The sequence below is a fragment of the Adelges cooleyi genome, unplaced genomic scaffold (assembly GCF_023614345.1).
Source record: "Adelges cooleyi isolate 19-005CV unplaced genomic scaffold, UGA_ACOO_1.1 ACOO_flye_CR_arks_rails_tigmint_CR_PRNA_168, whole genome shotgun sequence".
NCBI lineage: Eukaryota > Metazoa > Arthropoda > Insecta > Hemiptera > Adelgidae > Adelges > Adelges cooleyi.
In genome coordinates this window covers 408,832-550,510 of record NW_026095825.1, presented here as the reverse complement: position 1 = coordinate 550,510, position 141,679 = coordinate 408,832, and the positions used below count along the sequence as shown (strand labels likewise).

At 30.7% G+C, this 141,679-nt stretch overlaps 16 protein-coding genes and 1 long non-coding RNA gene across 39 annotated transcripts in view; 5 read left to right on the top strand and 12 right to left on the bottom strand.

Annotated features, from left to right (window-relative positions):
* The window catches only part of LOC126833052 (uncharacterized), a 5,473-nt gene extending 2,774 nt beyond the window's left edge, over nt 1-2,699 (bottom strand). Inside the window, exons 1-3 of one of the 2 annotated variants that reach the window (XM_050564174.1) lie at nt 2,553-2,695; nt 2,118-2,280; nt 1,069-1,352 (exon numbers count right to left, since the gene is read on the bottom strand). In XM_050564174.1, the coding sequence (XP_050420131.1) occupies nt 1,243-1,352; nt 2,118-2,280; nt 2,553-2,636 (357 nt within the window). In that variant the 5' untranslated portion in view covers nt 2,637-2,695 and the 3' untranslated portion in view covers nt 1,069-1,242. Of the gene's footprint in view, nt 1-1,068; nt 1,353-2,117; nt 2,281-2,552 lie in introns of those variants that run through there. The other variant, XM_050564173.1, reaches the window with a different exon arrangement.
* Nucleotides 2,700-4,439: 1,740 nt separating this feature from the next.
* Nucleotides 4,440-9,409, top strand: LOC126833050 (uncharacterized). Of its 2 annotated transcripts, none has more exons than XM_050564170.1 (4): nt 4,440-4,607; nt 8,091-8,202; nt 8,718-8,863; nt 9,264-9,409. In XM_050564170.1, the coding sequence occupies exons 2-4, from the start codon at nt 8,096-8,098 to the stop codon at nt 9,389-9,391; spliced, it is 381 nt and encodes a 126-aa protein (XP_050420127.1). In that variant the 5' UTR covers nt 4,440-4,607; nt 8,091-8,095; the 3' UTR covers nt 9,392-9,409. The 2 variants fall into 2 exon arrangements, with proteins under 2 accessions (XP_050420127.1, XP_050420126.1); XM_050564169.1 differs by having other exon boundaries at nt 8,703-8,863.
* A 2,335-nt stretch (nt 9,410-11,744) lies between these two features.
* On the top strand, nt 11,745-21,227 carry LOC126833046 (tRNA (uracil-5-)-methyltransferase homolog B-like). 2 transcript variants are annotated; one of them, XM_050564162.1, is made up of 9 exons: nt 11,745-11,951; nt 13,384-13,569; nt 13,662-13,811; nt 14,108-14,303; nt 14,509-14,636; nt 16,323-16,546; nt 16,971-17,211; nt 19,269-19,461; nt 20,470-21,227. In XM_050564162.1, exons 1-9 carry the CDS (start codon nt 11,874-11,876, stop codon nt 21,027-21,029), a joined length of 1,956 nt encoding a protein of 651 aa, XP_050420119.1. In that variant the 5' UTR covers nt 11,745-11,873; the 3' UTR covers nt 21,030-21,227. The 2 variants fall into 2 exon arrangements, with proteins under 2 accessions (XP_050420119.1, XP_050420120.1); XM_050564163.1 differs by lacking the exon at nt 11,745-11,951 and adding an exon at nt 13,166-13,189.
* Nucleotides 21,228-25,794: 4,567 nt separating this feature from the next.
* Nucleotides 25,795-36,213, top strand: LOC126833035 (tRNA-dihydrouridine(16/17) synthase [NAD(P)(+)]-like). Of its 2 annotated transcripts, none has more exons than XM_050564147.1 (10): nt 25,795-25,995; nt 33,797-34,021; nt 34,092-34,251; nt 34,321-34,516; nt 34,578-34,826; nt 34,911-35,056; nt 35,130-35,251; nt 35,326-35,472; nt 35,645-35,774; nt 35,850-36,213. In XM_050564147.1, exons 2-10 carry the CDS (start codon nt 33,797-33,799, stop codon nt 35,894-35,896), a joined length of 1,422 nt encoding a protein of 473 aa, XP_050420104.1. In that variant the 5' UTR covers nt 25,795-25,995; the 3' UTR covers nt 35,897-36,213. The 2 variants fall into 2 exon arrangements, with proteins under 2 accessions (XP_050420104.1, XP_050420103.1); XM_050564146.1 differs by having other exon boundaries at nt 33,768-34,021.
* LOC126833034 (uncharacterized) lies at nt 29,251-33,560 on the top strand. Its single transcript, XM_050564145.1, has one exon. It carries the CDS (start codon nt 30,458-30,460, stop codon nt 32,057-32,059), a length of 1,602 nt encoding a protein of 533 aa, XP_050420102.1. The 5' UTR covers nt 29,251-30,457; the 3' UTR covers nt 32,060-33,560.
* Nucleotides 36,214-37,549: 1,336 nt separating the features above from the next.
* On the top strand, nt 37,550-45,294 carry LOC126833030 (GTPase-activating protein and VPS9 domain-containing protein 1). 4 transcript variants are annotated; one of them, XM_050564137.1, is made up of 26 exons: nt 37,551-37,762; nt 37,911-37,951; nt 38,105-38,228; nt 38,295-38,471; nt 38,540-38,772; nt 38,836-39,003; nt 39,067-39,283; nt 39,357-39,716; nt 40,046-40,214; nt 40,275-40,547; nt 40,610-40,768; nt 40,848-41,000; nt 41,065-41,213; nt 41,278-41,387; nt 41,455-41,522; nt 41,582-41,871; nt 41,984-42,330; nt 42,404-42,492; nt 42,580-42,824; nt 42,903-43,045; nt 43,615-43,728; nt 43,801-44,012; nt 44,078-44,192; nt 44,262-44,322; nt 44,382-44,585; nt 44,667-45,293. In XM_050564137.1, the coding sequence occupies exons 3-26, from the start codon at nt 38,118-38,120 to the stop codon at nt 44,796-44,798; spliced, it is 4,299 nt and encodes a 1,432-aa protein (XP_050420094.1). In that variant the 5' UTR covers nt 37,551-37,762; nt 37,911-37,951; nt 38,105-38,117; the 3' UTR covers nt 44,799-45,293. The 4 variants fall into 4 exon arrangements, with proteins under 4 accessions (XP_050420096.1, XP_050420094.1, XP_050420095.1 ...); XM_050564139.1 differs by having other exon boundaries at nt 37,550-37,951; nt 41,473-41,522; nt 44,667-45,294; XM_050564138.1 differs by lacking the exon at nt 37,911-37,951.
* A 34,965-nt stretch (nt 45,295-80,259) lies between these two features.
* Nucleotides 80,260-83,825, bottom strand: LOC126833001 (GATA zinc finger domain-containing protein 14-like). Its single transcript, XM_050564091.1, has 8 exons — nt 83,804-83,825; nt 83,216-83,689; nt 83,105-83,155; nt 82,980-83,042; nt 81,829-82,140; nt 81,685-81,732; nt 81,144-81,395; nt 80,260-80,859 (listed from the first exon to the last, which is right to left on the bottom strand). The coding sequence occupies exons 2-8, from the start codon at nt 83,589-83,591 to the stop codon at nt 80,540-80,542; spliced, it is 1,422 nt and encodes a 473-aa protein (XP_050420048.1). The 5' UTR covers nt 83,592-83,689; nt 83,804-83,825; the 3' UTR covers nt 80,260-80,539.
* Nucleotides 83,826-87,455: 3,630 nt separating this feature from the next.
* Nucleotides 87,456-104,476, bottom strand: LOC126833002 (insoluble matrix shell protein 4-like). 6 transcript variants are annotated; one of them, XM_050564096.1, is made up of 9 exons: nt 104,366-104,476; nt 104,220-104,248; nt 95,711-95,785; nt 95,298-95,423; nt 89,691-89,972; nt 89,361-89,534; nt 88,926-89,036; nt 88,421-88,477; nt 87,456-87,875 (listed from the first exon to the last, which is right to left on the bottom strand). In XM_050564096.1, exons 1-9 carry the CDS (start codon nt 104,416-104,418, stop codon nt 87,616-87,618), a joined length of 1,167 nt encoding a protein of 388 aa, XP_050420053.1. In that variant the 5' UTR covers nt 104,419-104,476; the 3' UTR covers nt 87,456-87,615. The 6 variants fall into 6 exon arrangements, with proteins under 6 accessions (XP_050420053.1, XP_050420050.1, XP_050420049.1 ...); XM_050564093.1 differs by lacking the exon at nt 104,220-104,248 and adding an exon at nt 95,943-95,971 and having other exon boundaries at nt 104,366-104,469; XM_050564092.1 differs by lacking the exons at nt 104,220-104,248; nt 104,366-104,476 and adding exons at nt 95,943-95,971; nt 96,087-96,200.
* On the bottom strand, nt 90,363-91,215 carry LOC126833013 (uncharacterized). The gene is made up of 3 exons (XR_007684826.1): nt 91,079-91,215; nt 90,938-90,966; nt 90,363-90,435 (listed from the first exon to the last, which is right to left on the bottom strand). It is a non-coding gene; the product is annotated as an uncharacterized LOC126833013 (long non-coding RNA).
* Nucleotides 97,918-101,607, bottom strand: LOC126833000 (uncharacterized). Of its 2 annotated transcripts, XM_050564089.1 has the most exons (8): nt 101,465-101,607; nt 101,278-101,309; nt 100,890-101,153; nt 100,691-100,819; nt 100,146-100,208; nt 99,203-99,685; nt 98,531-99,007; nt 97,918-98,222 (listed from the first exon to the last, which is right to left on the bottom strand). In XM_050564089.1, the coding sequence occupies exons 1-8, from the start codon at nt 101,512-101,514 to the stop codon at nt 98,185-98,187; spliced, it is 1,536 nt and encodes a 511-aa protein (XP_050420046.1). In that variant the 5' UTR covers nt 101,515-101,607; the 3' UTR covers nt 97,918-98,184. The 2 variants fall into 2 exon arrangements, with proteins under 2 accessions (XP_050420046.1, XP_050420047.1); XM_050564090.1 differs by lacking the exon at nt 100,146-100,208.
* Nucleotides 104,477-107,011: 2,535 nt separating the features above from the next.
* On the bottom strand, nt 107,012-109,964 carry LOC126833004 (uncharacterized). Its single transcript, XM_050564101.1, has 9 exons — nt 109,842-109,964; nt 109,691-109,719; nt 109,381-109,544; nt 109,216-109,315; nt 109,074-109,151; nt 108,671-108,793; nt 108,089-108,217; nt 107,469-107,555; nt 107,012-107,410 (listed from the first exon to the last, which is right to left on the bottom strand). Exons 1-9 carry the CDS (start codon nt 109,889-109,891, stop codon nt 107,220-107,222), a joined length of 951 nt encoding a protein of 316 aa, XP_050420058.1. The 5' UTR covers nt 109,892-109,964; the 3' UTR covers nt 107,012-107,219.
* Nucleotides 109,965-111,976: 2,012 nt separating this feature from the next.
* Nucleotides 111,977-116,932, bottom strand: LOC126832999 (uncharacterized protein DDB_G0283357-like). Of its 3 annotated transcripts, XM_050564086.1 has the most exons (13): nt 116,810-116,932; nt 116,659-116,687; nt 116,334-116,497; nt 116,157-116,268; nt 116,015-116,086; nt 115,784-115,861; nt 115,498-115,638; nt 115,130-115,270; nt 114,774-114,902; nt 114,039-114,293; nt 113,261-113,386; nt 112,740-112,874; nt 111,977-112,438 (listed from the first exon to the last, which is right to left on the bottom strand). In XM_050564086.1, exons 1-13 carry the CDS (start codon nt 116,857-116,859, stop codon nt 112,167-112,169), a joined length of 1,704 nt encoding a protein of 567 aa, XP_050420043.1. In that variant the 5' UTR covers nt 116,860-116,932; the 3' UTR covers nt 111,977-112,166. The 3 variants fall into 3 exon arrangements, with proteins under 3 accessions (XP_050420043.1, XP_050420044.1, XP_050420045.1); XM_050564087.1 differs by lacking the exon at nt 115,130-115,270; XM_050564088.1 differs by lacking the exon at nt 115,498-115,638.
* A 923-nt stretch (nt 116,933-117,855) lies between these two features.
* LOC126832998 (probable cyclin-dependent serine/threonine-protein kinase DDB_G0292550) lies at nt 117,856-122,665 on the bottom strand. Of its 7 annotated transcripts, none has more exons than XM_050564078.1 (13): nt 122,552-122,665; nt 122,402-122,430; nt 122,097-122,260; nt 121,942-122,041; nt 121,818-121,880; nt 121,348-121,488; nt 121,076-121,213; nt 120,404-120,547; nt 119,997-120,209; nt 119,725-119,841; nt 119,319-119,504; nt 118,409-118,918; nt 117,856-118,107 (listed from the first exon to the last, which is right to left on the bottom strand). In XM_050564078.1, exons 1-13 carry the CDS (start codon nt 122,599-122,601, stop codon nt 117,956-117,958), a joined length of 2,007 nt encoding a protein of 668 aa, XP_050420035.1. In that variant the 5' UTR covers nt 122,602-122,665; the 3' UTR covers nt 117,856-117,955. The 7 variants fall into 7 exon arrangements, with proteins under 7 accessions (XP_050420035.1, XP_050420037.1, XP_050420036.1 ...); XM_050564080.1 differs by having other exon boundaries at nt 118,424-118,918; XM_050564079.1 differs by having other exon boundaries at nt 119,322-119,504.
* Nucleotides 122,666-124,454: 1,789 nt separating this feature from the next.
* LOC126833003 (uncharacterized) lies at nt 124,455-127,239 on the bottom strand. The gene is made up of 6 exons (XM_050564100.1): nt 127,122-127,239; nt 126,991-127,022; nt 126,311-126,375; nt 126,045-126,246; nt 125,364-125,959; nt 124,455-124,697 (listed from the first exon to the last, which is right to left on the bottom strand). Exons 1-6 carry the CDS (start codon nt 127,169-127,171, stop codon nt 124,644-124,646), a joined length of 999 nt encoding a protein of 332 aa, XP_050420057.1. The 5' UTR covers nt 127,172-127,239; the 3' UTR covers nt 124,455-124,643.
* Nucleotides 127,240-128,552: 1,313 nt separating this feature from the next.
* Nucleotides 128,553-130,397, bottom strand: LOC126833010 (putative mediator of RNA polymerase II transcription subunit 26). 2 transcript variants are annotated; one of them, XM_050564106.1, is made up of 6 exons: nt 130,276-130,397; nt 130,130-130,161; nt 129,909-129,992; nt 129,809-129,841; nt 129,408-129,742; nt 128,553-128,844 (listed from the first exon to the last, which is right to left on the bottom strand). In XM_050564106.1, exons 1-6 carry the CDS (start codon nt 130,350-130,352, stop codon nt 128,833-128,835), a joined length of 573 nt encoding a protein of 190 aa, XP_050420063.1. In that variant the 5' UTR covers nt 130,353-130,397; the 3' UTR covers nt 128,553-128,832. The 2 variants fall into 2 exon arrangements, with proteins under 2 accessions (XP_050420063.1, XP_050420065.1); XM_050564108.1 differs by lacking the exon at nt 129,809-129,841.
* A 1,052-nt stretch (nt 130,398-131,449) lies between these two features.
* On the bottom strand, nt 131,450-135,074 carry LOC126833005 (uncharacterized). Its single transcript, XM_050564102.1, has 5 exons — nt 134,931-135,074; nt 134,791-134,822; nt 133,436-133,744; nt 132,345-132,764; nt 131,450-131,655 (listed from the first exon to the last, which is right to left on the bottom strand). The coding sequence occupies exons 1-4, from the start codon at nt 134,978-134,980 to the stop codon at nt 132,388-132,390; spliced, it is 768 nt and encodes a 255-aa protein (XP_050420059.1). The 5' UTR covers nt 134,981-135,074; the 3' UTR covers nt 131,450-131,655; nt 132,345-132,387.
* Nucleotides 135,075-136,223: 1,149 nt separating this feature from the next.
* On the bottom strand, nt 136,224-139,231 carry LOC126833006 (uncharacterized). The gene is made up of 5 exons (XM_050564103.1): nt 138,972-139,231; nt 138,852-138,880; nt 138,053-138,145; nt 137,565-137,915; nt 136,224-136,573 (listed from the first exon to the last, which is right to left on the bottom strand). Exons 1-5 carry the CDS (start codon nt 139,019-139,021, stop codon nt 136,419-136,421), a joined length of 678 nt encoding a protein of 225 aa, XP_050420060.1. The 5' UTR covers nt 139,022-139,231; the 3' UTR covers nt 136,224-136,418.
* Nucleotides 139,232-141,679: the final 2,448 nt, after the last annotated feature.

The window sequence follows — 141,679 nt, the reverse complement described above, 5'->3', positions numbered from 1 at the left end:
CGCCTATAGTTACAGTGAAAATAAGTCTTGTTTTTTTTTAAATAAGCTACTTAATAATAAAATTGATAGTCTTGAGCTTCTATGCTAGATACCCTTTACAATCCTTCATATACTTTCAGACAAACACAGGTTTGAGTATCCTAGTACGCCCAGAACTGTACGCCAGTGGCGTATCCACGGGGGGGGGGGGGGGGTCAGAACCCCCCATGGACCACATGGACCTAAGAAAAGTAGATGAACTTTTTATGAAACACAGGTTTTTTTAAACATTTTTATATTATTAAATTTGATACATTTGAAAATGATATAACTTATTTAGTTAAAAAATATTCTCAATTGTTACAATCTTTTTCTCCTCTAGTAGTAATCGCAGAACTTAAAATATGGTGGACTACTCTAAAAAGTATGGCTAAAATTTTATCAAATGTATTAAAATTGCTAAATAATTGTAATGAAACTACTTTCCAAATGTAAATAAACTTTTAAAAATCGTGACAACTTTACCTATTACAACACTTACTGCAGCAAGGTCATTTTTGACATTACGACGTTTAAAAACCTATCTGAGAAATACCCTGTCAGAAAACCGTTTAAATGGATTAGCTCAGATGAATATTCATAGAAAAATTGAAATTAACCCTGAAAAAGTGTTGGATCAACTGGCTAAGAAAAAAAGATAAATTGATTTAGTATTATAAAATCATTTTACAATACATATACATATGTAATACATTTTACTAAAATGTAATAACTATTTTACCTCAGACTGTCTTGTATTTTTATAATAATGTTTAAATTTCGAATTAATAATACTTTAAGTTTATTTGTTTTTTAATTTTATGATATAACAAAACAATAAAATGTACTTTAATAATATTTATGTTATCAATCGTTATAAATTATAATACAACGATTGCCTCTTTCTTTTTTTGCTTATTACACAGTTTAAAACTAGGTCGTTTAAATTTGTTGACCCCCCCCCCCCACCAAAAAAAAAAGGTCCTGGATACGCGCCTGACTATACTGATCGGATAGGGACATATTAGGTTCGCTTAGATAAAATTAACATTGTATAAAATGTAGAAAATCAGTGTTTATTTGTAAAACAATTTTATGTCATAAAATTCGTTTTCAATATAAATATTTTTAGACACCGTTAAACATATTTTAACTTTTTTAAACATTTTATTATTAAACTACAAAAAAATTGTGTGGTTTTTTTCTTGTAAGTTTTGTTTTTGACTAGCTAAAGACTAATTTCTGTCTAAGTGCAACACAGTCTTTTACAGTAAAGCCATAAGAGCTGCAAAGGTTTTTAAAAAGTTCCCCATATAGATATAAATCTATAGCTTCTGGAACAAAAAACAACAATAATTTTTAATATAAAAATAAGTAACTTAAATAAATAAATTTGTATTTATTATATAATTATATAATTAGTTAGTATTAATTGGTGCATGTTGTAGCGCAGTGGTCACCTTAGTTGTCGATAAAAAAAATTAGTTTTAGCTTCGATGTAGGGTGATTGTTTTTAAAATTGTGTTTTAATTTTGTATCTGGATCTACGATATCTTGTTAACCGCTAAAATCCATCCTAGAAGGGTTGTGAACTTTTGTTCATCCTTTCATGTTTTTGAACAAATTTTTCGATCTCGGACCAGAATATTAGACTACGTAGATCTATAGTAGGGTTATATAATATGGACAATGTATTTTTATTAATCTCTATTAAACTTTTTATTTATTATGAAAACCCCCGAAAAGGGTAAAATTACACTTTGTATTAAAGTTTGTTGCCTGAAACAAATTATTATTACAGAGAGACTATCAACCTTAATCGTACCCATCTATTGGGTTAAAGCATTACAATGTTCTTTTATCTATATAGGTATAACATGTGTTCTACAGATTTTTTTTTGGTCACTATTTCCTTGTTCCGTTCATAAACATCAAAGTTATATTAATTTATGCTGTTAAGGAAGAACAGCTAAAGATAAATATTTATTTTTTTATAAATGCGAATAAATACTTTCTGAAAACCGACTGATTCAGAGGTTCGCATCGAATATAAATAACAATTTTATTTAAATGATAAATAAAGTGTAGTTAACGGTTACTTTGCTTTTCATATGCAGCTGGATTCTTATTCAAGTAATCTTCTATGAATTCAAAATTTCTTATTGTTCTACCCATATACATCCAAAACTCACCCACTGTGATAGTGCTATCTAATGGTACGAGCAACCACTTTCTACAATCATCATACGATTCTTTGAGAATCTGAAATGTGTTATATAAATTTTAATATACTTTATTACATAAAAACCCATTTACAATTAAATAGTTTAATTTATGAAATAATTAAAATATTACATTTTTTGGATTTAGTAAAGTTTCAAGTAAACCATTTATTGTATAAAATTAATTGAACTCTAATAATCAGGTAACTTAAAACAAATATTTTACCTATCAATATCAAAAATAATTCAGTAAATAAGTGATAAAAAACTAATAGTTTTAAATAATAGTCCAAAACTAATAAACAAATTTACTTCATTTTCATCTTCAGATTCTCCCAGTACAGAAATCCCAGCTATGATAAAAGATAGTAACAAAATAGACAATTTGAAGAACATTGTATTGTTTTAACAATAAACTGAATTTTAACCGTGAGACAAAATTAATGATTTTTTTTCTTCTCTGATTGCCGGTTTTATATAGAATTAAAAAAAAAAGGTATACGAGTTCATAAATAAATATCAAATTTGATTACTATTCAATTATAGATGTGGAACTATTAATAAAATTGCATATTTGAACAATTATATGTATATTTGTAATACATAAATCATACTAACGTTTCTATGTCGTAAAAAAAACTGTTTTAATACCAAATAAAAAAGAAATTAAAAAATAATCGATTTTGTAAATTTAAAATTTTAATTTTGTTAACATTATTATTTTATGAGTTTATGATATTAATATATAGGTAAATAATAATATTTTGATATCTTATAACGGTAACATTATGTGTGATCTTTAAGGACTTCAAGATCTTAACTTCAAAACTAAGTGATCTAGCCCATTATTTTGCAGATTTATAATCATCATTAAAAATACTATCGATTAAAAAAAAGGGGGGTCCCGGTAAAGTAAATTTGTTCCTTGCTGTGCTAAAAAAAGTTTCAAGTGAAAATGTGTCATAATTAGCAATTTAATGGATGCATGCAGTCTGTTTTTAAGGAGTTTTGTAAAGACAATATTTAAAATAAAAGAGGTTTTAATAAATTCCAACCATGTTTGGGTATTTTACTGTTATGTAGGTAGCCAATTTTCATTTGAAAATTTCAGTGTGTTGTAATTAAATAAACTAAATTTGCAATTTTTTCAATATTAAAACCCAAATTATTTACATAAAAATAGCAAAACATAAAAAATCTGATTCCTACATAACCTAGTAAAGCTGTTAAAGAAGTCGTATATCTAAATAGAATGGAAGTCGGACCACCTTATGTAGTAAAATGTTGTCTGGCTTTTTTATCTAAAACGTCAAAAAAACAGACCTCATGCAATCCCCTTAATTGAACTTAAATACCTAATTAGATCACCATTGGAATTTTACATAACATAATCAAAAAATATTTTTAACAAACAATATTAAAAATTTATTTTGATCATAAATAATTATGATAAACATTTTAATTAAATTTTCAAGCTAAAAAGATAACAGTTTTCTAGACAAAAACTGCTATTTAGGAAAACTTATAATACAACCCTGTTAATTTTAAAATAATAATCTAAGTTATAAAAAAATTGCTTCATTTTCATCTTAATTAAATAAACTTGCGGTTCGGTACAATATCTGATAATTATCATAATTTATATTTTATAATAAATATTTTTCTCTGAATGGTTTGCACCTTTGCCTAAGTCCTAAACATTTTAGGCTTTTTTACTCATTATTAGGTAATTGTAAATTCGACATTCTGACGTCAATTTTTGGGAAATACCGTCTTGATGAATTGTTCAGTTTATAGTATTTTGCATCACTCGAATTTTATTTTATTTTATGATTGTGTGATCATTTATTATAATAGCTAAAAAAATCTAAGGTTATAATTAAATCGGAATAAATCATAAGTTGACAATACTCTCAAATCAGACGTCTTATATAAAATTCTAATAAAATCCCGTGTACAAATACAGACAATGACTATGGCGTGTACCATGTCTGTAATTTGTCACGTTGTCTTATGAAAAAATTGAATAAGGGTCTCATGACTTTGTGTACATATTATAATGTTTGAACATTTGTTATTACACAGACTTATATTATACTAACCGTGTGACAACAAAATGTGTATTAAAAAAAAAGCAAGACCAACGTCTGACAATCCTCAAAGTTCCTTAGTTTTTTTTTACTTATCGTTAAATATTTAAATAAGTCTTCTATTACTAAGTAAAATTCAAACTTTTTACAATTATACATCGTTATTGCTAAGAGTTTATATCCTTCAACCTTCAGTTAAATTCTTAAAATTTTACGAGAATAGAAATCGTATACACTATACAATAGTATTGATCATGAAGATAATCTGTAAAAATCGGTACATATAATATTATTTAATGTAAAAAAATGTGCATAATAACATTAAGATGCCATATTGCCATCTAAATAATAACGAGTCGTCGTTGTCGTGCATAACGTTTGACCAGGACATTTAATTAAGACTAAACTATCATCATAAATCGCAAGAAGATTATAGATCAGAAATAGTCGCTTAGTATAGGAGCCAGCAGGCTAAAACATGTTCCATGTTCTATAATTTTAACCGTTAGGCTTTAAGTAGACTGTAACTGTCATTACTTTTTTTTTTTTTCCTAAAGAAAAAAATTAACATTACACAAAATAAAAGAAATCGGTGTTAATTTGAATTAAAATATATATGTATATAAGTTTGATATTTTTCGAATAGAAGTCTAATGTATGTTCCGTTTAATTTTTGACTCGTTCCAACAATTTTCATCAATGTTACAGAGAGCCAAATTTTTATGTTGAATAATTATCATATTTTTTTGGTTTTCTTGATTGTAAGGGTGAAGTGATCTTATTAACTATTTTATGGGAATGCAAAAATTATTACTTAATAAATATTTATTTTTGAAATTACTGTTATCATAGAAACGTCAGTAATCACATAAAATATTTGCATTCAAATTTGATTATTATGCATTTACTATTTGTGTGTGTACTTGTAATACTGGCTTAGAAAAATCAAAGGTTATACTAGTAATACATGTAAAGTCTTAAATCAGACATACTATTTTAGGATTTGTACGCACGTAAGTTGGATTTTTTTTACTGCTTTATTATTTAAATAACCATAAAAAAATTATATTCAATTTTATAAATAAGTCCATGTGTACACATTACAGGCAGTGATACTCATCGTATTATTTTAAATTTAATATTTGTATTTTGACTATAATATGTAACTTTTAATCTTTAAAAAGTATGTTATCGTACATAAATATATAAATGTATAGGTTTGATTTTTATTTAAGTGAACACTTATTATAATAGCTCAGAAAATCGAAGGTAATACTTGTAAAAATCTAGTTTATGATTTTATTATTTATAAATCATACATTTTTGTTTAGATATAAAAATCAGAGATTTATATTGAAAATTATATTTTTTCTTAAAACGTTTGCCCTTTTGACCATAATTCATAAGTATTTTTTTAATACTAACAACTTTCCTAACAAATATTTTCCTAACTAATATATTATACGTTAAAAACTTATTTTCAATCGATTTATTTGTTTTTGAATGAGTTAACTCAAAAAAATTCTGGGAAAATTACTATAACTACAAAATTTTAAATATTTTTCAATTAAATGTGTAGATTTAGAAAATGAGGTTTTTAGTCTAACTTGTCTTTATGTTTGCTCTCCGCGTGTATGCTATAACATGAAAAAAGAAATGTAAGAAATTTGTAAAGATTAAAACATTTGTATGTTCTTACATTGATCCTTTAACGATATGTGAAGATTAGTGACATTTAAATATTTGAAAATAAAACAATTATTAAATCATAAAGTGATTTAGAACGGTACAGTTTATGTCATTAATTTTTTTTATTTATGTCAATAGATAGTTTAAATAAATACATTTTTTTATTTGAATAGTACTTAATGTGTTTTTTTTTGTTCTTATGTAAGAGGGAGATGAATTCACGAACTTTGTTTTTGCTATACTCTAAAATTGTTATACATGGACTACTGCCCTTCTTCCCCTGTGCCCTTTATATTAATAGGTAATATATTAACTAGGTAGTAAAATCATAGGTTAAACTATTACTTAAATGAAAAACTAGTGAAAACGACCATTTATAGTCTTTACAGCGATTAAGGACTTTTTAAGTAATCTACAACGATTAGGGCTTATTGAGAAAATACCAATTTCCAATTAGGCCTTCCCGACCCTAAACATGCCGTAAATTATATTATTTTCAAGCATAGTTTTTAATTTTGTAAGTATGTATTATTGTTTTATAAGTGCTGTTGGTGAAATGTCCCCCCGTTGACCTCGATTTCTTATGCTTTGAAAATGTATACTAACAACGGCTGCCTGACCTGTACAAACGTTAACACCTGTCCAGTTTATAAATATAGAAAATAAATTCGGCAATATTATCATTGTAATAATATTAAATGTGTTCGCTCAAATGAAATTAAAATCGATAAACTTCACAACGAAACGACGTGCTAGAGACGGACAAACATTAGGCCGACATTTATTTATTTCACGAGTGAAAAATCAAATACATACTAAAACGTATTGAACGGAGGAGTAAAAAAATAACGTCTCGAGGAAAACTTTGGCGCATAAAAAAGATAATAGAATTGGATATATATATATATATATATAGTCGTCCTTTGTCGAAACACTTAACAGAAATCTGAAATAACAGACAGCAGATCTCGAATAAGGTCCTTGCACTGAAAAAAAAAGCCGTTGATACCCAACTACGCCCATGGCTAGAGTTGGGAAATACAGTTGGGCTGAGGTTAAAAAAAGTAAGAGATAAAATGGCTGAACACATTATAGACTATCGCTGAATTTGCTCAGAGTACATTTTTTTACTGAGATCAAAGCCTTATCTCATGATCAGCAGTACTCCGAGTTTACTTGTCATCTCAAATAAGGGTTTTTTTTTAAATGTTTATTTCATACAAAATTTGAATTTAGTGAAAAAAAATGTATAATTTGACATCTCAGTTTGCTGTTATGATTAGCGAATTTATTTCACTGTTTTACAGTTTCACAATTCAATCATCAAAACTTATAGAACGAATTGTCCATACTTAACAAATTACTTAGTAATATTATATCCTTTAAAAAGAGAGTTTCTATAAATACATTTTTTTACCTTTTGATATTTTGTGCGGAGCTGAGGCGGTATTTGTTTTCAACGATGTGATTTTTTTTTTAAATATTTTATTTTTTGTAACACATAATCCACGGCCTAAACTTAAGAAAGTTCACCCCTTTCGAGAAAAATGTATTTCCAAATTTGGGTGGGCCATTATTTTTACATACAGCGAGAAATCAATATAGTATTATAAACCTTTTCGGGGGAAAAGTGAATTTTCCTAACCTTAATTCGATTTTTATGTAGTTTTTGCACTTAAGATCTGAAAATTAGACACCAAGTAAAAACTTAATAACCTTGTTTTTTTATTTAGAAAAAATTACAAAAAAACAAAACTCAATTTATGTATCGTCACTTTCTGTTAGTATTTAAATTTTTGTCATGGCTAAAAGTATCCCATAGAATAATTTTTTCAAAATCTAACATTGAATTTCAAAATTGTATAAAATTATCAGTATTTTAAAATATTATACTAAAAAGAGTAATTCAATCCGTATACACTTTACTTATACAGTTACTAAAAACAAAAAAAATATGTACAGTAGTATATACACAATTAAATAGTCACTCCTGGTAAAATAGTTTTAGAAAATTGATTTTATAATATATAAATTATAATAATTATTTTATATTATTATAACCTATGAATAGAACTGATGGAAATAGAGCGTACAGAGGATAAAGAAAACCTCGAATTGTTTGATTTGGATTGCAAGACACCTAAACCCTGTCAGACAAAAATACCTAAGATTCGGGCTCCAAGGTAAAACACATAGTCAATCGGTTCATATGTTGAACACTTTTACACATCAAAATAGGCATTAAAACAATGTTTTTTTAGGTAACACTCTGTAAGTGTTAGCCTTTTTCCTGTAATCATAATTTTTTATAATAGGATCATTCTACATTCAGTTTAGATCTCCCCATTAAAAGATAATCGGTTCTCATCTTCTTTCATTATTGACTATGATTCACATTAACCACATCCTAGGACTATGCGTAGGACACTTGAGCTTGTAAGTGTTCTTTGGAGTCCTAGTGGCTTCACTTTTAGGTTTACTTAATTTCACGACGTTCCTATTCGAACGATGGCGTCTACATTTAGCCAGTACAGTTATTTCCATGTCAAAATATAACGACACGTGGACTAAATAAATAATGTGGTTAAGGGTTTATTTAAATATTTAATTATTTCATAAATAAATTCAACTGTTATCGTGTTTCGCCGTACTACACCATTATACCAGTATACCTTTACTGTAGGCGTGTATTTTTTAGATTTAAGAAAACAGATTTGGAAGAACAACTGGATTACATAGAAAAGTGTGTCCTACAGCCACACATCCCGAAGTCGTACACGTGGTTGTCGACTATAACGATGCCGGCCGTTTTAAAGCATACTTTAACTGACAGCTATCAACAGTGTAAGTTTTGCGCCACAACATTGAAAAACGCATTAAAATGAACAAAAAAAAAATAACAATTGAGGTGTGTGGGGAGAAGCAATTGCTCTCCTGTAACGGTCTTGTTCTATATTTTATAAAATAAGGTTTTTTTCTAGGTTTTATAAAATTGTTTAAAAACTGATTTTTTTTTTCATTTAATTTGATACTACTGTCTTAAACTAAAGTGAATAAAAAGACAAGATCCACATGGCGTCATTTTACATAATATATTATGTAAGGCGAATTTTAGATTTTACTTTAAAGGAAAAATAGGCTAAAACTTGTACGATAAAATACTGTCCTGGTAAGATTACATAGAACTAATTACTTAGCTATAACGTATTTAAACATTCACGATTTAGATAAATTTCCATTACAGACCAGCGTGCGACCGTGGAGTTAACAACGATCAAATCACATTCACAATTGGGCAAATTGGGTAAGAAAAGTTTGAATCAATCGAGTCAGAACGTGGACCGCGGAAAAGTACAATGTCTTCTGCGATAAACCAAACTGCTTTGGAAAAATTGAAAAAAAAAACAGTTCTAATGATTTTTTTGGGGGGTTTTATGAATAAAATTTGTACTATTAAGTAGATTTTTGTGCTAAAAAAAATATAGTTTAAAAAAACTAAAAAACACGCTTAAATAGTAAAATAAACTAAAAAGTAGAAAATAATTTTCAATATAGAAATCAATTAATAAAAAATAAATACTATTATTGTGAGAAAAGCGTGGGGTGCTACATATATCAGTTCTTGAAAAGCGCCCCACGCTTTTTTCACAATAATACTATTTATTTTTTATTAATTGATTTCTATATTGAAAATTATTTTCTACTTTTTAGTTTATTTTACTATTTAAGCGTGTTTTTTAGTTTTTTTAAACTATATTTTTTTATTTTCCACTTTTTAGTTCGATGCGCTTTAAAATCGTGTTTTTTAATTCTAGTACATACGTTTCTCTATTACTTGAAAACTTCAGGTAAACAACAATGAATACACGCATGTACGTTCGGTTGCCTATCTCTTTTAGTTACATACAAACATACAAACATACAAACATACAAACATACAAACATACATACATACATACATACATACATACAAGTGAAGCTAATATAAGCGTGCTAAAAAGTGAAACATAACTTCGATGCATATAAGTTGCGTGTCAATAAAAGCATTGTAATGAAGATGGTGTGCTTTAAAATGTATTTTTAGTATTGAGATAGATACCATTAGAGTTGATCCATCCATATTTCCTAATAATTATTTGTCATAGATACCAAAAAGCTTATCAACAACATACCTAATGAAAATATTTTTCGGATACCTGTTAATTCACTCACAAATAGCAACGTGGAAATTTACAACGATCAAGGGGTGATTTTCTACCCCTCTAATTTTTCTTTAATACAATTATTTTTTTAACTACAAATTTTTGAGAATAATTGTGTATGTTAAAGGCCCACACTAGACTAACTTAAGTCTAATTTTCAGATCTGAAGTCCCAAAACTATGCACGAGAAAGTGAAATACAGAGAAATTGTCTACTTATTCTATGGGAAAGTGTTTTTACATAATTATTTATTTAATTAGTTATAATCAAATGAATATCTATCGTTGGAACTGACATAACCCTTATATTATGTAACATCTCTGCTTCACTGTATATTTGGTTACATCTGCAATTTGTAAGGCGTTTTCACATAGTCCTTATTCCAATCTTCGATTCCGCTAAAGCCATGTTGGTAAGCATTCGCCTACGGCCACTCGCTCCACCTGTTCTTTTTCCAGGAAATCTACATCACCCAAACCATCTACTATTGAGGAATACCCTCTTTCCGATCATATTAACTCTCTTGGATGTTATGAAGAAAATGGAATGATTAAACCAGAAATTGTGAACAACTTATTACATCCAAAAACACAATTTGTTGCAAATTACGCATGTATTTAATATTGTACACGAGTAACATGCCTTTGTCGTACTAGTGTTGATCAATGTATAAATATCTTAGTGTAGTTGTTTTGGATTGAACAGTAGTAAAAAATACATTTGAAAAATAATTAAAAAAATATAACAAAAAACAATTATAATATATAATTATATGAGCAATATATAGTGACTTTTCATTTTTAAATTATTCTATTTATTATAACTACCGTTGAAAATAGAATATGAAATTTGAAAAATTATGCGAAAACGCTGCCTGAAATACCGTGAGTACCGGCGCACAATTTGTTCATAAACAAAAATTTATATCTTATTGTATTTAGACAAACCCTATTTTCAACAGTTTAATATAATTATGTTTTTGTTAGCAATTTGTTTGCCATAACAATTATTTCGTTAATAAAATATCTGTTACAATATTTGGATATCTTTAACGCGTGTCTAAATTCTAATGTGTATTTAGTTATCGAAACGTGATTCAATTCAGATAACCCAACCCAATCGTTTTATTATTATTATCATATTATGATAAAAATGTACAATGTTGTATATTATTATACGAATAACGCAGGTAAGCGCCTAAAGCATTAATCAATTAACATTCGGCTGGCAATTTATCCTTTTTATATTATAAATTTTTAATATTGTTATAAACACACTGGTGACTTAGGTGGAAAATATGTAGTTATGCCCCTTAACGGTCTCGTCACGGTACACTGACAGAAACAATAAGCAAATCGTTCTTATATTAGTGTCATTAAAATAATAGAACACATGCGCTATCTTATCATTAATATTAAAACGTTTGTATTTCTGTGTAATCAACGTATAATGTAGGGGTCATGCAGGCTAGAATTCCAACAAGAATAAAACGATTAAATGTGTTATTATGCGTTTGATAGCGTTCCGTAGAACAATTGCGAGCAGCCGAACAAACTCTAGTACGACCGTGTGTGTATGTGTTTTTGTAACCGTTACTATTAATATATTAATTTATTCTCGTTGTGTAAATCTTCAAAAAAAAAATTAAAGTCATGAACGCCACAAGCAGTTCGGATAGACTACGACACAAGATAAAAGTCAGTGGTTTACCTAGATTTTATTCGTTACTGGTAAGTGAAAATAAAAGATTAACACGGTTTTAAAATTTGAATACACACAAGAACGTTCATGAAAGCTGCAAACACTTGAAACATACTATTTTTTCATTATGAAAATATGTTTTTAACGTTTTCCCTTTTTTTGAAACAAACAAGAGCTTGTGCTAAAACCGACGAGGACAATAACTGGACGGGTTTTCCACCAGCCGGTCTTACCAGAAGAGACTGAAGTCGTACACGAGACTTAAGATTTTTAAAAATTGTTAAATTTTATTAAAATGTTGAATTCTACCTATTATGCTCTTTTAGGGCGACACTGTTGAGCCACCGCACGGTGTCATTTTTATTTTCAATTGTGTAGCTGTTATACAAATTACTTATTGTTTAGTATAGATTGTAATTAAATGCCGTTATTTTTATAATTAAAAAACAATTATTATGCCCTAAATAATTTTCTAAAAAATAAATACACCAATTAAAATCTAAAAAAAAATTTTTTTTTAAAGATATATTTCAATAGTTTAATACATCTATTAATCGTAATACAGTAACGAGTATAATTAATTTTATTGGGTTATCATCATAATAAAAAAAAAACCAGAACAATGTACAATACGTTTTTGTGATAACAATTACTAAGCCAACGATTTAGAAAAGTAAATGATGTTGTTATGCCATTTATTATACGAGGGAATTAAATGAATAGATTTGGTTGTATCCAAGACTAACATATTTGTCTCGCTTGAGCGTTACAAAAGATCATTTCTCAAAATGTAATATTATCATTTTTTGCACCATAAATATTGCATGAATGGCTATTAATTATTACTGTTAATTGTAGTTCATTTCACAAAAATTATCTGCGAATATTGTTATCGACGAATAATTTCATTAGCTAGGTAATTTATAATACAAATTTAAATAAGTAAAATAAATATAAGTAATTATGTGTTTTACCATTTATAGAATAATCGAAATGAATACAAATAAATAATTGTGTTTATTATCTTCAAATGCATTAGTTCTTTTCTATTGAGTAATTCTCGTCGGGATACAAATACATCAGAAATCGCACACTAACGGTATTTTTGTTTAACGTTAACCATTTGCCTGCATCTGCCACAAGTTGAAAAAAAAAACCCTGTTAATTTACACATTTTTCAACTTAATAATACGGAACTCTGTAGCGTTTCAAAAAATAGTTGTAAAACCATTTTGAAGTTTTTGGCCTAATTTAAACTACCTATTAGGTACGATTTATGATCTGTAAAGTTGCGCTATATAAAGAAATCGACTCGGCGGTTAAAAAGATATCGTGGGTTCAAAAAAAAAAAAACACACCATTGTTAAAAAACAATACCTTTCTTAGCTCCGCGTCAAACCTAAACATTTCCGTTTTGTACCAATCAAGCAATAATAGTTGACATGGACGTTTTGTTTTCAGGATCCTCTACTGCAAGAGTTTCTGAAAATGGTTAACGATGACTTAAAACTGAACTGCATCCATGCTAGGTATAGTAAAAAGGGGAACGCGTGGCTTTACCTAACTTTCCCCACCGAATGCGAACAAGCGGCCGCTCTGAAAGTTTTGAGAAAGTACAATTGGAAAGGACGATCGCTTATCAGTACGGTAAGTATCAACAAACATTTCGACTGCGGGAAAAAAATGTGTTGTTGCTCGACCAAAACAGGTACAACAGATAAAAGTTTCACGTTTTACAGTTGGTCACTGCTGACCGGCCGAAGTCAAACAGTAGTTCAACGGCCGTCGATGGGAATGCTGCTGCTAAAAAATCAAAATTGGACATACCTCTCATCGAACAGGTGTTGATGTCAATCATTCCTTACCACAGTATTGAATACGAGGAGCAAGTAAGTGTCAACGATTTTTTTTTTTTTTTTTTGCACACCAATACAAGGAGTGATTGGTCGACTATGATCCAGTCAATATCCCAGAAGACATAGGACTTCTTAAAATGATTTTTATATTTTTTTAAAATTAATAATTCGACTAACTCTGGTGTATTTTTCAAAACTATTCCTTTGGGGCATATTGTTGAAAAATCTACTAAATTAGGGCAAACGCCAATCACCTTGTATTCGAAGTGTTATTGTGTGCACGCGAAAGGTCTAGGTGCTTATGTTTTTTTTTTTTTTTGATAAAACAGTTAAGGAAAAAAAGCGAAGAAGCCAGAATACTGTTCCAAAGGTTAGGAACGATCATTCAAAGAAAACAGCCGCCACTGGCCGAATGGTGTGCCAGCAGGAAACGGCTGTTGAACAGCGATTTGGCGTTTGAACTGTCGTCGATAATACCTTCAAAAAAAATCGACCGCTATCGAAACAAATGCGAATGGAGCGTGGGTGAGTGACGCGTGATTATTATTGTCAATAGAAAAAAAAAAAACTCCCCCCCCCCCATGTAATCTCCATAAGCACTTCACCCAATACAAGGGGAAACGGGGAAAACGGCCATAGTTGACACACCAAGAGTCCAGTTAGATGGCCCAAAGGAATGGGTTTGTATTGTATTGTAATACCCATCGGACTGGGTTTAAAATGTATACAGGAATAAATCCCGAGTGCGGCTCAGTGGCGGTTGGGCCGAGGGTGAAAGATTCGATGGACGGAATCCACTATGTCGGTCCGCCGGACTGCCTGAGAAATTTGCCGATACCAATGATCACTTTAGCAAAGGTAGAGTAACCCTAACAGATATAATTACCGTAAATAATAAGTAGTCATCGTTACATGGTGATTTTTGTTTAATTACAGTAGAAATATTTCTCTATAAGTTCTAATACAGCTACTGCGTTTTTATGGTATGATAATATGACTACACTTCTCAGACACTTTTTAATACTTTACACGTACAGTGATAATATAAAAAGACGAACTTGCGTATACCAGCTTGTACGCGATAGTCGAGTAAGAGCAGAAGGCATAACTATTGTTATGCGGTTGGTACTCTGTACGATAAAAACAGTCTATACCTCTTATCTTAAAATAATATTGGTTTTTGTTTTACAAAAAAATGTTAGCGTTTCTATCTGATTACCACGGTAAATTTACCGATATTTGCTTTTCTTCTTCTAACCGGACAGACTGACCGTTTAGCCTTTCCGTTTGCGTCACATTAAAACTACTGTAGCCACCTCCTGACTTTACAATACTGTTCGAACGGCTTAAAACCCTAAGGCAAAGATTTTTCGGTATCTATTGTGAAAAATAAGTTGAAATAAATAACCTCGAAAATGTATAGAACTTTAAGGCATAGATACTTCATAGGTGATTCAACGACAATTTTGTGTACAAAATCTGTTAAACGTTTTCCAGTGAGTAGTCATAATATGTCACTCGGAAACTGAAATTCGACGATAAGACCGACCTTGAACGAAATTACTCTATGATAATTAATACAAATACACGAACCATGAGTTATGTGTAACCTGTATTACTTATGATCATGCGTTTAGGTTAAGTTAGGTTGTGGTGATGATTCGTTAAATTACAGCAATTTACTGTTAAAAATCATAATATGTTATTGTTTTTCTTATACTTATTCACTTTATCCTATACAAATGGTATAGGCAAGCTAAATACTCTCACTTTCTCCACAGATCAAATTACATTTTTTTGTTTACTCCACGCTTATCTATGCCTTTATTTGCTCATATGTATTTACATACAAATTTTATGTTTGTTTTCTGGTTTTAGATCTTCGGCCCCCTTTTTATACACCAGTTGCGTTTCATTTTCTTTGTGCAGTCTATAGATAAATAACTGTACACCAAAGGTGCTTTCGAGTTAAAGCTATTATAATTTTACTCATCTGTATTCAGAAAACGAAAAAAATCATTAAGCAAATCTCCGTAGATAATTTTTGTTCATTGTTGCGACTACCAAAAAATCAATTATTTTAATCCTTTTTAAACATACTATTTCTTTTTTTATACGATTTCATTTTAATAAACTAAAATATATATATATATATATATATATTTTAAATATTATATTTGAGGAGATGTCTGTAACATATATTTTTAGAGGACAAGAATACGCCCACTCTTCGATTTTATAAATATTTTTAATGATTTAAAAAAAATGTGCGTCAATTAAAATAAAAATTTAACAATATCCATTGAAAACACTCGTCTTTGTTTTGTGAAAAATAATCAAAAACCGTTATTTTGATTAAATACGTAGGACTTTGTCGAGATACATAAAATCATTTTTATTGCAACCGAATAATGTGTTGCAAATTCATCAGCTCAAAATTGTTTAATTTTTAAAACATGTGTAATAATTGCATAAGGTATAGATATTTCTGCTTGTAATAATTGTTGTGGAACAACAAATCTTACTAGCTTTTGTATTGTGTAGAAATTCGAAGAGTTTGTGAAAAACTACCCAGAAGACTGGAAGATCTGGCGGAATATGATCATTCGTATGAATGAACTAGGAGAGGTAATGGTGTCGATTGTCATTTGTCAACACGTTGTCAGTAATGAAAAATTGGCCGAAATCAAATTGTCTATTTCCAAATGGCTTAAAGAAGATGTCACCGAAAACGTTATCTCATTGTATTTTCAAGTTTATGGAGAAAAGTAAAATTTTACTTTTAAACATTTAAAATTGTAGTCTAGGCTTCCCTTATTATCTTATCAGTTATCACATTCACGGATAGACTGGGTTACACAAATCCCTATCCATCTTTATGTATTTATTAACGCCACTTAATCTACTAACATATTTTTCGGTCTTCTAAAACCATCCACACTAAGGGCTCTTAACCGTTTTTACTAATTAATTTTTCTTTTATTTACTATTAAACCATCTAAATCAATTGGCTAATGTATTTTCTGTTATTGCCTCTCCCGACCTTTTTCTTATTCGTACTGCTTATTGGGTCCAACTCAGTACATTTTAGTTAGTACATTTTTTAGTTTATTCATTTATTATTTTTGAATATTTTGGATGTACTTATGATACCATAAAGTAATATAAAAACCATGTATTGATTTATTGTAGGGCATTGGTAGATTGTATCGGCACGCCGATTGAAGCTGAACTGTTATGGGGCCAAAAGTATTTGAAGGAAAATCTTTTGAACTTGTCTCTGGAAATATCACCGGCCACTTATTTCCGTTTAAACAGTTTGGGCGCTGAAGAGTTATGTAAAGTAGTTGCCGACCTCGCCAACGTCAACGAAACCACGACGGTTTTAGATTTATTTTGTGGATCTGGATGTTTAGCTCTCACGCTAGCTAAGGTAAGACAATTGAAACTTACAACAGTCCATTCCACCAGATTTCCCACTAAAAATAAATGATGTGTTTTTTATTCTTGACTCTAAAATAAAACAAATATTGAATATTTTATGATCGTCTTTTATTTGAGAATTAACAAATACTAAACAGTGCCGAGAAACAATTGTATCATAACTAGTATTTACAGGCAAATACTAATAACAACATATGCTACTGACAAAATCTGTTTCTAGAAATTTAGTAGAATCGTAAATTGAATCGATAACGAAAAAATCAATGCCTTCGAACAGTACGTTTCTGGTGTATTCATAGAAAATCAGCATTGTTCTCGCGTTGACATCCAGTTCTAACCCAGTGTCGCCCAGATCTAGATTTCTTGCCATACTTTCAACCCGGTTGAGTATGTCTTCACGATGCTTTTCTTTTATATGTACATCGAGAAAGGTCAGACGGTACTTGCGTTTGATCTTCTCTTCTGCTCTTTTTATAATTGCCGCTACGTGGTCGTAACACTCTTGGTTTTCAATCAACTCACTATGTATCCTATTTAAAAACCCACCGTGTCGGTGGTCCAGTAGGTCTACAAATTTCTTTAACTCATCCGCTATTGGTCGAACTTTGTCGTAATTCTTGGTAAGGTGTAATAAACCACAAAAACACGCATTTACATGCGATTTGTCATTTAGCAAACTCCGACGAGTCAACCTCAGAACGAATAAGTACACAAAGTCGAAAATGCTCGTGTGATATTTGTGTACAGGATCGTCGCCGCCGAGTGCCATCTTAGTGAAATCGTGAGCCTCGATGAGGTTATTTCTCAACTGGGAATTGAAATTAACCCAAACGACGCCCACGTCGAACGTGAATTGGACTTCGTCGATTCTATGGTCGCTATTACGTGCCAAGTCCCCGAAATATAACTGATTTAAAGAATATGTACCCGGGTTGTCCACAGTCACGCCGCATCTCTGGTTTACGTCAATCAACATCGAAATTTCGTTGAAGTTTTTCATAATCATTCTCCTATATTCTGTATTTAAGTATTCCGGGGGTATTTCGACAATGTCGTTTACGGATATTTCGAATTGGTTAGGCCGGTCACAACGTCCGGTGAATTTTATTAAATTACTTAGCAAGGATGAGTGTATTTCTTTTATTTGTATTAACACATCCTCGTACTGCACGCTTCCACTCGCTAATGATCTGTAGACTTGCATTTCGTCCAAATACTTTTTGAACATCCACAAACCGGGAACGGTCATTCCGCCATTCTCGGACACCGAACCGATCATCAGGCTCATTATCGTTTGGAATTCCAAGATGTAATTAAATTCATTATCACCCATTGGCTCTCGAAAAAAGTGTTGCGATAATTGCAGGTGTTGCACGACGCTAAAATAATAGGCACAAGTGATTCGTTCGAACTTTCTCGTCATCTGATATTGGAGGCCGTGTGCGTGATTTTTATCCAATGGCTCATATATTAGTGGTTCATTCCCGTAACCAGTCTGTGCTTGTTGGAAGCCTGGTAATATGTTCATCAGAGATTCTATGTCGATGGGCAATCCCCTGCAGTGGACTCCATTTTCCAACATTCCGGTCGATAATATACCGGCGAGCACGAACAATTTAATCGAAATACTAACTATAATCGTTCCTTTTTTACTAGCCATATTATCTTGCCTAGTACTCAACTACCGAGTAGTTATAGAGTATTATGATTGTTTTCAATATACTCACAAAACAACAGTCGTTGATTTAATACCGCACAATTCTTTTTAAGTATAACTTTTTTATGTGTAAGTACTCTGACGTAGGCGGCCTTTGTATTTTACTCAGTTTATTTGTTTAGCCAAAGTCGCATCAGTTTACAACAGTTTGTACAACTGTTTTACAATATCTTACCATTATTCAAACGGAATTTTGCGGCTATTAAATATTCCTTTCTTTTCAAATAATGTACTCCAAATATAATATCAAAGCAACTAGGTTAAACAATGTTTGAACCCAAATTTGCATTGACTTTTTGTTCATTTTCTCCGGCTTACTCATGTTTCAGAAATGTAAACAAGTAGTGGGAATAGAACTTATCAAAGCGAACATAGACGATGCCAAAAGAAACGCGGCCAGAAACGGTATAGACAATTGCGAGTTCATCGCTGGTCGTATTGAAGATATATTAGATTCCGTGTTGGACAAGTTAAGAGGATGTAACGTAACCGTTATAATGGATCCTCCTTTGTCTGGTGTCAGTAAGTACATACAAAAAAATATCCGCTGGCGCATTCAAAAATCGGAAAACTGTGAGTCAGGTTCATTGAAGAGACTAGGTATTATCGATGTTACCATTTGCAGTGTAAAGAGACACCTTTCGAGAAAGTGATGTCTTCTTTTCCTCCCAGGCATTTTCTATAAATTACATGTAGTCGGCCATTATTGTCAATAAGTTCACTCGACAAGAGCTGCCACATTTTCCACATCCACATTCGCTATCATCGTACTACGCTCAATTACGTTCAACCATTTTTTGTCCCACTCCCTTTATATTTTTCTTCCTTCGCCATTTCCTTTGTTTTTTCTCTTTCATCTCTTTCCATAAGGTGCCTCAACCACCTAAATCATCCTCATCTTCTATTTTCTGGTCTAGTTTCTTATTCATTGCCTAACATTTCGACCCATAAAATATGGCAAGCTTCACAACCGTTTTATAAAACTTTCATTTAGCTTAATTGGTATTCTTTTATCACGTTAAACTCTCATTACATTTATTCATTTCATCCACCCTCATTGAAATTAATTAATTGGTACATTAGTTTAATGTCATTTAGCCGATATGTACGCCAAGTAATGGCTGCTATCCTATACAAACTATACTCAATGGTACTATAAAAAAAACTATCACTATAGCTGTTATTTTTCAAAACTATCGTTTTTTTGCACTACAAATCCTAAATACTTAATATTGTCAACCACCATTACTGTACTTCCTATCCTTATATTATCAAAGTACTTCTGGCTTTATTAATCACTCCCTTCGTTCTTCAATGAAATGATTTAAGTACGCTGTCTTAACTCTACTAGTCTCTTTACTTCAAACGCGTTAAAAAATGGTCTAAGAATTAGCCTCGAGGAACTGAATACCAACGTAGCTCACAGCTGACACCCCACACTCCTCAATCTAGGCCCTACTCTTTGTACAATATTAACCATGAAAACGATGTCCAAATGTTAGACTTTAATGGGTTACTTATTTTTTCAAGACACTAGTTTGGTGAGGACACTTCGGAAGTTCAGCGAGGCCGTGAATCTCATTTACGTGTGTTCCAATCACAAGCTACCTCTCAAGAACTTACTGGACTTCTCGTCGGTCGTGAGGTACTGGCAGAAACCCATCGATTCCGACCCTTTCCTACCACTGCGGGTTGTCCCCATAGATATGTGCCCACATACACTTAGGTCGGAGCTGGTATTGCATTTCAAAAGGTTTAGCGCCGAGGAGATATTGTCGACCAAGCATTGCACCGATCGGCCGTCGAGGGTGTTTGGACAAAACCGACGTTTCAGGTCGAAGGTTTACAGGAGAATTTCTTTGTCGCCACCACTACCTGCTGTCCAACCGTCGTCTTCGGAAGTCGGAGGACTATTGAGTTACCTAAAGAAAATCGAGGAGAGGGCTTATCAAGAAGGGTTGGCCAAGGGCTTGGAGCGAAAAGCGTTTCAGTTGGGCTATACCAGAGGCTTGCAGAGCGCCGCAACCAGCAATGAAGAAAATTCGTTTGCCAAAAACTCATATGATAAAACTCACCCTCACAGTCAGTAAAACGTTTAATGTGACATTGGCAATAATATTATTCCTATTATTTAGCGGTTAAGTGTATATTTATTGTACTAACTTTATTGTATTAAAGACTACTGTACAAGTATATACATTGTTAATTATATAAATAGGTTAATTGTTTTTTTATAAGCTTTGGTGGTAAATGGTAATATATAAGTTATTCAATGTTTTTTTTTTTAACTCGTTAGTTTTAGATTTAGTGACTAGTATAATTTAATATTTTGTTAAAAGCCTAAATTAGAAATGATCCTAAATTCGAATGGTTATAACGAGTAGGAATACTGTTGGGGCAAGTACCCCATTTGAATTGGTTTTTGTTCCTACTTCCGAACACATGCACGAACGTATTCAGTAACACTTATAGGTACATATTTATTTTATTATATTTTTAACGTTTTTAACGTTTTCCCTCGTCGAAAAAAACACGAGTTTGTGCTTAGACCGATAAGAGGATGACTGGACAGTTTTTCTCGAGATAAAGGACCAAAGTCATACATATATTTTACATAAGTCTTTCATCCCTTCTCATAATAGAAGTCTTCCTACTAGTCAGACTGAATTTTATCATTGACTAAGTATTTTCGTTTAAACGGTTAGGGTGCCGAAGCGTTGTTTATTTTTGTTGTCACTTGTTGTAACATATTTATTTATTTATAGTTTAGCTTACAATTACCAGTTTTTTAAAAATATTATTCAAGGTACCTAATATTCAATCAGAAGGTAACTTGGAAGCGACTCAAATATTTGTTTGACATTTATTGAGACACAAAGCATAAAATTTAATAAAATCATTGCAAACAAGTGTATCTTCAGTCCTAACACAATAGAAGCTAACTTTGTTTCCCTCATGTGAAGGGTTTGGTAATGGGACGAAACAATATAAAAATAATTATAAATTAAAATACTTCTAATGAACAATGTTTAAGAATTATTATGGTCTACATTGACAATAATCAATATTTAACAAATAATCTGTTTTTGAAATATTTAATAACGCTTTCTTGTATAAAGCTCACTTAAAGAATAATAACAAATAAAAATCTTCATTCAAATTAGTAATTAAAAAATGAATGTCTTTGCATTTATGAACTGCAAGTAAATATTTGAATTTTATTTTTATTCGTAAACGACCGAAAGCTTAGAGTATCAGTAACAATACATATATATTAATAAATTGTTTATACAACATGTTAGATTATAAAAATTGATGATACAAGTTGGGTGTACATGCAAACAAGTAAAAATTTAAATAAATTAGGAGAAGGTAAGGGCGAGTTTTTTTAATCTTATTTATTTTAGTTAAATATGGACGACATGTATTTAATACTTTTCACTTAAAACGCAGTTTTAAAAATACATTTATATTAGTTATCATTTAATTGTGTTTAACTCTTGAGCTAGCTGAGGTAAGAGAACGGAATTAAAATTATAAATTTCAACTCATAAATATAGCGAGTCCTGAGAACCTTGAGGAAAAGTGAAATATTAAATTAGATAAACGACTGTCAATTGACAACATTTAAATTATAAGCATTGAAATAACAAAAATTAATAATATTTATTTCGTGGATCTGGAAGTTTAGCTCTCACGCAAATAGCAAATTACATTAGTCCGTCCCACCAGTTTTTTTTTACTAAAAAGGAATTATACATTTTTTTAATCTCGACTAAAATAAAATAAATATTAATTATTTTTATTTGAAAATTAACAAATACTAAACAGTGCTAAGAAACAATTGTATTTTTACTAATATTTGCCTGTAAATACTATTTAACAACCTAAATTACTATCAAAATCTGTTTCTAGAAATTTAGTAGAATCGTAAATCGAATCGGTAACGAAAAAATCAATGCCTTCGAACAGTACGTTTACTATGTATAGATAGAAAACCATCATTGTTCTAACGTCGACGTTTAATCCTGGCCTGTTTTCGTCCAGTTCTAGCTCTGAAACAAGTATTTCAACCCGTCTGGATATCTCTTTTCTTCCAGTACGTGCATCGATGAAGGTCAGATGGTATTTGAGTTTTAACTTCTCTTCCGCTCTTTTTATATTCGCCGCTACGTGGTCGTAACACTCCTGATCTGTATCCAACTCACTGTGTATCTTTTTTAAAAACCCACCGTGTCGTTGGTCCAGTAGGTCTACAAATTTCTTTAACTCGTTCGCTATTGGTCGAACTTTGTCGTAATTCTTGGTAAGGTGTAAACCGCAAAAACACGTGTGCGATTTGGTATTTGGCAAACTCCGACGAGTCAACCTCAGAACGATTAAGTACACAAAGTCGAAAACGCTCGTGTGGTATTTGTGTACAGGATGGTCGCCGCCGAGTGCCATCTTACAATTGGTGAAATCGTGAGCCTCGACGAGGTTATTTCTCAACTGGGAATTGAAATTATCCCAAACGACGCCCACGTCGAACGTGAATTGGACTTCGTCGATTCTATGGTGGTTGTATGCCAAGTCGCCGAAATATAACTGGTTTAAAGAATATGTATCCGGGTTGTCCACAGTCACGCCGCATCTCTGGTTTACGTCAATCAACGTCGAAATGTCGTTGAAGTTTTTCATAATCATTCTCCTGTATTCTGCATTTAAGTATTCCGGGGGTATTTCGACAATGTCGTTGACGGGTATTTCGAATTGGTTAGGCCGATCACAACGTCCGGTGAATTTGATTAAATTGCTTAGCAAGGCTGAGTGTATTTCTTTTATTTGTATTAACACATCCTTGTACGGCATGCTTCCACTCGCTAATGATCTGTAGTCTTGCAATTCTTCCAAATACTTTTTGAACATCCACAAACCGGGAACGGTCATTCCGCCATTCTCGGACACCGAACCGATCATCAGGCTCATTATCGGTTGGAATTTCGAGATGTAATCAAATTCATCGTCGCTCGTTGGCTGTCGAAAAAAGTGTTGCGATAATTTCAGGTGTTGCACGACGCTAAAATAAAAGGCACAAGTGATTCGTTCGAACTTTCTCGTCATCTGATATTGGAGGCCGTGTGCGTGATTTTTATCCAACGGTTCACGTATTGGCGGATCGTTCGTGTAACCAGTCTTTGCTTGTTGCACGCTTGGTAACTTTGCCATTAAAACTTCTATATCGTTGGGCAGTCCCCTGCTGCAGTGCACTTCGTTTTCCAACATTCCGAACGCGAATATAACGGCGAGGACGATCGTCGTGGGAGTCGTTTCCTTTTTATTAACCATAGTTGCTCGTTTAGCACTTAACTACCGAATGTAAAATACAATTTGTTTTTCAATATACTCACTGAACAGCGATCGGGGAGCACCAAGTACAATTTTTTAAATTGAAAATCGATGTAGTCTGACTTGATTATTGTAGTATACTTATTTTATTTTGCAGCCGCAAAGGTTGCTTCAACCTAAGCACTCTAATAACGCGGATATTTACAATAGTTTTTTTTTTTATTATTATTTAAACCGTACTTGGCTGTAATAAAAATTATTTCAAAACAACCTAAAGCAACTTAGGTGATTGTTTAGCCGAAACTTATAGTTAAAAAAAAAGATAAAATCACAATAAAAATTCGACGACCTGCGTGAGTGTTGATTTTCTTCGATTGTGTTTAAGATACTAACAGAAAAATACTATGCGATCATTGGGTACCTTACTACTTTGCACATAAGTTTGTTAAATAATGTGCATACAGAACAATAAATATATATATATATATATATAACGTTACACTGTATATTTACATATTTTAATAAAAAAACAAAACTAGCTATACGCATTTTTAAGACAAAATATTAAATAATCACAAAATTCTCAAACACATGTATTTTCCAAATGTTCCGGTACCTACTGTTGTAGGGCTTCAGAGCAAATAAAATTATTTTGTTACATTATAATACCTAACGTGCATATAAAAATCAACTTGCATTCAAACCGTACATGTTTTTAAATAGAAAATAACTTTTGTCTTACAGTTGCAAACGCCAGTTTATTAAAAACATGTTTTTGAAGTGGAGGCATTTAAAAAAAATTGTTATTATTTCATCAATATCCTTGGATTTGAAATAGTACTCTTAAAGGTTACATTGAATGATAGAAAACGAGGTACCCACACAATAGGTACACGTACATTGAAAAGTATTAAAAGTATTTTAGAAGTACAGTAGTTATTGTTATTTGTACAAAATGTAAAACATGGATTACAAGTATTGAACCTATAAATTCTTAACACTTAAAAAGATTGCGAATTTCGTATAATTTTCAGTCATAAATCTAGATATGCATCCTAGATAAGTACCTATGATATTGGTATTTGAAAAAATCTGATTTGTCTATTATTGAATATATACCTACTATTTGAGTTGGAAATTGTTCAGAACTAAAATAATACATTATTTCATTACAAACCACGAGTTTTGCTCAGGTTTTTTTTCCTAAACACCTTGTTATTTCTCCGTCATAACTTATAACAATAGGCAATTATTGTTTCTTAAATGTTGCCACGACAACTCAAATTAAGATTTGAGCTATCTAGCCAAGTGTAGATCAGAATTGTCGTTTAATTAAAATTATTCATAATTTGTGTTTAAAAATTAGAATTTCAAGATATTCAAACAATATTTTTTATCTTGTTTTTGAGAACCCCTGATTACCGTATGAGACGTGCACAATAATATTGTGGAATATTTATTTATCTTGTCTACATCGTGGAAACGTGGTTCTCTTATCATATTATGTTATCAAATTACAAACTTCAATATCGACTATCGACTCTGAAGCCTGTCGACTTTTTCGGTTCTTTTAAAACTCGGTTTAAAATTAAAATTTACTTTTGAACTGATAAATTTGATTACAAATGTATGTTCCTCGATTAAAAGTTAACGGCTTAAAAAACAAACTTATTTAATCGGTATCGTTTGCAGCCCTTCAACGTTCGTTCAGTTATTGATAACATTAAGGTAGGTACTTGCATAATAATATTTCAAACAATCTGTTTATTATTATTTTTCTTTTTTTGTATTGAATTTAAAATCTAAAAAATTAATACATCTGTTAGAAATAATTATCCTTTCTAACCAATTTGTAGTTAACATAGTAATAATTATTATATTTTGTTATTAATTTATACATTTATTGAGTGAGTCGATTAGATCATGATAAGATATTTATATTGAATACTACAACTCAAGTAATTAAAATATTTAGTAGTTTTTAAGTATATATTTTATGTGTGGATTTTTATAACTGAACATCAATGAAATACCATTGATTCAGCTTTTAATTAATTTTTTATTTGATAGAAAGTCTTAATTTTGATTGTTTACAATAAAGAAAATGTACACTAACTAGCAAAGAACACATATATTTTCACACTGATTTTCGACTTTTTTTTTGCCCAGTTAAAAGATATAAATCTCGTTGTGGCATATAATAACCGATCAGAATAAACTAAAGTATTGTATGTGTCAAAACATGTGTTATCGTTCACTCAGCAGAGTTATGGTTCACGGCGATGAATCACAATTGTTAATTGTCATACCAATAAAATAACATATGATAATGCTGTTCAAAATATTACAACAGAACCAGCCGTTAGCGGAATGTTGTTCTTAACGGATAAATTTATGTTTATGGTAGAAATTCCTTTTGATGAAACTAACAATTTCCTTATTATACAGTAAAAGCATAGATAACATAGGAATTGGCTTGGCAAAAAAAGTGTGATTTCATTCATGACTGTTTTTACTGTATTTACAATTTGTACCTACTATTGTATAAACGATATTTAAATGATCAATTTAAAATAAAAAATGTAAATATATATAAAAAAATAATCAGAGCTAGTGTTATAATATATTTTACGAAAAGCCGTATTAGAAATGTTACAACAAAAACATAATATAGCGATTTCATAGTTGTTAAAATAAAATATGTTGAAGCAAATTGATTGTGATATTATAATAACTATAATAAATAAAATTCATAAGCGTTTTAATTTTTTGTCAACTTACAAAGGAGCAGTTATTGTTGCTTAAAATTATTTTATAACTTTCATGCAGAATTTAATTATGCAGGTCCACCAAGAAGTTTTTTAACAGTATGCTTTTCGGGACGGATTATAATTTCGTCATCGTATAAGGGTGTAGCGACCCTTTTCGTTAAACATTTCTTCTTGGCCAGCACTTGTAGGAAGTCGAAAAATGTAATTTTCAAATTTATATTTTGTATCTTTTGGAGTTCTGGTTTAGTTTTAATACCATTCAATTAAACAGTTTTTAGATAATGATAAAATATTATAGCGAAAATTGATAAACTGAGATTAAAATATTATAATGTATTCTTACAAATTATAAATAAAAATCAAAACATTTATTTATCATAATCATATGCCATACGGCATTTGTACAACATATTTTCTTGAAAATTTACAATTAAATTTATCGTATTCGGTTAAAGTTAAACAAATACCCACAAAAACACTTCCTTAACGTGGTAAGTCTTTTGCTATCACCTTTAGTCAATGACCAGGTTTCACAGGCGTATGTCATCACAGGTCGAAGGTAACTATGGTATAGTAGTATCTGTGATTCTCTGGATAATAGCTTGGATCTCAGGAGCTTGATAATACTGAAATAGCATCTTTTTTTGCACTAGTGATCCGTTCGTTTATTTCTGTATGCATATAATTTTTGTTGTTGATGTTCACGCCCAAGTACTTGAAATTATCAACTTTTTCAAATTTATAATTATCAACTTCTATGGAGTCTATATATCTGGCGGTCTTCTCGAAACGACCACGTACTTAGTTTTCCCCTCGTTTACATGCAATCCCATTCCTTTACTTGCGTTTATGAGCTTGGATGTTGAGTTGACGACTTCCTCTTTGGTTTCACCCATTACCACAATGTCATCTGCACAAGCTAACATAACTTGATCATTGTTGATCTCCATCCTTCGGTCGTCGTTTGTGTCTCTTATTATTTTTTCGAGAGCCAAGTTAAATAATGCAGGTAATATAAGGCGTCTCCTTGTTTTAGGCCAGATTTAACTTCAAAACATTAGTTTTAAGCAGTAGGTTTTTTCGATTATTTTCGTTTTTATATAAAAATATTTGTTGTCTTTTTTTGTTGTTGTTGGATACTTGGATTATTTTTGCGGGCGTTTTTAGGTCAACGACTAACCATAATATACATTTTACACAGTTAAAATGATAAACAAAAAAAAAAAAAACACTTATACGCAACGAAGGGCTGCATATTATAAAAATATATATACCTAATTGAATTTTCCTAGTGAAGTAATGCAAACAGCAACGGAAAAATAGTAATTATTAGTTTTTGCTGTATGATTATTATTGGGTATAAAGTACACTTTCGAGTTTTCGTGAATTTTATTTTACATAAAATGTAATACAACGCAATGTTGTTATTTTTACTTTTTAGGTCAACGACGTATAATAATATGACACAGAACTGTTATTAAATGTGTTTACTGTATATCATTTTAAACGCATCGAATTTTATTTGGAACACTAATTGTATAACACGACATCCACAAATGTATTGTTTGTAGGTTTTTATTTCGACCAATCAAAATAGTTTATAATATTATTACTTATTGGTTCTTTTTTTTTTCACATAAACGAAAATCTAAATCAAAGACGGCAAGTTTATCTTCTCGATTTAATTATAAACATTTTTTTTGTTCACAAATCAAATTATTTATGAAAAAATGTTGAGTTTTTGTCAAGGGCATTTAAAGCGGCCCGTTTTTTTCTCGACGTTTTAGACTAACAAGCCTGACAAAATGTTTACTAGGTACTTAGGATGGGCAAATTTCAATTTTGTAAAGATATATGAGCTTAAAAGCCGTTCGTTTTGAATTCTCTTAACTATGTTATCGATCGACAATTTTTAACCCCATTTAATTAATGGAGCCAAACACCCCCAATTGCAACAAATTTAATAGGATTATGAATCGCTTCCAGATTTTTAAAAAACAACTTACAAACAAAATTTTCTTTTGTATAGGTATAGAAAAAAACTATGTACAATTCTACTCGATTCCGGAGGTTAGTCTGAATTCCACAAAGGAAAACCAATACAATAAAAACCATTTACTTGGAAACGATTTTAGACAATAATTTAAAAATGGATGTATTTTTGGTTCTTGTTCTAAAAAGAAAAGTCAAATATTTTCGTACAGTGTAAATTAATTGACTGTCATGTTTATCACGTTTACGCAGGGTGGTGATGTTGACTATTGTTTTTTTTTTAAATTGTATTTTGCCTATTATAGAGTTAAATTATCCCGAAAAATTAAAAAATATAACTGTTTTTGTCATTTTTCCGGCCACGGACATTTACTTTGTTGATGAATGTTTCGATAATGTACGTACATTGGTGTTTTTGGTTAGAAAATCAACTGTTTAAAATAGTTCTTAACTTAGAAAGGGCTAATTTTTAAATACTTACCAAAGATAATTAAAATAATAGTACTTTTTAGGTTGGCCATAGAACGTTATACATAAAATGTATGTAGATATCATTAAAGATATAATGCCAAGTTAAGGGATAGTTTGAAATTATCAATCGACCCCTTCGTCGATAGTTTGTCTTATAACAAAGTCGTGACCGGAAAAACCCTAATACACAATATGTTGTTGCAAACCGGGTCAGTTTTTGTTATGTCTTTTTCTGGTTAGAAATGTGATCGGTTCGAACGCCTTTAGTGTTGGTTTCCGGTAAATATTATTTTAGAAACTATGTGCACTTCTATTTCTTTTTGTTCGCATTCAATGGTATATTATTAATGTTGTATTGTTATCATCATTATCGTGACCCGTGTAAGCGGTTCGAACGACAGTAAAGGTTTTGTCACGACGGATAATCAATCGGCCTGTGATTGATTTAAAATTGAAATTGTGTTGAGAAAAAAATTTTAAGTAGGTTTTCAGAGTAGGTCTAGCCGTCTGACTGTCTGTCTCGGTCCGTCCGTTCGATACGTTATGCACGTATCATCATATCGCGTGGGTGCTGTAGTTGATAAAAGCGCGTTGGTGGAACGAAACATATCGCGATGGTCGCTACTCGGGGGATGCGCGGCGCGACGACTGATCGATAGCGTGACGCACCGCTCGACGGAGTAGGGGGGGACTGTGAATGCGAGTGTACGCTGAACGAGGGTTGTATGTAAAGAGCACATTCCGTCGGTTCGCAGTTCGCCCTCTCTCAGTCGCGTTCATCCCTCCGGCGAGCACTGCCGTGCTATGTTTCCGCCGTCGCGGTTTCTTTGTGTTTCGCCGTCGCAACACTTTCGTCGTTGATTCTATTACTGTACAGTGCGCGCAATGTGAACGGGGTTTTTTTTTTATTGATTCGAGAGTTATTTGAACTCATTTTTTGATCGTGCAATGCCAAAATGACGTTGTGCCGCGGCGAGACCAGACGGCGGCAACGACGCACCAATGGGCTGCAGCGGCCGTGGCATCCGCAGCAAGTGGCCGGCTGGCTAGTGTTGGCCGCGTTCGGGGCCTGTTCGTTTGGAGTGCTCTTGCCCGGACTGGGCCCGAACCTATACCCGGGTGTGCTGTTCGTGCTGGGCAGCCTGTTCTTCCTGCACGTCGTATCGCACTTCGCAGCGTTGCTCATAGACCCGGCGGACCCGCAACTCCGCGTCCGACGCGACGTACTCAAGCCCGTGCCTGAGCTGGACAAAGCCAAACACGCGCACGTTATCGAGAACGGCAAGTGCCACCTTTGCAACATTTACACGTCCAGCCGGACCAAGCACTGCGGGTCGTGCAACAAATGCGTGGAGAAGTTCGACCATCACTGCAAGTGGCTGAACCAGTGCGTCGGGGCCCGCAACTACGTAGCGTTCGTCGTGAGCGTAGTGTCGGCCGTGCTCGCGTGCCTCGTGATCGTGCTGCTATCGGCCACCGAACTGCTTCTGTACCACGTCGACCCGCTACGTGTGGAAAACTACCTGCGGCCGTGGTTCTCCAACGACACCGTGCAGGCCAACCAGCTGTTCAGCGTCAGCCGCCTGCCGGTGGACCGCGACAGCTTCCTAATGATCGCGATGCTGCAGTGCGCACTCGCCCTGATCGCCATGGTGCTCTTGCTGCACTTGTGCGTATTCCACGCGTACATATCGTTTCTGGGCATCACCACGTACGAGTACATCAGAAACTACCGGCGGTACCCGGAGTTCGATTCGAGGAACGGCGTGGCATCATCGGCCGGTGCGTCCGCCAACAACCTGTCGGTGGGCTCGCATAAGTCGCTCTTGTCCAAGGTGTACGCGACCGCGTGCTGTTACGGCGCGACCGCCCGTCGAAAACGGCCATCTTGCGGCATCCACAACGGGGTCTCGATGACGGCGGCAGCCAAAGCGCAAACCGCGTTAACCGTGGAAACTGTGGAAGCGTACGGGGCAGGAGGACGTGGCGGCCGGCTCAGAGAGCTGGAGGCGGCGGCGGCGGCAGCCAATCCGGACGACCGCGTGCAGAATGTGCCAAAATGCCGATACTGTCTGGAGAAGAACAGAATGCGGAGAAACACTTTTTTCGTGCTGGGCAAACGGAAAGGGTTCTGCTGCTGTTTCCAGAAACCTGAACCGGTGTTCGAACGAACCAGTATGCACGTCAAAGTGCCGCCGTCGCCGTTCGCCGTCCGCCGTAACCGGGTCATACCGGCCGACGACCTGACCATAGTCAACGACTGGAAGTCGTTCAACTCGAGTTCGCTGACCACGTTGCCGGCGCTGTCGCAGTCGGCCCGGCAGAAGATCACGCTCAAGGAACTTGGCCAAGTGTTGGCGCTGGTGGAACAGCAACCGCTCAAGAAGCAGAGGCGCAAGAGCAACCCGCAGATGAAGCACTCCAAGTCGTCCAACCTGTCGCCCATCCACGAGTCCGGCCTGTCCAACCCGTCGACGCCACAGCTGAAGAACCGTCAGCCCCAGACCAGACCTTGCAGTTGGTTGTCTTCCCCGCACAACACTTCCAAGAGCGCGTGAGCTGCTCTCCTCCATTCTCCAGTGATAATAATTTATTAACGCGCTACATTTTATGTCATGTGTACCTGGAACAAGTTTTTTCGGGAGGGGACAAGAAAAATTGTTCCAGGTACTCATTATGCTAGAACTTCGTGTCTGTTCTTATCGAAGTTGGCAAAAGCTCGTTTTTTTTTTTGTTAACCCAGTTAAGTTTATTTAGACATGCAAAAAACCATCCATGTAAAAAAATATCCAGTGACGTTTTTTTGCCAACTCTGATTTTTGTATTTTTTTTTTCTTTGTATGTTAGACCTAGCAAAAAGATACCAACAATATTGTAATGTGTTACAAAATATATAAAAAAAACCATCATATCAATCGAGCGAGTTGATGTGCAATCAAACGAGTGGGAACGAATATTCAAAACGATTTGTTCAAGAATCGTCAAACTCATAATTTGTACCTGAAAAAACTCCCTTGAACATAACAACCCTTATGCGTGTATTGTTGTGTCGGCGTTTTGTTTTGTTAGCAAAAATATATATTTTATATTATTATAGTAAAATATAACTCGGCCAGCTCGATCATGTTTTTAATTGAAACAACGTACAAAAAGTACTATGTAATTTTTGTTTTGTTGTATTATTTGTATTTAATATTTATCATATTCGTTCTCACGCGGTGTAAAATGTGAATATTTCAATAATTTTTCAATTATCGTTTTACATTCATCTTTAGTGTATCCGTGTCGACCCGTGAATTAGTTGACCATTTATTTATGTTTTATTCCTTTTTATATTTCCGACGGTTTTGTCAAAAGCAACATTAAATTATTGTTACGGCAACCGTTAATCGGTGTTTTCTATAAACTTTTTACTTTATAAACTATTTTGACGGTTGATCCATATGCATTTTGTTATATATATATATTTTTTTTTCAATGAATTTACCTATCATTAAATTCTAAGCGTAGTTGGTTTGTAACAATTTTAAATTAATTAAATGAGACTTGTGGTAAACTTTTTCATTTCATGTAATTCTACCTATAGATTTTGATAAAATGTTTTCTATTCCGTGTTTGGTACTTTTTGTAAAATTAACTATTTTATTACCTATCATTGTATTACTATTGTCTATTCATTTTTTTTTACCTTTTTAAATACAATTTCTTTTTTATATAGTTTTCTTCAACCTATTGTAATGCGTTTGTGGTAATAGTTGACATATATTTTATTATTATTATTATGAAAAAATTAGCGTTGAACGTCAAATATTTTTGTATTACTAATCAAATTTATTATTATTATATCACATAGGATGATAATTGTATTATAGTTAGAAAGAAATCCCTACCGACTTTATAGATATTTTTTAACGTTTGAACTGATTTAGCGTTGTTATCATAAATAATTATCGAATCAATGTGATTGTATGTACATTTGGTAATTTATAAATATATATTTAGAGTTGACATATGTTTGATTATAATTGCAGTGGAGTAAACTTAAATATGATAAAATATGTTTTACCCAATTTTTAAATAAACGAATGCCCATGAAAAATGAATACTATCAGTTTTTTTTTTTTTTTTTAATTTATTCAAGTGTCTACAGTTGAGAATATATTCTTCCTCTTGTCTTCAATTTATTTATCCATTAGATGTATTTAACCATATGCAATAAAAAAAAAAACAGCAAAATTTAACCATTTATTATTATTTATCCGTTAGTTAAACCAAGTCGGCTTTGTGTAAACCAGATGGATGCTTCAATGGAAAACGTATGGGAGAAACTCGGTAGACCAAAGTATGTGTTGGCTCCGATGGTCGAGCAGAGCGAGTTGGCTTGGCGAATGCTGGCTCGTAAGCACGGTGCCCAACTGTGCTACGCTCCGATGTTGCACAGTCAAAATTTTGTCCAAGACAGAAAATACCGCCGAGAATTTTTCACTACTTGTCCCGAAGACCGACCGCTGATCGTTCAGGTATGTTTCACATTTTATCGGCATTATTTGTAAGAAGCGACAATACATCACCATTATTCACTGCGTTCAGTTTTGTGGAAATGATCCGCAAACACTGTTGAAAGCTGGCAAACTCTTAGAGGACAGCTGTGATGCCGTCGACTTGAATTTGGGATGTCCACAGGCAATAGCGAAGCGAGGGTTCTACGGATCATTCCTTCAGGATGAATGGAAGCTTATACACGAAATAGGTGAGTCACTCTTATTATATTATAAGTAACACTAAATCGATGTTCTAAATAATAACATTATCTCAACAGTGAAAACGTTGCGACAAAACCTTAGCGTACCGGTGACTTGCAAAATACGTATATTTGATGATGTGTCCAAAACAGTGGCATACGCCAAAATGTTAGAAGAAGCCGGTTGCCAAATGTTATCCGTTCACGGTCGAATCCGGGAACAAAAAGGTCGGCTGACAGGATTGGCTGATTGGAGTCAAATAAAAGCCGTCAAGTACGTTCGATCGTTAAATGATTGTAATAGACGAATTTTTAACTGTCGTGTTATGTCGCAGAGAAAACGTTAATATTCCCGTGTTGGCCAACGGTAACATACTCACCGGCAACGACGTACACAGGTGTTTGTACGAAACTATGTGCGAAGGTGTAATGTCTGCCGAAGGACATCTGCACAATCCTTACATTTTCGAAAACCAAACGCCCCCCATTTGGGAACCGGCACTCGAGTACTTGGACTTGAGCCAGCAATATCCTTGTCCACTGTCCAACACTCGAGGCCATCTGTTCAAACTGTGTTACCACGTGTATGTGACTACGAATAACACAAACGTTATACTTTGATGGAACAATGAGCGCATCAAAATAATTAATGCATAGTTGGATTTTAGATTTTGTTTACCGGAAAACGAAAGCATAAGAGAAATTTTGGCCAAAGGGCAGACGCGTGACGAATTCAGACGGGCCATCAATCTGTTAAAAGACAAATATTTACCTTTTCATACAGGAGTTTTGCCGTGGGACAACGTCCAGAATGGTAAACTGTGTTGGTTTTTTAACATACCCCTTATTACTTTTAGTATACTAATTTTTTTTTTTGACGTTCTTAGATTACAACTTAGTTTTTCCTCCTTGGTTGTGTCAGCCGTATCTCAGGGCGATACCGCCGAGTCGTGTGGACACCACGGAAGTCGATGTAGAATCAAATAATTTACTAGCTAATGAAAAAGAAGTGAGTTTAGAGTACTCAAAACCATATACTTAAGCGTATTTATTTGATATTTAAAACGTGATTTGATTTTGTAGAATTTAAAACGGACTAACGAAGAAGACATCACTGAAGAATTGCAAATGTCAAAGAAAAAAATGAAGAAATTGAATAAAATCAAAAACAAATCCAGTAGTTCGCAACGCGGGTTCGAAGAGCTCTGTTCAAATTGCAAAAATCCAAAGGTATAATTATTTGTCATACGATTAAAATACCCACTAGCTTATCTACAGACATTTGGTTTTAACTATAAAAATATTTTTCTTACATCTTGTACTGAAATTTACTTTAAACATTTGTTAACATTTTTTTAAATTTTTTTAATGTGCTTTTATAATTTGTTAACATTATTTTCAGGGATTAAAATGTGAATACAATTTTTGCAAGAAGTGTTGTCGAGACAAATGTTATTTAGAAGTGGCTGATTGTTTGGGTCATCGTATATTAGTGAAAACGAACAAAAATGTTGTAAGACACAAAAAAGAAGGTGCTTATTATAATGGCGATTTAAAAATATTTGTTCGGACAGCGATAAAAAAATGTTTTTATTTGTTTTTCCTAGATAAAGAAAAATTAGAATGTAAACAGATTTGCACCGAAGTCAGTTGAAACGCTAAACAGATTTACATTTTATTATCGTCCAAAGGCAAGATACAGTATTACATATATTATCAAAAACTATGGACAGCATAACTTTTTATCTACTCGAACTCGTTACATTACATTTCAGTTGTTACTTATCTAATATTTTATATTAATAATTACATAACAAAGTATATTGACAAATAATAGTTTGCCGTAAATGTGTGAATTTACTTTTGAAACAATTGAAAATGTTGTATGGAATAAAAGTAACTTGGTGGGAATTATTAATTCTAGACAAGTCGTGTAATGTTGACTATTTTATGTTAAAAAAATATGTATAAACTATAAATATTGTTATAAATTGTAATGTTATTTGAATAATATAATAAAAACAGAATAATATGTAGTTGTTTTAATTTTCCTAAAATCCAATTCAAATTTAATTTGCCCGAAAAAATTCTTACCAAGCTTATAATCCAAACGGTTTTGTGAAAATTTAAAAAGTTGAAAATCTGAAAGTTGTTGTTACTACTTCTTTTTTTTAAATGAAAGCTCAATAAAAGTTTTTTTTATATATCATTTTTATATCAAAATCCATATCATACAATTTGACAAAAATTCGGATTTTAAATCAGAAAAGGCATTTATGTGAAAATTTTTTTGAAATGACCTTTTTCCCTTTATCTAAAATTTATTTAAATTAAAAAAAATGTATTCGAAGTCTTTGTTTATTTATAAAGCCATAGATATTTAATTTTTATACATAAAAATATTAATTGCGAAGTCCAAAACCAAAATTCCGATGAGTAATTATTTTGCCGTCACTGCTGTAAAATCTATATAATAAATCCAATATATTATCAGTAAATTCCGTTGATTGTCTAGCCTATTTCCAAAAGTTTAATTATTTACCAAAAAACTAATATTGATAATTGAATTTTAAAGTTTTGTGATAATTTTATATTGCCTTCATTCATATTGGTCTTGTGTAAAGTCTCCTAAATTCATATTTTTCTGCTATAAGTGCCTACACTAATCTAAATGTAGCTTTACTTACAAAACTTATTACCTCCAATTGGATTTGAAGGGAATTTTCTAAGGTAAGTATGCATTGTACACGCTTAATATCCATTTTGTCAAAAATATATTATCTACATTAAACATGCTGTTAACATATTACCTTTTTTCTATAATATAATTAAAGTCAATCATTTAATATCAAATTTTATCAAACGAAAATAGGTAATATTATTGTTTACCTTTCGATTTTGACTGCAGCTACTTATAATAATTGTTTTTTTTTTTGGAAATAACCTAATTGGAAATTCTCCTAAAACTAATCACACGAAGACAGTTTTTTTTAAATAATATTTTCGTTCGGTTTAGTATAGTTTTTTTACTTGAATCGATTAAAAAAAATATAGAGAAATTTCGGAAAAAAAATACGCGTTACACCTATTTATATATTAGACCTACAGTGTATTTTAAAATTAAGATAATTGGTAGATCGGAAGAAAATTTGAAGAATTGTATGTCGGTTAGGTATTTCACCTCAAGATGGCGCCTCTAAAACATAAAAACGATTCGATTTGCAACGAAACGGCTTATCACAAAACCACTGTTATCTCGGTAAGCGTTTTGGTTTTATAATTATTTTGTTTCCTTGTTCCGCAAAATTCCATCTCGCTTTCTGTCTAATTAAGTGTTTGTTTTGATTTTTCTCTTATCAACGATATTATTCGTCTTCGCTTATAATAATAATATTATTATCGTTATTGTCCGTCTACAGTGGTTATTATTATTGGTTTTTTTTCTTGGAGTGCTTTTTGAAAACGCACATCCAATTTTTGAGTCGCTGTCGAAAACCATGTAAACTGCGCCGATATTTCGGTAATTATGTCGCATTGTCGTTAGCAACGCGATAATAGTACTATTGCACGATCCTTATCTGTTTTACCAGTGACACTAATTTGCACATAACGCGATTTGTAAACATACAAGGAAAAAAAAATACATATGTTTCCTTTTGTGTCCACAGTTGCTTAAACACTTTGTTGCGGTCCAAATTGTCGATTTTCGGTAAATGTTTTTTACTGTTACACTTTAACTTTGTTAAGATTAAAAAAAAAAAAAACCACCAATGGATTTTATTTTTGATATTCCATTGTTCTATAACGATTATTGAAGTTTTTTCGAGGTTCTACTAGGTGTATTGTATTGTTTTTTTTTTAGAATATCAAGAAATATGGAAGAACAAACCCTAATGCGAGACCTCATGGAATTAGCCATGCGATTGCGCCAAGAGAGGCTTTTCACCCAGTACGAGTTGAACAATTTGCAGACTCTAAACGAACAGGTGATTGGTGATTAATAATGTGTTAAAAAAAGAAATAATTATAAATACTACTGTTGGACACACTAGGTGACAAGCGTGTCGCATAGACTGGCGCAAGAAGCGTGGATAACATCTCAGCAGCGGATAAACCTAAACAGGTTGGTGGTGTCCAATCCGGATTGTACGCCAGCAGATTGTTGCGAGTTAGCTCATCGTTTGGACGAAGCACAATTCATTGAATCACACGAAGCTCTTGGATACGAGGTAACAAAATGAATATAATTTTTTTATATTTTAATGTTACTGGAAATACTATTTGTTAAACATCATAGAATGCACAAACATTTGGAATGCTTGTTCAAAAACTACGCGTGAACTCTAAACTGTTGGCGTATTGTTTAACTGCCGGAGACCGACTGCTGTCCAGTAAAATGCCAGAAGTGGTAAATTGTATTTTGTCAGGCGTATTCGGGTCATGTTTAATGGCTGAAGACAATGTGTTAATTTTGAAGTTGCTAAGGCACTTGGCCGTACTACAATTGATTCCGGCCGATAACCCTCACAGGTATGTTCTTTTAATAAAACGACAATTTGTCAACATTGTTCAATACATATCATACGTTTGTAGGATTTTAAGTCACGGCTCATGTGCTTTCTCAAGATTGTATTCGGCGTTTCATGGAAGTTTGTTTTCTGCAAAATTATTCTTAACCGCTGCATTTTATGAACCCATAATGCAATTGCTTAAGGACGATGAAAAGTTCCTTGATATCGATCCAGACAAAGCTCGACTGAGGTTGGTTATCTTCTTTAATTATAGTATGGTTTACATTCTATATAACATACTTTTAAATTTTAGATTTTCTCATCTAAGGACGTGCAGCCGAGAGAGTCCGGATTACAGCATAAAGCTTCAGAATTATAGAAAAACATCAGTCGAACAACTAGTGGCTATAGCTTCTAAGTTCATTAATAGTCTCAATGAGAACTTATACTGTTTTCCGAGCTCTGTGTGTTGGCTTGTCCGTCAAATACACATGTTATTATCAGCAGGAAGTACTTTAAGCGAAAAACAAGTAATAAATTATTATTTTAAAAGAATTATTACTTATAGAACAATATTTATAAATTCTTTTTTTTTTTTTAAAGATTTATAGTATATGCGTAAATCTAGTGTTTACATATTTTATTTGTCCGGCAATCGTAAACCCTGAACCACATGGTATCACGGACGCTGATATTACTCAAACAGCACGCTATAATCTTATTCAAGTAGCAAACATAATTCAAATTTTGGCAATGTGCAAGTACGAGCAAATTGACAATAAAGTACAAGACTTGTATCAGCATTTCAACAAGGACTGCGTCTCCAGTATAATGGACGCATTGTTGAAAACTTCATTTAGAAACTCGCTCAATGACGATAATTTGACTGTTAATTCTAATTTTAAACTGGAAAACCTCATCAGATCAGTCGCTTTATTTACCGAAGAGGAATTGCAAACATTTGTAAGAATTTGTTTTATTGAACAGAATGGAACGATCTTTGAAATTCATTTCTTCTTTTTCACTGAACGAACTCTTGTACATGTTCTTAAGCAAATTATAAAAACATGTTCATTTTTTTGTCAAATGTGAAGTATTTTTGGTTTGTTTATTCTCAGGAAAATAATATATTAATATTTTAAGTATACTTGTTTTTTTACTTAATTAATTAGTATTATTTTTATAAAAAATAAAAACAAATTGAAAGCGTCCCAAGTTCATACTTAAGTAAATATTTCAAGCTCTGATTATTTGTGTAACAATTGTAATTTTTTATTCCTATTGTTGTTAAGGTTAATTTTTTGAATGTCGTTTCCAATGATGGGATGCTAAGTGAAACTGATAAGAAAGAATTAGCCGATATGCTGGTTAACATGCCGATCATGTGGCCGGACAACAATTCAAATGATAAGTTTCAATTACCACTTGAACAAAAAAGACTTGGCATCCTCAGTAAAACGGGTAACCCATTAAAGCTACCGTAGTTTGAGCATATATGTATAATTATTGTTTTTATTTTAGCTGCTTCATCTCTAGGAAAAGTCTTACCAAATTCCAATATTTTAAATTTTTCCAATGCCGAAGGAGACGTCAATGACGAAGAAAAAAGCAAAAAAGTTCTTATAATTCCATTTGAAAGTTCTTTCAACGCAACCATTGGAATGTTACCAGAACACAAAGTATTAGAAAATGAAAAAACAAACTCTGAAGTAGATGATGAACAAAATAAATCATATGAGAGTACAAAAAAGAAAGAAAAACCTTTACATTCAGTCTCTCATGAAGGATCTATTGGTAATTTTTTAAATATACAAAAAAACTATGTATTCGATGTACAGAACTATTTGTGTTAATAGTCGATCCGGGAAACGCCAGTGACTATCTAGAAGCTGTGTCAGAGGCTGCGTCCAATCATAGTGTTCCGTCATCAGTAGAACTCGATCAAGACCAAAATGATAACCTATCGGATATGGTGTCAGCTAATGTATCAGGACGAGGCACCCCGAATATATCAGGTAAACGCTAGAATACAACATGTCGGCTCTCTTATTATGTTTACGTTACGGTACATTTTAATTAAATGTATTATTATAGGCCGAGATACGCCTTCTTCGCAAGTAACAGAAAACGAAGACGTAGCTAATGGTGTTCTGATACCGACAGCTCGTATTAATGCAGCAGCAAAACAATGTAAATTTGATCTGGATGACAAATTTGGCAAATTTGAAATTAAGTCTAAGATGCAAGGTAGATAAATAACAGTATTTTAATATTGATTTTAATATGAGTTATAAGCAATTTAATTTGTTAGGGATAGGACGCGACGAAACTACGTCCTCAATGGTTTCCGATACATGGAGTATGGACGTTTTAGCCAGTGATAACGAAATACTCGATCAATCTGAGCGATCTCAAGTCAATGTCCAACCTCCTCTTCAGCCTCCTCCTGTTAATCAACAAGTAATAAACCACAATTAACCGTAAGACATGTACAGTTATCGTTTTTCAATGAGCAATTGTTTAGATTTTGGACATCAACGAGACAGCATCAGAAGCCTGGAGTACGGATGTATTTGCTTCGGATACTGATAGATTGGCTGAAGTAGATACCGATGATACCGCAAGTGTAGCACGGTAAATTATCAACAGTTTTGTATTATGGACTAAGCATAAGAAATAAATTAGATCGTATAATTTCTAGGTCTGATGATATGTTAAGGTATGAACTAGAAAACCGTGGCGATATGGAAGGAATGGACTATCAATATCGTAAGTGTAACTTTCTTCATTTGTTAACTGCTTGTCAATTAATTAATTTTCTATTGCAGCCCAAACTGTATTCAGGCCAATATTAGAAGTACAACAGGAAGGCGCGTTGCGATCCGAAAACGCGGCTTTGTCGTTCCACAGTCGAGTACAAAGGCGTAAAGTGTCCGACAGCAGTGGCGAATCCAACGTTTACAAATTGATCAGTTCTCCTGACGATACGTCCATCAACAGAAATGAGTCTGGATTGATTACTTCTAGATCAGCTTTTTCTGTGGTTTCTAGTGGACAAGCGGCGTCTGGGATAGGACCAAAACTATCTCACAGATCACATCCTTCGTCTAGTCAAGAGGTAACTCAATCTTTTATAACACATTTAAGCTTTGGTGCAAATCAAGAGGAGGGAAAGGTTTTTCTGATATTATTTATAAAAAAAATTTTCACACCTCATTTGTTTACTTAAGGCTTCTGTCGACGACGGCGACGCAAATATCGGCTTGCATATGAGTTCGTGCAGTTTAGCGTCAACGAGTAGTAGCAGTGGCAGCAGCTTGGGCGCCAAACCCAAACCCATAATGAACGGATCAGTAGTCACAATTAAAACCAATATAAACATGGTACCGATTCACCCTAAAATAGGCAATGGCAGCGGAGGTCTAATAACAAAAAGTATTAGTTTTGATAAAACCGCCGAACGCGGCGATAGAGACCTGTATGACGACGATAACAAAAACAAAAAAGGCTTTTTCAAAAACTTCAAAATTTCATTCAAAAACCGACGTGGAAAATGGTATCGAAACGACGAGTTAGGGTAATTTTAAAATGTTATAACAATGTTGAGTCAATTGTTAGAATTGTTAAATGTCACTATTAACCTATTTTAGTTACGATGCAATTCAAGGCTGCAGTGGTGGGACAAGTGGCAATGAGTCATTACTCAGCAATAATATTTCGGAGACTTCATCGTTGAATGGTTAGTTTTAAGGGTACAATTGAGACATCATATCGTTCTTATATAATTTCACTACACATATACCTATTGTTGTCTATTGTTTGACAGAAACATCTGAAGACATTTTGGCAAAATACCGAAAAAAGCCAAACACGGTAATTACGCCCGAAAAAAATCTCAACGAAAAGTCTGGCAATGCCACAAATGAAGATGACACTATGGCGGACATGAACAAAAGTATTGATTCTGAAACATCTTTATTTGATGACGCCAAAAAGAAATTGCGTTTAGTTCTTAGCACAATCGACATTCAATATGTTCCCTGGTGCAACGAAACTGAATCCAAACCCATGGTAACAAAAAAATGCTCATCTTATTGTATAATCTGATTTTAGTAGTAATTTAAGTATTGTATTGTATTTTCGTTTCAGTTGAATACTTGGCGTGATAAAGACAACGAGCTCGTAGGCTTACTTCAATACCAATTAGCTGAAGCCACAAATCTGAATGATCACTTTTTAGCCGCGAGACTCCACGAAACCATTAGATGCACAAAGATGTTTGATACGCATGGGTACGTTTATTTTTATACAAAAAAGGCTAGCTTAGTGGGGGGGGGGGGACAGGGAGGACACAAATTTTCGGTAATTGTTATAACTGAATTATCGCTACATGAGTTACAAATTCAATTTGTACAAAAACAATATTGAAATTAGGAAGGCAATTTTTTTTTTACATTTGACTGACCTATGTCAATATAACAGTTCAGCAAACAAACCCTTCTAGAATATAAAAATCATTGAAATCTTTTGGAAATAACTTAATACAATTTTTAGTCATCTATAAATTGAAGTACAAACAGATGGTTAAAGTTGTTTGTGTTTTGATTAAAAAACATAGGTTAACATAACAATTAATAAATAAGTCATATAAATAAAATAAAAAAAATTGTATAATTTTAAAAAACACAATAGTGATTAAGTGAACCACATTTGTTAAATTTCTAACCTATAGACTTGCTGTCGTAGGTTCTACAACAAAATATATCTTTATCCACTTGGAAGCTTAAAAATAGTCATCTCTATTTATAACATCTGTTATATTATTAATGTATGTATTTTTTTTATTATTCCAATCAAACAGTTGTCAGAAATTGCTGAGTGCTTTAAAAGAAGATTATAAATCAAGAGCGCCGTACATCACCTATTTGGTGAGATGTAGGAAAACGCTGTTGACTAGTATTGCACAACTAAACAGGTTAGTTTTATATTTAGCTCACAATCGGATATCGTTACCAAGATGATATTTGACATTATAAAATTTGTTCAGACTTTTGGAGCAGATCAAATGCGAAAGAGATGTGTGCAGTCAGTTTTTGGTAACCAAATGTGTGCAAATCTATTTGGAACAGAACGAGCCATGTGTGTCGGAATTTACAGTAGAATTTGAGCAACGTAAATTGGCTGACGAGAAAAACCAACTTTTGAATAAATTTTTATCAACGCTCGAAGCTGGCATGAAACGAAGCAGTATTTGGAAATGTATAGTAAAAAAATTATCATTTAAATATTTTCCCGACGTGTGCGTTATTTTATTTTGCCTCTAGGCGCCAGTTACGATCAATTGGATGATGCAAAATTAGCAATCGAACGAGCGATTATCACTAGAGTGTACACATTGGCTATGTATCCGAATGGCGATGCAGACTTTTATAGAGACCAGTGAGTGACATATTACTATTATCGTTATATTTTAAATACATATATATTTTTTTTTTTTGTTTAATTCAGAGTTTTGCACGAACACATGTCGAACATGTCCAAGAACATATTACCCACTCATATTCCAAAAGTATGTTGGGTCGCCGTTTCGGAGGGAATATATTAACTCTTACAAGCTTTTACTTGCAGGTATTTCATTATGAATGTCCTTGGCCGTCAGCCCAAGCAGAGATATCAGCGATTTCGGCGTATAAAACGCCAAAGGACAAATTACAATGCATTTTTCGGTGCACCACAACGCTTTTGAACTTGATGTCTATAGCCGGCGAACACGGCAACACTCATCCGGCGGCCGACGATATCATGCCTGTGCTCGTATATGTTCTGATTAAAGTATGACTCGTGTTATAGTGGTTTTACTTTTTTCCACATTGTCATTTTTCGATGTTTAGTTACCGTTTTTGTTCTTTACAGGCTAATCCTCCGTCGTTATTGTCGACTGTTCAGTATATAAATAGTTTTTATGGCGATCGATTAGAAGGAGAAGAGCAATACTGGTGGATCCAATTTTGTGCCGCTATCGAATTTATCAAAACGATGAACTAAAAAAAAAAGTAATAAGTGATAACGAAAATTGGTGTTTTTTTTTGTTGTTTAAATTCACAATCCATACGTATACAACATTTAAAATATTTTTGAACATAATGGTTTATTCTAATTTTATAATTTATTATTATATTATTTCATGATGTTCGTCGATAATAATTTGATTGGTGTTGTTTGTTATTGCAATGTGTATCCATTTAAATTTTACCTGAAATGTCTTTTTTTCATTTCATATTTTACCTGTCGAAGAATTTATGTTGTTTTACTTTTTTTTCCATTTTGATTTATTTATGGTAATTTTGATTTTTTTTTTTCACGATCTAAGTCACTTCTATTTTTAATCATGAAATATTTATGTGTTTCGGCCGACGTACCGATTATTATATATCTGTATAATATTAATATTATAATGTATGTAGTCGTATACTTTACCCTTTGCTCTTTTAACTTTTCTGTAATTTTATTTAACGAATTTCAACATATTATATTATTATTATTGTATACAAAAATTTTATTTGTTTGTATAAAAAAAAGTATTTTTTTTATTATTATACATTTTAGTTAGTATTATAATTATTAATTATATTATATAGTACTTATTCAAAAAAATTACAACGTAGCTATATTAGTAATTAATAATATTTTTTTATTTCCTAATCTTCAGACTTAATAATTACCTGTACCTACCTAATATTAGCCATAAAATCATTTCCCATAACTGTTTCTAAGCGAGTACAAACAAAATTCGAAATTGATACTGGAAATTACACACTAATCAAACAAGTATTAGTTTTTTTGTATTTATTGTATCTAGTTTCACTTGATCACTTTTTCGTTTGGACATCGGCTGTGTTACATCCTAAAATTTAAAAAGATTCTTCCGCATTATTCATTGAGACAAATTTTTGTAATTTATTGTATATTTTATTAGTGGACGATTAAAAATAACTTCCCTAGTATATTTTCAGAAAGTTCTAATGTAATTTAATTAATTTTTTTTCTTATTAATCTAGCCAATAAAATATAAATAACAATCGCATTGTAAATAGTAAGTGATAAATGAAATGAGGTAGGTTTGAAAATACTTTTAAAAAAAATGTTGGACGTGGTTTTATAAATGGTTATTATGAATTAATTAACAGGCTGTTGGAAGTAAAAGAGACTTTAAATTATATGGTATGTGAGACAATCGAAAATCGCTTACAATGGTTAATTTACATTGCCATATTAATTATTGTCGGCGTTTTGATGACATTTAATTGAATGCAAATGAATGTGCGTTCGAGTCATTACTACGATTAATATTATTATTACACTTTTGATTTACAACTTTTATGTTGTATATTATATTTGTATAGCTTTGACAGGACGCCATTGAAGTTATAAATAAAAACTACCTTAAAAAAAAACCTGGTTCACCAAAAATTTTTAAAAATTGATTTTTCTTAGCGATACCATTTAAGTTTATCTACACGTAATATTTTTTTCTTTATTTAATCTTCTTTTTTCTTTTCATTTTTTTTAGTAGTTTTTGTTTTTGAGCCTACATATTTAAAAGTACCATTTTTTTTATATTTCAAGTTAACTTTATAAATATTACGACGAAATCCCACATTATGATTAATTACTTATATTATGTAGTTTTCTTAGTTAAATAAATTAAAAATTATAATTTCAAATAATTTTGAGTTGTTAGAACTTAGATAGATGTATTTTTTTTTTTTGTATGGTAATACCTAATTATAAATGTATTTAACAGGTATTTAATTAGTTAATTTGTTTTTAATTTTGTAGTAAATGTAATATTGATTGACTTGAAAATAAACAAAATGTAGTTATTATTATTGAATTATTTCAATAGGTATACAGGGTGATTCTTTTATCATGAACCAGTCAATATCTCACTGGGTTTAATTAATAATTGAATTTTTTTTTAAATATTTTTATGAAACGTGATCTCAATTTTTCACAATTTTTTTGTTTTTACCCCCTCCCAACTTAGTTTTTTTGATAGCAACTTTTGAAACTTAAATAGTAACGTACATATTTTATTAACTTTTTAAATTGAAAATAATGGACTAAAAATTTTGACTGGTCGATAACCAGTTTCGAATAACTATTTTTGAAGTTATTGAAGTTTCAAGTTTAGGGCAAGTGAAAAGGTGGAGTGTATTTTTATTTTTATCTGCACGCATTTCTCAACCGCACTTCCCCTCCCATCCTAAAAACAAGCTTAAACTTTTACAAGTATTTAAACGTCATAATTAGTAGATAAACAGGCGTTATCACGTAAATAGGTATTTGGAATATTTTATAATTTAATTAAAATAGAAAACAATTGAGTAGGTACCTAGGTATTCATATTTTTTTATCATGTTTAATTATCAAGTATTATTAGGTTTAGATGTGTTCTGTTTACTCAACTGGGAATTCCAGAATATATTTTTTACAGTGATTTAATACTTCTAATCGCGTCATTAAATGTTCTACACGTTATTATTAAAATAATTATTTGACTGCGACAAGAAAATCATTCTCTTTAAACGCGTAGGCGCTCCAAGTCGTGTAAGACATCATTTATATAAAGTAAAATTTATTATTATTTATTAATCACTTTTTCTTTCTTGGATATTATATACATATATTGTATTGTTTATTGCAATTTTTTGAAACTTTTTGGCGCTGATGAATATTTATTTATACAGCGCTATAATACAGTTCTACATACTATATTAAGTATTAACATTTAAATACAATGCCAAACAATAAAACATAACAATGAAGACTGGAGTCTATTCAATTTTTTTTTTTTAATTATGTCTAGGAAAAAAACTATTTTAATATAAATGTAAAATCGTGTTTATTGGTTCAAATTTATTGTGATATTTGCTAGTAAAATTCCATCACACCTTACTGACTAATATTGACGTCATAGAAAAAATTATTTAAAAAAAAGTAATTTTTTTTGTTGCAAATATTAAATTTTATTTAAAAATCTAATCTCTACAAAATTTAACACAAAATAAAACAAAAGGCCTATTTTCAAAACGTAGAAAGTACAAAACTTTTGTACCTTGTATTTTTTTTAATGAATCAATGAAGTATACTTAATATCGAATGACAAAACATTTTAATTATACCTATGTAGTAGCAATTCGAAAACAAGGTCGGAAAATTGCTGATGATACCTATGAATAGGTTTTTATAATTGCATGTTTACCGCTCGTTAATACAATTGAGTTGGTAAATAGCAATTATTTTCAGAGGGGAAGTTTGCTTGTTATTATCTAATAATATATTATTGCATAAATATTTCACACGGCTCAAAAGTTCTTGTCTGTACGCTACACAATCAAATTTTTAACGTTTAAAGGTACACGTTATTCATTCTCAATTAAATACTTAAGTGTTTAAGGCAATTTTATCATGATATACCTATTGAATATGCTATGCGATTCGAAAAAATATATAATTTTTAAATCCTTGAAATAAATAATAGGTACCTACTTCGAAAAGTGTGGAGAAAATGACCTCTTCACCATTTATCTGTGTACGTATGATAAATACATGAAAAAATTACTTTGGCAAAAAATAAAAAATAATTTAAATAACAATAGTTGTCGGTCAAAACTCAAAATAATATTACAATAGACAATCGATTTCCGAGAAAATCTACTTCTGAGGTCATCGGCTTACGTAGCCGATAAATTAGTTTATTCATATACCAATACCGTGGTAATAGTGGTAGGTGTAATATGGTACCTAAATATTACCTTGCCGTTTATAATTTTATGTGTGTGACGGGCGACTAATCTGGATTGCCAAAGTGCAAACGATTAGCAGCAAATTACACGTTTTATTTTCTTACAAGCATAACATCTAGCGCGTTTCCTATAATTATTATTGTACTATATATCGACCTTGAACTTATTCATGAAAATCATTCCTACAGTATATGATTTCGGCGGCCGCGAATGTATTTTTTTAAACTATTGGTAAGTCATGTTTCATTCATTATTATATTATGATAATATACAACATTTTTTTTTTTCACTCGTGTTCAGCGATAAACATGCATGTGTTTAAAGTAATCTTAGTTTTTAAAAATGGTTCCAAGCCGTTGTTTCCATTGCGGTCACACATGCGAGAGCAATAGTCCCATTATTATAATAAACGCGGACACCGCATGGAAAACATTAGAATATATTCATAAAATATATTATAAAATTAAACTTAGTAGGCGTTTTACTTCGAAGAGTGTACAATAATATTAAACGTTTAGCGTACGGCAACAAAATAATATTTATTTTTGTTTTGTTTTTACAGCCATAGTTACCTATCAACGTGCATGATAGGTGTTATACTCTTGTTCTTCGATCAACTGTAAAACGCTAGCAGTGCATAAATCTACCATATCAATGATCAACCCACTGGACGACGAATGATACAAATGATTATCTTTTATTTTCCAATATTTGTAAAAATAACACTTGTTTAAGTTATGTATTGTTATGCAGTATCCTAACGAACTGTACGTTTTGTAAATAGTTCTTGTTCAAAACCGCATTTAGCACTAAGTTTAGATGACTTTAAGTCAGGAAAACTTAAGGAATAATAAAAAAATAATAATACTTTTGTTAAGTTATTTATGACATGCTATACATTTTTTAAAAAATGTATAGCACACCTTTATTTTATATTTTAAAAAGGTTTTAATTTTTAAGCTAATTTTTTTTTTTGTTATTTTGAAGGGTAAGGGATACATTTTTTCATTTTAGTCCTCATAGAGTACTTTTCAAGTACTGTTGCTAATCTGTAGACTTGTGACATGAAAAAATCGGTATAGTGGTACATAAAAAATAAACAAAAACATCGTTGTTTCTCAGCTCCGCATAGAAGCTAAAATAAGTTTGTTGAACCGATAAAAATGTCCACGAAACAATATATTTGGTTAAAAAGTGTACCACAGAAAAAAACCCATTCCCTAGTGACTTCTTATAACTGTTATCACTTCCATGTGCTTGATGACTGAATAATATGATGCTTATACATATGATTTTTGATAGTGTACTGTAGTCTTTATTTTGATTGTTAGTTTTTATATGAACTCCACTTGAAGTTTATGTTACGCAGTTAAAATTTTAATTGTTGTTCTTGGTTTTGTTTAAGTGAGTTATTAGTTAAACATATGTGTGATGTATATGTAAATATACTTACAAATATTACTATCTGCGCCAGTGTATAATTATAGAAATCTACTGTTGTAGCTATCAAACATATTTTCAATAGTTGCTAGCTGTATGTTTAAATAATCTTTAAATGTGCGCTTTTAAGCACCCTCAACAAGTTAAGTATTTGAAGTTGTTTTACGTCTACGATTTTCATTTACACTAATTTTAATGAAGTGTACATACATAATGAATCATAATTACTATTACATTGCATTTATCATAGTTTATTATAAGGCAAACGAGTTGTACGGTCTACATAGACAATAATTAAGTACTGACAAGTCAAACATACCGGAAGTCATCTATATGTCATATGTATTAAATTTTGAATAACCACTTTCTGTTTTACGAAGCACGTTTGTAGGTTTCTTGTGGTTTTTTATTAAAATAAATTATTATTTTATCGACGTCTATGGCATAATATATTTAATCTTTCATACAAATGGCACGATGGTTTGTGTTTTTGCATTTTTGCATTACAACTTCAAGTTGTGTTTTGTATTTCATCAGCCTTTTAAAGCTTTTATAAATTATTATCTTCTGACTTCTCTCCATGGATATTTGCTAAATAGCATTGGGACTAAGAGTATTTAAAACTAATTTGTTTTTTTTTTTTTTAACTAACTTAACATTTTTAAAAAGAGACATGAACGATATTTAATTGGCTAATAGATTTTACTATAGGCGTCTTGGTTTTGTTTAGCATTTATTTATAAAAATAAACATCTTCGAAATAAGTATGAGCATTTCAACAATTAGAAAATTACTGAAGACAATAATTCAAAGCAAATCTTATACTGTATACTTAAATGATACAGAACAATAAGTTAGACCAACTCCTCAGTTACCCCAAGTCCTAAAACTAACCACAAAAAGTGAAATATAAAAATATTTTTAAACCCTTTTTTGTGGTAGTGTCTGTAATGAAATTAATGACAACAAATAATTAATAAACAGAAATGTACAAAACATGAACTGGCATATAAAACGCATGGTTAAAAATAATATTAAAAGAAAATTGTATGATTTATATGTTACCGTAATGACTTGTACCTAAAGTACATAATTTAACGCTTCAGAATGTACACTATTTTTGTAAGACTGTTTTTGAAGAATAAAATAAAAATTATTTTAATTTTTTATATGACAATGGCAATCTAGTTTGCGTCTATAAAAATACAAATCATAATTTGCGGATAAAATAAGATTGTCGACGAGAGAATGTTTGTTTTAATATATTTACTAGACAAGCAAGGTCAAACGACCACGAACGCTGAAAACTAATGTCAAGCTTATTATTAACGTTATTAAATGTTTTATTATCATATTTTGCCATTTACCTTTTACACTGGCTCCGATCGTCAGAAAATAATAACATTGTAAAAAAAATTAATGAAAATCCCTGCGGGGGTTTGATTTAATAAAATAAATTTTAGAAGCTGTACATTTTTAGCAACTGTTTGAGTTATTGTAATAATTCAATTTAAATTTGTTCTCTGAGTCTTGTCTATGCTTATCAGAAAATAAGTAATTAATTTATTATACACTATACTATGTATAATGTACATTCAACATTGAACAAGGTGACATGCATTGTAAACATAGTTGTATTATGATCCAAGTGAAGTCCAAAGCATTGAACTATAATTACATCTTATAAAAACACAGATGGACAGTAATTTCGATCAAAGTATTTCAAAATAGGTGCTTAAATTGGTTTCAGAACTGTATATTTTTGGTAATTTTTAATTATAATATTGAAAATGTTCAGTATACTAGTGACACATATAAAAATTGGTGTTGCCTTATGCATTATCTAAGAAAAGATCATAAATTTAAATAAGTAAAGTGGTTTTACTTATTTACGAATAAAGTATGTCTTTCCAAAAGAAAAGATGCTCTATAACTTATAATTTTTTTCGTCATTTAGGACAATGACAATAGGTGAAAGAAGGTAATTTAATGTTTAAAAAAAGAATTATAAATTGATTAGATAAATGCAGAAAACAGTTAAAATTGTGCTAATATATTTCTTTTTAATGTGTAATTAACACTATAATGAATATTGAAAATTTGAAAACACATTGATAAGAAATTGATTATTATTTTTATTAACCTTTGCAACGTGCGCGTGATATGTTTTTACGCCTCCGGGGTAATTTCACCTTTGGGTTCAAAAACTTTTGATCGATGTGTTGAATTTTTGTTCAGGGTTTTAAACAATTAAGAGATTATGCTATAATATTATTATGAGGCATTTGACAAGGAATTTTTTTTTCAAATATCGGGGTTTTCCAACTGGACATTTTTTTTCTCAGGAACTTGATTCGCTAGGGCAATTTAAAAACCAAATTTGGTTTCCTCGTGAAAAAATCTATCGGATAGTGTTGGTTTCATCCTTTGGGAAAAACCCACTGAACGTTTTATAGAATCGTGTTCAATGAGGCAACAAAAAAAAAAAAAACATGCAATATCGCAATAAGAAAAAAAACCAAATTGTGTCCAGGCACGGCCAAGTCTGGGCGGTAGGACAACGCATAGGCGTGCCCTTCTGAGACGGCGGCGGTGTCTTGTACCTACGTGAACGCGTGTAAAAAAGAGTGACATCAGGAGTGCCGCCTGTTCACCGGGTTTGCGGACCGACGGACCGGAGCCACGCACCATTCGCTACACGCGTGTGTATCCGCGCACACAATCGCCGCATCCGACCCGATCCGCGCCGTGCGTACGTACGTTCTACTATCTGTCCAGCGCATCGCACACTTTGGCCGGTCCAAAGCGGTATTGCAAATAATTGGATTACTGCATTTCGGAATCAATTAACCGTTTAACCACTCTCATTAACCGTCATCGCGCCGCCGGCGGTCGCGTGTGTTGCACAGTGTTTACGCCGTCTTCGCGGTATCTCTCGGTCCGCTGTCCACCGGATGGCATGAACGCCAGCCAGGCTCACCGTCGCAACACGGTATCCGCAGGCTCTTTGCCGTACCGGCTGCGGCTGTCCGCTGTCGCCGTCGTCGTCGTCTCGATGTGCACCGCGGTCGCTTTCGCCTGTCCGGCAGACAGGACGGCCACCGCCGCCGCCGCCGCCGCTTTTGTCCACACCGTGTCCGCCGACGTACTGCCCGACGGCGAGGTCGAGGTTCGCGTTAGTTCCGGCAACGTAACGGCCAAACGGACATCGTTCACTTCACCGGACACAGGGTAAGTTTTTGTGTATTAAAAGCCTTTGACAAGTCCAAAAAATATAATTGAATCGAAAAGATAATTGAAAAATGATCCATTCGTGAAAGTGTCGGTCCCGTCATAATATGTAACGCCAAAAATCTAAACACAAGACGTGTAATACAATGCTTGGATAGTTTCTTAAAAAAAAAAAAAATATTTAATTTAAAAAACAACTCTAAAAATTAAAAAAAATGCTCAACACACTTATATTTCTTTTAAATATGGTAGAATATCGAAATTGAATAGTAGGAAGTCTTTATTAATTGTTCCTCGTTATTTTTATACATTGTTTTCTTACTTACTTATAAATATTTTTAACAGCAGACACGAACTAGAGCAAACGATGAGTGCGATATTCAATTTCCATGATCTTTGGCGAAATCGTGACAAAAAATATTCATAAGAGTTAGTTCATGTTCACCTTATGGAATAGAACTCAGTTCAGCTCTTGTTCCGGGCTTCAATTGTAGCCGTTCTCTTCCTTGTTTCTACTAGGGAACCAATTTCGTTCTCAGTAATAAACGCTCATTCAGTAAATAAAAATCAGTTTTGCGCTGATTATTATTTTTTTAATTTAAAAAATCATAAAATTATATTTATTATTTTTTTTAAAAATAATTTTTATAATTTGTTTTTATTTAAAAAAATATCTAAATTATGTAATAACCTATTTGAACGAGTTCCTACGAATGCGTTCCTCCCAAACACTAGACTATAATGTGAATCAAATCAGCGATTAAGTGGCTAGTAGTAAATAAAGACCTGACGGCAAATCATACGGCATTGTGTGTTTAAACCTTCGACGGGGAAGGTTATAATATTAATTAGAATAAAATGTAAAACGCAGTCCTCGTTGTCTTTTCTAAACTTTTAATCAACGAAATGTCCGGAAGGATCATGGCTTGTACATCCTCCTACCATTGCTACTCACTGACCAATGATTTCTTAATTCTCTCCAATATTAGTAAAAATAATTATTGTGAGGATGAAATATTTAAAATGAATCGTAAAATGTCTTTTGTAAGTCATATAGATTATAATTTACTTAACTTCGATTTTAACTTACTTGAGAAACAAAAACGGATTTATAAGACAATTGTTTAACCTTATAGTGTTTTTCTTTAAAAGGTAATGTTTTTGACTTAACTTTTTATACCAAGCACCTAACAATAATTATGGTTCACAATGAATGAGCAGGTTGAACAGTGTGGGTTACTTTATCAAAATCGATTGTAGTGGATCGAATAATTGTCAAAATAATTATACTGTCTCTGAACTACACATAATCGTATCCTTTTGAAGTGGGAATAATTTTCTTAATAAATTATTTACACTAAATAAATTTGTATTTTGACATAACATGTAAAATAAAGGGACCGAGTGAAAATTTAAAATAATTATTACTATCCGGGTTTAAAGAAAATGTTTTTCGATTTTTTTTTGTTTTTATTAATAAAATGTAGTTAATCAAAAAAATTTTTACTTTTACGCTATTTAAATTTTGAAAAAAATATGGATTCCTTTAACTTTATTATTTGGACCATAACACAAAATCTATAAAACTTGAATCGGATAAAAAAAAAATGTATAATGGTAAATAAATAATACTATAATAACAGTCTTATAATTATGGCATAATGGTTATTGCTTAACTGTGAAATCATAAATATAAGCATCATTAATAACTAATTAAACATGAATAATTTGTAGGGTCGCATAAACTAGTTGAAATTGATTATTATTACATAAATAAGTTGTAAAAGTTAACAATTTTTTCCATAACTGTTCATTATTAATTCTAGAATATACTGACCATAATAAAATTCAATATCACAAGATATTTAAAACCAGATCTAAAAGGCCAAGTTAGACCCAACCAGTTTGAACTGAGAAACGATACCAATTTGAGGGTAGCAACATTGTAACATTTATTATGTGCGGTAACTGGTATAACTGGTAACCAATTGTACACAAATTTGTATACAGTGACCTACTGGCTGCTTACGCTACAAAGTGCAATGCAATATTAAAATAACATCAACATGCGTAGGTATATTATAGTCACTATAATATAGTGGATTAGATAAGCATTAAGCAAACATATTGTACATAATATGTCTGGTGTCAGCGAATATTTTATTCATATTTAGTGCATTAATAATAGCTTAATAGGTAGAAATTGATTTGAATAGCACATGCTAACCGATTCGTTTTTTTTTTTTTAAATTAATAAACAAACTCGTTTGTGACATAGATAGGTTTTTTGGTAAAAAAAAAAAATAATAATAATTTTTTAGCTTCAAATCTAAAATCATATAAAATGCGTAAGTGTGAGGAAAATTGTAATATTATTTGTATTCTTACGCACGACTAACTTGACCATCATTCTTCACCTAAACTTTAAATCGTATTGCTCGAAAAGTATTTATTCGACCAGTCATTATTATTTACATTATAGTAATCCGTTTTCAATAATCATAAATTACGGGTTATGACCTATAGACGTACTACAACACGGTTTATTGTTAGTCTAGAGACAAAAATATAAAAATACATTATTGTAGAAAGTTTTTTTTTTTTTTGTTAATAATACTTTTAGAATAAAATACCGTTACACCGATAATAAGGATAACTCGAGCTTTTGTGATTTTTTCCCCCTACTAATTACTTGTTCCGTGCGGTTGAGCCACTGACACGTTGATTGTATTGTTTTTAGTTTTAAAAAAACTTTTAATCGACGGAAAACGATGAGCCCACAAGTTGCAAACGCTGCAGACAGTGGGATTAAAAATAGCGTGCATTAATGTCTGTTAGTGTGTGTAGGCATGTGTAGTATAGGTATGTGATAGCGAAAATAACCGTTGGCGCGACCGCGAAAGTCTTTAACCCGTTGCCCGTCGATTTGGGAATCGGAGTTTATGATGGCCACACACAAACCGAATCCGATGCGCGTTTGTGGATGATTATTATTATTCATTTGAAATCACTCGTTATCCCAACCCGTCGACCGTACGTTGCACCTTGGCCGCAGGCTAAAAAGAAAGGCGATAAAAATCTAAACAAGCAAATCAAATAAATTTGACAAATTATATTGAAATTATACTTATAATAATTATTACGTTGTAGCTGATATGCGTGTAAAATACAACATGAGGTGGCGACCAAGGCCAAAGGTTTTAATAAGCAACAGGTATTAATTTTTTTATTCGACACCGCTAGAAAAATATCACATTGTAGAAGAGCGTCGGTTGCAACTATAACTCTTCAGTGTTACATAACATTTGGCGAGTGGATTTATTGCAATAAAAAATGTAATTGTTCGTAAATAAAATAATACGTTTTTTTTTTAATTATGTTCTCTTGCGTTTCGGAAATCTGTCGAAGTCGATATTGTTAGAAACGAGTTTTTTTTATTTATTTACCACGTTATTTATGTATTTACGGCCAAAAGGTAAAAGTGATGTATTGTTACTCAACATAATAGAAAGAGTAAAAATAATAATAAAAACCATTTAATCTACACATAATGCTCGACATGGTTTAGATGAAATATATTCAACGCAGTTGAAATTATAATGGAAAAAAAATCAGCTTCATTAAGTGAGTTACATGATTTTAACATTCTATTAATAGGTTCTATAGTCTGCTGTAGTTGTAGTTTTGTTCTATTTTGAGCGCTAACTTAACCTTGATTAATGTTCATTAATTAATTATTATTTTTTTATTCTCTCTTGTCTCTAGAGTCCACGGTCTACATCTACATCGTTAACCATTACAGTTTCTACTATGATTTGCTTTTTATTACTAACTTGTTTTTTGTCGCACGCTCCGATCTGTACATACGTCCCTTGGTATTATTCTACCCCACAAATCACCTTCCATATTTGGTCCATGTAAAAAAAAAAAAAAAAAAGGGAAAAAAGTAATGCTTATATTTTGTCATTTTAAATTAAACAAACCGATCGATTCCAACGATTTGATCCCAACTCGAACCGGTTTGAATTATAATATGAACACGATACATTTGTCTTCCGAATGTGTTCCGGTGGTTTCGTTAGATTTATAATATCGCGCCTTGCCGACAAGATAAGATGACACGTGGAAGTGTTAAATGCTAATGCGTGCGAGTACTTGGAGAGACTTTGAATTTTGATTTTAATCCCCGAATAATGTATTAGAATGCGACGAAGCGGCAGAACCGTTGAATTATATTATTATACATATAGTAAGGGATTTCAGAAGTGTGTTTGTATTCCTTAAGTACATTATGTGTATTACAGTTTGTATATTACGTTTATGTTCGAGTAGCAAGGGGTGGAATTGATTTGTTTTCCTCGTTTGAAACAATTTAGTTTTCCGATTCAAAGTTTGAAAATATACCTGTAGAAGAAGTATTGAAAAATCAAAAATATAGTCTTAATTTAAAGTCAATTTTTTGGTAGCACGAAAGCTTTTATAAATCACTTAAATAGTAAGCATGTTATGTTAGTACATCGTCTTTATATACGGAGTACCATCAATTTAACGTAAGACACCTACATAGCTCTTAAAATAGTTGAAATATTGAGAGCGCTTTTAACTTTTGAAACTTATATACATAATTGACTAATAATTCGCTGAACACTGAGTGGTCGATAACCAGTTTTAAATACCAGTCTTATGTCGGTTGTGCGTTATGTCATCGTTATTGATTGATTTATTTTTTTTCGTTTCGTGGGTCTTTTTAGCCAAATTGCACGTTTAGGTCTTTTTAAATAAGGTGGACGCTGAAGACCTGCCTGTTTGTATTCTATACCGAGGTAGCTAGTTAATTCGTATTTAGCCCTTGGATGAATTTTCAAGTCTTAAAATAAATAATAAAAGATAAAAAATATAGTTTTTCCCTTAAAAAAATTCAGATTAGGTTTCGAAAAAAATCTGAAATTCCGGGATCACCAAAGATGTGGAAAAAGCAAACGTGGTGTTGAAAATTCGTCCAAGTCTTGTATAAGGACCACCCCAATCTATGAATGTTTGTGCGAAAACTAGGTATGGTGTTTTTGTTAATGTTGACCGGCCGAGACGGAGTTCCGCCGTTACATAATATAATACCATAACACGGAGAGAGAACTGTACCTAATACCTGTTGTACATTGTTATTGTTGCTCAGGTTTTATTGACTGCTTGCCCGAGAGATTCTTCGTAAATACTCGTTTTGGGCACCAATAACGATTGTTAGCGCCGGTCAGTCTATGTAATATATTATTTTCATGTAGGTTTTTAGGCAAACGACCGCATAGCAATATATTATTGTACAATAATAATGTACGGTTTTTCGAGACCGACCTTTATGTTGACGTGTGCGGCCACCCCGGGTGCAGGTGTATAGCGCGACCAAAAACCGTGTACGCGTGGGTGCCGGCCATACTAAATATTATACACGTTTTATTATGTACAAGGACTGTGCACGAGGACCATTTATTTTACACAATTATGAATGTTAGGGGTCGTTATCTATTAGAGAGCCGAGAGCCGGTCGCTGTTGCTGCGAACGGACAACACCCGAGACCGAGGAGAGATAAACATCTCGGATGACGAGGCGCAAAACCGAGACGGGCTGTGTGTATGTGTGTGTGCACACAATGTAATATGGGCGAAACGACAATGACGTTTAAACCGCGAGAGGGATTGATTTTTTTTAAAAGGAATAAAAAAAAAAAAACATAATATTATTACCCATCGCGGTGGAACGAAAAAAAGGATCCGACATATTGTGGTTTTTTTTCTTCTTCTTCTTCTATCCGCACGTGGTTGCCTTGACATTTTCGGACTATTAACCGTTGTTGTTTTTATTTTATTTTTTTTATTGCGGTAGCAATGTCTTGTCGCATTCCTCCGTTTGCTCTCGGGGTCCTCTTGGCTACCCCTTAGGGTACCGGTCGGAGTGTCGTTTTTCATTATTATTGTTGTAGGAATTGCCCGTTAATAATAATTATAATCAAATGGAGTAAACAATAGCCGGACACCGTCGACGGACTTGTATGCTGTACCACCGGGCGGTCGTTTTATGAAATATAGTATCCGACGTTTGTTTACATCATTAACCGCGTACGAGGTGTGAAACTCGGCGATAGATACTCATCTGTACAGTGAACCAGTAATTATTACTATTATTATTATTATTATTATTATTGGACCGGTCTCTAAAGAAGCGATAACGGGTACCGCGTAGGAGGCAATGGAGACTATAGCACCGAGATACTACGTCATGCGTGCGTTTTCTATAATATTATATTCGGGGTGGGCAAATTACTAAAAATTAATATGTGTTTCCATACACCAACAGTCACAAAAATCCAAGTAATGAAATCACAAACTACGTGCCAGCGTTACAAGGTGGCATCACACCACCTATCTCAAATTTTGGTCAAACTCAGTTAGCAGCACTGTTTTGTTGAATATTTGCCAGGAATCGACAGGAATGGGCTTAGATCTAAGATGAAGTCAATACAAAACACTATAATCGAATAACTGATAATGTAGAACCGATAATCTTGTAATGTTATTCAATGGCAATTGAAAATGATTTTTTTGCGCTCCTGTAACGTCGAGAAAATGAGATAAGCGGTGTTGCCTCTTAAGCGACGAAATCACTTTCATTATTAATAACCAAACCTTAAATTTAAATTAAAAAAAAAAAAAACGATTAAAATATTACGTTAATTATACATTTTGTTCAAACAATGATAAAAAAGTCGATCCACTTTAATGCACTATATAACACGATTTTAGTATAAAACTCAAAAGACAACTAATTTTTTGCATCTGAAACTGGCCTCAGATTTTCTCTAACACGTCTAGTTATTTTTTAAATCGCTTAAAAAGTTGTAAAAAAAAAAACACCTATTTGTGATTATGTACTAACTAATATGTAATAAAATAGTGATTTGTCCTATTTTATTTGCCGAATTCAAAACGGGTATTTTTTTTAATTATAACAAAATAACTTGGATTTTCGATTTTTATGTTACTTAAGAAATGTGAAATCAAAAATCTGAAACCAAATTTGGTTTTAGCGAAAAAAATCTAAAAAATGTAAGTATCTTCGCTATTGTTCTAAAAATAAGATTACATTTTGTCAAACAGGGTTAATCATGATTTGTTAATTGTTATTAATTGCAGTATACAATTATTATATTTACACACATGTTATTAAAAATTTACCATAAAATAATGAATGTAAGTACCTAGTTGCAAGTAATTTCTGTTGACTCTTATATGCACAGTTGAGACAATTTTCATTCGAACAAGTGATGTTCATTTAAATAATTTTTTTATTCGAACACAGAATGCATTTTGTTTTCGAATAAAATACGAAAATATATTATTCGAAGTTTGAATTGTTTGTTTTATTCGAAAAATGTCCAACTCCCGGTTAGACAGTCCAATGTACCTTGTGTATAATATCGTACACATAAACTGATCGATTGGGGTGTATGTATATACCTTATATTATATTGTGTATACAACAACGGGTTTTCGGTTCTTGTCGGACACTCTTGAAAATATCTCAAGACACGTGATTTATAACTAGGATTTTGTCGTGTCGAAACCGCAAAAACACATTGTAAAGATGACAAATAACACGTTATATACATACTTGTGTGTGTGTGTGTATCTAATACAGCGTGTGGGTCGCGGTTTGGGACAACAGCTGTTAATGTACGCCCTTAGCTAACGTTTTGTAAGCTAGAATAGACACCCCCTCTACAAAAGCATCGAAACCAGATCGGGTTGAAAAACTCTTATGCACGTAACAAACGAGTTGTGCTTAGGGGTTGTTGTCGATATAGTATAATTGTATAAATCTCGCGTTAAGTACTTCGACCGTGGCGGTTTTCACTCTGCGACAACTTAATAAAATATATATATATATATATATTATGTTGTTTGATTGATTTATTTGTATAAATTTATAATTACAATAGTTATACACACACACACGCGGATACAGAGCGATTCGAGTGTGCGCCTTTTTATTTTCATGACAAAGCTGTTTTGCCCCAGACCGAGACCAATATTGGAATAATAATCTGTTGCTTGTTAAAAAAAAAAACGATTAGTTTGCAATGCGTGTACTAAACTCGAGTAGTAACTCGAATAATTGTTTTTAGAAAGTTTAGTCTCGTTTAGTTGTCTATCTACTGTCTGACAACAATAGTTACCGCGTTTCTTACACCTGTTTCGATACTTATGATATTCAAATAGACAATCACATTGTATTGTTATCAGTGATTATTACTATTTATTCGCCAAAACGCATGGATTTGATGTGTGATGGTATGTCGACGACCAAAAATTATCACATCGTACAAGGTTGCACACAAGCAATTTGTTTTTTTAATTTTCGGTGGGAGGGGGTGGTGGGGTTGGGGATAAAAATATACTTTCTCCTCCTTTCGCGGTTATATTTTTTTGGTAATATTATAGTTTTTTAAATGCTTTTGAATACGTCGCTCTCTCCGACTACAGTACAACGTTAAAGGGCACCAAAGGCGGCGGTGTTCATTTATTGTTATTCGGCGGCGGGGGCCTTCACTTGAAGTCGATAGGCTCTTAACGTTTTCAACTTGTTCAGCCCTCGAGTGGTGTATCAAATGTTCAAATTTTTAGTCGACAAGATCAAGTATTATGTGCGTATACAACCCGTAAAACAAAACCTTGGGTACGTTCCAAGCCGCAAGGGTGTATTCATTTTACCGACGGTCATAATAATTTACAAGTGTTCAGTAAAACAAAAATGAATTTTAACGTCGTCCATTTGTGTTGTTGGAATTAATAATTCGAGTAATCGTCAATACGATTTTTTTTTTTCCATTCCGCTTGAATAGCAAAAATGATAACAACACGCAGGATAATCCAACATTTATGTGACAGTGATTTTTTCAATAATTGTGAAGGGCGTAGGCTGATCAATTTTCCAATAAAATGATTGTTTTTATTCCATGGTAATATTAAGAAATATTTAAGGTAATTTTTAAGTCAAACAGTAATAATATATTTTTCAATTACCTATTAAAATCAGAATGGGCGCACCGTGTAATGCAAATAATGACTGGCCACTGGTCTGTAGTCAATTTTGAATAAACACTTCTTGACTTAGTAGCATTTAAAGTTTTGGACAGGTAGGAAGTGCGGGTGAGCGGTGGTGCATGTGGATATAAATAACATTATTGTACTATATCCCAGTATATACCTTTTAAATGCTAATAACTCAAAAAGTATTCATCCAATATTGTTTATCTAGGTTGCTATTTGACTTGACTAAATTACACCTCTTAATTACACCTTCTTAATATCACCGTTTTAAAATAATATTTTTAACTTAAATAGGTATTAAGTATAATTAAATACAATATATAACTTGTGATCATTAAATATAATAATGGATTTATTTGAACATTTTGTACACAACATTTTTGGACAATTATTTCATTGGAACAATCACTGTAACATTAAATCGGATAACCCTGTATTTCCATACGTTTGCCAAAAGTCAAAGCATCGGCCAATCGCCTGTCCACTCTAAACGGTAACGTCTGTGATGTGTACACATACAAACGTGAGTTATTTTTACGAGTATTCGACGTGCACTACTTAGTAATCTACGACAGAAAAAAAAAACCATAAAATAAACTAATAAAACAAATAATAATTGCTTCTAAAATCTTCGATTATAAGAATTGAAAATAAACTGGCTGAAATTTTTTGAATTGTGTTTTTTGTACAAAATCTTAAGATCCGAGATCAACTATGTGGATAAAGTGAATAATAATTAATAATCCGCCCTGTACTGTCAGTGGTGTATAACACAACAACGGGTACAAGAAAATACATGCCGTATTGCTGTGTTGGGAATTGTGTGACACATACACAATATGTTTCATAGATTTAAAAGTCGTCGACTTCCAAATAGTTTTTGGAAATCGCGTGTAATTAAATAGCAACAAGAGAGTTATTTTGAAAAATTGTGACTTGAAACACAGCTCGTTGACTGACACAACGTTTAATTCTCTGTCAAATATTCCGAAATGTTACGAGGAAGACATAGCCAGCTGTTTTTTTTTTTCAATAAGTTCAAATACGATAAACATCGTATTGTCCTGTTGCTAAAAAAACGGCATCATGTTGCCTGCAGACGGTTATAATTACTGCTTGTTTCTATACCTCGGACTAGGTACTTAACCGCCATTGAACTTGACCCGATTGTATCATTTTTGGCAATATGTATTTTGCTCAGCGCTGTTGAATCACAAGGAATGCGACCCGTCGTTCCAAAAAAAAAATTATATATATATATATAATTCTTAAGTCGTTTTCCGAGAACAAACGCGTCACCGGCCGACGTTTGGGCGCGGCGGAGCGTATAATGCATTTTTGTCTGTTTTTTTTCTTCTTCAAAATAATATGGAAATACGATATGTATATCGTTATTATTATTATTATTATTATATAGGATTCGCCGAAGACGAGACTTGGAAAAAATTATGCACTCTCCGGCGAGCGCCGACCGGAAGACGTTTGGATAATATAAATTACACGAAACTGTACAGGGGTTACCGGTGCTAGTTTCGCGGGGGGGTGGGGTGGTTAAAATCCAGCAAACGGGTGGTGTACATAGGCCTTTTGGAGCTTTAAATAATACAGTGAGCTGGCCGCCGCCACCGCGATGAACGCCATGTAAATCCCAGCAGATGTCACAAAACGGCGACAAGGAACTCGCATTTGCCCGCGCCCAAAACGGTAATCGGGAAACGTGTTTGCCGTTCTCACACTTTATTAGAATATTATATTATATATACGTATAGGTATGACTACTGCACGGTGCTCGCCGTGTGTTTTTAATCGGTTTATCGACGCGTATTATTGTTATTAGGCGTATATAATATATATATATATATAGGAGTCTGTATAAAGAAGCCGATTATGATGGCGCGCACTTAAGCTTTGTAACTTTTGCCGACGGGCTTAAAGCGCGTGGATCTCTTGAAAACTTTAAGATTTCTATTGCAGTAGCTAATCAGTAGGGCAGTTTCAGTTTATTTTTTTTTTTTAACACACTATGGTAGGAGCGAAATCCAAATACAGTGTATTTGTTTTTATTTGTCTCTCGCCGCAGGACCACACTTTGGCTGTTTGTTTACCAAAAATATAAATGTTATGGTATGTATACCAATGGGCGATGGCTCGCTGGAAAATTGTTGTGCGTTTTTGTAAACCTAACCATATTTAAGAATATATTTTTGGCCAAAACGAGTTCGTTGTATATAGTATGATGAAGAATATTAACAATTTATATCATTTTGTACTTACAATACTTATTTTAATTAAATCACTGTGGTGTACAGTTTTAGTTACTCTTTTGACACGTTATTGCGTGGTTTATAATATGTAAAAAACTAATAGAGAATGTTTATATACTCTTACCTTTGATTCTAGGCCGAGAAGGTATTTTTTTTTTGACATGATGTGTTTTTATTTATGTTTCTACTATTAATTATATGTCGGATCTACGACGTCTCCTGAACTGCTGAACCGATTTCCTCATGTTGCAATTCTGTAGATATGAAATAGTGTTAGGAATTCGAAAATCCGGATTTTCACAACGAACAAAACGCTCTTTTAGCCATTTAAAAGTCGTATAAATACTAGAAATATTTTTGCAAAATAAAGCTGTGCGTCTAATTAAAATGTTTTTGATACCTCTTAAGGTATTTTATTGAGGCAAAAATGAAAAAAGTTCAGCTCTCCCCGTTTAAAATCGGTTAAAAAAATGTACATATTTTTCAACTTAAAATTACGGTGCTCTATAACATTTTTTTTTTTTTTATCGAGGAAACCCGATTAATGGGTAATAACGAATAACGCGATTCTAATCATGCTTATTGCATAGAATATAGTGATTTTTTTTTTTTATACCGTTCAGAAGCTACTGCCGCTGGTATCATATAATGCGGGTAATACGGTATTCGCGGAATGGCATCCAGTCATTACACACAGTCGTGCTGCGGTATCGGACAGAACGATTACCTACGTGTTTCACCGGCCTCGGGCCAAATACAAATAATGTATAACACGTTATAAAGCGTTTTACTAAGTATAGCGATAAAATTATATGCTTAAAAAATAAAAATAAATTATACAATACGCAGGTAAGAATCTGCGTATGCGAAATTCGCATACCTACCGACACCACGTACCTACTTGGGTAGCACCACAGTCTGGTACAATAGTGTGTGTGTGTGTGTGTGTGCATATTAAAAAAAGTAAATTATAATAGTAAAACATTTGTTGAATGACGAGTAATAACATTAAAACCAACGCCAAAGCGTACGATGACGTGAGCCGAATTTTTTGGCTCAATATCAAATTTGCTTGTTTCGTTTTTTGCTACTGTCTCTCAGTCGTTTAACGTGGACGGGTGCAAATTTGTGTTCTCCTTTTCCTATAAAACACCCACTACGCCAACCTTCGTCGTGTGGGTAATAATTATTGTCACTAAGTTAATTTAACGATTCCTTGATAGCCGACAAGTGGCCGAAAAATCCACGAATAACCTGCTTATTAAAATGTATAAATGTCACCTTTGTTGAATTCGTCAATGCCTAAAGACGAACAAGATTTACTATTTATGTGGAAAGGATTATTATTTGTCTCTACGAGTGCGACTAATTTAATAGTAACTTAACTACTATTTTTTAGTAGTCGAATAATTGTAATCCTATGTTAAACATTTACTTATAAACATTTTGATACCCAACATTCATAATCTTAACTAAAACAAATTCGACAAGATTAATACATTATGTGTAGACGTTATACTTTGTCTAAGGAATATTTCTTACAAATTCAGAACTTATTTTAAGAAGTTATAGTGCGCCGTAATTAAGTTAAAAACATGTGTAAATTGTATGCTTGTTTTTTTTTTGATTCTGCACGGAAAGAGATGAACTTTATAATATATTTTCGGCTTAATAGCTCCCAATAGATTTCAGTAGGTTTGCTAAGGATTGCCTATGGATAACTTTCTATAGGCTTTGCTGCATGGAGAAATCGGTTTAGCGGTTAAGACGTGCATTTTTAACGTGCTAGAATAAATCTGTACATAGATCGGAATTGACGAAAAGTAAATAGATTTATTTTGGTTCTTGTTCCAAAACCGTGTTGTACAATGTTATCAACGACGTTGGCACATTAATCTCAGATAACAAACAAATTGAGTGGTAAAATAAAAAAAAAAAAACAAAATCGAATAGTGTATATAATATCCATTTATATTGGTGCGCTTAACGTGTAATCCGGCACGTTGATTTATACGGTAGTTGTCAAAAAAAGGGGTGAGTTTTTCTTTTGCTCACACCTCGCCACGTCTATTGTACCCCAAAAAACGTACAGTACATTAAAGACAGAGCTGTGTGTGTGTGTGTGTGTGTGTGTACACTAATAATAGTAATAATAATATGATCGTCGGCCCCAACCGAAATCGTCACCACCCCACGCGCCAAGGTGGTTTTGAGATTAATTGCAGTCGACACACATCTCTCGTATAGTATATTATATTATGCATACGTGTATATATATATATATATATATATTAGTGTGTAGAGCCGCAGAGAATTAACCGCAAAACGCGACTCGTTAACAGTATAACGATCAAATGGCCCCGGGGGCCCGGGGTTTGGGGAGGTTGCGGCGGCCTAAGAGGGTGACGGCGAAAAAAAAAAAGAAGTAATAAAGTCACTCCGGCATTTTGTGTTCGTCTGTCGTGCAGTGTAAAGTTTGCGGCCAAAGGTGAACGCCGAAAACACCAGCTATCAATTACACTTGACGGTTCAATGGAAAACAATTAGATCAGACACGGGGCGCGGAAAACCCTGACGATAAGTGTAAAATGTAAATGTCGAGTATGTGTGTGTGTGTCGCCTTTTGTACGCGAGACGACCGGAGGGTGCCCATTGTGCCGGCGGAGTTTATTAAGAGTCTTCGGGCGGTCGACCGCCGTACCCCGTATGTGTGTAGCACTACCCATTTATGAGGTCTTGTATTATTATTATACATTCACCTTGCCGACCCTCGGTGTTTTATACTCGCCGACTTTCGGATAGAATATTATTTATACATTATATATATATACACTGTTAAACGACCGAGGGTTAGACGGTGTGTGTCTTTCGTTCGACTGAATCCTTTTCAAATCGGCCACAGTCAACCGCAGACCAACCGCGGACAAATCGCGGTCCGCGTTTTGGGCCGTTTGAAATGGCCGATATTTAATCACATCTTTTCGCAGAGCTATTGATATCAGCGTAGGTGTCCGGGACGACACCGCCCGACAGTGTTGTGCTGTTTTGTATAATATTATATTATAACCCGTACGGCACAATGTGACAATGGTAAAAAAATTACAACAATATGATTGGCACGTCGCGACGCGGTGGAAATTGGCAAAGAATTTGCCGAACGACGCTCGTGGAATTCATTAACAGCGGCAGCCGATTAAAATTAAAACAATGCAATTTACATCCGAGCCCTGCCATACACACACACACACACACACAAAAGAAACAATATCCGATAATGACGGTTTGTATTATTATTTTTGATTTTTTTTTTTTTTTTAAACGCCTTCCGTGCGAAAAAAAAAATCAAAATTCTCGCCTCGTACAATAGAACATACGTGAAGTGTATTAATATACCTATAGGTAATATTATTTTTTTACATCAGCGACTATTATAGGCGGTTCGCGTCCTCTACACACACACGCGGCTTATATGAGTAAAAAAAAAAAATCGATAACTATTATTATGATCGATTTCTCTCGGATTCCACATCACATCGTCCAGCACACGCGATAAAATGTTCGTTCATTTTTTCCTTACCTAGCAAGAAATATTTATATTGTTAGTATTGATACCCACTACAGGCGTGGGTTAATTACAAAAAAAAAAAAAAATCTTTATTGTCAAGTATACTTGGCTTCTTTTGGCTAACACAAAGACCCTCCTCTTTGTAGAGGACGGAATAGTGGTGAGGAGAAATCGACAATAAATTCCTAGTTAATTGATAATAGATCATTGATAAGAGAATTAGCTAAAAATCAGCCGATCATAGGACGTATTAATGATCTCCAATATCATTCCTTAGAGGAAAAGATTGTAGAATTTTTTAGTTACAAATTACTATTATAGTTATTTTGTAAAAAATATTATGTTTTTTGAGTATAAAAACAAAAGAATTATGCAATACTGATTTTTCTAAGATATTTAAAAAAACGTTTAGAATTTCGTTACATTTTTAAATTGATTTTGTCATTAACAAAAATGTTCGAAATGGTTACATAGTTAAGTAGATAATATTTACTAAATTACAAAACTAGCTTGATGCCAGAAAAAAATTGAATTTAATATTATTGGAACATTTTTAGATGAGACTATAGAACGAATTTTACATTTAAAATAAACAAACTTTAGCGTTGGCAATTTTTTTTCTTCAAATAAAAAAATTGTGCGGACGTCTCTCCTTCACGCGCCGGTAAAATCCGTTAACACGTGTTTACTGTTACCGTCAGAGTACGCTATACAATTATGTTTTTTTACACCCATCTTAGACAGTGGTGCTATTTAGCAATATTTTAAATTATACAAGTGCCCTGGCAAATATATAATATTATAACGATAGTGCGCCGCCGCCACCACGTGTATAACGTGAATTTTAAACCGCTGAGGCGGTATTACTATAGAGAAAAAAAACGTGTAATAATAATATGATAACATTGAATATTCTACTATCTTTGTTGTTTTCCAACGTTATCTCGGTAATTGCGTTAAAACTCCAATACCGTCGTTATAGAGCTATTCTAGAATAATGGATCTCATTTTGCGTAAAAACATAATATGCAAAATCACGGTTAATATATTCACAATTATTATATTGCTGTAGACACATTGTGAAACTGCCATGCGGCACGTGAAAAACAATCAGAACGCAGATGTAAATTTTACTTGATTTTATAATATTATTAAATATAAAAGGTTATCACAAGGAAAGCAACGAATTAATGAACTTCGCTGGTTAAGCGCTAATAACACAGATAAGCGAAAACGAGCTGTGAATAATTGTTTTAAATCAATACAAACGCTTAAGGGCGGTGGTCAAACAATACACAATATCGAACCAAAATAAATATATATTTTTTAGCGTTTTCAAAATAAATGATTTCTACTTTGGTCTTAGATTTTACGTAAAGTGTTCAGTTTTTTTTTTGTTGTAAATTACTCCTAAAATTGTGAAAAGTCCCGTTTTACGCGTCATTATTGGTCTGATACACTACCCAATGAAGTTAGGTAAACATTTATTTATAAATCACAAATTACATTTAAAACCAAATTCAGGTTTAGCGAGCATAACCGTTATAAAATAGATATCAGCGGTATGGATTAAGATCGGCTGATGCCGTTTTTCTGGCAAAAATGAGTTAGACAATTAATCAATAAAAATTAAATCACTTCTAAGACAACGCTAAAATAGTTTTGAAGAACTTTGAAAGAATATTTTTCTGAAGGTGGTCGCAAATAGATTCTATCTTGACTAAAATGTATACAGGTTTTGTGCTCCGTGAAACTGCATTTTGATATAAAACCTTGGGCAACAAACAAAATGACAACAGCGCTTTTAAAGTATAACTTCTATTTTCTTGTTCCCTCTTTCGATGTCTGCACGGGACTTATAAGTGGCACGACGGTAATTTTGTTACAATATTTAAATGTCATTATGGTGTACCGCACATACGCGCATGATAATAGACTGGGCTGTACACTTGATGTGCAGGATGTGCTTATACTCTGAGCAGAGTAGCAGCGGAAAAACAATTAAAAGCGTTTTTTATTTTTTCCACCCTTTGTTGGATGTATACTTTGAGACATGATCGTAATCAGTAATGGCCTCGGGGGGGAAGGGTACGACGGTGGGACCATCACTCAGGGGAATTGTGTATAAAAAAATTAATAATACACGGTTCGTTGTTCGTTCATAATTCGTTCACTCGGCAGAGATGTAAGTTGAATTTTGACAAAAATAACATTTTTTCGGATCGAGATAGAAAGAAATCCGATTTAGGATGGGTAAAATCTGGCTTTTGCTCAAATTTGGCTCAACCGCTTATGACCGCCCACCTAACAGGTATGCGCCTAACTAATGACGATGACGATTCCGATTTTTTCTCTTTTGATTTCGAATTTTTTATTGTTCTAATCGAGTTAATAATAATAAAAAAATACCGCCTACTCCATCAGTGGATCACAATCTCGAATCGAACCATACGGTCGCGATGACTGTGATAATAGTATATTTTTTATGGACAACTTTTGAGGATTCGGTTCGTGTTGTGCACCTATTGTTGTTGGTGAGTAGCATTATATTGTCTTCTGCGGTGTTCGTTTCGTATATGTTTCTACTAAAATCCCTGTTGACTTTCCGGTTTCCTGTTTAAGTCGAATCGCTGAGAGTATTTAAATAAACAATTTCGAATTGCGTGGGATGATTTTCGGATAGAAGACGAAATGAGACGGTTATCTCCGTAGGATGTTCGTTCCCTGCAAATGCAATGAACCTATTTGACACTACGGCCAAACATGTCACCGTGCTCGATTAAGAAATCTTGGCTTCAGAGACCTGTTAAAATATATTATACAATCAACTCTTGTTCGTGGATTTTTCTTAATTATGTAGTATTCTTAAAACATGGTTTTAGGAATGTATAGCGGTTAAAAACGAAGTAATATTTTATTAAAAATTTAGCGTTGTACAAAGTAATATTTAAATTAACTAGATAACATTACAGATTAATTGACATGAATGTATGTATTATAATGGAATTATTTTTATATATTACCTACATAAAAAATACATGTTATTTAATAATTTGCCTTATTTAGATAATTAAAAAAATTATCCCTGCATAACACTGGGATTTTAAACATATTATTTTATTTATATGTATAGTATAATACACACAATTTTAGTTACAATGCAATAGAAGCGTTCTGCGTTCTTCCTAACAGCGTTCCTTATAATTTAGTCTTTTACGTAGAAATCCCTTCAAATATTATTATCGCATAAAGTGTTAAAAGATAAAATAATCTATAGTTTCTTTGTACCTATTAACACATACACGACATATTAACCTGTGTGTTAATTTGCTAAACATTTTGTTTAATAATATTATAATGTTAATATTAATATTTTTTATGGATTCCAAATTCGTTAAACGTAAAACCCTAAATCTTAACAAATCAGTTGTCTAGATAATCGTTCACATATATGTTTTTTATTTAAATAAAATATAAAGATAATAACGTATTTAGATAAGATAAATTACACAAGAAATTAAAAAAAAAAAATGTTCAATATTTTTCATTATATTTTTGTTAAATAATCGTTTTAAATGAACATAAATAATTCACACTTTTTCAATACACAAACATTTTTATGTATTCGAGTTGAGAATGTTTGTAGAGTTTCGCCTTTTGGCATCTTATTTAATGTCTGCGATATCTATAAAATAAAAAACCTTATGTATACATTGTACGAACTTGACTTGTTTGTGTGTGTGTGTGTGTGTGTGTGTGTCAGGTGTACCATTTAAAATAATATTTACTATGGTAACGCGACGATATATAATTTGTTAACTCTTTTTCGTTTATTTCTGAACTCATAAAACTTACAATATTATTATGTCTGGCAACGACATTTCCGAGTGTTCGCCACTCGGTATAGTCATTCGGTCAGTGACGTTTAACGTCGACCTTAACTTTATCGGCTAAAACCTTATGGCTGGCAGTCAAACCAATAATGTATGGCCAAGTGTGTGTGTGTGTGTGTATAGAAGGTGGGCAGAACTATAATATATATTACGATCTATATATAAATCTAACCCGTGGTGCACTGCAAGCAAATAGTATTTTGCGGCAATGTTGTCTTTGCATATGGTCGATATGAGATTTTAGCTTCGAAGTGCGTCTGAAAAGTTATTGGTTCTAAGAATCATATTTAAAGAAAATATGTTTATAATAAACTTTCAAGCATTTAGGTTATGTATTTCACGCTAATCAAATCTACATTAAGTTAGTAAAATTAGTTTTATGACTCAAATGATACAATAGTATCGTTATGCCTAGCTGCAAGTGTTTGTTTAGAGCAGTTGGCGAGAAGAAGGAATTTGCGGAAAACTCTATTTTTCTTATTACATTTTCTTCTTTGATATGCTTTAGTTTTAGGATTCCTTTTTCATACACGGTTGAAATCGACAGATGAGTTTATGATGGCACGTACTACGTATAAGCTTGAAACGTTGCTTTGTTGACTTCTTAGGCATTTGTTTCGTTTTGCTATATTCCACCATGTGATGGAATTCCGACGAAGCTGATAATATCCTTACACGTTTAAATTGAACGGATGTTATTTGTGAACTGTTATTAGAGTTAACATTATTAATAGCCTCCAAAAATCTGAGCATGTATTTTTCGTTCGGTATGGCGAATTTTACTTTTTGATCATTGGCGCATCTGTATGAATGTGTTCAGGTCGTTGTTTAAGATGATGACAGCTGTGCGTGTTACTCGCGCGTTAGAGACGGTTGAAGCTAATTTATTGAAATGGCTTCGTTAATTCCGTTATCCGGTCATTATATCTGTGCCTTTGGGGCTATCGGACGATCTTGGAGATCCAATCGTTTGGGTTACGACGTGTAATCGATATTCGTGTATATCGCGCGAACCCCGCCTGCGGACCGACGTCTCACAAGTTACACATGATAATCCAACCATCAAGTGATAATAATATTATTGAAGCTGTGTACTTCCGCGCTCGACATGCTGTAGTATTATTGGTTAGATCGTAATGTAATAACATATATCGTAGTTAGCATTGCTATTGTGACTATTATATTTTTATATCCAGTGTTTTCCACGATCGATGACCCGACACCTTATGATAATAATTATGCCGATGACTAATCGTTTCGCGTTTGTCCTCAGGGAAGAGCTGACATTGCATCAGATCACCGATGGCGTGCATTTTATGCAACTCATTTTCGGTACGGACGAGACGTTGCTGGACTGCGAGTACGTCCGGGAACGGGAGTCGTCGTGCGATTTCGCCCGGGAATTCTGGCAAGAAGAACAAGGCAAAAACAACACTGTCCACGCGTTGACTAAACCCTATGCGGCCATGGTGGACTTTCATCGGTTAAAGAAAGCCTGTCACAAAAACCACAAGAAGACCCGGAGAAGACTTGCTGACACACAACGGCGGCATCGTCAGCAAGAAGAACCCGAAGAAGAGCCCGAAGACACCGCCAACCGCAGGTAATGTCTAGAGTCGTGTCGGTAGTGGAAAGGGGAACGATTCTAGTAGCGACGGTGAAATTCAGAAGCTGTTACTGTTGTCGTCCCTACAGCAAGTCAATAACTACCCCACACGTGCCGACTTTCCATAATTGAGAAATACCCAACCGGTGCTATTAGGTATGCAGGTATAGCGCAAAGTGGTTATTCAAAATCGTTCATTCGATTTAAGAAAATTCTAGTTTTGGACATTTTCCAAATTACAATCCGTAATGTTGTCTGATGAAAGTAACATTGCAATATTGACCTACTATCCTTTTAATTTTTATACGTCCCTCTTATCTTGAATATTGATCACTTATTTATTATGTGGCATTTCAAAACATTAGAATTACAACGGGTTACATACGCTGTGTTGACAGTCCTTCTTCCGATTTTCATCTACTTCACCACAAGATTTGCAAATGTATTTCACTTGCGACTATCAGTTTACCACTTAGCATTGTTATGGTTACCTTTCGATTCCTAGCTATCCCTTTGGTTATGTAGACTTTGTTTAGTGAGAAAAATTAAAACCTTATTCTCCTGTCAAGTCTATCGTGACTTGACAGGAGAATAAGTGTCAACTTTGCGTTCAACGACAGAAAGTTTGAAAATCACATTGTAAATTAGTCAAATTGTCGTTAACGTTTTACATAACTTTTTTTTTCTTCTATGTTTCCTCAGCAACTTTATCGGTAGCAGCCGGCGGAAGAGAGACCTGATGTCTGTGTTGAGAGTTCCTGGCACGAAATGGTGCGGCAAAGGCCGTTCGGCCAAAACCTATAAACACTTAGGCGGATTTGGTGGAGCCGACCGTTGTTGCCGCATCCACGACACTACCTGCCCAAAGTACATCGGTGCCCTGGAAAGAAAGTACGGTCTGTTCAACTGGCGATTGAACACGCTCATGCATTGTTCTTGCGATCGAAGGTAACAAATAATAATACATTTTCATTAGAACAATAGAGAATTTCGAGAAACGTGCTCAAACGATTTGGAAAACAAATTCCTCTGTCGATATTCTCTACACAATCAGAAAATGTAATTCTTAAAAATAAAAGAAAACGCCGGCCTAGTAAAAAATATTAACTTTAGCGTTTTGATTTGTATAGTTTCTATATGACGGTGTTGAGCGTAATTTATTACTTTATGATAAAATTACACAACCGATTGCAATACTGATGTGACCATGATTAAAAACATCATTAATCAGAATACAATTTTCCCAACATTTAAAAACAAAAAATAAGGGGTTTATCGACGCGTGTAATTATTTAATACATTCTCAGGTCGTCCATTTGATCGTTTATTTCTCCATTAAAATAGCTGATAAAGTTCAGACGAAATCAGTCAAACAGTACTAATTGTATGATAGGTGTTATAATAACATAGCAGTGTGATTACTAATTTCATTTTCTCCATAAAAAGATAATGGTGAAGTCGAGGCTATTTATTCAGGCCACTGTAAAGGTAACAAATTCGTATGTACACAACGAAACGAATGCGGGTTTTTAATAATAATATGATTTAGTCGCATTTGTGTGTATACATTTTATTTGCGTTTTTTATATAAATTCCCAGTGCTCCGCGTGCAGATAATGCTGTGCGGTAAGGTGTAAATACACAAACGAATTGTACCGAACACAATAGAACAGCTAATATACACGTTATGTACGAAGTTATTACAAGGATAGCTCAATCAGACATTCTGTTAAGAGGCCTATTAGAAATATTTGCATTTCGGGGGGGCGTTAACGTCTTGGAAATTAGTTCCCTTGAGACAACAACACATTTTGTACAGTAGGCTTCGTTCAGGTACACTTCAGGTGACAACTAACGGTGTTTACCTTGTTCTCCGGACCACCGTTTAGAGCCGTATCAATATTTGCCTACTCGTTGGCCGGTTGTACCTCGCCGAATCCGCAGCCTAATTGACTGCGGTATTTATCATCTTTTACACAACACACAAAGAACGAGAGAAAAAAAGAAACATAATATAACGTCTTTATTAGATTTTTTCTCGCTCTCCGTTTCGTTTGTTTTCGACGAAAACAATAATATTTTCTCGTTATGTCGGCGGTGGCTTTGCCTGTGTATATACCACCTGCGTGTATACCTTGCATATGGATGGCGTTGTTATACTTGGGCCTCGGGTAGGGCTCGCATTGTAACCAACACGAAATAAATTTTGATCGGTACGCTAAAAAAAAAAAAAAATCCCATGATCGAATAAACGCAGTCCGTGGTGAAGTTGGCATTATTATTTTTTATAATATGATAATAATGGGTAAACCGGTTTTTTAGAAAGCATAGAAACTTGGTGATATATATATTTATTTTTTTTGTATTATAACACTATACACATATTTATCGTGTTTCGGGCCTAACGGGCACAACGACCGGGTGAACGTAATTAGAAAATACGTACAATTCAAATGTTTAAAATATTATTTAATTTTTATACAATGGGGAAAGACGATAAACGCGTACAAATCAAACGATAATGTGAATAACGGTTTTGGATGTGTGTGTGTGTGTGGGACATCATGTTTTATAGGCGTCTACAATGTGAGAATCGAACAGTACAAAGTTTCTGAAGGTCTAATGAAAATAATAATAAAAACCAGTAACACTATGATTCGTCGGTATGACCGTGCAATGACAAACCTTTTATTACTTATTAATTGCCGTGTACAAAGCCTAACGATTTTGCTAACTTATATCAATCCCAATATTGCTAACGATGAACGCAATACGCAGTAATTACCCCATTTGCGCAATCCTTATAACCATTTTTTTAAGTAAAAACAAAAATAATAATCACAGTGACTTTGACAATTATTATTGTTGTATACGTTAATTTTAGTGTTTATAAAGTTAAACGTTACTATTTATGAGTTATTATTATTTTTGTTGTTGTAAACATGATTGATAACGAAAATAATAAGTCCGCAAAATTGGAGTAGAAATAAATTATTTGTTGAACACGCAACGTCAGACTGCGTAATATATCAATTATTAAGTGCGCAAATAGTTACTAGCAAAATATAAAATCTCCACACAAATATTCACTACTCTACACCCAAATAGTAACAAAAGTAAGCTCTCAGACACCTTCTCTAGTCTTTCGTTGGTAGGTAATTATTATAGAAATAAAAGTCATAACATAACAACATTCAATTTCTTCTGTATACTAAAACAAAATCTCATATATCTATAACGGATACTGGTTATATTGTTACAATAATTACTTTAATTCTATTCTGAGACCCAAACACGCAGCCTCAAAGTGATTTAGTGTTTAAAATAACAACATTCAAAACGCTTGTACAGGATCGAGAAGGGTTGGTTTATTTTTTTCAAAATTAATTTTAATGTTCTCAGTTTCGTTCCACCGAAAATAATGAAAACCCATTGAAAACTACTTTTTCAGTTTTACCTTTCTTTTGTGCGTTTTAATTTAATACATGTTCGTTCGATGTTCGACATCAATTTATTATAACCCTGCGACAAACGTTTGAACTCGTCGAAATCGTATTTTTTGACATTCCAGACACAATTTATAAGTATAGAAAATAAATTAATGTAAAACAGGGGTATATCTTAAGTGCAAGGTATCCCTATCGGCGGAGACGAGTAACCACGACGTACACTGTAAAAATGTTAAGCCCGGGAGAACAAATTTGTCGGTTGAAAAAATATATACATCATTCCTTTTCCTTTTTGCCTATGAGTGAATACAATTTTTTTATATTTTAACCGCCGCCGTGACTGGAAAACAAGATTGGACGTTTTATGTGCGACATCGAAGGCAGTAAAATAAATAACACGCCGTTGATGTTATCAATATAATTATATGTATTATTCAGTCGATAAACACAAGTTTACAACGACTTAATGTAGTGAGACGGTTTTTTTTATTATTATTTTTATTGTTTGTTTAACAGCCACAATATTTTTCTAATAACTTAATATTCGAGTGGTCTACGGTGAGCCGTACAGTCAAAACGATTTGACCGAATTGAATAATGTAACAAAACAAAAGCTTTAACCGGACGACATGCTGTACACACTGGCTGTGCATATTATACAAATTAGCCATGCTTCATTTATGTGTTATTATAAGAAAATGCACCGTTAGCAGCTTTGACCCCGAATAAGTTCGTCACCGTTAGTAAAAAAAAAAATACATATTATTAAGTTACCTATTATATTGTTAAGAGCGGCGTCGAATATTGTTCGAATAAAAATTTTCAAATTTCGTAATGATCATTGGAATAAAAAAATTATTCCTTGATTTTTCATTCGATTATATGTTTGGTTTTTTTTTTATTCACGCTCAGTGTATTATCCGTTATCAGAGTTAAGCATTTATTAAAATATAGATACACGAATGAAAAATTCAAATTTTTTCTATTCAACATATATTATGCTTTTTTCTTTATGATTAAATAAACTACTAACTATTTAGTTAGACTGATTTAGACAACAAATCAAGTCAATCATTTCCTCGACAAATATTTACAGTTTCGTAGTTGTATTTTTATAAAAATCACATAAAGAAAAATCGTTCAAAAATAATAGCTCTAAAATCGTGTTATTACTACTTTCGGAGAAAATCGGTGACTTACGTTAAATTGATCACCTTGTATTACAATTTATTTTTATGTCCTACATTTAAAATTGATTTTATCACTTTTATATCTATAATTTATTTGTCGAGTAACGGGTTGTACGTTATTTTTTTTTTTATTCTTTATTCATTATTCGACTCGAAATTGCACAACTCTGCCAAAAGCGGTGTTTTTTAATATCGTTTGGCCGGTTATTTTTATAGTAAAATTGTATTCACATTGTATAGGTATATGAACTGTGGGATAGATGGATTTGCGATTATTTTTATTATTACATTATGCGTACAGTATTGGACAGGTCATCATTCACAAAGGCAACGCGGACAATGCGGAATTGTCCTTCCGGACGCGGCCAAGTTCGGATCAATGGACCGTAAAGATACGATAGAAACGCGCGTTTTTCTTTCAATGCCAACCCCCCCCCCCCCGGCCAAAAAGCCTTTGTGCTTTTTTTTTTTTACACCGCGAGGGGCTTCTTTGATAGTCTAAATTTTCATTGGCCATCGAAAACCGCCAAATCGGGATTTGTCGTTAAACACGGCGTTTATCATAATAATAACAATACATCCCGAGACCATGATATAACAATGTCTGTAAAATATGATAGCGTAAAAGTCGCTACGACAGATACTCCAGGCAGTTTCAGAGGACGACGTAGGGGGAAGTGCAAGATGGGTGCAATAAGAAAAAGTAATGTAATATTTTTCGCGACAATTTGAATTAAATTTTTTTTTTTTTATAGATTTTCGTTTACTTTTTTCCTGCATCAACGAAAATAGTTTTGAAATCATTAGATACATCAATAGTACCGTTCATTACTTGTTGAAAATTATTTGGTCTATGTTAATTGTGTTTGTGTAATTAACCTGACCTAACCTTTCTCCGAATCATCACTACATAATTTATTTAAATACGTGTTAATGGAAATCAATTAACTTTCGTTTTTCAAATGGTAATAAGTTATAATTATATATACATAGTGATATTTTTTTTTTTTTTGAACGTTTATGCAAATGGTAGCGGAACAGCTATTTTGTAATAAATTTGGACTGTACCCTTAAAAAACCGGTTTACGTCAATAACAACATCATACCACCAAAAAAAAAAAAAAAGATTATTTCTGTACAATAATTACTATTTAACCAAAAAAATTAAAAACCCACCACGAAATAACAGGTGAAAACGACATGTATTTATAATAATGGTATTATGATAATTTGTTTCTTTTGTACATTTTATTCAAGAGAAATATATTATTATGTTAAATATTAATATTTAATGATTTAATAAATACATTTTTTTTTTTAGAAATGTATTAAATCATATTTTTTCCAAAATTAGAACAGATATATTGTGTTCATTTTTTTTTGTGTTATTTGTTATTATAACTTACTTATTTACAAAAATTTAAATTGGCTAATAATTACACCTTTTTGTAGACATTTATGTTAAAAAGTCTATTAAAATACTTACAACCACTGTTAGTTTAAAATATATAATTTTTACACAGAAAATAGAGTTTATGACAGAAATTTAAAATGAGCTCATGTGTGACGATATTCTTTAAATTTTAAAGTATACACTTTTTCGAGTTACAGGTCTTTTTTTTATACGCTTGTTACTTGTAATTAAATATTTTGTTTTTTGAGTATATAATTTACTGGTTTGACATTCAGTATATTTGATTTGATTTTAAAGTTAATTTAATATAATTTAAAAAAAATTCAAATAGGCTTAAAGAAATTAAAAAATATGACTTCGTTGGTAAAAACCAAAAAAATTGTAATACCTCAAAAATGTTAAGTCTCTTTGAAATTCATACGATTTAACAATTTTAATTATGTAATCGAAACCATTTAAATGATCATACTTAAAGTTTAATATTTATAGTTGATAAGACCAAAGCGAAGCTGATATCGTTACTTGAAATTTTAGCAATTCCAATTATGCAATAATATATAATTATATTTGTCATCAAGGTTTATTTTATAAAATAATACAATTTTAATGTAAATTACATTAAATTTCTAAGATTGGTAATAATATGATGGATAATAATATGTATAGATATATTGAAGAATTAAAAATAGGTAATCCAATATTTATTATCGTCTATTGATCTAAAATCTAAATAGTGATTTGGCTTGTACTTTCGTTAACCTTGCCAACTATTATTAAATTACAGTTTTTCGTTTACTAATACTCTAATGAAACGCCATTTTTGTTAAGCTCCAACAGTAATCCCTCCGTTTGGACCGTTAAGTCGAATTCCATTCTTACTCATTTCTATACCATTTGGACCGCCGGTTTTGATTCCTTTGCCACTCTTGCCAGCTATATTTCCCATTCCTGTTACATCCCCTGGAAGTTCTTCGTCATGATACATCTTTCCATATGGTACACCACCAGTTGCGGGTTTATTGCTTCCTGGTTTATTCGAATATGTGTTGTTATTGTTGTTTGTCTTTAATGAGTTTAGATTTCCATATTGATCCATCTCATTAGTTTTTTGATTTGGGTTTGTGTTCTTTCTTGACTTATTACCTAGATAAAAATTGTAAACAATATAATATCTGTGATACCCATTTGTTAAATGCTAGTTAAATACAATGTTTCAATATTATTTTTAAATAATACAATTTCAAGTAGAAAGCAAAATCGGTACTTATGAAAAACATAATATTAATATTAATCTAACTTTTACAATGTAGGTACATAATAATATTTTAAAATAAGATTCTTAAAAAAATATAACAAATTTTAAATATTACTAGTAGTGTTTTGTCTTTTTAAACTTTAAAATAATACAATATATTTTTTTCAATTACCCGATGCTGTAAAACCTTGACCGTGGTTTAAATTATTTTCTAAAATATGATTTCCTGTTTCTTTTAAATGATTGATTCCTTCGTTTGCTTTAACTCCTGTAACTTTTTTTTCGTTGGGCTTGATTCCATTATCGTTAGAATTTACTACTCCGCCATGACCTTTACTTGTTAATGGTCCAACTAGATCACCATATTGATTGATAGTGTTTTTATCCTGGTTGTTTGGATATTGATTCTTTTTAGGTTGATTGTCTGGAAACAAATTTAAAACATTATAAATAAACTATATTTTCTTAAATGTAAACTTAAATTTTTAGAGCGCAATTTCAAAAACTACACCCGAAATGGCTTATGAATTTATGGTATTGTTTTGGTTTTTGACTGTATTGCAATATCTAAAAAATGTCTCAAACAAATATGGTATTTTTTTTTTGACTAATTTTTTTAAAGACATTTTTTCATATTCCAATAATCGTTTAATCAAGCCTCAGGCTCGTCTTATTTATGAAATCATGTTGTTTCGTATAAAATTAATATTTACTACTGTGATTGTTCAATCCGTTCGTCCAGTGTTCCTGTCGTGAATTCACTAAAAAAAAAAAAATTGAAATTTAATTATAAAAATAACCAATAAACTAACATCAGTAGCAGTGAGAAAGAATAAGGATATCAAAACACGACTTACTGCCATTGCCAGTAAAATAATTGTCATTGTCATAGTTATTATGTCCGTTGTATGGAGTGTTACGATTAATAGAGTTGTACGGTTGCATTCGGCTATTTGGTGGTGACTGTTTTTGGTTTTGATCAAATTTAGATTTGTTCCCGTCCATCATAATATTGTTGGGTCTGATTCGCTGGTTTCCGTTAAAACTTTTTATATTTTCTTGGTTTCTCAAGTCTCCGGTATCTTGCCAACTCGAACCATAGCTGTTTCGGTTATACCATCCGTTTGATTGCATAGGTGGTGGTGAACTCCGATATGATGGAAAGTTATCTAGAAAAATACGACACGAAATATGTGTAAAGTGTAAACCATATTATACAAGTATAATATTTTTGACAATGGAAATTATAGCTAAACATTTCATGTTATCCAAAATACAATTACAACTATTTATTTTACATGAAGATTTGCAAAATATACATAACGAGACTATTTTGTATTTGTTCTAATGTAAATAAAGTTCTTTTGTTCCAAATTCTTTTTTTTTTTTTTTTAATGTTACTACCGAAAGAAAAGACGGATTTTACTTATAAATATTTTTCAAATACTATGAATAGAATTAGTGTCAACGCTATATTTGGTCTGTAATAGCTTTATTACTGGATTGAAAAATGGAATAATCACTGGGTTAGTTTTTAAATATTGTTGGATAAAAACTCATTTTCAGAAAACTGGTAAAAATTAATGTCATATAAGTAAATCAATTATAGCTGTTCGTTTATTTACTATATTAGTCTATTTTTTTTTTTTTTTAAATCGTTTAGTTACATCGGTGGTTTTATTTATGAAACAAGGCAGATTATAAAAATAATGTAATATTTAAATTATAATTTTTTAAACATTTGTACAAACAATTTGTACATTTTCTTGTATTCCTGCATCAATAAAAAGTGTTTTTAAATTTTTATACGATATCAGTATTATTATTTACTACTTAATTTTTTTAAATATTATAATTAGTCTACCTTTAACAATTCTCAAATTACAGGTTAATAAACCTTAATTACAGCTAAAATAATAACAACGCACTTTGTCATCTATTCAAATTGGAGATACCTTTTAACGACGATTACATTAATTAACATTACCCTAATAATTATTCCACCTACTTGTAAACGGCGAACGTGGTGGTGGTGGTGGTGGTGGTGGACCCCCGAATGACTGTTGATAACCTAGGAAATAAATATGAAAATGATTATAACAAACAAAATAGGCCAATAATAATTCAACCTACTGCCAAAATGTCGTGGTGGTGGATGTTGCGGTCCGTGTGGTTGTGGATACCCTAAGAAATAAATATAAAATAGTTCTAGTAAACAATAAACGTAAAGTTTTTTTTACATACTCTCGTCGTTGTAGCCGTAGTTTTTATTTCCATACATATTCCCGTACCTGCCATCTGCCATGTCGTACCTGTTGTATTCATTCAAATTTTGCTGCGGATTCGTTGGAAAATGTTGAAAATTCCCTTTTCCCTGTTTATTAAATGTATTTAATTTTTCCTCGCTCTCTGAGCTGTCACTCTGTGAGCTTTCGTTACTCTCTGCGCTTTCTTCACTCGAGTCGCTTGCAACATTTTGGTGTTTCTCCAAATTATCACTCCAATTTGTTGTTAATACCGAAGGGGTTGCCTTAGTTTTATCAAGTTTACCGTCCATTTTTATATCGTCAATTACATTATTATTGCCAACCGTTTTTCCTTTCCTTTTATTTTCGATCATATTTTCTACACCGAATAGTCCACCGTCAGTTGTGCCGACGCTTCCATTTCCGGGTTTTTGGGGTTTTTGAAGCCCACTTGGATTGACTGGTTTATCGTCTAAAACGTCAATTAAACAATAATTAAATTAAGAGAACATCAACTGTACAATTTTATATTATACAGTCATTTTTTTTTTTTTTTTTACAGTATTTAACCTGTCCGTGTAATTACCATTGCTTGCGTTTCTGAAAAAAGAAAAATTAATTTTCGCTTATTAAAAATCCACATAGGTACTACATATTTGGACACACATAATAATTTTATAGAAAAACACACCGATAGACGAATCGATGATCGATATATTTTTCAAATATTTATATGTTTTTACAATAGATAATATTTGCAATACTTACACGGTGTATGTTGCTAGGCAAACGAAAAAAATCATGTAAAAGCTCAACATGATGTTAGCTTTATTTTTCAGTGTTAAACGGATTAACAGTATTTTACTACTGTATTGAAGATCGTTGTGATTACCTTTCCTTATATTCTCAATGATCAGGACAATTATTATGTCAACAATTAAATTCACAGCTTGTGGCACAAGTGTTTTTGTGCGTTGATATTTTGTACAACTAAATAAGTTACCTTTATAACTTGTACGTAAACACTAAATTTTAATTAGTACACACAGTAGTAAATTAATTGTATTTTTGTTTTTCCCATTAGTGTATTTAGTTTTCTGTTGCAAAACATAGTTATCACAACCATATTTCTTTTATAAGTCCATTGAATGGGTATAATTAGTGTATACTGTTTTCATTACTAATAAATTTACAATAACAAATTAAAAAAGTTAAATATAAAGAGTTTTAGTTTTTCTTTTTAGTTTGTTATTAGTGTTACAACATATTATACAAAAAACCGGCGATGTACACTTTGCGTTTGTGTTTACAATAAAACATAATATTATTTAACTCACTTCGTTTATGGTAAAGTATTACATGTTGTAACATTTGTTGACAAATGTCGAATATAAAATGTTTTTAAATATTTTACTACTATAAATATAAACACCGTAGTTCATATTAATATGATCGATTTTTAACTTGCATTACACTTTTTTATTAGTGTGTAATATTATATTAAATATTTCAGATTTCAATACACTTTCTATTGTTTCAAAACTGCAATTCGACATTGTATTATTATTTAACTTGCTAACTATTGAGATTGTTTTAATTTTTTTTAGATAAGCGCCATTTCCACATTTCCAATTTCGTTGATGTCCGATAACAATTTCTTATGTTCAATCTAATCCACCTGTTCCATCTCCTATTCCTTCTGTTTCCTATTGGTCTGTCGATTTTCATTCCATTGCTATTCATAGTTGAATCACTATTCTTACTACATTCCCTGGACCTCTTTTGTCATAATAGTTGTTTCCATATGGTACACCTCCAATGTTAGGTAATATAGTGTTTCCTGTATAATAATATTTACACATGTAATATCATTACACATGTATGTTGTCTTTACCAGTTTTAATTTAGTATTTTTAATTATTTCAACTTCACGTAGGGAGGTAATACTTATGAAATGCGTATAATTGAACTGTTTATCTAACTTGTATTATCCAAATAGTATATTTTTGAATTATTATATATATTTTTTAAATAATGATATTAAATATAACTAGATACCTACAGTTTACTGTTCAATGCTTATAGCCATTTTAAATACTTAAATGATACAATCGCATTTTTATTACCAGTTGCAATATCTTGGTTCACCGAGCTACTGTAACCTATATTTGAATTAGGCCATAATTTTATACTTTCTTTATCTTGTATTTCGTCGAATCCTTCTTTCCTTACCCCGTTGACTTAAGTACACCTACTTCGAATTCGATCACTGCTGCTTCGTTTAACTTCATTTGTCTTCTAGGTGTACACCTTGTCTATTAAATACAAAATGCATAATTAATGAAAACTCTCAGTAAACAAAATATATATAGAATATGTAATCAATTGTGATTTTATATTAAATAATTAAAATACTTACACCGTGTATGCTGTTAGACAAACTAAACAATTTTTATGGAAGCTCAACATTGTTTTGGCTTTATTCACAAGTGTTAACGGATGAACAGTGTTTAACTACTGTGTTCGAAGAAAGCTGTGTTATACGTTTGTATATATTATTATTATAATTTTTTTTATAACACATAAATGCAAAAGTACAGTAATATATTATATTTCATTGTGTAATGTATTATGGAAATGCACAGTAATGACACCGTTTAAATTTAGTAATTAAATTCACAACTTGTGGCACAAGTGTTATGGTGCGTTGATGTTTGGTATAAATAATAAATTTGTCTTTACTACTATTTACACAAAAAGTTCAATTACGTCTAGCATTTAATGGGTATTCCTAATTTCGGGAAAATCTTAATCGAAACCACATTTTTATTGTAATAATACCTAACCCAACTTCACGTTGTATTATTAATAAATATGTATTTAAAATGATATAATATGGTTAAATTGTTATTAAATAATTAAAAAAGAAAATATACCAAAACAGTAAATACCTAACCGTTAAGTGAACAGACCATCCAAGATTTTTTTGAGTATATTATCACTTTTCTATTTCTAAAAACTATTATCATTGCCAACAATTCAAATAACGATTTTACGAATAATACCGATTGCCTTGGTTGATTACCTGCCCACCTTTAGCATCCCTGATATTTTCAAATGTTGCGTTTTTGTTTAACGACATTGAAACCATAAGCAATATTAATACATAACAGCACAATATAAATGTACATGTACATGTTCCAAATGAGACTTTCTTATGGATAATATAAGGAATTGCGGGTCAGAAAACTTTCAGAATGGCAATTAGGTCTCTTTGGTATTTTATCCTTAAAGATTTTTTATTCCTGCATAAGCCTTAGACATATCGCCAGGATTCACATAGCCTTTTAAAAACCCAATATTTGGCATACTGTTTCATACTGAAATTACTCCAATGATATTATCTAATCAGCTACAACTAAGAAGCTTGTAGTAAGTAGTAAGAACGAATATCTAAAAGTTAACCATTTGATTTGGCATTCTAGCAGTAAATAAAAAATACTTAGTTTGTATATACAAGAAAAGATAAGACAATTAATTAAAGAAAGGTATTATAATAATTCGACCCAAAGGTAAAATCAGACTTACCTATATTATTATTGTTATTATACTTGATGTTTGGAATGTCCGACCTGTACGAACACAATCTATTTGTACCTAATATATTATTGAATCTGAATCAATATATAATGCAAAGTGTTTAGAAAAATTACTAAGTTAATAAATAAATTCTAAACTAGTGGCACAGAGTTATTGTGCACTGATGTTTAGCGAAAATAAAGATATTGTCTTTATTTTTTTTTTTTCACAAAAAATTTAATTAGGTATAAAATTAGTCAGGTAATTATTAGCGAAACTACAATTTTATTATAATATGTATATTATTGTCTTAATTTTTAATTATGTTATTTTTAGTTAATAGTTTACACAGTATGTAATAAAAAATCCTGCTATGTACTCTTCGTACTTGTGTTATCATTATAACATATTACTATGTAAAATGTAGAATCTTAAAATAAATATATAACATATAGCTAATTTGACAGCACTGAATATTTTTATAGAAAAATATTTTAAGTAAAACCAGTTGAATTTTATAATATATAATTTTCGATAAGGTTATATTTGATTGATATATTTTACTTAATTGACATTCAATTAAGTATGGTTCAAAACGGTTATATGAATGAGGATAATGAACATGTAATGTGAACAACTAAAAAATAAAAAGGTTAGAAGAAATAATTGTATGACATTTTAATACTATTAAACATTGAAATTATATTATCATCAAAACTAATACAGAATTATAATAATTTGGTTGATTTGTTGTTTTTTACATAATATTATATTTTAGACACTGAATATCTTCTATTGCTCCAAATCCGCCATACATCATCATACTTTTACTGAAAACATTTGATTGCCCGTTTTCAAACCATGTGGACCACCGATCTTCATTCCTTTATTACTCATTTCTTTACCATTGGGAACGTCGTTTTTTATTCCATCATGTCCCATTACTATTTTAGTAATTTCATTTTTTAGTCTATCTGCCACCATTCTTCCTAATGTACATCCTGGGCATTGTTGATTATTATACGCGTTTCCGTATTGATTCGTGTTAACGTTTGGGCCCTGCATTCCCATATAACTTCCTGAAAATTATTCACATTCAATTTAATATGTTATACTGTTTAATATACGCAACGTTGGGAGAAAAACCAATCAATCCAATTCCACATAGAAAGTAATTACCTACGAAATGCATTTAATTGTGTATCCAAATTTGTTTGTACAATGTACAAAATAATATTTAAAACTACTTATTATTTAATAAATTTAAAAAAAATATATATTTTAAATAATAAATCGTCGTTGCCGTGAAAAAATTCCCATGTGCTAAAACCTAATTGTTCACATTGAGACACAAACCCTGTAAAACGATTTATAGTAGGTAATACATAGGTTTTATTTTTTATTTTTCATTTATTCTACAATGGAGATAGCACATTGGAGATTTTATCATATGATAGTTTATTTTTTTCTGTTTCCAGGGATACCAACACCTGAAAATCGTAAAATATGGCACATAGGATGTTTTTTCGCGACAACGACAAAACACAATGAATTGGTAGATTTGTTAGTTGACCTGCATTATGTCTTTTAAAATTGTAAATTATACAATTTTGTATTAATTTACCTGGTGTTGTATAAGTTTGATTCTCGTCTTCGCCATCATCGGAGTCAGAAATTGGTCCTATATTAGGGTTGACAATCATTAAAAATTATAATTAAACTTTTTGACATATCAGCTAGGTATATCATTACTATGTTTTCGAATTGTCTCAAGTCATTAAGTTATTTTATGTAGTAAAAGTTATGTTGTACGAATTTATTTTACTTTCCAACAGTACGCAAAATAGTTTTTTTTTTAACAACAGCATGGAATTTTTTTTTATTTGTGTAGCAGTATCAACGTTTCCGTTCTTGGTATACACAATACACGTGTATTGTAATTCAGGTAATAAGGGCTCAAGGCAACATAATTATAGTACTACTCTACGCTATGTAGAAAACTGATACGATAAAAATATAGGAAATCAAAGCCCTAAAAATGCTACACTAAAGTGAAAAGAAAATGTAGGAAATAATGAATAAATAAACCAAGGGGAAAGCAGTAATAAGTGTATTGAAATTCAACTCACGACCTCCGTTGTTATAATTATTAAATCCAATGTTATTAGAGTTGTAATTCATTCCATTTTTTTGTGTTGGGTAATTTGGTTTTGGTGGCGTCCAAAGCGGTTGAAAGTTACCTAGAAAATGGCTTTTATATTGACAATATTGTTGTACATTTTAATAAAGATAACTATTGTCTTGAATCTTATTGTTTTCCTCTATCTCTAATATAGCTCACCACGATTCTCGAGTAAAAGCTTCACATCGAAGCAAAATATAAATACTGTGCAATTTATTCAAATGTACAACGCACATCCTATTAATACTAAACTCGACTATGTAAAATTATAATTATAATACAATTTTGTTTTAAACAAAAATGAATGAAGAAGTAATTATGATACTACACATGTTTTAATAATAACTACCGATCTTTATTCCTTTATTACTCATTTCTTTACCACTGGGAACGTCGTTTTTTATTCCATCATGTCCCATTACTATTTTAGTAATTTCATTTTTTAATCTATCTGCCACCAATCTTCCTAATGTACATCCTGGGCATTGTTGATTATTATACGTGTTTCCGTATTGATTTGTGTTAACGTTCGGGCCCCGCATTCCCATATAACTTCCTGAAAATTATTCACATTCAATTTATTATGTTATACTGTTTAATATACGCGCAACATTGGGCAAATAACAAATAGAATGTATTATTAAATTTGTTAGCTGACCTGCGCTATATGCCTTTTTAAAATTTGAAATTATACAACTTTGTATTCATTTACCACCTGGTATTGTATAACTATGATTTTCATCTTCATCTTCTTCTTCGTCTTCGTCTTCGTCATCGTCATCATCGTTGTCGTCGACATAGTCGGAGTTAGTTCCTAATTCTATAGTTCCTGTGCCTGCTATACCGTCAAATTCTTTTTTTCTTTCACCGTTGACTGTGAGAATACCTTTACCATATTTAATGACAGTTGCTTGGTTTTCTACATATCCCGGAATTTTTTTGCCGTTGATAAAGAGTTCACCATTTTGAACGTATACAGTTGCACCCTCATATGCTAGTTAAAAAAAAAATTTTTAAATATTTAATTATAAAGTTATCTTATGTAGTATAAAGGTTATGTTGTAAGAACAATTTTATTTTCTAACAGTACGCGAATAATATTTTTTTTTTTTTGACAATTGCATAGTTTTTTTTTTATATGTGTTGCAATATCACTGATACACATATGTATTATAATTCAGGTAAAATTGTTCAGAACAACATTGTCCTAGTAAAACTCTAGAGTTTAACGAAAAACGATACAGTACAAATATAAAAGACAAAAGTATTAGAAAGAAATAATGAACAAATAAACTAAGAGGCGGGCAGCAATAATTATACTCAAATTCAACTTACGGCCATAGGAAACAAAGTTTCCATTGTTATAATTATTAATACCGGTAATGAGTTGTAATTAAATCCATTATTTTGTGGTGGATAATATGGTTTTGGTGGCGCCCAGGACGGTTGATAGTTACCTAAAAAAACGGCTTGTATGTAGACAATATTATTACTATTATAACATTTAATAAAGATAACTATTATCTTAATTCTAAATTGTTTTCCTCATCTCTAATTCAAATACCGTTCAATTTATTCAAAATTAAAGCACCCATACTAATAATATTATTCTAATTGCGTCAAAAACTATAAATCATTATTTTTATAATATAATTTTGTTTTTAAAAAAAAGTTTAGAGAAGTAATGATTATAGTATTCTCGTATTAATGGTTTTAGTAACACAAATTAAAATTTTTTAATGGTGATTATGTTAATTACCACAATAATTATTATTCCTCCCATTTTTAAAAAAACAAAATAATTAATATGCTTATTTTTTTATAAAAGTTTTAAAATAATATTTTTATAATTAATAGTTATATTCTTAGGTGATAGGATATTCTATTTGATAACGAACTTAGACTAAATTATATTACTTACAATAAGTTTTAAAAAAATATATACCAAATAGTTCATACCATTGTTAAATGCACCATAATCTGCTTTTCTAAAAAAAAATTAATATTTTTAATGCGAATTAACCGAATGAAAGTGAGATGTATTTTGATTTTAATCTTTCTATACTTGCTTGGAGTATAGATAATACATGATAGACGTACACGGTGTATGTTGTACTTAGACAAACTGAAAAAAATATATAAAGACTCAACATTCTGTTGGATTTATACTTTAGCGTCAACGGAATAGTCAGTAATTTAGAACTGCATTGAAAAACGCTGTGGTTAAGTTTCTTTATTTATATAAACTCATTATTCTGTATGACAATTATTATTTAAATAATTAATTTCGCAATTCGTGGTACAAGTGTTTATTTGTACAATATAAAAATATTTTACCTTTATTACTTTTTGGTAAATTTTAAACACAGCTGGTTCAATTATGGCTAATCGTTTGTCAATTATACTATTTTATGACATTTCTATTGAGAGATAGTCATTACCATAGCTGTATTTTCATTACACCTGTAGTCTACGTTATGTACACATACAGACATATAGTACTTTTTTAGAGCTAATAGGATTTTTTTCTTTAAAAGGGTCATTTTTTCATTTGGTTATTATTAGTTTATAAAACATTAATTTGAACATATTTTGTTCAAATATTATTGGTTATGTGGCACCAATTTTTTTTGGAACTTTATACCTGATTTTCAGAATTTTTTTTGTTTACATGGTTGTTTTTTTACAGACCAAATTTATTCATGGTATTTTTTTTGTCCGTGTTTAGTTTATATTTTAGTTTTTATTATAAAGATAATTTTATGATTTCAACCGTTTCAAGACAATAAAAAGTACTCGAGTCATATTGGATGGGGGTATTAAGCTTCCATAAATAGTAAAATAGTGAAAAAAACATACAATAAAAAACCAACAAAAAACCAGTAATAAAATAGCGGTTATATCACCGGTTAATACTGTACTTGGTTTATCCTGTGCTAAATAGGGGTTTCTTAAAGAATATCTTGAAAGTAAAATTTATAAATCAAGTAAGTTGGTTTTTATTATAACGTTTTTATGAACTCACAATCTTGTTTGTCGTTCCGGGTGGAATCTTGCAACTCAAATTTCGAGCACTTCCCGAATAGCTATCCGGCTGAAACTTTCAGGGTAGCTCACAATTCGATGACAATGCATTATTAATCCACAAGAGGTTAAAAATTCCATCCCTAAAGGGGTTAAAATGGGGTCGATTTCTTGTCCGTTGTTCCGAGTAGAATCTTGCAATTTAAAAAGATTTATTTCTCATCCGCCAGCAAAAATTATGCGTAGTGCGTTTGGGCGTGAACGGTGCTCAGATATGAACGGTACCAAGATCAAACCCGTGTTCCCATCATTACACTTTTTTGCATTTTCTTACACTTTTATTCAACTTTTATGATAATTTATATAGTAATTACAACTTAATTTCAATTGTATGCTAATTTATACAGTAATAAATCTAAAATTATAAGCTTTTAAATTGATTACTAATTGATTTTTATGATAATCCTTCTGGCCATGCAGCCTTTTCTAATGTATGTCCAAAGACGTAGTAAATCAGTCCAGTCCGATTCCAAAGATGGATTTTATTATATAATATGAAAAAGAACAAAATAACTAAAGTAGATTAAACAATTAATCTAAAAAAATAACGTTTTTATGTGCCTTAAAAAGAATAAAATAACCCTCCGGAGGTCTTGATAACCAAATAGGACAGGTGAAATAGAAAAACGTGGGGCGCATCTTTACTACTTCACACGTCTGCAAATATAATAACATTCTCTTCTCATCAATAAAACTACCTTAACTCATAATTCATGCACAATCATCTTTTCTCTTCTAAATAAAACAATACTTAATGACATGTCATGTAAAATTGAGCACCACATTACTAGGCAAGTAGGTAGTTAACAAAAAAATTGAAACAACCTACATAAAAAACAAACTTTTGAGAGAATAGCAATTAATTCTTTTCAATTTGCAATGAAATTTAACGCAAGTGGCACGGAAATCCATTAAATTTCATTTCCGATAAAAAGTCATACTATCACTTTCTGATCCGTTCGGTTAGAGAGACAGCATTATGAGAGACAACTTAATGCATTACCATGAGAGCTTAGGTTTTAATATCTAAGTAGAAAGATGCGCTCCACGTTTTTCTAGTTCACCTGTCCTATTTGGTTATCAAGACCTCCGGAGGGTTATTTTATACTTTTTAAGGCGCATAAAAACGTTATTTTTTTAGATTAATTTTTTAATCTACTTTAGTTTAAATTTTTTTAGTTAAAATGTGATCATTTCCCTTTAGAGTGCCTAATAATTACAATTAAATAAGAAATCCTAACGATAACTATAAAATAATAATCAATTGTATAATATGTTTAAGTACTTAATGCGATGTAAATAACAATACTAAACATTTAATGTGAACAACAAATCAAAGGAAAGGGGTAGATGAAATAATTTTACATTATTTAAAAACTATTAAATATTAAACTGATATTGTCATCGAAATCAATACAATATAACATTGAAATTAAAAATGATTTTTTTTTTCTATGTAGGTAATATGGCTTAAAGGCGGTAAATATATTACAATACATTCTTACGCTTTGGATCTGCGGCTCGCCAATGTGTTGTTATTGAAGTTTTCATCAGCTATAATTAAAGCCTTGAATGATTATTATGATTATTTGTATTCTTGTTTGTTGTTTAGTTGAGCTCCATTTTTCTAATATAACCACCGCATTGGATTGCCCATTTTCACACCATGTGGACCACCGATTTTAATTCCACCAATACCCATTTCTATACCATTTGGACCGCCTATTTTTATTCCATCAGTTCCCATACTAATATCTCCGTTACTTATTACACCTCTCCACAGTCTTCCTAATGTACATCCTGGGCATTGTTGATCATTATACGTGTTTCCGTATTGATCCTGATTTCCCGTATAGTCTTCTGAAAAATATTAATCTGATAAATATTCTCAATTTTATATGATTTATTTCTTACTATACGCAATGGCCGGCGAGAAAATGACGAATATCCGACAGGACAATAAGCAATTAAATACACCACCTTAGAATGTGTAAAACTCAATATATTTATTCTCAATACTAGTTAAGTTAGGTTGGTAAAATTAAAACTGACCTTTAACATATCATTATATATTAAAGCTCAGTTGCAAGCAATGTTTAATGTGAAATTATTCGTTATTCAAAATCAATTTTAATCGATCAACGAACAATTTCTCTTTTTTTGTCAAAGAAAATGTAAAAATGTAGTAAATCATCATCATTACATATTATGTACATTATATGTAATGTACATAATATGTAATTGTATAATTTAAACATTTTTATATTCAATCCAATTTCACGTAGGAAGTTAATAATAATGAAATGCATTTAAATGCGTATCCAACTCTTTCTGTACAATGTACAAAATAATATTCAAAATTACTTATTATTCATTATTATTAAATTAATTAATTAATATTTTTTTTTTATAGCAAATACAACGTATTACTAGATTTGTTAGTTGTCTTGTATTAAGCCTTTTTAAAATTTGAAATTATTCAACTTTGTATTAAATTACCTGGTGTTGTATAACTTTGATCTGTCCAACTATCTTCGCCATAGTCGTTGCCAGGGTCGGGGTCATAGTCGTAGCCGGAATTGTTACCGTAGTTGTTAACGGAGCTTGTCATCGAATTTGATCCTATATTAATAGTTCCTGTGCCTGCTATTCCGTCGAATTCTTCTTTTCTTTCTCCGTTGACTGTAAGAATACCTCCACCATATTTAACGACAGCTCCTTGGTTTTCTACATATTCCGGAATTTTTTTGCCGTTGATAAAGAGTTCACCATTTTGAACTTCTACAGATGCACCCTGATATGCTAATGAAAAAAAATGTAAACATATTTAAGTGATACAATTATCTTAAATAGTAAAGGTTATGTTGTACGAATTTGTTTTACTTTTCAACAATATGCATAACAGTTGATTTAACAATTGCACAGGGTTTTTTTTTTATATGTGTTACATTATCAAAGTTTTCGTTACTGGTACATACTAGGGAGATAGGAGGCCAAAGTTCTAAAAATGCTAAATTTAAAGTGAAATCAAAATGTTTGTTAATAATAATTAAATAAACTAAGAGTAGAGCAGTAATGGGTATATTCAAATTCAGAACAATATTATCATAGTAAAACTCCAGAGTATAACGAAAAACGATACAATAAAATTATAAAAGACAAAAGTATTAGAAAGAAATAATGAATAAATAAACTAAGAGGCGAGCAGCAATAATTATACTCAAATTCAACTTACGGCCATAGGAAACAAAGTTTCCATTGTTATAATTATTAAATCCGTTGTAATTAGAATTGTAATTAAATCCATTATTTTGTGGTGGATAATATTGTTTTGGTGGCGTCCAGAGCGGCTGAAAGTTACCTAGAAAACGGCTTATATGTAGACAAAATTGTTATAAATTGTTATAAAGATAACTATTGTCTTGGTTCTAAATAGTTTTTTTTCATTTTTAATATAGTTCACCATAGTTCTCGAATCAAAGCTTCAAATTGAAGCAAAAATATAAATAAGTACCATGCAATTTATTCACCCATACAAATTATTTTAATCTTATTGCGTCAAAAACCATGCATAATTATTATTATAATATAATTTTGTTTTTTAAAAAAACAAGTTAAGAGCAGTAATGGTGACATTATATTTATTACCCCAATAATTATTATTATTCCATCCAGTGTTGACAGGTAATGGGGATGGAGGACTCCAGTATGATTGTGGATAGCCTAAAAAAACATAAAAATTACTAAAAAACAAAATAGTTAATATGTTTATTTTTTTGATAAATATTTTTTAATAATTGTCATATTTTTAGATGACATAATATCCTATTTGATGATGAACTTAGACTTAATTTTATTACTTATGTAAAAAAAATAATACCATTGTAAAATGCACCATAATCTGCTTTTCTGAGGAAAAAAAATATTAATATTTTTAAAATGTGTTAACCGAACAAAAGGAAGATGTATTTTGGTTTTAATATTTATATACTTATTTATAATATAAAGAATACTCATGACTTACACGGTGTATGTTGTACTTAGACAAACTGAAAGAAACATGTACAAGTTCAACATTCTGATGGCTTTGTACTTTAGCGTCAACGGACTAATTAGTGAATTAGAACTATATTAAAAACGATGTGATTAAGTTTCTATATATACTTTCGGGATGATATTAATTATGAAAATAATTAAACTCACAACTTGTGGCACAAGTGTTTGTGTGTATTAACTTTTATTTGTATAATAAAGAAATATATTACCTTTATTACTTTTCGGTAAACGTTTAACACAAAAAGGTTTAATTACGTCTAGTCGTTTGCCAATTATACTATTTTTCGGCATTTCTATTGAGTGAAATTCTTTACCAAAACCATATTTATAATATACACATGTTGTCTACGTCATATATATAATATATATATATGCTAATTTATTTTAAATACAAGGATTTCATTTTTCATTTGGTTATTCTTAGTGTATAAAATTGGGTTTGGAAATCTTTTGTCCAAATTCATTATGTAAAACCAATTTTTCGAAACTTTTTACTAAATTTCTAGTAGTATTAATCTAAAATTTATTTTTATATTTAACATAATTATATTTGGTTTCTTTTTAACAAAATTTGGTTTATAGTAATTTTATTGTATTCGACTGACAGGTTTGTATAGCGTTTAATAAACTATCTTTTTGCGATTTAATCTTTGTGAAGCTAAAAAAAAGTGCTCTACTCATATAGAACCCCAGGTTTTTTTGCAATACTTAGAAACTCTATATAATTTTTTTTTAGCTAAAGTGTAAGGTAACGCGAGTGGCTGAAGCTTTAAAACAAATTAAGAAGAGCAACCGAATTATATAAACGTTACTTCTGCCATGGGGATCTATACTAGGTTACTTAAAGATGGGTATGGAATCAAATTTCATACACCCATTCCAAAAAAATGTAATTATAACATACATCAATATATTTTTATAATTATTAATGATTGAGTGGTTATAAAAAAATTGTCAAATTTTGAAGAAATGTCCTAGTTTAGTAGTGTATTTATCAGCAACATAACGGCAGTTTTATATCCGTAGAATTTACTTCCAAAAGTCTGTCAGATTCATTTCTATCAGTTTACTAATTATGAGTCGGTTGATTTTTTGTATGAACTTTTGTTTAAAAACCTTGTTTAAAATAAAGGCTAATTCAAATTTCCGAAGCTTAAAAAAAAAAATGTAAGAATAACAACAGAGTTATATAAAGATTCCTTCTTGTTACTTCTAATTGATTAAAAAAAAAGTTTTGCCGAATTTTGGTTTCAATAAAATGAAAGGCGTTTTTAAATACCTTCAAAATGTTGCTATTATTAGAGCAAAATTAGAATTATGCTTATTTCTATTTTGTGTGTTTATTATTTACTACAACTAAGTTATTTACAAACACTTTGAACATTGATTAATTAAAACAATACATATTTCTTGTATAAATGATATTATGTCCGTATGAATATAACGACATCCATTAATTGTAGTCAATAATGATAGAAATTTTCATTTCTTTATTGATTTAAGATGATTTTTTCTATGGACGATTAAAGTAGAGTTTATGACTTAATACTGTGTTACGACAAGTTTAAAGTTAAATATTTTTCAAGTTATTAATTTTATGATAAAGTTCGATAAATGAAACGCGTTCGATGAATGTTCAATCGAATGCTTTTTATGTATGTAAATAATTTATGCATAACTTGCTGAACGCAAATTTAAATATTAAAATAATATATTTAAGATTATAAATGATGATGCCAGACGGTTAATGTTAACAACGAAAACATTTATAAAGGAAAGATGAAATAATTACACGACAGTTTATACTGTTAAAAATTTCATATCATTACATTTTAATTAAAATTTTATACGATATAATATATTATTTTTTTAAGTGCATTACATTAAATTTTGTTGTGTACATAAGCCTAATGAATTAAAGATATAATATATTTAATTCGTAACGGCGACTCGTTGAATTTTTGTTATTAAATCTGTCCTCCGTTATTGAATTCTTGAATGAGAATATGTTTATATATTATATGTATTTTTTTTATGACTTTTTCCATTGCAGATGTTTATTCGAATCATTTTTGGTATTTCTTGGTATTTTTTCTTAATTTTTCTAGAAAAAAAAATATTGAAACGATAATCAACTAACCATTGTGCCACAATTAGTCATTATTATTTTCTTAAACAGATTTGTTCTGGTATTTTTATTTCACGTACCTAGTATATTAATAATATATGTAAATTATAAAATAATGTAATAATATCGTTTTTTATATAATTATTATCAGCCGAACAACGCACAGAAGATTATTTAAAAAAAAAATAAAACATTTTATACTACTTGATATTTAATATTGTTAAGTACCCTATGATTTGTTTTTTTTTTATACCTTAAAATAATACATATTTGTTTTTATTTACTTTTTAAGTGTGCGTTATATTTTTTCACCCAATCATTATTTTCTTCTTCGTCGCTATCTTCTTTTTCATCGGAATCTGTACTCGAATTTTCTCCCCAAACAATACGTCCTTTTCCTTTAATTCCGTTGAATTCTTCTATTTTTTCCTCGTCGACCTTCAGCACACCTTTATCATATTTGATTACTTGTCCTTGGTTTGCTTTAACTCCAGGAACTTTTTTGCCGTTGATCGAGAGTGTATCGTCTTTAAATTGTACGTTAACGCCCGGATTTTTGGACACGACTCCTGGAATCTTTTTTTTGTTGACGGTCACACTATCATCACTAAAGTTTACGGTAATACCCTGTTTTGCTGTTGGTATTTTTGGAACCTTCTTGCCGTTGATCACTAGGCCGTCGTCATTAAAAACTATACTTGCACTCGACTGATCTATCTTTTTTTTGTTTGTCTTACGTTTATTCTTTTGGGATAGTTTGTCTAGACAAAAAAAAAAAACATATAAAGACCTTAATTATTACACTTTTATCAACCGAGTAATGCACAAAATATTATTTTTAATGAAAATATTTAAAAAAATATAATTTAAATTAGGTACTTGATAGACGGTATTGTTAAGTGCCTTATGATTTGTTTTTTTATACCTTAATATTATACATATTTGTTTTGACTTACTTATTTTTGACTCGTATCGAATTAACCAAGGATATTTTTTCTCAATGTCATCCTCATCAGACTCGTCATCATTATCAGAATCTTCAACAGAATCTGAACTCGAATTTTCTCCCCAAACAATACGTCCTTTTCCTTTTATTCCGGTGAATTCTTCTATTTTTTCCTCGTCGACCTTCAGCACACCTTTATCATATTTGATTACTTGTCCTTGGTTTGCGTTAACTCCAGGAACTTTTTTGCCGTTGATCGAGAGTGTATCGTCTTTAAATTGTACGCTAACACCCGAATTTTTGGATTTAACTCCTGGAATCTTTTTTTTGTTGACGGTGACACTATCATCCCTTAAGTTTACGGTAATACCCTGTTTTGCTGTTGATTTTATTGGAACCTTCTTGCCGTTGATCACTAGGTCGTCGTTATTTAAAACTATCTTGTTTTCGGTTTTGTTTGTTTTATGTTTATTCTTTTTTAACGGTTTCTTGTCTAGAAAAAAAAACGTATAAAGACCTTAACATCAAAAATAACACCAAACATATATTTTAAATGTACACAGGGTTATCGGTCCAACTAGGACTCAAAAGTAAAATGTCAATTTGTATACATACAAATTAATTTTCAAGAGCTGTCACAATGTTTGTTCACAGAGTAAACACACTAGTGTGAAATCCACTACATATAATTAATTTTTCACAATCTCTAAAAACACATTTGAGGTGGTTCTGTTAAACTTAAGTTAAAATAATGGCTTTTTTTCGTCGTTCAATCAAACCCTACACTTTAGACCACCACATTTAAATTACATATTTTGTCACACGTCGAAAAGACATAATATTATAAATTGGTATATAGTATAAATCAGAAAGATATTTTGTGGGCAAATCTTCATCGTGTTATTTTGTATATTAAATATAAAATGTTTTGGATGATATTTAAAAATATTTACTCCAATTATTCCACCCATTTGACGGCATCGGATACGGCGGTCTCCAGTATGATTGTGGATGCACTACGAATGAATATGTAAAAGTTAGGGTAGTATTAACATGGAAAATATATATTAGTGTCTATCGTCACATACGGCTGAAGTGAATACTTTTTATACTTTTAAGTAGCTGAAGAACATTGAAGAGTGAATTAATGAAACGTTGATCTTGTGGATATAGTAGAGAATGGGGACCGACAATTCATTTGTAAATGCATTTAAAAAAATTGTTTAAAACTTAACCGGTCACGCTAAACCGTCCAGACTCGACTGTTTAAAGTCTAATGTCGTTTAACGTTCCGGTATCGCATAAGTAGTGTTCACTTCAAGAACCCGACAAGATTATGAAGAAATAAAATCGGTAATAGGAAAGACAACGGGGACGGAAGTGCGGTAGACGAATAGTTTTCAAAAGAAACGGTTTGTGAGTGTAAAATCTGGGTAAACGATCCCAAATGTTTACGGTTGACGGTAATAGAGAAAAATAATTACAAAATTCTACTCACCGTTATTGCCATAGCCGTTGTACATATGATTAAAGCGATTATATCCGTCGCGTGGAGAGTTGAAGCGTTGGTATCCTGGCCTATTGTCGTAGTTGGACGGAAATGGCGAACCGTATGGTTGTGGATATCCTACAACATCAATATGGAAATTATTCGAATGGACAAAAAAAAAAAATTGTACCCAATAGGCTCCACATACTTGTATTGCTGTTGTATCCATATCCATACGTGTTTCCGTGTTGGCTGTCTGGCGTTTTACGCCAGTCGTATTTATTTGTCTGTGGTGCATTTTGAAAATGTCCATTTATGCCGTTGCGGTTGTGAAGAATCTCGTCAATGCATCTTTCGTTTTCGTCGCTATCTTCATTCGAGTCACTTTCATCACTTTCATCGCTTTCATCGCTTATACCTCTTCCCGTCGTTTTGGGCTTTTGGAGGTCTCTCGGAACGACTGGTTTAACATCTAAAATGTTAACAAATAATATTTATGTTTAATTAAAAAAAATACGACTTCGATAAAGACTCGCACGGTGTTTAAACTAATAATCATAAGATGGTGTCAATATTTTCAACTAATAATTTATTACCGTTTTTCAGTACACTTTGGGGAGCTGCGTTTCTGGAAAAGGACGATTTTTCGATTTAAAAAAAAAAAAAAATTAAAGTTTCATAACAGTTAATTAATGAAAAATATTTTTAATCTATACGATGACGACTGTATACGTTAAACTAGTGTATATTAACGTTTTAATACAGATATTTTGATATACTCACGCCGTGTGTGTTGCCAAACAGACTAAACAAAAAATATAAAAGCTCAACATTGTGTTAGCTTTAATTTACAGTACCAGTGGTTTACAGTGTATAAGTGTTAACGGATTAAAAGTATTACGGTTGCTGTACTGATGAAAGCTATGATCTATTTATATATAAAAAATAATAATTGAAAATGCACAATTTTCAAAACAATTATACTTTTTAATTACACCCATAATTACATTTGCAGCTTATGTCACAAGTGTTTTTATGCGTTATTGCTTTGTACAAATATTGAAATAACGTTTATTACTGATTTATAACAACAAACGGTTTAATTACACCATTGTTTGTGACTAATAATTTTAGAATTTCTATGGTATGTACTGTTAGTGAAAATCTTTATTACAACCAAATTTTTACAAATTTTTAGGTTGAGGCTCAATTCGGTGTCTCTCAATTTATATAGTTTATATATTAGTATATTTCATAGTTTGATTATACAGTTTAAAGAAATATAGAATATTGAAAATGTTTTCAATTTTATATTTTTTATTAATATTTTGCTGAATTAAATTATTTAGAAAAATATTATTAATTCTTAAGCTTTTAATTTGTTCAATTATATTGGTGTCTAAGTACCTACATTTTTTTTTCAAAGCGAAATTTCAATCCTGGCATTACAATGATTTGTTATATTTATATTATACATATATTTAGGTAAAATACACAACTTAAAATGCTTCAAAATAGTGACTCGTTATTCCATTGTTATTAAAATTTCCAATTGATTTCTGAATTGCGGTAGTTGTTGTCTATTCCTTTGTTGACCACCTTTTTTTTTAATTAGAATTTTGTACATTGTTAGCTGAATTAAACGAATTATCCTTGTTAGATGAATTTGCATTTTCAAATACATCTACTTTTTTTCCATCGACCATGTATCCATCCACTTCGTTATAGTTTGCATGAGACCCTTGAAATTGTTTGCCATGTATCACGAATCCATCATCATTAATAGCTATACCTGAACCTGTCGACGAATCATCCGATCAAAAATACAATTAATCAAAACAATAGAGAATCCATACTTCCAATGTCCGATGGATTTTTTTTGCCGATGCCCACCTTTCTGCCATCATCATATTGAGCTACATTAATGCCTGTCAACAAATCAACTGGATAAACAAATAATATCTTACAACATTTTAATAAACTACATTTTTGATCAGTAATCCGACAGTTAAGATTTTATTGTACGATTTATTACACTTTCCAACAGTATGTCTATTTTTAGTTTATAACTCTGCAACTTTTCTTTTTGATCAAGCAGTTTGTCAAAAGAGTTTTTAATTGTACATTCAAGTCAAAATAATAAAATGGTGTTCAAAGCAAAGTGATCTAGATAACATTGTCATACTCCTGGATAGAACAAATAGTTACCCAAAAGAGATTTGGAGACGGAAACAATAAAATGATATAAAAAAAATACGAGATAATAAATAAATAAATTTGGAAACTAGGATGGCTGTGTATAGAAACGGAATAAATGGAAAACCCACAGACAGATAGTTCAGAGTCTAAAACTCTGGTTAACTATCCCAAATTATTATGTTTAGCATTAAGAATGAAAATTAGTATTAAAGATAACAAAATTCGACTCGGTGCCACCGGCATAGCAATTCTGAACTTCTAACAGATGCACCCTGACATGCTAATTAAAAAAAATGTAAACATATTCAAGTGATAAAATTATCTCACATAGTAAAAGTTATGTTGTACGAATTTGTTTTACTTCTCAACAGTACGCACAATGGGTTTTTAACGATTTCATAGGGTTTTTTTTTTTTTACAATATGTGTTACATTATCTAAGTTTTCGTTACTGGTACACGCGTGTGTTGTAATTTAGGTAAGAATGGTTCAAGGCAACATAATCTTAGTAATACTCAAGAGTATAAATGGAAAACGGTACAATAAGGAGATAGGAGACGAAAGTTCTAAAAATGCTACATTTAAAGTAAAAATCAAAATGTTAATAATAATTAAATAAACCAAGACTAGAGCAGTAATAGGTATATTCAAATTTAACTCACGGCCACAGGAAGCACAGTATCCGTTGTTATAATTATCAAACAACGGATAATAAAATCCGTTGTAATTAGAGTTGTAATTAAATCCATTATTTTGTGGTGGATAATATTGTTTTGGTGGCGTCGTGAACGGCTGAAAGTTACCTAGAAAACGGCTTATATGTAGACAAAGTTGTAATCAATTGTAATAAAGATAACTATTATCTTGATTTTTAATAGTTCTCATTTCTAATATAGTTCACTATAGTTCTCGACTCAAAGCTTCAAATTGAAGCAAAAATATAAATAAGTACCATGCAATTTATTCACCCGTACAAATTATTTTCATCTTATTGCGTCAAAAACCATGCATAATTATTATTATAATATAATTTTGTTTTTTAAAAAGACAAGTTAAGAGCAGTAATGGTGAACAATAGTGACGCTAACACATTGAAACTACAACTCTTAATGGTTATATTATATTTATTACCCCAATAATAATTATTATTCCATCCAGTGTTGACAGGTAATGGGGATGGAGGACTCCAGTATGATTGTGGATAGCCTAAAAAAACATTAAAAAAACAAAATAATTAATATGTTTATATTTTTGATAAATATTTTTAAAATAGGATAAAATATCGTATTTGATAATGAACTCAGACTTAATTTTATTACTTATGTAAAAAAAAATAATACCATTGTTAAATGCACCATAATCTGCTTTTCTGAAGAAGAAAAAAATTAATATATATTTAAAATGTGTTAACCGAACAAAAGGAAGATGTATTTTGGTTTTAATATTTATATACTTATTTGTAGTATAAAGAATACTCATGACTTACACGGTGTATGTTGTACTTAGACAAACTGAAAGAAACATGTACAAGTTCAACATTCTGATGGCTTTATACTTTAGCGTCAACGGACTAATTAGTGAATTAGAACTATATTAAAAACGATGTGATTAAGTTTCTATATATACTTTCGGGATGATATTAATTATGAAAATAATTAAACTCACAACTTGTGGCACAAGTGTTTGTGTGTATTAACTTTTATTTGTATAATAAAGAAATATATTACCTTTATTACTTTTCGGTATACGTTGAACACAAAAAGGTTTAATTAGGTCTAGTCGTTTGCCAATTATACTATTTTTCGGCATTTTTATTGAGTGGAATTCTTTACCAAAACCATATTTATAATACACATGTTGTCTACGTCATAAATATATACTAATTTGTTTTAAATACAAGGATTTAATTTTTCATTTGGTTATTCTTAGTGTATAAAATTGGGTTTAGAAATCTTTTGTCCAAATTCATTATGTAAAACCAATTTTCCGAAACATTTTACTAAATTTTTAGTAGTATTAATCTAACATTATTTTTATGTTTAACATATTTTACAAAATTTGGTTTATAGTAATTTTATTGTCTTTGACTGACAGGTTTGTATAGTGTTTAATAAATTATCTTTTTTGCTGTTTAATCTTTGTGAACCTAATAAAAAGTGCTCTACTTAGATAGTACCCCAGGTTTATAGACGTTTTTATATTTATATTTATTTCATTTTGTTCGGTGAAATAGCGAAAAAAAAAAGAAAAGTTTTGCATATATTTTATTATGTATTTTAAGTGAAATGATAAAATGCGTTCGTATCTAATTTCTGTAAAATATTTATTTCATGTGTTTGAAAGAACAGTAAATAAGATTTAAAGTATTGGCGTGGATATATTTTGTTAAATATATTAAAAGAAGTATGGGCACGATGTGTTGCTCTACTTAAATCTTAAGTTAGACAATTATTATAGAAAATTTAACTTATTAAATTGAGCTCACTAACTTACCACTTAAAAGTATTATGGAACATTTTTTACGGTTAATTATATTGGTTAAATTATAATTCATTAATTAAAAATTAGTAGGTATTGAGAATTTTTGAATAACCAAAAAAAAAAACATTATGTTTATTTAACATTTTGAAATATCTTCACATTGTTGCCATAAATCATAAGGGAAGATGGGGTAGAATCGATGATTACGGGGCGAATTTAAATAATGCTAATCAAATTGTTTTCACTGCGATGAAAATATCGAGAAAAAAAATGTAATAACCACAATGTTTAATGTATTGTGTTTTGCTATCAGCGGATTCTGACTGATAATGTGATAAACAGCCTTCAATATCCAAATTTATAATAGCAGTTAATTCACTTTTCGGGTTTTTTTATTATAAAAAAAAGCTTAAACTACAGATTTTTTTTACACGTGTTATAGATTAAAAATTTCGCCTTAAAAAAAATGTATTTCCTGATTTTGGGAGTGAAGGAGTTGACTAATAAAGGTGCTACACGAGTAAATCGGTCCACAGGAATAAAAGTTATTGTGTCTGCGGACACAGACATAATAAAGTATAAAACCAACAGCTTCATGCTATCGTATCGAGCCAAAAATAGTTTTATACAAAATAAATAAAGTTTATTTATTGTACATATTTTAATAAGATACATCTGTCCCATTTAGTTTCAAATGTACCCAATAGATGGAGTAGATTTAACTAAAAACAGATAGAAACATGTCTAATTATTGTTTTATAAAAAGTTCGACTATATGCGACTGTTGAGGGTTGGAAAACCGGCTAGTTTTTTTGGAGGTTTTTCCAGTTTCGGGGGGGGGGGGGGAGGATTTGACTTTTCTACTTTTGACACACCAAAGTACCATCTGTGTACGATCTCGGATCTTAAAATGGCGCTACATGATCAAATCGGTCGAAAGGAAAAAGTATTATCTGGTCTACACATACAAAAAAGGTATATTTAAAAATTGATAGATTGTAAATTACTTGATTGGTGAGGTTGAGAATAGTGTTTTAATGTGTACAAACTTTTAAACTACAGGTTGGAACTCTCAAAATGGAAATTTGCCTTAAAAAAAAAAATATGAAAAATAATATTATAATTTTCATTCAAATTTTCCCCATATGTAGATTTTTTTTGTTGTTTATTTGCTAATGATAAAGTTTTCACATACACTTTTGGTGTATGTATTCTACTTATTTATAATTCAGTATCATATATTTTATTTTGATTTATACATCATATTGATGTATAAATCAAAACAAATGTTGTCAGGTTTTCTAAATAGTGCCATTGATCGATTCGATTGCACTGATAATTGCAATTTTAGAATATTTTTATATTGATTTAGAGGGAGTTTATGTCAGAAGCCACAATTGTCTAACCAAATGAATTATTCTGTACATTGTATTTTATAGAGCTGTAATTTGTTTAAGAATATGATCATTTTTCACTTATAAGTAAATAGTAATAATTAATAAGTACTAACTATTATAACAACCAGAGTTATAATATTTACCAAAGGTGATTTATTACTTTGAAACGGGCTTTTAAACCTTTTTAAGTTATGATACTAGACTTTGAATGTCAAAAAAGTAACGATGAGTAATTAATGAGTTTTTATTATATTTGAAAATGGAACATTATAATTATATTTTCGTCGTAATTCATTTGAAATAATATATTCTTATGTTGCATTATACTGATTTGTTATAATACATGTATGTAGGTAAAATACACAACGTAAAATGCTTCAAAATAGTGACTCGTTATTCCATTGTTATTAAAATTTCCAATTGATTTTTGAATTGCGGTGGTTTTGGTCTATTCCACCTTTTTTATTTAGTATTTTGTATATTGTTTGCTGGATTAAACGAATTATCCTTGTTAGATGAATTTGCATTTTCAAATACATCTACTTTTTTTCCATCGACCATGTATCCATCCACATCATTATAGTTTACAGATGATCCTTGAAATGTTTTGCCATGTATCATTACTACACCATTTTTAATAGCTATACCTGAACCTGTCGACAAATCATCCGATCAAAAATATAATAAATCTAAACAATAGAGAATCTATACTTCCAATGTCCGATGGATTTTTTTTGCCGATGCCCACCACTCTGCCATCATCATATAGAGCTACATTGATGCCTGTCGACAAATCAACTGGATAAACAAATAATATCTTACAACATTTTAATAAACTATAATATTGTTGATTAGTAATCCAACAATCTAACAGATAATTACCCAAAAAAGATCTGAAAACGGAACCCATAAAACTATACAAAAAAAAAACGAGACAATAAATAAATAAATTTGGAAACTAGGATGGCTGTGGATAGAAAGAGAGACAGATGGAAAACCCACAAACAGATACTTAAGATTCTAAAACTCTGGTAAATTATCCCAAATTATTATAAAAATTCGACTCGGTACCATCGGCATAGCAATTATGATTTATATTCACTAATCTTTTGTATGTAATTCAATTTTTATATTATTACTGCGATAGTGGCTATGGTATTGGCGGAGTCCAAATAGGTTAAGAGTTATTTATAATATGCTTTTAAATATGTTAACCGTTTTGTTTTTACAAAAACAACAATAATCAATTTTCTAAATGTTTTTTTATTTTTAATTAATCTCACTATGATTCTCACATTGAAGCTAAAAAAAATTGGTTTTGTTTTAATTACCTGATTTTTTCCCGTTATCGTTAATATGAGCTGCATTTAATGGATTTCCTAGTGAATCTAGTGGAATTTTTTTGCCATCAACCGTAAGTCCGTCATTATTAAATGTTATTTTTGGATTAAACAAAAAACCTGAAAAAAATATAACAAAATATTTGTGATATATTATGATCTTGTACAATTTATTTTATTTTTCAACTGTTTTTTTTAAATCAGGTAGCCTGCCAAAAAATCTTAAGCAGTGCAGATAATGACAAAATAGAGAAATAGGAGAGGAATATCCTAAAAGTCCTATATTTTATTACTAACAAAAAGAATGGCAGCGTTAAGAGTAACAAAATTCAACACGCGGCTATTAAAATAGCCAAAGTAAAAAGAGTTTAAGGTAACATTGTCATACTCTATCATAGAATGAATAAGAGCAAAATAGAGGAACAAGAAATAAAAATCCTTATTCCCTCAATTAAAGAAAAAAAATAATTATGTAAATAATAAATAATTATAGATGAATAGTAGGGATAAGAATAACAAAATTTAATCGTAGATCCATAACAAAGCTAAAAAAATATTTTTGTTTTTAATTACCAGATGTTTTCCTACTACCATCAATATCAGCTGCATTTAATGGCTTTCTTACTACATTTATTGGAATTTTTTTGCCGTTAAATGTGAGTCCAAAAGTTATGTTTGGATTCAACGAAGAACCATCTGTAAACAAAAATATCGAACCCTAATATTTTGACATATTATGACCTTGTACAATGCATTTTACGTTTTAACATGTTTTTATCGAGCCGCTAATAAAAAAATCTTAAATAGTACGGATACTGACAAAATTGAGGTATAGGAGACGGAATTCCTATAATTCCCTTACTTTAAGGGAAAAGATTATTATAATTTTTAATGTAGAAAAACAATATTGTGTTTCGTTTAATTTTTTTTCGTCACAAACAAATCCTACTCTCCTAACTACGGTTGTATCTATTACCCCAGTAGTTATTGCTGTCGCTACTGCTAGAAGATGGTGATGGTGGAGACGATGTTGACCCGTATAATGGCGAATTCCCTACAATAACAAAAAAAAAAATGATTTAAACAGACAAAGCAAAATTATAACAATCTTCACATACTCCTATTGGCGTTGAGGTTGTTCCTACGACTGTTTCGGCGTTTTCGTATGGTGTTACTGTTGGACGCTCTATTGTTTTGTTGTGGAACAGTTTGAAAATTCTGAAAACGTAGATAATGTAGATCTTCTCATCGTTCTCGTCGTATTTTTCACATAAGTCACTTACACCTGTCGCCGAATTATCATACCGCTTCACGGTCGTTCCCAAAGCTCTGGCTGTAGTCTGCATGTTTCCAAGGTCGTTATTCATTTTTAAATCGCCAACTACGTCGTTCTTACCAGCCACGTTTTTGGTATTTTGAATCCCACTCGGCCTGACTGGCTTAGCGTCTGAAGTGTTAAAAAATTACTTTTAAATTTAAAGGGAAAAAAAAACAATAATATTCCATTTTCCATAATATAGTCTTAGGTAGAACATCTTTTTAATGTACTAGTTTTTGACTGAACCTAAATATTCTTTCGCGTTTAACTATTACCATTTCCGAGTACAGTATGTTCTGCGTTGCTGAAAATAAAACAAAACTATTTATAGCAATTTATTTTTACCACAGAAACCATGCAAAAATTAAAACTATTGTCAATTGTAATATTCTACCTATTTAATAATATGTTGTTTAGTATACTCACGCCGCATACGTCGCTAGATAAATTGAAAAAAATATAAAAAACCTCAACATCTTGTTAGTTTTTTTAGTGTAATCGAATTAACAGTAGTCGAGAACCTTATTGGAGAACGCTGTGATTATATTTCCATATATATGCACAATGTTTAGAATAATTAGTTTGCAAATAGTTTAATTCACAAATTACGGTACAAGTGTTTTTTATTAATTGATGTTTTGTTTAAATTAGTATTTTATTTTATTTTCGAAAACACAAAAGGTTTAATTATTACTTCTCACCGTTAGTAATATTCTATAATGTATCAAAACCATATTTCTGTTATTAGGCGTATTGTATATTTTTTTCATACCCAACAGACTTTCAAAAAAAAAATCGGTCGTGTTTTGAGTTGATTTTTTTTAGTGTACAATGTAATATTATGTTGACGAAAAACATGCTAGGCACTCTTTATAATTATGTACTTATGTACTATACTGTTTGGAGTACTTTTGAAATTTGGTTTTTCTGATAGAAAATTTAAAATAGGGTCCCAGAAAATAAATTTTAATTTTAAGTCATTTGTAATATCTCATTTAAGTTTAGGACGTTTTAGCGATTTTTAACTGAATAATTGTAAAAAAAACCCATCAAAGAGGACTAAATAAAATTTGTTTTGAATAAATGCTTTTAACAATGCATTTTATAAAAGGGTAATTTCTTTGAGAATGTGATCAATTTTTATTTTTTACTTACTAGTAATAATTAGACAATAGATATATTAACCAGAGTTATTGCTGCTCGATGATTATTAATTACTTTAAAGTTCGCTGTATGTTTAGAAGTAACATCTATAAACTTGTTATTAGAATATTAAATTTTAAATAAATAAAAGAAAGACAATAAATGTATAAATTTTAGAACTAATTGAAATTTTGATGTCATAATTATATTTTCGTCTTTTTTTTGTTTAATTATTGCAGTTTTATTTTGTATTACTTTGGTTTGTTATTATGCGTATAAATAAAAAAAATTAAGATATAATATTTCTTTCTACCTCAAAACTTCAAATTGTTATGGTGTTATTTTAAAAACCACCAATTAATTATTGAATTACTGTTGTTTTCACCTTGATTACCTACTATATCTCGTGTAATCTCTCAGTATCTTCTAACAGCTTGTTTTGCCATTACATTTTCAGATCCAACATTTTGTTTTCTATCAATGTAATTTTACAATTTTTAAATAAATCGACCTTACGTCGATTTAATATAATTATTTTATCTGATATAATACTAAATATTAACAATTATGAAATGAGGTAGATATGAATTTCATTCATAAATTACTTAGTTTCTAAGTGTTATGTAAATTTCAGGTTAAAAAACAGTTTTAGTTAAGAACTAAAACTAAATTAATGTCATGATAAAAATTGCTTACATTTTAAGAACCTAAACACCTGAATAAATGTTTTATAACATATTTTAAAGTTCTATATTTCCTTTAAATAAAAAAAAATAGTTTTATATAAATAAATAAATATTATTGTACATATTTAAATATCTTAATAAAGTCTGTCCTCTTTAGATTCAAAAAATACTCATAGTATAGGTAGATTTATATAAAAATAACGATTTATCTAAAAATGATAAATTATATAGTTATTGACTGGTTAGTTTAGGAATGGTGTTATAATGTGCACAAACTTTACACTTCAGATCAAAACTCTCAAAATTAAAATTTGCCATATAATAAAATGATGAAAAATAATATTAATTTCACTCAAATCCCTATACATTGATTTTTGTTTTTTTATTTTACTACTAAGTTTTTACATATACTTTTGGTGTTATGCAGTGTTTTTTTTATTAATATTATTATGCATTCTATTTATTTATTCATGAATATCATAAATTTAGTTTTGATTTATACATCGAAATCCAAACAAATACTGTTTTATTTTGCATATCGAGCTGTGATTTTTTTTTTAAACACGATCATTTTTTTCTTATAAATAAATAATAAGAATATGTAATAGATATTATAATAATTTGAGTTAAAATTGAACAAAATGTGTTTTATTCGGTACTTTGTAATTGGCTTAGAAGTACCATTTAAAGTTCTGATACTAGATTTTTAATAGTAAAAAAGTAACGATAAAATACTTGGGTTTTTAATATAATTGAAAATAGAATATTATAGTTGTATTTGTATAGTAATTAATTTAAAATAATATGTTTTTATATTGTAATACATTGATTTATTTTACATATATGTAGGAATAATGCACAACTAAAGTCTAAAAATGCTTTAAAATATCAACTCGTTATTCCATTTGTATTAATTTCCAAATTAATTTTTGAATTGTAGTGGTTTTTGTTTTTTTCTTCGTTGACCACCATTTCTTGATTTAGCATTTTCAATAATGTTAGCTGAATTAAACGAATTTTCCTTGTTAGATGAATTTACATTTCCTTCTTCATCTGCTGAAACTTTTTTTCCATTGATCGGGTATCCATCCACACCATTATTTGTTACAGATATTCCTTGTGTACTTGCTGAATCTACTGGATATTTTTTTCCGTTATCCACGACTTCATCATCAGTAGTTACTACATTTGAACCTGTCAACAAATCAACATAATATAAATATGCTATCTATAAAAAATTAAAATCTACTTTATCTCAGAATTATTTATCCATGAATGGTTTCTTGTACCATTTATTTTACTTTTCAACAGTATGTATAATAGCGTTTTTAGTATATAATTAAGAGAATTTCTTTTATTCAAACAGCATGACAAAAGAGTTTTTAACTGTATATTGAAATCATATGTAATTGAGTTCGAAGAAAAAATGTTCCAGACTACATGGTTATTTTCCAGAATAGAACAGTTAACTATAATATATATATTTTTTAATTACCTGATATGTTCCCACTACCGTCTATATTAGCTGCATTTAATGGATTTCCTAGTTTATCTAATGGAATTCTTTTGCCGTCAATCGTGAGTCCATCAATATTATTATAATTTATATTTGGATTCATCGAAAACCCAACTGAAAAAAATATAACATAATATTTTTGATAAGTATGATCTTGTACGAATTGTTTTATTTCCAAACTGTTTTTTTTTATTTTAATCAAGCAGCAAACCGATACAATTTTATAAAATGTTACGCATGATAATTTAATTGAGGGGTAGGAGACGAATAACTTAAAAGTGGTGAAACTATATATATATATATATATACATATTATATTCGCATCGAAGCGATCACCTTTAATTTATTTATTCTTCTTAAACCACTATGGTAATTTATAACTGAGTTTGGTTTATACTGAACTAGAATGGACTGCATTGTCAAAAATTGTGATTGCTTTGAACTGTGCTGGTTTAAACTATACTCGATTTGTGCTATACTGATTTTTTGTTTTTAATTACCTGATGTTTTCCCACTACCATCAATATCATTTAAAGGCTTTCTTACTACATCTATTGGAATTTTTTTGCCGTTAAAGGTCAATCCATCATTACTGTAAATTATGTTTGGACTCAACAAATTATCAACTGTAAAAAAAATGGAATGTTAGGGTTGTAATTCGAAATTGGAAAATTGAAGAATTTAGTTCCTGGCCTATCGTTATTGTTAGGTCTTAATAGCGGATTGTGTAATTAGGAATATCCTAAAATAATACAGAATTATTCATATGAATATGAGAGAAATGTAAGAAGAGTCTAAGGTAACATTGTCATACTCCAGAGTAGAACATATAATCAGCTAAAAGAGAGCAGGACTCAGAAGATGCAAGTCCTGATAAGAAAGGAAAAGAAGGTTGTAAGATTATACCAAAATAAATGACAATGAAGACTATTAGGTAAATTATAAACCCATAAAACATAGCTCGGATGTGAAAAACTATCAAACATTTTTCTAATTATCATTGAGGATGAATATTTATAATGGAAAATAACAAAATTTAACACACTACAATCGGCATATAAATTATGATTCATATTAACTAATTATGTGTGTGGAATGCACGTCGAAATTGGTTGCAAGTTATCTAGAATATAGTATATATCTTGACATTATTATTATTTTAAAGACAACAATTATACATTTTCTAAATTTATTTTTAATTTTTAATAAATCTCACTATGATTCTTCAATCACAGATCCACGTCTTAGCTAAGATCATATTTTTTTGTTTTTAATTACCTGATGTACTCTCATTGTTTTGTTGACCACCTTCTTTTGATTTGGAATTTTGTATATTGTTAGCTGAATTAAACGAATTTTCCTTGTTAGATGAATTAACATTTCCTTCTACATCGGCTGGAACTTTTTTCCCATTGATTGTGTATCCATCCGCACCATGATTGATTACAGATATTCCTTGTGTACTTGCTGAATCTACTGGATATTTTTTGCCGTTAATCACGACCTCATCATCAGTAACAACTATATTTGAACCTGTCGACAAATCAACATAATAATAATATGCTATCTATAAAAAATTTAAATCAACTACATCTTTGAATTATTAATTCATGATTCGTTTCTTGTGCGATTTATTTTACTTTCCAGCAACATATATAATAGAATTTTAAATATCTAATTAAGAGAATTTGTTTTATACAAGCAGCATGACAAAAGAATTTTTAACTGTATATTGAAATCATATGTAATGGAGTTCGAGGAAAAAGTATTCTGGACTACATGTTCATTTTCCATAATAAAACAAATAATTACTTAAAAGATATCAGGAGACAAAAGTACTGATAAGAAGGAAAAAAAAGGTTGTAAGAAAATACAAAAATAAATAGGGCAATGAAGCTAAATGATAAGCCCATAAAAAGATAGCTCGGATGTGAGTAACTCGAGTAAGCTATTCCAAATTGTTATTATTACTATTGAAAATGAATATTTATAATGGAAAATAACAAAACTTACCGCCATTACTATAGCCTATGTTTTCATCGTTATTGTTGAACGGAATGTTAGGGTTGTAATTGGATCCATTAATCTGTGGTGTTGGTGGTGGATATGGTATTTGCGGTGACATGAATGGGTTAAAGTTATCTAAAAAAAGGTTAATATGTTGACAAAAATGAATATTCTAAAATATTAATAGACATTTATTTATCTGAATACGAGTTTAATTAGGAAGTGTAGAAGGTAACATTGTCATACTCAGGAATAGAACGAATATACACAATAATTTATCTCATTTAAAAACAAGTGGTTATTATGGAAATAATGAATAAATTATTAGTAGGGAACATTAAAAATAACAAAATTCAACTTACTGCCATTACTAAAGCCAAAGTTTTCATTTTTATTGTTATTAAATCTGTTGAATGGAATGTTAGGGTTGTAATTGGATCCATTAATCTGTGGTGTTGGTGGTGGATATGGTATTTGCGGCGACATGAATGGGTTAAAGTTATCTAAAAAAAGGTTAATATGTTGACAAAATTGAATGTTCTAAAATATTAATAGAAATTTATCTATCTGAATATGAGTTTAAGTAAGAAGTGTAGAAGGTAACATTGTCATACTCCGGAATAGAACGAATATACACAATACTCTGTCTCATTTAAACACAAGTGGTTATTATGGAAATAATGAATAAATTATTAGTAGGGAACATTAAAAATAACAAAATTCAACTTACTGCCATTACTAAAGCCAAAGTTTTCATTTTTATTGTTATTAAATCTGTTGAATGGAATGTTAGGGTTGTAATTGGATCCATTAATCTGTGGTGTTGGTGGTGGATATGGTATTTGTGGCGTATTGAATGGGTTAAAGTTATCTAAAAACTGATTGTATGTAGACACAATTTTTATAGCTTATAAAAAAGAAAACTATAATTGATTTTTTAATTTGGTCTTCATATCCCATGTAAATTCTTCAAATCGGATGAACCTATTACCTATGTTTATATTAAATTATATTACCCCAATAATTCTTCCATTCACTGCTGAAAGGAGATGGCGGTAATTGTTGCGGAGACGCCATTACAGGTTGAAAGTTTGCTGGAAAATGATGTATGTATTTAATATGTAACCAATTTTTTTTATACTAGTATAGTATAATTTTTAATGTAGAAAAACAATATTGTGTTTAGTCTAATTTTTTTTTTCATCACAAACAAATCCTACTCTTCTAACGACGGTTGTATCTATTACCCCAGTTGTTATTCCTGTCGGTACTGGTAGGTGATGGTAGCGACGATGGTGACCCGTATGATTGCGAATGCCCTACAAATAAATAAATATATAATTTAAACAGACAAAGTAAACGTATAACAATCTTCCCATCGTCACATACTCTTATTGTTGTTGCGGTTGTTTCTACTTCTTTTTCGGTGTTGTGGTATGATGTTGTTGCTGTTGGACGGTTTATTGTTTTGTTGTGGAATAGGTAAAAAAGGTAGGGAATTCTGAAAATGTACATAATGTAGAACTTTTCATCGTTTTCGTCACGTTTTTTACTTAAGTCACTTACACCTGTCGCTGGATTTGGATACCGGTTCACAGTCGTTCCCATACCTCTGACTGCAGTCTGCATGTTTCCAAGGTTTTTGTTCATTTTCAAATCGCCAAATACGTCGTTCTTACCAACCGTGTTTTGGGTGTTTTGAAGCCCACTGGACATAACTGGTTGAGCGTCTAAAACGTTTGAAAAAAAAAAAACACTTAAATTTGAAAAAATAGTATCGTTTATATTTCGGTTTCTATAATATTGTCTTGGATGGTAGACCATTTTTATGATATGATAGATTATGACTAAAACTAAATATATAACTAGTCTTCCGGGTAATAACTATTACCATTAAGGAGTACACTCTTTTCTGCGTTTCTGAAAATAAAACAAAATTATTTATTAAAATGTATTTTTAACACAGAAACCACGCGAAAAATAAAACTATTAGCAACTGTAATTTTCTATCTATTTAATAATATGTTGTTTGGTATACTCACACCGCATACGTCGCTAGGTAAATTGAAAAAAAAATTAAATACTTCAACATGGTGTTAGCTTTTTTGTCAGTGTTAACGGATTAATTGTAGTCGAGAACCTTATTGCAGACCGCTGTGGTTAAATTTCTATATATATATATATATATATACAATGTTCAGAATAATTAGTTTTTAAAATTATTAAATTCACAAACTATGGTGCAAGTGTTTTCTTTAATTGATGCTTTGTTTAAATGAACATTTTATTCTATTTTCGGAAACACAAAAGGTTTAATTATTACACCTAATCGTTAGTAATATTGTATAATTTATCAAAACCATAATTTTGTTAATTGGTAGGTATATTGTATTTTTTCCATACCTAACAGACTTGCAAAAAAAAATCGGTCGTGTTTTGAATTGATTTTTTTTTGTTGAGTTTTTTTAGTGTACAATATAATATTATGTTGACGAAAAAAATGCTTGACACTCTTTTTATTTATGTACTTGTATACTGTTTTGAGCACTTGTGAAATTTGGTTTTTTTTTTAGTAATAACTATGTTATAAGGACCCAAAAAATACATTTTAATTTCTGGTCATCTGTAAAATCTCATTAAATTTGTTGATGTTTTAGCGTTTTTATAACTGAAGGTTTGTAAATAGAAATCGTTACCGTAGGCTTTAAAAAAATATATTTTAAAATTATCAGGCTATTCAAGGCGGACTAAATCAAAAAATATTTGATAAAATGATTTAATCAATGCATTTTATTAAAGGGTTATATCTTTGAGTATGTGATCAATTTTTACTTACAATTAATAATAATTATGCAACAAATATATTAACTAGAGTTATTAATGCTCAGCGGTTCTTCATTACTTTAAATTTTGTAACATCTATATACTTGTTATTAGAATATTAAATTAAAAAAAAAAAAAGATCCATAATTGTTTGACTTCTAGAATTGATTGAAATTTAAATATAATAATTATATTTTCATCGTAGTTTTTTTAATTAATACAATTAGATTTTGTATTAGTTTGATTTGTTATTATGCGTATAATAAAATAATAAAATTCTTTAATATCTTAAAGATTAATAGGTATAATATTTTCTTTAGCTCCAAAACTTCTAATCGTCATAGTGTCTTTATTAAAATCGCCAATTAATTATTGAATTGCTGTTGTTTTCGTCTATTTCTGTGTTGACCGCCTTTTCTTGATTTGGAGTTTTGCACATTGTTAACTGAATTCAACGAATTGTCGTTGTTAAATGCATTTACGTTTCCAACATTACTCATACTCTGTACCCCATCACCTTTGGGATAAACATGGATAAAACTTTTATCAATAAAACGTTACAAGAATGTATTTGAAATCCTAAAAAATTAATTTTAACCATTTTTTTGTACTATTTTTTACTTATTTGTTTCTATCATAGAAATTATCTTCTACTCAACTACTGATATTGAGTTATTATTTATGTACAATAACAGACCTCTGAGAAGAGTTCTAAAAATTAATTTACTATAATATTCTTGTAAATGTGCTTTGATAATTTATTTATAAAACACTTATGATCGATTTCCAAATTATTTATTTTTTTGTATTTTATTTACCTGTTGTAGACTTACCAGCATCAAGAAGAGCTGGATTTAATCTATATCCCAAAACTTTTCTTCCTTTTCCTTTTATACCTTTGAATCCTTCTTTTCTTTCGCCGTTGACTGTAATTCCATCTTCGTCATAATCGATTACAACTCTGTCGTATCCATTTACTCCGGGAACTTTTTTACCGTTGACCAGGAGTCCATCGTCAGTTCTTTTCACGATTATGCCTTTATTTCTAATTACATTTTCTGGGGCGTTTTCTTTGTCAGTATTTAGTTCACCCTTCTGAAAATCCGGTTTTAATCCTTGATTATCCACTACATCGCCTGTAACTTCTTGGCCATTGATTTTGATTCCATCGCCAGTCATGTCTACATTAACAGCTTGATTTTCCATTAAATTTTCTGGAACTTTCTCGCCGTTAACCTTGTTATGATTATCATAAGTGTCTACAGTTTGACCTTTTTTTCCTTGGTCTTCGACAGGATGATATTCGTTATTTAATCCAGTTAGTTGCACTAGAAAATTGTAATATATAATTTATTTAAATAATTTGAAGAGGTGAGATCCAAAATCATTAAGTTGAAAAAACAGAAATTGAACTTTTATACGCCCTTGTAAAATTTCAAATGCATAATAAATAATTCTATTCAATACATTTCTTAAAAATTATTAAAAATGACACAACATAAGTGGCATATTAAGTGCATAATCAAAATATGATTTTATCAATGGTAGCTTTATGCTTTGGTTATCCCTATGATCTTAAATAGTGTGATCAAATAAAATGTAAAGTACTTTTAAAGGGTGAAAGCTTTTTTTACACATTAAAATAATAATTATTTGTTTTGAGATTATCTGGTTTTAAATTTGGCATATAAAATATCTTGTTAATTTAAGTATCTGTTTTTTTTTTACTACCGTCAACATCATCTGGATTTAAAGGATTTTCTACTACATCTACTGGAATTTTTTTTCCGTTTACGGTAAATTGACCATCCTCTTCATTAAATTTTACAGATGCTCCTTTTATACTTCCAATATCGATTGGAATTTTTTTACCGTTGATGATAACCCCACCATCATATAAAGATATATTTGGACCTGTTGACAAATCGACTGTAAGATTATACATAAAAATATAGGGAAATAAAGAAATACATGTGGAAACAAGGATGAACAACTGTGGACAGTTAGGGAGGTAGATGGAAAACATATACATAGGTAGTTCTGATTATAAAACTCGGGTAAGCTATTTGAAATTGTAATGTTTAGCATTGAAAAATAAATAAAAGTGATTAATAACAACAAAATTCAAACTCACTGCCATCGGCATAGCAATTATTAATCAAATTTACTAATCCTTTGTATGGGATGCAATTATATTGTTGCTGCGGTGGTGGATATAGTGTTGTCGGCGTCGAAATTGGTTGCAAGTTATCTAGAAAATAGATTATATGTTGACAATACTGTTATTATAAAGACAACAATTATCAATTTTCTAAAATGTTTTTTCACTTTTAATAAATCTCACTGTAATTCTCAAATCACAGATCCACATCGTAGCTAAAGTCATATTTTGATGTTTTTAATTACCAGATGTTTTCCCACTGCCATCAATATCAGCTGCATTTAATGGATTTCCTACTGCATCAAATTGAATTTTTTTTCCGTTAACCGTAAGTCCATCCTTATCATTAAAGTTTATAGATATTTCCTGAGTACTGGCTGTATCTATTGGAATTTGTTTGCCGTTTATCACGAGTCCATTATGATTAAAAGTTATATTTAGACCATTAGACAAATCAACTATAAATAAAATAGAACATAATCTTTTTGGCAAACGATCTTGTAAAAATGTATTTTACTTTCAAACTCTTTATTTAATCAAGCAGCGAATCAAAAAATCTTAAATAGTACGAGGAATGAAAAAATAGAGGTATAGGTATGAGACGAAATTCCAAAAATCCAAAAATTGTTAAAAATAACAAAATTCAACTTACTGCCATTACTAAAGCCAAAGTTTTCATTTTTATTGTCATTAAATCCGTTGAATGGAATGTTAGGGTAGTAATTGGATCCATTAATCCAATTAGGTGTTGGTGGTGGATATGGTATTGGTGGCGTCATGAATGGGTTAAAGTTATCTAAAAAAGGTTAATGTGTAGAAAATACAGTTTTTAATAAAGAAAACTATTATCGAGTTTTTAATTTTTATCTTACTATATTGTTATACTAAAATAATACCATTTTGAATATTAAAAAAACAGTAACGTTTCTCATCTAAATTGTTTTTTTCGTTTCGAACAAATAACAAGAATATATAAAATAGTACAGATAACAATAAAGTAGTAGGATAGGAGACAAATATCTTAAAAGTCCTGCAAGCAAAGAAAATATTAAATAAGAGAAATAATGAATAATTATAAACAAAGGAAGGGCAGCGTTAAGAATAATAAATTCATGTTTGTGTATATTCTAAAATATTAATATAAATTTGTTCATCTGAATTTGAATTTAAGTGAGAATTTTCCAAGGTAACATTGTCATACTCCAGAATAGAACGAATATACACAATAAATTGTCTCATTTAAAAAGAAGTGATTATTGTGGAAATAATGAATAATTATAAATGATTAGTAGGGTAACGTTAAAAAAAGCAAAACTCAACTTACTGTTATTACTAAAACCAAAGTTTTCATTGTTATAGTTATTAAATCCGTTGAATGGATTGTAAGGGTTGTCATTGGATCCAATCTGTGGTGTTGGTGGTGGATATGGTATTGGTGGCGTCATGAATGGGTTAAAGTTATCTAAAAAAGGTTAATATGTAGAAAATTACAGTTCTTAGTAAAGAAAACTATTATCGAGTTTTTAATTTTTATCTTACTATATTTTTATACTAGAATTAGTATGTTAACGTTAGGAATAACAAAATTCTACTTACTGCCATTACTATAGCCAAAGTTTTCATTTTTATAGTTATTAAATCCGTTGAATGGAACGTTAGTATTGTAATTCGATCCATACATCTGTGGCGTTGGTGGTGGATATGGTATTTGTGGCGTCATGAATGGGTTAAAGTTATCTAAAAAAGGCATATTCGTAGACAATTTTGTTATAGCTTATTTAAAAAAAAAAAAGGTTTTTACTATGTAATTTGTTCAAATTGGATGTACCTATTACCGATGAATATATTATTAAATTATATACCCCAATAATTATTCCATTCACTGCTGAAAGAAGATGGCGGTGACGCCCACGTACGTGGTGCCACTACAGGTTGAAATTTTGTTAGAAAATGATTTATATGTAACCTATCTTTTCAATATAGAAAAACTGCATGTGTTTCGCCTAATTTTTGTTCTAGTCGATTCGAACAAATCTTACTCTACTAACGACGGTTGTATCTATTACCCCAGTTATTGAAGGGTGATGGTAATGGTGGAGACGATGGTGACCAGTATGATTGCGAATACCCTGCAAACATAAATATAAATTATTTAAGCAAACGAAGAAATTTATAACAATCTTCACATACTCCTATTGTTGTTGCGGTTGTTTCTATGTCTGTTTCGTCGTTTTGGCATGGTGTTGCTGTTGGACGCTCTATTGTTTTGTTGTGGAATAGTTTGAAAATTCTGAAAATATACATAATGTAGAACTTTTCATCGTTTGTTTGCTTAAGTCACTTACATCTGTCGGCATATGTTCATATCGGGCCGTGGTCGTTCCCATACCTCTGACTGTAGTCTGTATGTTTCCAAGGCTGTTGTTCATTTTAAAATCGCCAACTACGTTATTCTTACCGACCGTGTTTTGGGCCATTTGAAGCCCACTCGGCATGACCGGTTTAGCGTCTAAAATGTTAAAATTTACACATAAATTAAAGGGAAAAACCATTAATATTCCAGTTTCCATAATATAGTCTAAGGTAGAACATTTTTTAATATAATAGTTTATGACAAAAGTTAAATAGTATTTCACGTATTAACTATTACCATTTTCGAGTACACTGTGTTCTGCGTTCCTGAAAATAAAACAAAATTATTTTTAACAATTTATTTTTCAGACAAGCCATACGAAAAATAAAGCTATTTACAATTTGTAATTTTCTATCTATTTAATAATTTTTTAATTAATATACTCACGCCACATACGTCGCTAGATAAATTGAAAGAAATATAAAAAACCTCAACATCTTGTTAGTTTTTTTAGTGTAATCGAATTAACAGTAGTCGAGAACCTTATTGGAGAACGCTGTGATTATATTTCCATATATATGCACAATGTTTAGAATAATTAGTTTGCAAATAATTTATTTCACAACTTGTGGTGCAAGTGTTTTTGTCATTGATGTTTTGTTGAAATTTATATTTTATTACTTTTTGCGTTATCACAATAGGTTTAACTATTGCATCTAGTTAGAGACCATATTTCTTTTAGTAGGCATATTGTTTTTTTTTTCATGCTAAAAGACTTGTTAAAAAAACGGCCATGTGTTTTAAATTTATTTTTTAATTGAGGTTGTTTTTAGAGTACAATATTAACAAAAAGCATGCTATACACACTTGTACTTTTTATAACATACCTATTACATTTATTTTATGATGAAAATCAAGTAAAACTTGTACACTACCCAAAATTCGTTTAGTTAAACGGAAATCTGGGCTATTTTATGGGTTTTAATTAAGTCATTGTTGTAAACTAAAATTGGTGTTTCGGGAAGTAAATTTCATGTAACGTCCCTAAAGAATGTCAGAATATCTGTAAAATCTCATTCAAGGGTATGACGTTTTAGCGTTTTTGTAACCGTATACTAAATTTGAAGAAAAAAATCCAAAACTGTAGTGCGCTACAAACACTTTTATAGGGAAAACAATTTTTTTAATTATAAAATAGTTTTAGCTAATAGAAAAATAATAGTAATAAAAATCCAGAAAAATATGACACGCCATAATGAGGTCGTCATAGTTTGTAAGATTGTACATGTTTGTAAGAACTACTTAAACCGAGAGTGATAGAATTAGTCTAAAAAACGCCTCAAAATGATGATTCACGCGAAGCAACATTGATATTTATTACGGCCAAAGTGTACATTTTTTGTTTTTCTTAATAAAAACGCATTTTAATATATACAGATTTTTGAGAAAATCGTTTATGTTGTAGGCTCATTCTATATCTATCTTTAGGCTAATTTTCAGACCTTAAACTTCATTTAAAAAGTTTCCATCCTTTTTGGGGGAGAGAGTTCTTGATGTTTTTTTGGTTTTCATTCCATACAAATTTTAAACTAATAATTCGATTTTTTTTAAAAAAATCTATATTGCGCTACAATTTAATTTGTTTAAATATGTACAATTTTTTGGAGTATTTCTCGATTTTGAAGGGGAAGGGGCGAACCTTTTTGAATTTTTAACTCAAGATAATAATTTTCGTATGGAAAAATACAAATATACATTGTCATCAACGGACAAATAACAAATATCCGATATATTTTGTACTAGAGGTATTTTATAACACTTAACACATACTTAGTATTATATTGTATTACTATAATACATACTTTTTATAGTGCATGACGAACTCATCAGAATTAACCCCGATAAAACGTTAAACTGTTAAACCACAGTTGGTGTAATTATTACACACAGCCAATGGAATGTAAATTATTCTTTCTGATAAGTTTGATAAAAAAAATTCGAAAAATTCGATTGTCTATCATGGATAATGGACAGAAAAAATTCTTACGGTAAATAGACCTTTAAAGGAATCGAAACGACAAACCGAGCAGTAAAATTATAATTTTAATTCATTTTTTTTTTGTTGAATTCAAAACTGGTCTTGGAAATAAAAAAAATATGAGAAAAGTCTGACTTTTTTAAGTTTTTGGAAAGGATTTTAAAAAAAAGCAGTGTGCCACATTTAGGATCAGCAGGAAAATTCAAACAAACCGTCGTGTTTCTGTTAAAAAATCGTAGACTTACTACACTAATAGTGTAAGTAAAAAAATATAAATAAAAATACAATAATGAAGAAGAATTTTTGTAATGATTAAGTTTACATAGTTTTAATTTTTTTTTTGAAGATTCAACGTATACAGTTTTAAGACATTTTAAAATACATTTTCTTTTTAATTATAATATATTTTAAGCAGCAAGTATTTAATCATTATATTTTATAGATACGAAATTAAAGACTTGTGTTGAATTTTGTTTATCTTCAGTCAGATCATTTGTTTCCTCAATTTTTCCATCTTAGGACGAGTCTGTAGCAGCAACAACAACTATAATTTGACTAAATGTCAAATTAAAAAATAAATACTATTATTATATACTATTTCATTGAAATTTAAGTGCTCTTAAACAAAAAATAAATAGATTTTTTGTAGGCTGTAATTACGGCCATGGCTTACAAGTAAAACACTTAAAGCAATTTTCGGTGTATGAGCCTAATTTGAGCCTATTGAAAAAAATATTTACCTCAATTTGTGAATTTGTTGTTATTATTTCAATTTACATTATTAGAGTTTTTTTATACAAATTAACATTTCCTACCTATATTATTCCCACTTAACACCAAACCGCCTTTTTTTTCTTTTGCGAGTTTTTATTAAGATAAAAATGTAAAAACTGTAATCATTGAAACGTTACCCGAATATTTATAGAAGGACTAGAAAAAAGCTTTCATTATAGTATTTTTAAATAGTCCAATATTTCATTTCATTATTTATTTAACTCATATTTTTCGAGTAGAAAAATAAAAAAGTTGTTTTATGTGTTTCACCTGTAAGCCAACCGTATATTTTTTGAGTGTTTTATGAGCGCCACAATCAATAAAACCACTTGAACACAATTTTCATAATAATCTATTGTAAATGTAAAAATATTGCTAGACGTTTTTAACTGGTCCAATGTATTAATTGTTTAGACCTTAAAGTACTACAACTTTTTTTTTTCTCACCTGCTTTCCAGTATTGACTTGACTCACCCCGTCAACATTAGTTTGATTTAATTTTGATCCCAACAGGGTTCTTCCTTTTCCTTTTATGTCTTGGAATCCTTCTTTTTTTTCACCGTTCACAACGACTCCTCCGTCTTGGTTCCAATCGATCTCTATGCTGTCATATGCATTGACCCCAGGTACTTTCCTACCGTTGATCATGAGACCGTCGGCAGTTCTGTCTATGCTTATATCTTGATTTCTAAATACATGGCCTGGAATTATTTTGCCGTCGATCGTAAGTCCACCGCCGTTGTAGTGTTTTTCATCGCTGGTTATGTCTACATTAACATTTTGATTTCCTCCGTCGTCGGTAAATTCTACACCTAAACCATTTTCTTCCACTTCTGAAACATTATGACCTCCAATCTTGGCTTTCTTGTTTCCCCTACGTTTGTTGTTGTATCCGTTGTCAAACGAATTGATGTTTCCATACGGATCCATAACGTTGTCGTAATTCATCATGTCACCATTGTAGAATGGCTGAGGTGGCATTGTAAATGGTCTTCCGCGGTTTTGATATCTATACCGGTAGTTGTATCCTTGTGGACTGTTATCTGAAAAAAAAAACGAAACATGAGTGTTGTATTTCATTTTCTATTTTTTTCAGTTTAAAACCAACGCTTCCTGTTATTCACATACACATTGGCTGATCGTAGCCGCCAACTCCGTATGCATTCCAATTGTCGTATCCCCAGTTTGGCAAGCCCCAACCCGGGTAAACATTCGGTCTATTCTTCTGGTAATACAGTTTTCCCTTTCTCGCAGGCCAGATATCTTCTTCGCTTTCTTCACTTGATTGGTCGGTGATACTCGATTCGTTCTCAACGCTTTCATGGTCGTCCTAAAATTATGCGAATTTACGGTTAATCCTGGTCCCCGGGACTAGGTACTGTGAAACTACTTGCTTGTTCGGTTTGTTTTAGCTTTTCGACCCCACTCGGGGTGGTCACTGGGACATTCTCTGAAATGTCTATAATAGAAAAAAAAGTAAATTTTTAGGCGTCTATGTTAAAGACATTCAATTTTTTTTTAGTATTTAGTCACTCTCTTATAATAGTAAATATTTTTTTATCTCCTTCGTCGACTGGATCCCACATCATATTTGCATACACTAGCAGACCCCATATCATTTCCAATCGCACCCATCCACCTTTTTTTTGGTCTTCCTATTTCCCTCTTTTTTTCCAACTTTTATTATTATTACGATTCTTCTCTCTCTCTTCAAAACATGCCCAAATCACCACCTCAAATCTATTTCCTCTGATTTTTATCGAAGTCACGTCTAAGCTATCTCTTACATTAGTTATTTTATTTGTTCCTTATCTTGTATTCTATCGTCAATTCACTCATCTTGCATCCATCTAAACATTATCATCGCCACTACACTCCAAACCATACAACATTGTTGGTCTTACAACACTAATGTAGAACTAACCTCCAATAATACTTATATTATTAATACTTAAAAACTCAATCTCGCCTACTACGTCATTACTCGTTTTATTCTATCAATTTTGTCCTATTTCATTAAACAGATACACTAAATAATAATTTTAATTTATTTTAAATATTTATTTTTAATTACCTTTTTTGTCAGGTTCATTATTGTCAGCACACCTGTTAAGAAAATGTTCATTATTGAATACAAACCAATTCTAGACTTTATTAAACTTTTCAAAATTATGCTGAAATTCAAATAGAAAAAAAAATACTTACGCTGCAAACACTACTAGACTAAGCAAAACAAAAGTTGTAATATTTATCATATTATCAGTTGTATATTATATGATGTTTTACACCTATCCAACTACTGAAATGTACTGCCTAATTCGACTGTCTGATAAAAATATTTAATATTCTCAGCCTTTATAGAAAAAAATGCAATTATTATTATTATTCCGATAATTGTGAAATACAAGTGTTAGCATAAAAAAAAATAGGTATTTACTATTATTTTATATTCAAGACAATATAATAATACAGTCTGGTAGTTTTATGGGCAATTTTTTCCACATTATTGTCTATTGTTATCAGACAATTGGTGCAGTGTGAAATTATCATAATAGCTCTAACGGGGGTTAGAAACGTTATTATTTTTAATGTTATAAAAATGTATTATATATTGAATATATAATATGTGCTAATTTCAGAACGATTTTGGCTTTTTTAGTATTTAGGGCATGTTCAACTTTTACCAAACAAAGGGTAGGTTGTGAGAGTCAGTTCACTATAAAACACTGGCTTCACCTGAAGTTACCCGTTACATTATGTTTAACTTAGATGAATATTTAAATTCCTGCCCAAAGGATTTTATATAATAATAGTTTGGCAAATTGTTTAATAAAAGTTTCAGCATTGATTAATCAAAAAAAACATACGGACAGAGGTTCAACTTCATTTTTGAAATAATAAAAAAAAATATATTTACATTAATGAAAGCACTATGAAAATATTTTGAATATTAAGTATTTACATTTTTATTCACCGGTCATGTCTACGTCAAGCCTTAGGTTTCCTATTTCATATTGTATGTGAAGCTTATTTACCCTCAAAATTAAATTTATCACTGGTCATTTCAATATCATCACACCGATCATCTAACTCCTGAGAATTAATTTCCTCCAGTTGTATGCTTCTTGTAAGTTGAGCCATGTTTTAGCTTCGATGCAGAGCGGCGAAGGTATTGGTTTTACTCTGATGTGGGTTTTTTTTTTATAGTATACACTTTACCTTTTTAATACTAAAAGCGTAATTTGTAAGTGATTTTATTTACTTTTATTTATAATAATTCCTGTAGATCTGTGACCTCTCCGTCGCCTTGTTGCTGTGATTTCATTATGCCTATATTTTACTGTACTAGGCCTCTCGGATAAAATCACTTTCAAATTACGCTTTTATGCTTTTATTTTGTAATTTTATCGGTCACACTGGTCTTGGTTTGGACTGTACTGGGTTAAAAATACTAACTACTGACTTGCATCGAAGCGTTTCTTCGAGAGTGATTTTATTTATTTATTAAATTAATTGATTTAACATAATTAATACACAGAAACTCTAGGCTTGTGTAATATTTCAAACAGTACTCGAATAAAAAAAAATACATTACGCGCTACATGACTGGAACAAAAAAAAAACTAATACTTAACATGTTTACCAGAGTTTCATAATTTATTATATCATACGTACATATTTAACTAGTATAATATATTATTAAATTGACTACATTAACATGTTTAGTGTTTACGGTTAGGTTAGGTACAGTATTTAATATGTTCATTTATTTTCATCTTATTTTAGTTTACAATTTTTTAAATAAGGTTCATTCAAATTGTATCTCTTATTGTAGAATTATGGCTTCACGAACGTTCATTTGAATTTATATTTTTTTGGTTGTTTGAATTAACGTTTCCGAAATTACTCTTCCTTATCACCCAATTACCTAGATAAAAAAACAAAAATATAATTAAGGTGATGGCACACTAATTTTATCAATTTTCTTTAACAGTTTCCCTCTAGTTTAATATATCCAATTCTAAAAATAAGCTGCTAAAATTACATAATAATTATGTACTTAATGACATTACAATATATAAATATTATAATGTCATAATGTGCGCATATAATATTATCCAAATAGCGATGTTCAAGAGATGATTTTTAATTATATTTAAAAAAGACTGTAGAGAGGAATAGGGAAGATCACAGGTCTAAAGGAACTACATTACTATTATAATAAATAACTGATAAAATCAGTTCCACATCGAAGCTAACAAACAAAATTATAACGTATAAATATGTAAATGTATATTATGCAATATACATATGTGTGTACCTATACGACTGATATAAGTATACCGCACCAAGCAATTTTTAGATATTGTGCGGTTTAAATTCATACATCACAAATTAATCAGTGGCAAAATACGTCAGACAGGGGGTATTTTTTGTCACAATTAACAAAGATGTAAACCACCCCAATATTTTCTAAATGACTCCTCTTACTTCTTGGCCGTTAATCTTAAATCCATCGCCGGTCATGTCAACGTTAAGACGTTGATTTCCAACATCATATTCTGGAGCTCTCTTGCCGTTGACCAAAGTGCCATCGTCGGTAAATTCTACACCTAACCCCTGTTTTCCCACTCCTGAATAATCTTGACCTCCAATCGTGGCTTTGTTGTTGTATCCGTTGTTATACGAATTGATGTTTCCATACTGATCCATAACGTTGCCGTAATTCATCCTATTACTATTGTAAACTGGCTGAGGTGGCATTGTAAACGGTCTTCCGCGGTTTTGATATCTATACTGGTAGTTGTATCCTTGTGGATTGTTATCTGAAAAAAACGTAACACGAGTGTTGTATTCGGTTTTAAAATTTTAAGTGTCCATATTTGACCTACACGTAGGCACGGGCGGTGGTCGTTGTGCATATCCTATCAAATTAAACATTTTTTGACTTGGAAATTCGGCAATGATTTAATGAAGTAAACGCCCACTTACTATTGTTGCTGTAGCTGTATGCATTTCTATTGTCATATCCTCTGTTTGCCTGAATCCCTCTCGGGGTGATCACTGCCATATCGTCTGAAATGTCAATAATTCATCTCAAAAATGTTTAAAAGTGGTATAGCCAAACATTGTCTATTTACTCACATTTTAGATATCAGAGATTGCTCTTACAATAATAAATATTAATTTAATTTAAATGGTTTTTTTATTACCTTTTTCGTCGGGTTCATTATTGTCAACAGACCTGTAAAGTAATCGTTCATCTTTGAGTTTAAAATTAATACAAAAAATGTATAGACTTGATTAAAATTTTCAAAAATGTGTAGAAATAGAAATAGTAAAAAAAAAAAATACTTACGCCGCAAACACTACCAGACTAAGCACGACAAGAGTTTTAATATGAATCATATTTCCAGTTGTGTATTCAGTACTCATATTCTATTACGGAAATATACTGCTTAATTCGGCTGTAAAATAAAATATTCAATATTCCCAGTAGGTATTTATACTAAAACATATATCGTTGTCTACAATTATTAGTATTATTCCAACAATTTTGTGGAATACAAGTGTTAGCATTGAACAAAAAAGGTATTATACAAAATATGTATTATTAGTTTGTGTTAAAGACAATATCATACTAAAGTTCTGGTTCTTTTATGAGCAACTTTTATTGTCTATTGAAATTAGATAATTGTTGCAATGTGCAATTATTATAATAACTCAGACTGGGATTAGAAACGTTATTAATTGTAACGTTATAAAAAAAAAATTATACAATTTTGTTGGCGGCTTATGGTTTTTACTAATAATATACTCATAATAGTTGGTTTGATATTATTTACTATAATAAACTTGTCGGGCGACATCGATAGATGACTTCCCTCCTCCGCCATTCACGTCGTGTATATAACTTCATTAAATTTACTTACTCCATAAAATGTGTATAAGTTATAAATAAAATTTAGCAAAAATAAATATATTGCATTATCGTTTTCAAGAACTTTTCTTAACCTTTTTGTTGTAAAACGTTACAAAAATATGTATATTGTTTCAAATATTTCTTTACCATTTTTTATAACAACTTTAGGCAATCGTGTTTTCGTGTTTTAAAATCAAATTAACTGAAATTACACAAAATTCTGATTTTCATTTGAGTTTAACGTCCTATAAGTATAAATCAGTTTTACTTTGTTATCGGTGTAAACGTGTATAACAAGTCATTTATTTTAACATGGTTGTGTATGGAATTTCGAAGCTACGGTAACAAAAACAACTTCGTTGTTTAAATAATGTGTCTTTTGAATTTTGAAATTTACAACTAGGCCTAGGAATTAGGATTAGTTAGACTATTGTATTTTACATCGTAGTGTTTAGGTGAATATATACTATTCAATTAGACTATTTTAAAATAGTAGTACTTTTAGTAATGAAGCGAAAAACTTGAATAGTGTTTTTATCACATTAATAAAAATGTATGATGTACAAATAGATTCAAGTTGATTTGCTTACCAAAATATAATAACATGAAATACAGTAATTAATATTTTCTTTTATTGTTATCTTATTTTATTGGAATACAATACGTTTTATTTATTAATTTATATATTTTGAATTTTTATCTCTAATGTAGATTTGTTGCTTTCTGTATTTGAATTTACATTTGTCGGAGCTTAAATTGTCTTCGTTTTTTTTTTGCTAAATTTTACATATTCATTATTACTTATCACCCAATAACCTAGACAAAAAAAGAAAAAATACAATTAAAGCGATGTCACACTAATTTAGTAAGTGTCTAGTAGCACACTCATATCATCTAAAATTACATATATATTATAATGGCATTATTTATTTAAATATTTTTATGCAAAGTTTAAGAGAAGATTTAAACTTAAGTTTTAAAAATCCAGTAAAGTTGGGAGAAGGAGGTCATAGGTCTAAAGGAAGTAATATAACTAATAAAGCACTTTAGTAGGTGGAATACATAGATAATAGAATACATTAGAAATCGAAATACTAAGATACTTAAATGGCCCACAAGTTTAAAAATTCACCTCTTCTTTTAAACAATTTATAAAATCACCTAAAAAATTTACGTATTTTTCAACTTAAAATTACAGTACACAATAACTTATAAAAATAGTCAATTTCGTTCCACATTTGTATGATAATAATAATATTATAATAGCGCCTTTCCCTAAAAGGTGTGAAAATGTTTTCATTGTTTTACTTTTTGAGTGTAGTCTTGGTGCTTAAGTTCAAAAATGTTTAAAAACGTGTACTCTCTTTAGTTTTATCAAGAAAAAACTAAAAAAAAAATGGAAAAAGTACACTTGACCATATTAATTTTCATAATCCAAATTTACATAATAATAATACTACTAGATACTTTAAACTGTTCAATAATCTATTATTATATTCAATCACCTGTAACGATTGTATCGCCAAAATAATCTACTTTCCGTTTGTTTTATATGATCTTCTTTTTTTTTTCATTTTGGTTTACAGTGGAATAATCGCTGTCACTATCTTCTTCGCTTGCTTCAGTTATATTGTACAATTCATATTCCGTATATAGTCCTAAGCTTGAGTCGAATTGTTGTCCAAAACCGGTTGGTGTAATAATTTTTCTTTGATACGTTTTATTGGGCTCTTGAGAATCCTCTCTTTGGTTTGGAATTATCGTGTAAAAATCGTCTTCACTATCTACATCATCATCTAACTCATGCTTCGTATTTTTTATTAAACTAGAATCGAATTCTCGTCCGTCACCTGTTGCTGTATGGTTTATTCCTGGTACTGTTTTACTGGGCTCTTGAGACCCACGTCGATCGTCTGGTACACCGCCTATAATGACGTGCAAAAATTAATTAAACATTTGTTCAATAAGAATTAACGTTTTATCTAGTTTCCAAAATCGGTATCTAACATCTACCAATGTTTTTAGAGTCCCATTCACATACATAAACTAAAACAAGTATTATCTATAAACACTAATTTACTGGAACTCCCAAAAGATTGCCACCAAACTCCTGGACACCTATCTCCTCCCGCTTTATATGTATCTTTTCCGATTGCTTGTCGGATTTTTTCTTTGTCGTTAGGCAAATTTTTTTCTTCAGTATTATCACAACATGTTATGTATTTACCTAAACTATGTGTTAAAATCAAGAGAAGCGTCTAAAATATGTACGTATTTTTCAACATAAAAATTACAGTACGCTATTACTTTTATAAAATTAGTAAAATTATTTCCAAAAATGTATGAATATAATATATTAAGAGCGCTTTTCCTTAAGAGGGAAAGAAAATTGGTATTTATCTTACTTTTTGAGCGTAGTTTTAGAGCTTAAGGTATTAGAGTGTCTAATCTTTTTGTTTATTAAGGAACAACTTAAAAAAATAATAAGGTACACATGGCCATATTAAATTTCTTAATTCAATTTAAATTTACCTCATACAAATATTACTAGTTACTTTTAAATTTATTATTTCAACTTGATATTATATTTAATCACCTGTAACGGTTGGATCATCAAAATGGTGTGAATATCCACTAGTACTATCTGTTTGTTTTCTGTCATCCTCTCTTTGACTTGGAGTTATAGTAAAATAACCGCTGTTTTTACCAATATCAGTTATATCATCCAATTCATATTTCATATTTTTTCTTGAAATTGAATGGAATTCTCGTCCGTCATCTTTTTTTGTAAGGTTTATTCCAAGTTCTGTTTTAATGGGCTCTTGAGACCCACATCGGTTATCTAGTTCATCGTCTATATCACCACAAACGCACTTACGTAGTCCATTTATAATCCAAGATTTTCCTAAATAAAAATATAGAAACAATGATCAATAAAATGTTATTCGTTAACCGTTCCTACTGTGTAATGTCCGAACACTGCACAATATACATCAAACGTTTGAGTGTTAAAATCATTATTATGTAATATTATGCATTTAAAAATGTCCATCTTTAATTGTGTTTTTTCCAGTTGTAGTTATGGTGTTTCTTTTGTCGTTAAACGAATTGTCTGCTTCAATACAATCACAACGAAGGCATTTGCCTAAAATTTGTAAAATCTGACGTTTTTCTAGATAAAAATATAAAAACAATAGTCAAGGAAACATTAGCCGTTACACATCTCTTCAGTGTAACGTAAGTCCATTGTATCCACAAATTTGAAGTAAATTTTTGTTTATAATATGCATTTAAATGACACAGCGACCATAACAATGATACCAAGAAAATACATTATAAAAACGAAAAACTCTAAAAGTTTTACAACGGCAATAAACCGACATGATCATATTATACCCAAGAATCCCAACAAAGCGTATTAGAATATAATCAGTTTTGTATTTTCAAATAAATATACGTCCAATATTGAGTGTGATATTTGATAATCATAATATGTAACTTCTGCGACTAATTTAATATCACACATTAAAAAAGTCACAAGAACTATTTTGAGCGAACAGATCTAATCATAAAGTCGAATGGAATATTCGTATAAAAAATATTTTAAATAAAAAATTATAAAACAAATCTACATTGACGGACGGTTTTTTACTCAAAAGTACTTTTTATTTAAAATTATAGTGCTGTGTAGCCGCGTTTTCACATAAACTTACTACTTTATTTCGACAAACCAATATAGTCGTGATTAAAAACAATTATTTATAAAAAAAAAAATTGATTGTTTATCGGTAATTATAAAAAAAAACGTTGACAACATTAATTAATTATATTTGTACTGTGCATAGGCGCGGTCAGTCAAACATTGGCGTTACAGTATTTCTACTGTTTTTAGTGTGATATTATTTATACACTTACGATAGTAAAAACCTATTTAAATGCTTTTTTGGTTACCTTTTTTATTATCATCATTATTGCGAGCACACCTAAATAGTAAAAGTTTAACTATAAGTGTACAATTTGTATACAATTCGCTGGATTTAATAAATAATTCGTACACATTTGACCGATAAATAAATAGTAAATATACTTACGTGACGTACGCTGCTAGGATAATCAAAAGAAAAAATTTAGTAGTTAACATATCACCAGCTATATAGTTTCAACTACTAGTAAAAATCGAAATCGCTAACATTGAAATATTCTTTTTTTTTTTTTCAGTGCTTTTTTGGCAAGACAAAATTCAATTATTATGTCTACCATTCATTATTAATGTGTTTTAAAGTTAGTTTGCGCGCATTTAGTACGTGTTATTTTTTGGTTGGCAAATACTAATAGAAACATTCGCAGTATTTTACTACGTTCATTATGTCACGTTACAATTACCTTATGAAAGGCTTCAAAATAATCGTTTTACCAAATTTATTTATTTTATTTTAATCCAATGCAATTCCACGTAGCTTTTTTATTCATGTTGCTTAGGTATAGCTAAAATATTATTATTATTTATTCGATTTCTGAACATTGATCGTCTTCAACAAAAATGTATTGAAACAATTCGGTTTTATGTGTTCCGAAAAAGAGTTTAAATAGTAGAATAATTACATTTATAAAAAGTTTTAGTTTTTGCTCAAAGTACAAAAATAAATGGGAAAAAAAAATGAATTTTAGACCATTTGTTCTTTGCTAGAAAATAAAACGTGAATTTTGCACAACATTTTTATCGGACAGATTTTTTTTTTTATAATCAACAATACATTAAAATGCAGTATTAATTATATTTTTCTCTAAAAAAATTCTTTTTAAGTCGCCGTGACCTAATTGGTCATTTTAAATAATTGCAGAAATGGTTCTGATGTTAAAAATACATAATTAAAATTTTAAAAAAATTATTCGAATGATGAAAACATCATATTACATTATTTCAGAAAAAACTGCATTTTAGATGTGAATTTGGCACGGAATATTATTCAGGCTAATTAATTTTCATTAATTACTCGTTTATTTGTAAAACAATTATTTTGTCAAATATTTAAAAAAAATTTTAATTATAATAAGTAAAAAAAAAAAAAATTATCGTTTACGTTAGCAGGCTGAGCAAAAGAAAAATTTTAAGATACTTCGATTGTCCGAACTAACCGAGACCAGGTTTGGATAATCGATAGTTGGGGTAATAGAAACTTTTTTTCAACTTAAAAGTATAACTAGAAAAAAAACAAAGAAGAAATTGTGCATAATTTTTGTTTATATTTTTAATAGTTTTTAATACAATATTCCAACTGTCAAATTGTAATATAACATATTCATAAAAGTATATAATAATTATAATACACACATTAAAAGTTTATGCTATAATTATAATATTATATATTTATTAAAATATTAAAATAATATATTTTTTTTAGTCGGCTAGGTATGTTAAAATATTCTGTATTGTCTGTAATGAGAAGAAAAATCTGAATTGTGTTGTCTATAAATTAATAATAAAAATGTGTGTTGTACAAATGGTTTCAAGGTTTATTTTTATCTTTTTTTCGTGGGATACAATAATAAGTTTACATTTTTTTAAAATGTAGATATTTTTAATGTTTATCTCTCATTGTAGATTCATTGCTTGATGAACGGTTATTTGAATTTACGTTCGTTTTATCGTTGTCGAAGCTTTTCGAAAAACCGGCTTCGTTTGTTTTGTCAGATTTAACTTTTCCAATATCACTCCTTTTCGCGTCCAAATTACCTAGACAAAAACATAATTATAATTAAAGCGGTGTCACACTAGTTTATTCCATTTTCCTTAATATTTGTCCTGAACACTCATGTCGGCTAAAATAACACAACCATGGCACACGCGTCACGGGTAAAAAAAGATCAATGTCAATTTTTTTGTAAAGTTGAGATACTATTTTATTTTTCACTTTTTGTATAAGTCAAATGTTTTTTTTTCTTTTACTCAAATACATTTAGTTTGCCGACAACATATGTGTTTTCCTCGCTCAAACCTTTGCTAAAATGTCATTTTGTAAGTTAGAAAATTTCAAAAAATTGAAATTGGTCTTTTTTCCCATTGACCCTTCATATATATATATATATATATATCGAATATAAACTGTTTATCGAAATTATTATCTACACACTGTGGCAAAGCAACCTAGATATTTACTACAGGCAAAGTGTATTATTTATATTTTCTTGTTTGATATTTTCCTTAATCAAAAAAAAGTTGGCTACAAAATATTCAGAAAATAATATATGATGTGTTGCATTTTAATTTAATTAAAAGACCTATTGGGTATGTAAGATTATATATTTGGCTTAAAAACCAATGACATGAATAAATCGAAAACTCTTCCGCATGATTATAATATGACTGTTGTGGTATATGTAAACCGCTAAGCATTTTTCAGCATTTTTGCTATACAAATTTCACAAAAAACAAAAAAATATGTGGCAGATGTTAATTTTTTGATGATATTACCTAACTGAAAGCTTATACATTTGAAATCTTAAGTCTAGTTTACTAAAATCGCCTAAAAAAAAGTACATATTTTTAAACTAAAAAATAAAGGTACGCTCCAACTTTTATAAAAATAGTCAAATTAGATTCAAATTTCTACGAATAAAATAAATCAAAAGTGCGTTTTCTTTAAAAGTTATGGAAATTCTTTTAGTGTAGTCTATACTGTACGTGCTTAAGGTATAAAAAAATTACTCTTATTATATTTTATCACCTCTATCTGTTGATTCATCAAAATGATGTGGAATAATTGTATAATATTCATCACTACTTTCTGTTTGTTTTATTTGATCTTTTCCTTTTTTTTTATTTGGGATTATCGTGTAACATTCGTCCTCAGAACTTCCTTCGCTTTCCTCAGTTATATTATGCAATGCATATTCCACACTTATCCTTGAACTCGAACCGAAACCTCGTCCGGAACTGGTTGCTGTAAGGTATTTTCCTAGTTCTTCGATTTCTTGGCTAGATTCATTTTTTTGGCTGGAACTGGATGATGAATTAATTTTTTTTCGTTCTGTTTTACTGTACTTTTGAGATCTACGTGGGTTGTCTAGTTTACTGCCTGTAATGTGTAAACATTTTATCTAGTTTGAAAACTCGTTATTCAAAAACCACAACTCTGTTTTTAGAGCTTCATATAAATCAATACATACATAAATTGTAAACACTTATTTACTGGAAATTTCAAAACATCCTTACCGATCGCAATTCTTGAACACAAAGACACATCTTCTTCATTAATTTCACAACACTTCATTAATTTACCTAAGTTCCTTAAAGATCCCTGTTTCTCTAGATAAAAATATAGTAATCAATAAAACAATTTTCGTTCTACTCGCATTCCGCGTAATGCCCGCATAGAGTATTAATCGTTAAAAAATTATTTGTCGGTGTACTCCAGTCAAATAAGGATTTAAAGTAAAAAAAAAAAATATTTTTCATTCTATGATTTTTTATGGAATACACCAATGTATTAAAAAAAATTCACTGATTATTGAGTATAATATTTTACAACATAAATATGTATACAACACATTTAATACTAAAAACATTATTACACACATTACAAATGTACTAAAGCTATTATAAAAAAATGTAAATAACTTAAAGACGATTGTAATATTAGTGTAGTAAAGATTTAAAATATATCTTAAATATGAAGTTATGAAACAAATCTACTTTACCGGATACCTTTTTTTAATTTTTTTTTTTTAAACGACAGTATTTTTTAGACAAGAGTATGCTACGTAGCCGCGTTTTTACATTAACTGATAAATTTTAGATTTGCCAATAAAATGTATGCTTAAAAACAATTATTTATAAATAATTTTGATTGTTAATTAGTGACAAAAACTACCGAATTAAAATGTTGGCAAATTTAATTTATTATCTTTGTACTAGGTGGTCAGTCAAACATTTACGTTACAGTATTTCTACTGCTGCTTCGAGTATTTTGTCACCTATGATAATACAGATAATTTAAATGCTGTTTAGTTACCTTTTTTCTTATCATTATCGCGAGTACACCTAAAAAGTAAAAGTAAGTAAAATATGTACAAAAAATCACTTTCGAAATAAATTTAAATTTTACCAAGAAATAGATAGTAAAAATACTTACGTGGCATACACTGCTAGGGTAAGCAAAAGACAAGTTTTTATGGTTAACATGTCACCAGTGTTGTGTTCTTTCAACTACCAGTAAAAAATGTTTTCGCCTAAAGTGAAATATTCGTTGTTCTCAGTATCTTTTTATAGGGCAAAATTCAATTGATATGTCTACAATTTAGTAAAACATGTGTTTTAAGTTTGTTTGCTCCATTTAAATTCGTGTTATTTTTTGGTTGGCTAATACTAATTAAAACAACCACATTACTTCAATACGTTCATTATTCTATATAGGCTTTTAAAGTATTTGTTTAACTATTTATTTATTTGGTTTTAATCCAACACAATTGGTCCACGTTGCCCTTTTAATCCTATTGCTTGGTAGGTATAGCTAAAAATATGATTATTATTAATTTAATTTCTGAACATTGACCGTCTTTAAAAGAATCAGATTTTATTTTCATTTTCATCGTTAATTTAAAAAAAAAAAAATCAACTCATGTTTTTTAGTGTGAGTTTAAATAGACGAATATTTCACTTTATAGTAATTCCCGGTAACAAATTAAATAGATTTAATTTGTTCCATGACACATTTGTTTGAATATTAGTTTTTAATTAAGGTGAGAAATGAATGTCTAATTCAGAAAAATAAATGTATTTTAGACGATCTGTGTGTCGTACAAATGGTTTTGGGTTTGTTTGCATTACAAAAATATAGACTGGTTCCCGCCTGTTCAGCGTAAGCGCCTAAGTATAATTTTCAAGGACGACCAAAACAAAATTTTGGACGAAAAAAAATAGTTTTGTTAATTTTGAGTATGACATAATTACAGAACACATGTTCAAAAATCTGTATTATGTTTCAAAAATACACTAATTTAACATAAATATATATTTACTTAAGTGCGATAACGTACGATTGTTTAGTTAATTATAAATATTAGTTAAAAATAATTGATCACTTATGTCATGTTAAAGAACCTTACATGACGTATTCTTCTTAGAGAGTTTTCATGAAAATAAATTCTGTAACCGACACTATAATAATACCTAATAATAAGACACAAGCGACCATGACACATTGTGTTCGTGTTAGTTATTTAAAAAATGAAAAAACAAAAAATTGCAACAATTGTACTTTAATACAAACAACAATAGCTATAAAATGTACTTGATTTTCTGTATAATGCGAGATAATTTGCAAGGTCCTCACGGGATTGTCTTTCAGCACAGTGCCTAGGAACCTTCGAAGTGAAATTGTTTGATAATAGTCTTTGACAACATCAGTGTTAACAAAGTCGAACTAGAAGTGATGTTAAAAATATTTAGTAACCGCCAAGTTTACCGCAAAGAAAAAATAATGCATGGTCCTTGCACTTGATTCAAAATATACACTTGTTAACTAATGTCGCTTACTCAAAAACGTTTTTAAATCGATATAAAATCCTACAATAGTGTAATCCTACAATCGTTACGGTTATGATGGCTTAAAGTAAATTAACGGGAACCGGTCGATTATAACACCATGAATGAAACACAGTATTTAATATGTTTTTTTTTAATTTTATCTTATTTTATTCGGATATAGATAGTTTAAATTTTTTCAGATTTAGAAATTCAATTTTTATCACTCATTGTAGATATATTGCTCCGTGAACGTTTATATAAATGTACGTTTGTTCACATTGTCTTCGTTTACATTTCCAACATTACTCAAACTTAACACTCAATTACCTGTACAAAAGAATAAAAAATTTAATTAAAGCGATGGCACACCAATTTATTCAATTTTCTTTAACAGCCTTACACTTGTTGCTGAAAATTACATATATTTTTCAATGACATTATTTATTAAATAGTTTCATCAGTACAATGTTCGAGAAAATATTTAAAATTTAATTTAAAAAGGCCAGTAGAGGGGGGGGAGGGAGATCGCAGATTTAAAGAAAATATTTTAACTGGTAAGAAAACTTTCAAAAAAACTCTTCGGTGTGAATTTGTAGGTAAATCCTAACTCTAAGGTACTTGAAAAATTCACCCCTTTCATTTAAAAATCAAGGAAATCACAAAAAATTAATATTTTAACTGATTTTCAAACTCGGCATCTAACAACCACAAAATATGTTTTTATAGCTCCATATAAACTCATACATAAATTACAACAAGTACTAATTAATATAAACTAATTTACTGGAACTTCCAAAAGATTCTTACCGACTCCAACTCCTGAACACTTTTCTCCTACAGTTTTATTTTTATGTTTTCTGGTTGTTTTTTTCTTCGTCAGACATATCTTCAATAGTATCACAAAATATACATTTACCTAAACTTTTTATAGTCCCGTGATTTTTGAGAAAAAAATATAAAAATAATAATCAATAAATCATTATTTGTTACACACGACTACTGTGTAATGCCTGCATAGTGTATTTATTGTTTTAAAATTATTTGAACGATATAGTCCAGTCAAACAAAAATTAAGATTAAAAAAAAAAGAATTTCCATTGATTTGATTTTTTATGGAAAAAAATCGTTGTATTTTAAAAAAAGTCCGCTGATTGTTGAGTATACTATTTTACGACCTAAACTATTTAACTTCTGTAACTTCTTCAATATTAAAAACATTATTACACGCGTTAAAGGTTCACTAGATTTGACATGTGGATGCTACTGAACGGTATGATAAAGATTTTATACATATTTTAAATATTAAGTTATGTG

What these genes read in the sequence shown, in the direction of transcription:
- LOC126833001 (XM_050564091.1), bottom strand. Translation starts at nt 83,591, where the DNA reads ATGATCGAAAATAAAAGGAAAGGAAAAACGGTTGGCAATAATAATGTA. An exon ending in ACCACGTTCGCCGTTTACAA is followed by an intron (nt 82,141 to 82,979) that starts GTAGGTGGAATA and finishes GTATTTTTCTAG; the next exon opens with ATAACTTTCCATCATATCGG. An exon ending in TCAAGGTTTTACAGCATCGG is followed by an intron (nt 80,860 to 81,143) that starts GTAATTGAAAAA and finishes ATTTTTATCTAG; the next exon opens with GTAATAAGTCAAGAAAGAAC.
- LOC126833006 (XM_050564103.1), bottom strand. Translation starts at nt 139,021, where the DNA reads ATGTTAACCATAAAAACTTGTCTTTTGCTTACCCTAGCAGTGTATGCC. An exon ending in CGATAATGATAAGAAAAAAG is followed by an intron (nt 138,146 to 138,851) that starts GTAACTAAACAG and finishes ATTTTTATCTAG; the next exon opens with AGAAACAGGGATCTTTAAGG. An exon ending in TGATGAATCAACAGATAGAG is followed by an intron (nt 136,574 to 137,564) that starts GTGATAAAATAT and finishes GTTTTTGTCTAG; the next exon opens with GTAATTTGGACGCGAAAAGG.
- LOC126833002 (XM_050564096.1), bottom strand. Translation starts at nt 104,418, where the DNA reads ATGTTGAACTTGTACATGTTTCTTTCAGTTTGTCTAAGTACAACATAC. An exon ending in GAATAATAATAATTATTGGG is followed by an intron (nt 95,424 to 95,710) that starts GTAATAAATATA and finishes GCCGTTTTCTAG; the next exon opens with GTAACTTTCAGCCGCTCTGG. An exon ending in AAACTTTGTTTCCTATGGCC is followed by an intron (nt 89,973 to 95,297) that starts GTAAGTTGAATT and finishes TTTTTTAACTAG; the next exon opens with CATATGAGGGTGCAACTGTA.
- LOC126833030 (XM_050564138.1), top strand. Translation starts at nt 38,118, where the DNA reads ATGGAAGAACAAACCCTAATGCGAGACCTCATGGAATTAGCCATGCGA. An exon ending in TATCGAAACGACGAGTTAGG is followed by an intron (nt 42,331 to 42,403) that starts GTAATTTTAAAA and finishes AACCTATTTTAG; the next exon opens with TTACGATGCAATTCAAGGCT. An exon ending in AAGATGTTTGATACGCATGG is followed by an intron (nt 43,046 to 43,614) that starts GTACGTTTATTT and finishes CCAATCAAACAG; the next exon opens with TTGTCAGAAATTGCTGAGTG.
- LOC126832999 (XM_050564086.1), bottom strand. Translation starts at nt 116,859, where the DNA reads ATGTTGAAGTATTTAATTTTTTTTTCAATTTACCTAGCGACGTATGCG. An exon ending in CTTTGGCTTTAGTAATGGCA is followed by an intron (nt 115,271 to 115,497) that starts GTAAGTTGAATT and finishes ACCTTTTTTTAG; the next exon opens with ATAACTTTAACCCATTCATG. An exon ending in CTTTGGCTTTAGTAATGGCA is followed by an intron (nt 114,903 to 115,129) that starts GTAAGTTGAATT and finishes ACCTTTTTTTAG; the next exon opens with ATAACTTTAACCCATTCATG.
- LOC126833010 (XM_050564106.1), bottom strand. Translation starts at nt 130,352, where the DNA reads ATGAGTACTGAATACACAACTGGAAATATGATTCATATTAAAACTCTT. An exon ending in TAATGAACCCGACGAAAAAG is followed by an intron (nt 129,993 to 130,129) that starts GTAATAAAAAAA and finishes TTGACATTTCAG; the next exon opens with ACGATATGGCAGTGATCACC. An exon ending in ATACAGCTACAGCAACAATA is followed by an intron (nt 129,842 to 129,908) that starts GTAAGTGGGCGT and finishes TTAATTTGATAG; the next exon opens with GATATGCACAACGACCACCG.
- LOC126833035 (XM_050564147.1), top strand. Translation starts at nt 33,797, where the DNA reads ATGGATGCTTCAATGGAAAACGTATGGGAGAAACTCGGTAGACCAAAG. An exon ending in TACTAGCTAATGAAAAAGAA is followed by an intron (nt 35,252 to 35,325) that starts GTGAGTTTAGAG and finishes TTGATTTTGTAG; the next exon opens with AATTTAAAACGGACTAACGA. An exon ending in TGTAAGACACAAAAAAGAAG is followed by an intron (nt 35,775 to 35,849) that starts GTGCTTATTATA and finishes TGTTTTTCCTAG; the next exon opens with ATAAAGAAAAATTAGAATGT.
- LOC126833003 (XM_050564100.1), bottom strand. Translation starts at nt 127,171, where the DNA reads ATGATAAATATTACAACTTTTGTTTTGCTTAGTCTAGTAGTGTTTGCA. An exon ending in AGTCTAGTAGTGTTTGCAGC is followed by an intron (nt 127,023 to 127,121) that starts GTAAGTATTTTT and finishes TTTTCTTAACAG; the next exon opens with GTGTGCTGACAATAATGAAC. An exon ending in AAGTCAATACTGGAAAGCAG is followed by an intron (nt 124,698 to 125,363) that starts GTGAGAAAAAAA and finishes TTTGACATTTAG; the next exon opens with TCAAATTATAGTTGTTGTTG.
- LOC126833046 (XM_050564162.1), top strand. Translation starts at nt 11,874, where the DNA reads ATGAACGCCACAAGCAGTTCGGATAGACTACGACACAAGATAAAAGTC. An exon ending in GACGATCGCTTATCAGTACG is followed by an intron (nt 13,570 to 13,661) that starts GTAAGTATCAAC and finishes CACGTTTTACAG; the next exon opens with TTGGTCACTGCTGACCGGCC. An exon ending in TAGCTCTCACGCTAGCTAAG is followed by an intron (nt 17,212 to 19,268) that starts GTAAGACAATTG and finishes CTCATGTTTCAG; the next exon opens with AAATGTAAACAAGTAGTGGG.
- LOC126833004 (XM_050564101.1), bottom strand. Translation starts at nt 109,891, where the DNA reads ATGTTGAGGTTTTTTATATTTTTTTCAATTTATCTAGCGACGTATGCG. An exon ending in TATCTAGCGACGTATGCGGC is followed by an intron (nt 109,720 to 109,841) that starts GTGAGTATACTA and finishes TTTTATTTTCAG; the next exon opens with CAACGCAGAACATACTGTAC. An exon ending in CAACCTCAACGCCAATAGGA is followed by an intron (nt 109,152 to 109,215) that starts GTATGTGAAGAT and finishes TTGTTATTGTAG; the next exon opens with GGAATTCGCCATTATACGGG.
- LOC126833000 (XM_050564089.1), bottom strand. Translation starts at nt 101,514, where the DNA reads ATGTTGAGCTTTTATATTTTTTGTTTAGTCTGTTTGGCAACACACACG. An exon ending in TCGATACGAGTCAAAAATAA is followed by an intron (nt 99,008 to 99,202) that starts GTAAGTCAAAAC and finishes TTTTTTGTCTAG; the next exon opens with ACAAACTATCCCAAAAGAAT. An exon ending in ATATAACGCACACTTAAAAA is followed by an intron (nt 98,223 to 98,530) that starts GTAAATAAAAAC and finishes TTTTTTTTCTAG; the next exon opens with AAAAATTAAGAAAAAATACC.
- LOC126833005 (XM_050564102.1), bottom strand. Translation starts at nt 134,980, where the DNA reads ATGTTAACTACTAAATTTTTTCTTTTGATTATCCTAGCAGCGTACGTC. An exon ending in TAATGATGATAATAAAAAAG is followed by an intron (nt 133,745 to 134,790) that starts GTAACCAAAAAA and finishes ATTTTTATTTAG; the next exon opens with GAAAATCTTGGATTATAAAT. An exon ending in TGATGATCCAACCGTTACAG is followed by an intron (nt 132,765 to 133,435) that starts GTGATTAAATAT and finishes ACGTCATTATAG; the next exon opens with GCGGTGTACCAGACGATCGA.
- LOC126832998 (XM_050564078.1), bottom strand. Translation starts at nt 122,601, where the DNA reads ATGTTGAGGTTTTTTATATTTCTTTCAATTTATCTAGCGACGTATGTG. An exon ending in TGGCAGTGGGAAAACATCTG is followed by an intron (nt 119,842 to 119,996) that starts GTAATTAAAAAC and finishes TCTATTTTCTAG; the next exon opens with ATAACTTGCAACCAATTTCG. An exon ending in TCCAGATGATGTTGACGGTA is followed by an intron (nt 118,919 to 119,318) that starts GTAAAAAAAAAA and finishes ACAATTTTCTAG; the next exon opens with TGCAACTAACTGGATTAAAT.
- LOC126833034 (XM_050564145.1), top strand. Translation starts at nt 30,458, where the DNA reads ATGACGTTGTGCCGCGGCGAGACCAGACGGCGGCAACGACGCACCAAT.
- LOC126833050 (XM_050564169.1), top strand. Translation starts at nt 8,096, where the DNA reads ATGGAAATAGAGCGTACAGAGGATAAAGAAAACCTCGAATTGTTTGAT. An exon ending in CCTAAGATTCGGGCTCCAAG is followed by an intron (nt 8,203 to 8,702) that starts GTAAAACACATA and finishes CCTTTACTGTAG; the next exon opens with GCGTGTATTTTTTAGATTTA. An exon ending in AACTGACAGCTATCAACAGT is followed by an intron (nt 8,864 to 9,263) that starts GTAAGTTTTGCG and finishes TTTCCATTACAG; the next exon opens with ACCAGCGTGCGACCGTGGAG.